Genomic DNA, 144,179 nt, shown 5'->3' on the forward strand with positions numbered 1-144,179 from the left:
GGCTAGTGGTGGTTGAGCCGGTTCACTTTCCCTGGTGTTCCGCTGTTGTGTTTCTGCTGCCCCAGGTGGATGGCCTGTTTATTATCGGCTGGATGTTCCTCCCCCCCCACGACCCCCGAGTGGATGATGTCATGAGGCGCAGGCCCCTGTTCCGCATTCACATGTGGGAGACGAACAAGGCCACTGTGGAGTGCATGTATGGACACAAGGGACCTCACAAAGGAGACATCCAGGTATGATATCGGCAGGGAGTACAGGACCTGCAGTGGTGCAGGTGGGAATGGCTGCAGGAAACGCAAATACAATTGATTTCCGGTTTTAAAAACTCTTTCAGTTTCAGTAGTATACTGTATGTTTGTAAGTGTTCTCTGGCTCTAATCAAGGTGAGAGTGTATTTCTGGCACATTGTTTGCTGTGTCAGGCCTGTGTGCAAAGCGAGTCAGGTCTGTCATACAAACATTGCAAGAGAAAGCACGCTCTCAACTTGATTAGAGTAGTAATTATAAGTGTATTTGCTGCTAACTCTTCCTGGAGCAACCTGACAATGGGGACAAGATAGATGAAAGCACATAGGATAGTATGTTATTGATTTTTTGTCAGTTTTTAAGACAGTGGAGGTTACCATTATTGTCAGGTACTTAAACTAATTACTGACACTTTTGTGCACATCTAATATTCTCATTGCAGATAGTGAAGAAAGATGAGTTTTCCACCAAATGCAACCAGACAGATCACCACCGAATGTCCGGGGGGAGGCAAGAGGTAAGAGACAAGTCTAGACATTTAAAGGACCTCCTGCACTGATAATGCCCGTTTGGCCGGCTGTCACACTGGTCATGGTGAACATGAATTTTCACGAACTTAGCCTAAACCTCCTATAGACCTCTTGAATTGCCTTGGTATAATCAGATAAACTGCTGTTTTCTGTTGCCCGTTGTCTATTTTTTTTAGCAAATGATTGATTTGAAAATCTGCTTACCCTGCCGTGTTGTGCACTGCTTATCTACTGTCTGTACTTTATTTGAAATATTTGGCCTAGGCCTGGAATAAATCTAGACTATTGTATCTGTAATAAAATACAGCTAAGATGGAACCACAGACTCTGATTCAATTCAGACCGTAGTTAAGAACATAAGAAAGTTTACAAACGAGAGGAGGCCCATCTTGTTCGTTTGGTTGTTAGTAGCTTATTGATCCCAGAATCTTATCAAGCAGCTTCTTGAAGGATCCCAGGGTGTCAGCTTCAACAACATTACTGGGGAGTTGGTTCCAGACTCCCACAATTCTCTGTGTAAAAAGGGACTCCTATTTTCTTTATCTAATCTTCATTTGTAACCCCTGGTCCTTTTTTCTTTTTTCTGGTCGAAAAAGTCCCTTTGGTCGACATTGTCAATACTGTTTAGAATTTTGAATGCTAGAATCAGATTGCTGTGTAGACTTCTTTGTTCAAGACTGAATAGATTCAATTCTTTTAGCCTGTCTGCATATGACATGCCTTTTAAACCTGGAATAATTCTGGTCGCTCTTCTTTGCGGTTTCTAGAGCAGCGATATCCTTTTTGTAGCGAGGTGACCAGAACTGAACACTATATTCTAGGTGAGGTCTTACTAATGCATTGTAAAGTTTTATCATTACTTCCCTTGATTTAAATTCAACACTTCTCACTATATATCTGAGAATTTTGTTGGCCTTTTTATAGCTTTCCCACATTGTCTAGATGAAGACATTTCTGAGTCAACGTAAACTCCAAGTTCAGTATCTCCCTGTAACAGGGAGAGATCTGTGCTGACTCTGCTGGCGTGTTCACGGGCTGCAGGAAGAGGGCGGCAGTCGCCCAACAACCGCCTGTGAGTCATGGCAGTGACACGGGGAGGTGGGAAAGTGTGAGTGTGGACTTTCCCCCTCTCTGAATGGCCGAGAGGCGGGTCTTGGGTGATTGTCGGTCCTATAAAGTAACGCTCTGTTGTTTCCTCAGGTCTGCCCACTTAGACGTGCTAAGGGTGCGGACACTTTGATTCAGGACCGGGAATCAGCGAGACAGAGAGAGAGAGCGGGGAACCCTTGGGCAGACCCCGGCGTATTGTGAAAGAGCAGGCGAGATAGCCGAGAGAGTAGGACGGTGATCCGGGTCGTGCGGGTAGCGGCGACCGGGATAACGCTGCCGAGTGCAGCACCTTTTATTTGTAGTTTTATTACTGTTTTATTTTCCCTTGTTCTTTTCGCCTTCTGTTTTCATTATTATTTCTTTGAGCACCTGCGAGTGCATTTGCAGGTCGTGTACCAGCTGTGGTATTTCCGTGGTGCTGTCTATCATCGTTGATAGGCAGCCCACGGTCAACAGTGCCCTCTACCGGAGAGAAAAAATACAAGGAAAGAAAAAGAGCCGGCCTAAAATAAAACTGGGCACCTGTGTGGTGTTTCCCAAATACACCTGTCTGTCTCCTTGTCAGTGAATTACCCACACCCCTTCCACACTCCCATATGGTATTTATAATGCACATTTTTATTGCCTGCATGCAGTACCTTACTTTTCTATATTAAATGGCATTCGCAATGTGTCTGCACAGTTCTGAATGCTGTCTAGATCATTTTGAATGACCTTTGCTGTTGCAACGGTGTTTACCACTCCTCCTAATTTTGTGTCGTCTGCAAATTTAAAAAGTTTGCTTACTATACCAGAATCTAAGTAATTAATGTAGAGTAGGAAGAGCAGGGGATCTAACACTGATCCCTGTGGTACACCACTGGTTACCTTAGTGTTTAGTTTGAGAATTAATCTTTTATGCGCGACTTTGTCAGAAGCTTTCTGGAAATCTAAATAATCCATGTCATATGCTTTGCAATAATCCATTGTTGATGTTGCATCCTCAAAAAAATCAAGCAGGTTATTTAGACATGATCTCCCTTTCCTAAAACCATGCCGACTGTCTCCCAGGATACTGTTACCCTATAGGTAATTTTCCATTTTGGATCTTATTATAATTGCAAAGCTTTAACTCAGGAGCTATTCAAAGAATATATTTTTTATGTCGAAAATCCAGTTTTATATTTACTAGACCGTCACAGTCAGTTGTGGGCTTGTTTAAAGCTCTATTGATGATAGCGCACATTTCAGTGTAAGAGCAGGATGAGCCTCTTATCATTTTGCATTCATGATAAATTTAATTTGGTTTCTCTATTGCTCACCTTCTTTTAATGTGTTACAATCTTCTGGCTCTGTACTTGCATTAGTGAAGAAAGGTCAAACATTTCAAACACAGCATTGTAGATTAACTGCTCCTTTTCCCATCAGTCACATGATCTGAATGCAGCTAGACCATCAGAGGAGAAAGAGTTTGAACTACAACACATACTAGGAATTGGTGTTGCTGACTGATGTCTTTGCTGTTCTCGGCAGGAGTTCCGCACATGGCTAGAGGAGGAGTGGGGTCGTACTCTGGAGGATATCTTTAATGAGCATATGCAGGAGCTCATCCTGATGAAGTTCATTTACACCAGCCAGTACGAGTATGTCTCCATTTCAAACGCTGACACGGCATGCTGTCATTGTTTTCTTGCAAGGCATCTGCTGTCAGCAAACTAAGAAGTGGTAGCAGTGTCATACCTAACTAACCATAATCAAAGCGTTTTCATGAGCTACACAAGTCTCAAAGGTGTAGTTCTGAAAGAAACACACGTCGAAGCAAACATGCATTTTCATTTAAAACATGAAAACATGAAAATCTTCAGTTTCCATTACCTAATCACAGAAAATCTTATAAATCAGAGGCAACATTCATAATGGCCCTTTCAGATCCTGCCATAACTTTGAATACAAAATTTGCATTATAGAAGTGTGGCATAATGTAGATAGGAAACTTAACGGTGAACAAAGGGGATATGTATATATTTTTGAGAAGTGTAAAACATTAACTCTACCATATGATCCTGTGTTTTTTCCTTTACAGTACCATAGTATTCTTGCTATTTTCCAATTCTTTCATATGGCTATACTGTGCATTTCCCATTTTACCCTGGTTTTTCCAAGTTTATTAGTATGTTGTACCATACATCACTGGTCTTTACAATGCTTACCTGTGCTTTACCATGCTTTCACTATGCTTTATGACACTTTGCAATGCTTGTACTGTGGTAAACTTTTTAGAAGTGGTGTCAGTGTCTGCTTGATCCTGGAGGGTGTTACCTGTGTTTTTCAGTAACTGCCTGACCTATCGTCGTATCTACCTCCCCCCATACCTCCCGGGAGACCTGCTCAGACCAGGGCTCTTCAAGGGGACCTATGGGAGCCACGGGCTGGAGATTGTCATGCTCAGCTTCCACGGCAGGCGCGCCAAGGGAACCAAACTCACTGTGAGTACCACTGCTGCAATAAGAGAAGGATGGTTACCTGCTTGCCAGGGGAACCCGAGCGGCTCGCCTCATAAAAGCACAGCAGTGTGAAGTGTAGAGGAAGTCATGCAGTCAGGGGAGAGCAGGTTAGAGTTCTGGCTGTGCAAAGTTGAGTCTTTGCTTGAGATTCCACAGGGAGTTTTGCATTGGCTGAGGTGCTCCTGAAGTTTAAGGGGCCAAAATCTGCAGGATGTGTTACTCCTAGAGATGAGCTGAAGCAGACACCTACAGGGCTGGCCATTGTCCTGGTGGTGAGATCAGAGGACTGACCTGAACATCTGTAAACTGCTAATGCACCAAGTGTATTTAGTGGAACACTTGTTTTAAAATAGAGAAAACATACAGTAGAACACAAAGGATGTGAATAAATTATGCTGTCAGGGAAATTAATTATAAATTAATTGATACATAGCAATTATACACACAGGCGTTCTTTTATGTGATGTCTGTTTGCAGATTGGATTGTAGACTGCAGTGGAAAAGAATGAGGTTTAGAGACGGGTTTCAAAGTGCAGTTGTGTCCTAATGGATGACTACAGCTCGGGCTGCAGTTCAGAGCTCTCGTTTGCTTGTTCCTTTCTGTCATCAGGGGGACCCCAATGTCCCAGCAGGCCAGCTGACCCTGGAGATTGACCTGTCCCGACCCATCCAGCTCCCGGAGATCGAGAAGCAGCGCAGCATGGAAGAGCTATCCCGCCTGGTGATGGAGGTCCATGGGCAAGTGCAGCGAGAGAGCAATCCTGCCCAGAGCAGGAGCACAGAGCCAGGGGCCGAGGGACAAGGAGGAGGAGGAAGAGAGGAGAACCAGAATGGACTGGGAGCAGCCCCTGCCACTACCACTACCACTGAAGGAGCCGAGGCCAGCACTAGTCTGCTCCCAGCTCCACAGCCCTTTGTCCTGCCACTGGGAGTTATGGCACGGAATGAAATTTACCCGCGCACGTGCAAAATATGGTGAGCATTGAGAGTTTCTTTAAGAGCAGAATCCTATCACTTTCTCCTCAGTCGTTATTATTCTTCTCCATAAACTGTTTTAAAAACAGTTGAACTCCCTAAAAACAGGGAATATGGGAGGAGGATCCCTAATAACCTTTTTTTATTGCTCTTGTAATTTCTGTACTGTTAATATTGCAGTGTCCCAAGGAGCAAGGGGCTTGCATCCACCAGGGGGACAGGTTAATGGTTCCACTCTGATGTACCAGGTGTACTTAGGATTCTGTTGAGGCCATGGGGTGTTCTAAACTCTGGAGTTTTAAAAAGTCACAGAAAATGATACAAAGTGAATCTAAATGAGAAGAGTAAAACTTTGGTTAAGATAACTTTTAGATTGTGTACCTCTACGAAGCTGCTCTTTAAGATTTAATGATTATCCAAACCATCTAAAACAACAAAATAGTTAGAGCCCACTACCATACAGTTATAACAGAATATTTGAAAACAATGAACTGTTTCAAAAGCATTATAAAAAGAAGGCGTGTTTTGCTTTCGTTATGTGTTTTAACTGATTGGTCTTTTCCAGTTTCTATGGGACGGGGCTTATCGCGGGCCATGGCTTCACCAGTCCGGAGCACACCCCGGGGATATTCATCCTGTTTGATGACAACCGCTTCGGTTTCATCTGGCTGGAGCTCAAGTCTTTCAGCCTGTACAGCAGAATCACGGATAAACTGCAGTACGCAGAGGCCCCCACCTTGGAAGCTTTTGAAGAAATGCTGAAGAATATGCAGTCTTGGACCTCCTGACAAGCCAAATCTCCAAACACCGTTGGCAATTACAAGAAAGAAAGCAAGTAATAAGTTCTGATATAAAAAATAAAAAAAACACACACTAAAGCAAGACTGACCTTGGTACCTCTCTGTAGAAGCATGCACATTTACACAGCTTTTAAAGGTAAAAGAAAAAATACATTCATTCTAAAGTACATTTAAAAAGGTCAGGTGTATAGTCGGAAGGTTTGGTGAGGCTACAGTCTAATTATTTAAAGCTACGAATCCCCCCTGCCTTTGTTTCTAGAAAGCTGCTGGAGTTGCCGTCCTCTGAAATAGTTTCACGCTTCGATTGCAGTCATTCTCTGTGGTTCTTACTGCAAATGCTCAAATACCGTGCTTTTTTCTTTTTTGGTATGTCTTTTAGTTTAGAGCTGCCCTTCCGATCTAGCAGCCTGCTATGGACATGTAATGTAAGCTAGATTAGCCAAATGGTCTTATCATAAGTTAGAGCCATCAGCATCTATTGATCTGCCACTTTGGATCAAGTTTTGCTTTGCTGGAAATATACTGCTGTGCACTAGATGGTGCTGCTGTGCACTAATGTAAAGGCAGTAAGACTGATCTAGTCTATATTACAGCTGGACTGGGTGTTTTTACAGGGTGTGCAGTAACCGCTTCCCTGAACTGTTTATACAGACGTGAGTCTCAAGTTCAAAATAAAAGAGTTTTTCGTCTGTCTCCTGAAAATAATATATAATAGAGTATATAATAATATATCTATTATGATATATCATATATATATATATATATATATATATATATATATGGGTTATAGTAACCCAACATTATTGCCTGCTTTTAATTTAATTGTAATCATGTTTCGCTGATAATCAAACCCTAACTCTAACTGTAATTTGAACACTACTTCAGTGTTGTTAGTAATTCATTTGGTATAGAAGCTACCTCTGGGTGTTGCATTCCTGCGCAGATTTCCCCTGAGTGTCTACTGTATTAAAGTGAGTGTAGCTAACAAGTATTTCAGAGATCCTGCAATTCCATTCAGCACATAGCTCTTAAATGTGCAGTTTTGAAAGCACCATATGATAACGCAAACCATTAGTTTAATTTGGAAACCTGATATCTGGTAGTACACTAGGTTCAGATACAAGTTGGTCATTTCCCATATCTACCACTCTACCACATCCATGCTTTCATTCAGTCATGAACCAACCTGCTTGACTGATATGCTAGGAACATTCCTTGGCCCAGGAGATACCGCTGAAGGGAAAGGACCAAGGAAATGAAGCAATAAGAGACTTCCTGAGAAAAAGGCATAGAAACTGAGAACTTAACTTAGTGTAGTACCAGATATGAAAATGCATGCTTGCTATGTATTTCAGAACTGTACCTTTAAGACCTGTTTACCCAATGGCAGTGCACGACATGTAAGATTTAGGGACCGTAAGATTTTATTTTGTTAGCGCTAGTGCATACCTGTTTTTTTTTCCAGAATGTATACATTCAAATGAAACATGTTGAAACAAACTGAGCTGCCCTTCATTAGGAGGTTAAAATCTTTCTATATAATAAAATCTCCTTTATAAATAATGATAATAACAGTATAAGCTTAAAATTCCACTTGTTATTGCTTTTTAATGTTAGTCATCCATGTATTAGTAAATATTATTGTGTATTCGCTATTGATACAAGGAGATTACAAGTGTAACAATGATAGTTTGCTTGTTTTTTTGTTTTTTTTTAAATAAATTTAGTAGTCGCCAATTAATTTTACCCCCTTTTTTCTCCCAATTTGACATATCCAATTGTATGTCAAACTTATCTCACTGCTCCCACCCCTCGGGATTGGCGAAGATGAACAAACGCTGTTCTCTGAAGTCAACTGCTTTTATTCACTCTGCAGGCCCACCATACAGCCAACCCAGAGCTACAGCGTCGGAGGACAACGCAGCTCTGGGCAGTTTACAGGCACACCCCGCAGGCGCCCGGCCAGTCTACCGCAGTGAGCCAAGGACACCCTGGTCGACCTAAGCCCTCCACCCCGGGTGGTGCTTGGCCAATTGTGCGCCGGCCCCTGGGAGCTAATGTCCACAGTCAGCAGTGGAATAGCCTGGACTCGGGCCGGCGATGTCCAGGCTATAGGATGCATCCTGCTCTCCACGCGGAGTGATTTTACCGGATGCGCCACTCGGGAACCCCAACTTGTTTGATTTATTGTAAATCTAGAATAAAAAAATATATATATATATAAAAAATGGAATATGGATAAGCATTATGGCTTAGCAAATGTCAAAGCCCAAACTAGGTAACGTCGGATTTAGATTTAGATATCGTCCTGCATAAAGTATGTTTTATGGTATATTTTAGAAAAAAATAGCAGATCCACCTGATAGTATTAAAAGGAGGATATTAAGGCCGTTATAGAATTCTGCTTGTTCCCAGCAAACAGGGCCTTTTAGCGTCCTCATTGTAACAGTGGTTTAGTTTTAAGCAGTGAATGGGATGGCACTAATACCCTCCACACATGACATTACCAGTCAGATTATTGATCTTGCACCTATCATTAAATCACCTCGGTCTGTAGTCTTACAGGTCATTCCCAATGGTCTACAGCAATGCTGCTACAGTATTTTTTTTTTTTTTTTCCACTCCCGGGCAAAACTGTGTTTTATTTATGAAGACGAGCCTTTGCATGGAAATCATCAATACTGGTCAATTAATAATAGGACATCAATTTTATTTTAAGGACTAGGAATGAAATATGAATAATTTTTACCTGTATAAACATTTTGCAAAACAAATAATATGCCAAATAATAATATATAAGGAATAATATAATCAGGTGGCTTGGTTTTTGTGTGATCCTATGTTGGAAAAGTATTCATGAATTTTGCATACAATCTATTCATTTATCATTCCCTTGTGTGCTTTAGTTTGGTGTAATTCAATAGCAATGGTAACAGATGACAAACACTCTGTATTGCAAACCAGAGTTGGGTTACCAGCTGACGTTTCCTCCTGTGTCAGTGAACCTACATGGCTCTTTCAAAGACATCTGATTGTGGGTTGTTGTGTTTTAGCGCTGGCGCCATTAATGGAGGACCTGGAGTCGATTCACTTGGCAGATTTCAATACCACTCCATTTAAATAAATGACATTAAACAAAGCAGTCATGTAAAAAGAGATCCATCTCAGTGACTCACTTGGTAAAGGCACTTCAGCATGGAGTACAGGCAGAGCTTGCTGGTTCTAATCTTGTGGCAGAGATGCCAGTCTTGGCTGGGGGCCCACAGTGGCTTTTGCACCTCTTTGCATTAGGGAGGGAAATAGGGATTGTGGCAATCTGTACGTTATTTACCTACAAATTACAATATAATGGTGGTTGTCTTTGGCAAGTGGAAGTCTCTTAGCCTTAATAAAGCCACGAGGCAGGTTCCTATGTAGAAGGGCTGAGGCTCATGTGAAAATGTAAAGGATGTGTAATAGACACATTTTAAGTGCCACTTTTTTTTTTGCAGGGTGCAGGGTATAGTTCAACAAAACTAGACTAGCACATAATTTTATATGTAATCAAAATGCTATGTAGCTAACTTATTTGATTTGAAATTTATTTTGCAGTGTGCTGTATTATATGTTCATGAAAAATTTTCAATTCATATAAACATTGATTCATTTCTTGTAATAAGTGATTTTGTTTTCTATTTATGTAAACTGCTGTTTGGTTTTCTGTGTTTATTTTTTTTTTCTTGTGTTTCATTATATCAGGAAAGAATATCAAAAAATGTATTTGTGTTGGTCTCAGTTAATCATGTTATTGAAACGTGGTGTGATTTATTTTATATAACCTTATATGTTTAGTTTTAGAAATAATTTGAAAGGGGAAAGCTTCTAAATGGGTTAACAAATGTCATTTTCAAGACCATTTTCCTGGCTGGGGGCAACACTAACAGAGATACAATTATAGTTGATCGTCATGACTTTAATCTTTATTAAACATTAATTAATCGATTTAATTGCCAGGATGTAGCACTGTATGTTTTGCAGTTTTCCCATGGTTACACTATGGTTTATATGTTTACTGTTAATTGTAAAAATGAGTATTCATATTGCCTGTTTTTCTCTATATTGCTAATGTTTACAAACTTCATTTTGATATGTTAAATTAATGAATTATACACAATTTGCCATCAAAACATTGTTAAGCACCTATATAAGATTAATCTAATAATGAATCAGTATATTGAGTAACAAGAAGTGTTTATGAATACTGTTTGCTGGTTTGTTGCAGTTATACACTGTTATAAGAACCCTTGACATCCTATTGCAACACATTGCAAACATTAAAGCCTTCTGAAGGTGTAACAGATAGCTTCAATGTGCCAAGGAAACATGATGGAGGATATAACATGTAGACTGGCCAAGAATAAACGCAATGTCTAAATAAACAAGATATTGGTGATTTTTGGAGCTATTATTGTAAGGCAAGCTTCCCCTTTTATGTCTTGAAGTTTATTTTAGCATGTAATCCCCTTCAACACTTCATATGTATTTACATGTCTATATAAAAGTATTACAACATTGTATAACTTTTCCACTAGAATTTTAGGAAGCTTTAAAGTATGCTTTGTCAGTTCTCAATAAAAAAATTAAATTAAACATTGTTTCTGATAAATTTGGCTTGTAATATAATGTATATCTGGTACCATCCTAGGTTAAAGAAAGCATGTCTTAGATAGCCCTTCCTGGTTCCAAAACCCCTGGGTTAGGAAATCTAATGCAATATTAAGAGAGGTGTTAACAGCAGTGGTGTAAACAGTAAGACAGTATACATTGTGAACTGTTACATAGCAGTGTTACAGCAGGAATTTGATATTTTTTACTCAAACCCTGAAATTGCATGTTATACTATAGGGTACAGAGGTGTAAAATGCCACTAACTTATAATATCGTTAAGATGTCTGAAGGAATCATTTGCACACCCTATTCACCTTTTTTGTTAAGCAATGTGAAACCTGACTTCTGTAAACTATTTGCAGACATTAATCAATATTAACATTTTTTTCCACTGGCTTGGTAACCTTGCACTCTACGCGATGTTCTGTCGTCAGTCCTGTGTTTCGTAGTTCAATATGCAATGCAACATGAAGTGCTGTAGCTGCAGTATTCACTTCCTGAGCAGCATCTCCCCACAGAGTCCAACAAACCAATAGAAATATGCGCTAATCTAATCTGACTCTGTGTGCAGCCAGGGGTTCTGACCTGTCATTCCCCTCTGTTAATGTAAAATGTATTGGTTATTTACAGTGTTGAAATACAATACTGTATCATTTGAACAATACATAGAAAAGTAAATGCAACCTCTGTATTTGAAGTCTGAAATTTTCAGAAGCAGTACACATTGAGATGCTGTACTGCCACCCGAGAGCAATGGTAAAGAAGCAATTAAAAAAAAAATAAGGTCCTGTTCTGATGTTTTCACCACTAGCAGGCAAGTCACTGCATTAGAGCAGAGATGTGAACTGAAAAGAAATGAACAATGTTCATGTGTAAATCATTTATTGGGCATCACGCAGTTTGCTTTTCGTGCTGTACATGGAGTTGGAATAAAATCGTTATAAAAACTAAAAGAGTGACTTCTAATTACTATTAAACATTTTTTAAACTGTATGGGGCAACACACCTTTAAGATTAATTAAATACCAAATGTAACAGTGTAAAATTTCTTATCTGTTTCCAGCAAAATTAGCCCAGTATGCCATCTTCACCCTGCACAGATTAATTTCCTCCTCAATTATTATTAATGGCAAAGATCTAGACTCTAGAAGAACAGCACTGGAATGTGCATTTGCAATTGACATGACAAAATGAGGACAATAGCCATTAGACAAGATTCAATAGAACTATTTTGTTAGCTCTACACATTAGCCCTTTATTCCACGAAGACAATCTCATCTTTGTGATCTGCTTTCACCGTAATTATTTTACCCCTGATTTTCTCCCCAATTTAAAATGTCCAATCATTTTTTCCCCCTTACTGCAGCAGTTCCCCACACAGCTCAGCAGAATGGACGGTTCAGTGGGCTCCTCTGATCCCACGACCAAGCCAGCTTGAGAACTCGAAAGCGGGTGTCAGTAAGCTGCCGACCTCTGGAGGACAAAGGCCAACCCTACAGGTATCAGCTTTTGAGCTCACTGGGCGGGCACCTGGTCAGCAGAGTTTGCTGTAGCGCGATAAGGAGAAACTGTCCCTGCCGGGTTTGTCTCCCTAAACCACGAAAGCTCAGAAGCCACTGAAGTTACTGGACGTGAACCTGCGCTGTACGACTCTCTGTGCGGCTGTGCTTCTACCAGGTCAGCCACTCAGGGACACCAAGATCAATGTTAAAACCTTGTTTAAGTTTACAACAAATATAAAATTATTTTCAGTTTCATGGAAAGGTGTAGCTCACAGCAACATTTATTTTTCCCACTATCTTCTCAGCTGCTTCAATAGCCCTTGATTAGCATTAGTCAAGATCAGCTCTAGTCTACAAAACCTCCCACACCAACAAACTCAAAGAATGCCTTAATGTGACTGATTTCACTGATATGTGATGCTCTCCGCTCCAGGTCAAGTGTCACTAAATAATCAGAGTTGACAGTGGTTACACTTAATCAGAGAAGGAGGCTGTGTGGTCCAGTGGTTAAAGAAACAGGCTTATAACCAGCAGGTCCCTAGTTCAAAGCCCAGCTCAGCACACTGACTTGTGTGACACTAAGCAAGTCACTTAACCTCCATGTGCTCCATATTTTGGGTGAGACGTTGTTGTAAGTGACTCTGCAGCTGATGCATAGTCTCGTATCTTGTAAAGTGCTTTGTCGTGGTGGTCCACAATGAAAGGCGCTATATAAAGATTAAATGGTAGTGGTGGAACCAGGCACCATTGAGTACAGATCCCATATGTTTTCTTGAAATGGCATGATAAAAAAAGCCTATGATTAAAATATTACAGCAGTACTACATTATATATAGATATATAATGTATAGATATGAGTAAGAAAAAATATGAAACATATTTCAATGTAAACTTGCATTTATAGTGTGTGTTTGCAAAATAAACAAACTGAATTTGGAAGACGATATTACCCTATTCATCTAAATAATGAACAATTACAACATTAGGAAAACGTAATTTATGCATACAGCATTTTTAATGCTGGCTGAACGTGCATTATTTAGGTAGTGTGGATAGGATAATGGACACCTTCACCCTTTTATTTTTAATTCATACTTAAAATGATGATCCTTGGCATCATCGCCTCAGAATGTAACAACATTGTTGTTTTATATCTGTAATCAATATGTGCAATATACCATTGTAAATAGTTCAAAAAAGTTTCAATAGATCAGGACAAACCCCCCCAGCACAGAAACTTCAGTCATTATTAATCGTTGTGACGTACAGAAATGAATATTTCATTTATTGGGCACTTATCAACATTTAGCAGATGTCTTTACCCTGCTATAGTATCAGTTACGTTTTGATTTAAAATACACTGTTTGCTATAACATCTGTTTCTTTTAAAACTGCATTTGAAATCTACACAGCAAATCAAAGTGCATGCCAGGTATGAGATTTTTTTTTTTTTTAATTCTATAACCACTGACTCATTTGCCTGAGCTGAACATTCCTACGTGGATAACAACAAAGATCAATTTCTGAATGTGTACTGTTGTACCTAACAGGCACTTCTACACAGAAATCATGTTATATTCCATTGCAATTTCTATATTGTGTTTATATTTAAGATTATTAATCAGTTTTAGGAGATGAAACGTCATGGTGTCTTTCTAAAGGTGTATGTGCGCTCAGTTGAAAATAATTTAAATCGCCTGACTAATCTACAACTCACTGCGCTCTCCACTTTCTTCACTAGGTTTTTTATTTTTTTCAGACAGGAGGTTTGTTAAAAACTTCATGATGTCTTCCTTGAGCTTCTTCCCGCTCTTCTGCTCCAAACCGAGGGCCATGTATTCTTCATTCTTGTCATAGACTGGCCAGTGCACCAACCCATCCCCATTGGGAGTCCTGAAGATCAAACATGCAAGGGACATGTCACCAAGCAGAATTTGTTCACCTCCCACACAAAATGTTGTAGGACTTTTGTGGTAAAGATATCTCAAACATTAGCTGAATAAATTCACTTTAATATGTTATTGATCTACGCTGTGCCAGTCCATCAAACAATGTTAAAGTTCTTACCCGTTTCTAGCAAAATTAGCCCAGTACGCCATCATCACCCTACACAGCTTCTTTTCCTCCTTGGTTAAGGTCCCTGTTGGAAACAGATTTGTTTTTAGCAGAGATTCCAACCGGCTGTCATTGTGACATTCTGGCACTGTAATGGTAATGTGTGTGTATCTGGAAAAAGGTCAAAACGAGTCACAAAGGTCCGTTTCTTTCTTCCTACTGTTTGTAATTCCACCCACATTCCTCCTCTTACCATAACCGCAGACCAGACATCAGTAATGCCAATGCCTGTAACATTACCCTGGGTATAGTCTCTCACACAGAGACATCCATTACACATAAAACAGAGAGCTGTGTGAACAAACCTGAGGAACACACCTCAACAACATACTGCAGACTTGTGACAGAGAACGAGTGAATCCAAGTCATACATCTCCTTCCTGATCTGTGAGGGTGCTGTATAACAGGAACAATGTTCCCCGGACTGGATGGGCTGGCAATTCATTGCAGCTGAAGTCGGTTATCCAGAAAGAGATGGGAGTCACAATACCAGAATTCATCGCCTTAACCCTTTGCAGTTCTATGTGGGACCAGGTCTTTCCAACAGAATCAAAAGGACATAAAGCACAGGTCTCTAGTCATTTTTTCTCCGGAAAAAGCCGAGAAAACCTTTCAATGGCCCAGTGAGACAGATAGGAACCAAATGAAAACGAAAAAAAGGCGTATCACAGAATACAAAAAAGGAGAGCTTTTTGGAGCTGTTACAGTAATAAAATAATGACTTGGATCGCATTATTGATGAGTTTGGTGATAAAACAAGTGAACAGAAGAGGATTTATCAGTATGCATGTCTATAAAGAGGTATGAGAAAAATACAGCGAACAAGGGGATACAGTACTGAGTGTCCTTTTGCGATTCAATGCATTTTAAACCTCGGGGATACTAGGCTAGCCAGCTGGGCCCCTGTTTAATAAGGGAGACCCAAGCAGCCTACCAGGCCATGACTGAGGAAGAGGCCAGCCAATACGAACTGGTCAAGCAGGCCATCCTCTGGTGACTCAACATCAAGGGGGAAACATGTCGGGTGCGATTCAGGGAGTACCAGCGGACACCGGAGAACCGCCCCAGGGTGGTTGACCAGCAGTTGTGCGACCACATGGTGCACTGGCTTTGCCATGTGGTCTGCATTGGGACCCAGGCATGGATACGGTGCAAGACTCAGGACTCCCTGATATCCTCCCCTAACCTCCCGACAATGGAGGAGACGACTAGCTCCCAGCTGGGGTAGATTCAATGCCCCTGACCCTCTGCCTTATCAGCACCGGGACAGATATGTAACCCCAGTGCATTCTGCCCCTCCTATCTGTTCCAGGTGCCATAACACAGGACATATCGCTCGCCTGTGCTCCTCAACAATAAAGTGCAACGTGGCGTCATGCTATCTGGCATCGGAAGCAAGTAAGACATGGTGAAATGGTCAGGAGGGCCCTTATATTGTTGATGTGGTTTCGGTAAAGTGAGTACCCATGCATTAGTGGACTTCACCAAAGGACAAGGGTCTAAAAGATGGGAATTCTCCCTACAACTGACTGCCAAAAATAATACTAATAAATACTAATGATCTAACATCAGGTATTTTTGCAGAAATTAACTTGTCTATGCCACATTGTCATTTGTTCTACCCCATGTGCATCAAAACACAATTTAGGAAGAATGACCATAAAAGGAGCAAAATTGCACAAGTGTGCCTAAATAGGATTTAATACACATGGGAAAAATTAGAATGAGACAATAGGCATGTTCATTTCTGCAAAAAGACTCTATGGTACTTCCATAGTAAGCATTTAGTTTTTGGCCGTCAATTTCCATCTTACAGAACCCTGTCGTTTTCTTTTAATTGTAACAATATAATTGTGTGTGTGCAGTTGTGGATTATTACAAAAGACACAATGTTCAGGCGATGACAGGTGATAACCTTTTTTTCAAAGAACAATAATTAATCACAGGTGTTACCTGCAACCTTAATGTGTCCATTCCAGAAAAAACTTCCGAAGACAAAGCCAATCTCATCTGCATGATCTGCTTTCACAAAACTGGGTCTTTTGTCTTTGTAGATACTGGGGCGATGCTGAAACTCGTACAGGTACACTGGCGCCCCAGCCTCTGGAAGAGGAAAAGATAACGTAAAATATAATTATGTATATACTACAGCAGTGCATGATTAAGTGATAAACTGATTATTCCACCTCAGTCGGGGTCTTTCGGAATTGCAGAAGACTAACAAAGTCGACCAACTGTGTTAAACAGGCCTGACTAAAGTCAAAGCTGGTTTTTCTTTGTCACTTAAAGGCACATGCAAGTATTTAATGAGAGCTTGTTACATGCAAGATTAAAGCATGGGCTTGCATGCAGGACTATTTTAGAAAAGAGTTGGAGAGAAAGCAAAAAATAAATATCTATTGGAAATTCAAAGAATTAGCTGCATTTTGTCAGAAAACAATTACAATCTTGTAGTTATACTCTGGTTAATGAAGTATAGAGTCTATGTAAATGCTTTCATCATTTTACATCACGATTTTTGGTTGACCGTTCTTTTAAAAGGGTTTCCCACTGGACTCACCTTTATGATAGTTAGCAGTTATGATAGTTGGCATAACCATAAAGACATCCCCCAGCATTTCTGTGAACAGGTCTCTCAGCTTCAGCGGGTCTTCTGTGTCTTTGAAATATTCAGCTGCAATGCCCTCGTTTACTCCTGGGCCAAAAAGCTAGGATACAGATTAGGTAAAACCTTGTTATAATGAGAATTCAACTGCAGTAGAGCTACTGGGAAAAGCATTTCAACACAGTCGTAGCTAACGAAATGATTCTATAAATATGAGCCGTCATGCTTTCTTTTCGCTGTCTCAAAGTACAGTTGTGAAGGTTACACATTCTATAGCTAACATGTATTTTCCTTTTATACCATGGTACTGCACTTAAAAGAAATATTTTGTTTGCAAGCCTTGCTTTTGGATAATGTTGCACTTCCTTGGTTATTTTCACCTGGAGAGTGAAATTTCTTAATGGCAGTATCATATTAGTGCAGGGACAAATATTTCAACTAACCCAGCTCGCAATAAATCACCATTTGTTCCTACAACAGAATTTACTAATAACTATCATGCAAAGAAAACCAATGCATAATTAAATGGGAGATCTCTTTAAGAATTCTTACCTCGACTGGGACTATGTTATTCAGGACAGCGATTGCTTTTTCTTTATTCATTCCCTCTTCCCAGCCAGGAGGACAAAATGACTGTAATTGCAAGATCAGAGTTTCAGGTTTAAATGATAATCACAAAACAAAACAAATGAACCCTCTCTGTTTACCCAGGAGATCATTGCTTAATTCGTCTTCACTTGACTCTCTTCTCTGTGTAGTTTATTTTGTTGCAATTGTGCGGCCTCCCTACTTTGTTAATATATTTTATTAACGCACATACCAAATGGTGCAGACGCTAAACTCTCAGGCTTGTTATTCAGAACAGTAAACACCTAATCAAGTTCATCAATAGTTATTACTGACTTGCAGTTCATGGATATTGAAGATTATTAGTCAAAAATACACAAACTGTGATATATATATATATATATATATATATATATATATATATATATATCTATATATATATATATATATTATATATATATATAATATATAAACACCTCAACTAAATGTTCAATCTTAAAGAAAATTCGATTACAAAATAAGTTTACCTTTGGCAAGAGCCAGCCAAACTCATGATTGTTGATTCCTAACAAATAGGGCACCTTGTTAAACTGTTTCTCTTTCAGGATCTCTTCCAATGTGCTCGGGAGAACCACACCATCAATTGTGCCTGTTGCCATTATATGCTACAATTGAGGGGAAAAAAACATACGGTACATACATTAACATTATAATAAATAACAGACATTATTATTGATGCGATTTAACCATCTTAAATGTCTGTATCAGATGATCACGCTAAATAAGCTATTGTTTAATAATTATTCTTAACTATATGTTATAAAATATTTTATTGAGTGCTATGTAAGATACAAAGTGATTTAGAGCAGCCAGTTAGAGCACTCATGCCAAAGCTCCTTTGATCTCAGTGGATATTGTATCTTACAGCATCCAAAAAAAAATATTCTCTATATAAAATGCTGCTTAAATAAACTTTAATACTTTATCACCTGCATTGTCATAATATTTTAATTATTGTTAAACAGCTGGAGACCAGATGTTGCTGCCTGGTTTGGTGATCCCAGGTAAAAAGGTAAGATAAAAAAACAAAACATGGCACTAACCGGATTACTTTTGTTCACAAAGACTTCACCATTCTTCTCTCTTAAACACTTGACCAGTGTTGCTGAGTCTGTGTAGTCACAGCCAGTTATATTAGCAATCACCTAGATGCATAAAAAACAGTAATGGAAAATATAGCCTTCATTAGCCCAACCAAGTAGTGGCCATAATCCACGCAAAAGTAAGTCACCATAACTTAGATTCCCCTCAAAAACTTGCGCTTGTAAATGGCCATACCAACTGTCTTAGAAGTTAGACGAGCAGGTCACAAGATATAGCTAGAATGTAGCCAGAGTTATATTAACCAATATACTTGTTTGTATTCACTGATAATCATTTCCTGTTTCAATCATCACTTCCTGGTGACTTTTTAAAACTCAGTTTTTCTTTAAACATAAAGAGGCCATATAGTGCTTACTCCTGCTTTAAATTAACTCCTAGTGTTTGAAAGAGGCAAAATTCCTGTTCATTTTACAAAACTAGAACTTAACAACTAAGTAATTTAATACAACATCTCCTAGGCACTCTCAAGATTGTTTCTCATTTTGTAGTTTGTTTCTCATTTTGTAACATATACACTATTTGTTTCTCCTTTCAAAAAAGCAGGAGTTAATTATAGACTGGAGTAAACATATGAAGTAAAAATATGGCCCAAATGTTTTTTGTTTTGTTTTTTCCCATAGCAAGCAGTGCAAAGTGGGCAACTGATTATAGCTACCCTGTGTATGTCCCACAATTCTGCTCAAATACACACTTAATGCATAAGTGATAAAAACAACCACACAGTGTAGAATACCTTGGTGATAGGTTGTGGATTAGAGTTGATGATACCTGATACAGTTGCAACTCCACTCTCAGATATTGCTTTGTGGAACAGGCCAGACGATAAGGGAGACAAAACCTGAAAAACATAAAAATAATTAAGTGTAATACATTCCATCCCTCTCTACCAAAGAATATAAGCAGACTAACGATACATACATGCACAGACACGCTGCATCCTCCTGCTGATTCTCCAAAAATGGTCACGGAATTGGGATCCCCTCCAAAGCTCTTGATATTCTCCTGAACCCACCGCAGGGCTGCCACTTGGTCCAGGAAACCCCAGTTCCCACGGGCATGCTCATCATTGGTGCTACAAGAAAACATATTTTTAAAAAATGTCTTGATTTCTAGTTTGTGTTATCAGCATGCATTTCATTCTACAGTAATAACACGGTTTGTATTGCAGGTGAGTTCAGAATACCGGGCTTCAGAAAAACGTGACTCATCTGCATTTAAATAATGTCTTGTTACAAAGAAATTCAGACACAAAGTTCCCAAGTTATGTCCTTTATTAGCCCAAATAACCACCCTTAAGATGAGATATTACCCCAAGGCCCGGACTTCTCACGACAAATTGCGCTGCAGGTGTTAACCCAGGTTGCCTGGCTAAATCTCAACTCAAGAGTCAGCGGTTTCAGCAATAAGGTCATTGTTCAAGAAATTGCTCCTTTTTATTCGGCAATGTGACGGTGAAACTATTCATTTTTACGTTTTAAGCTTTCTTAATATGACAGGTAGACTGGTAGGAACTGAAAGAATCATAGAATACAGTTGTGTACCACATATGAAGACAATATTCATATTCAGTACAAAAACATCCTCTATCCTTTTGTAGATATTTCCTCTTTTAGATATGCTAACTAACACTGTGGCATTATCAAAATGAAAGAAATTAGAAGTCGAAGTATTTGTCAGTTTAACGCATTGAGAAAGGCTTCTGGTCTAAACATCTGTAAATAAAGTTTCTTTCAGTATTATAGAATGGTGCCCATCTGTGTGTAGAAGTAGAAGTGAACAAGCAGAAGTCAACTTAAGTTGAGTGGCGAAATAACCCCCCCACACAGAAGTTCACCATCCTATAATTCTATTATATTACTTTATTATTAATACACAAGGTAAAAATCCAGCTCTGTTTTTTAATCATTACCAACCGTTATTAGTGCATTGTCATTTTCATTGATAACAGGAAAAAGGCCGATGAGAGAATACTGTTAAGTGGCTGAGGAATGCGGATGATTGTGATATCACCATTTTGAACGGACTTTGCAGCTGAATGTACCTCCAAGGGGTGCCGCTGGTATTTTTGAAAGCAGGTAACGTCAACTGCGCTGATATGGAGAACACGGCATGCTAAACACTGAAAGTGGCTTTGATGTCATGACTAGGGTTTCTCTGTGATGTGTCGTGGAATACAGAAGGTGAAACATGAGCTCTGATCCTTAGATGTCTATAATACTACTTATTAGCGAATAGAATGATACAACTTTGTTCCATGCTTACCTTAAAAACCCCATTATTCCCAGTCTATACTGAATCACAACAACCACCACATTCTCATAGGCAGAGAGCGCTGATCCGTCGTAGTTGGAGGCTGCTCCAATCATCAATCCACCTCCATGAATCCAAACCATAACCTGGGGAACAAAACACACCAGCAATATAAAGGGCAGTGCCATACCCAGTTACAGCAAGCCTGATTCAAAGTGCTACAAACAGGTTAAAAAATCATTTTAAAAAAGTAGCTAGCTTTAATCCTTCACAAAAAGAAAACCTAAAATATATTTTGACAATACTGAAGATGGTAAATTAATAAATTATATACATAGATATATATTTTTTGTATTTTATTTTTTTATCAAATGGATTGTAGTAATTAAATTATTTTAACTAAAATGTTTAACTTCATGCTTACAGGCAGTCTGGCCTCCTTCGCCACTGCCTCTCCGGGGGTGTATATATTCAGATATAAACAGTCCTCTGAGATGGCTGGCTTTGGAAACTCCAACATGAGCTCCTCCATTAACTGTACTGTGTACTGCATGTCCTGTAGACACCTGTAACCATAAGAATGTGAAGAATGCATGCTGGCATCAGTATGGAAATGCAATGAAAGCCCTGCAATTAAGTGGGGGGGTTTACATAAAGTTCAGTCCTGTTTTCCACCATTAATTTAAATTTGCTCCACCACTTTGAAAAAAAAAAAAAAAAAAATGCCATACAAACAAACTTTGACCTGGTATCGTATATCTTTCTGTATGACGTGAAGCTGTAATTAGTTCAAAGGTTGGCCGCAGGAACAATGACATTCTAAGTATTTTTTTTTTTTCTATTCATAGCGTAAAGCAGGCGCCTGCAGCAGCTGTAACTGGAGAAAAATAAAGCATATCAGAGAGTAGTGGTGGACTCTCAATCAGAGCAGAAATTCACAAATCAGAGCTAATGTTAGGTTATTACCATAACCCTGGTTCCCTGAAAAGAATGACAACCATTACCAAATGGGAAGAGCCTCTCTGACGCCAATCACTGAGCACATACACAAAAAGCTGCCCTATCACGGCCCTGCTGGGGGTGAAGGAAGTCTCTTTGAAGAAGGACGTCTTCACAGTAGCTTATCGTCATTTTCTTTTGAAATCGAACGTCAGCTGGGGACACGACCTCGAAGAGTAATGGTTGTCATTCTTTTCAGGGAACCATAGTTATGGTAATAACCTAACGTTCCCTTTCAAGTGGAATGACAACCATTACCGAATGGGAAGCTGTACTAAAGCTGTCGTGGCTCCAGATTACTGACAGTACAGCCTCACGGCGATAGCCTCAGAGTGTTTATGATGCCTAAGGGCACGCCGCCTGCAACACCCTAGAGCCCAGACAGGGCCTCGCTCAGTTTGCAACATGAAAACGGTAAAAATGTGCAAATGTCTGACTACCTGTCCATGTAGCAGCATTGCAAAGCTCAGTCCATCTGTTCATACGCCGAGCGTAAGGCACCTGACACCCAGTGTGCTAGACGTTGCTTCGTTAGGGCTTGACCTCTACAGCGGGACCCATAGCAGACAAACAGCTGGTTGGACTGTCTCCAGGACGCCTTCCTATCCAGGTAACAGCGCAGAACCCGGACTGGGCAAAGCGTGTACTGTCTATGGTCCTCCTCTGACTCGTGCGAGGGAGGTCTGAAAGTTTCCAAAACCACTGGCTGGTTAATATGGGTTGAAGATACCACCTTTGGCAAAAAGGCTTGATTTGTCCTTAATGTTTCCCGCGAGTCATTTCCAGTGAAAGCCATAAATATGTCATCGAAAATCGAAAAAAAAACACCACTTTGAGTCAGACGGTCAGACCCTGAGTTGGAGCTAGGCTGGGTTTGGGTGCCATAGTAACCCCTCCGCTTGGCTCAGGAGGTCTTTGCGGAGCGGGAGCTGCCACGGTTAGCCCAACAACATATTGGAGAGGAGAGCAAACCAGGGGTGCCTCAGCCATCTGGGTGCAACCAACAAAACCTGGGCTCTCTCCACCCTGATTCTCTCTAGTGTCAGGGGTAATAGCGGTAACGAAGGGAACGCATACAACAGCCCCTGTGACCAGGGGTGAGATAGCGTGTCTACTTCCAGAGGGGCCCCGTCTCTCTCCAAAGAGAACCATAGGGGGCAATGAGTGGAATCGGCTGTGGCGAAGAGGTCGACTTGTGCCGTAAGAAACCTCTCCCAAATCTGTTTCACAACCTGGGGGTGCAGTCTCTACTCTAAGCTGTCTGAAGCTCCTCTGGACAGGAGGTCTGCTGCTCTGTTGTCCACACCGGGAAGGTGAACCACCCTGATTGAACGCAAGTTACCAGTACCGTGACCGTGTCCCCAATAGGAGGAATTATGCCTAGGCCAGCTTCTTGGGCTCTGGCGGTGTGTAGCAGGGACTCCGCTGTTCTGGAGCCTGAGGGAGTAGACGTCGGGTTGCTCCATGAAGAGCAAACCAGCTCTATGAAGTTGTGACACAGAGGGAGGGCTTGTTGCGGGTGCCCTTTCCGTTTTAGAAAGTGGTTCCCCTTCCCTCGTGTTCTGCCGACCAGGGAACGTCTGTGGCAGCAGGGCCTTGAACTCCTCCCTTTGGGACATGTGCAGTATGTGCAGTATGGAGCCCCCTGCTGTGGCCTGCCCAGCTGAAGTGGCGGGGTTGAACACGTCCAACCTCGATGCCGTAAACGACAGCTCGTCTGAGGGTCTAGGTGGGGCCGGGGATGGAGAGCGGGAGTGGGGAAGCTGAGGCTGTCCAGTAGTAGGGGGTAGTCTACCCTGTGACTTCAGTAGGGTCTCCAGCATGGTCTGCTGGGCCCTCACCGTTTGCGCGAGCTCCTCAAAACGCCACTCAGCTGAGCTTTGGCGTCTCTCTGGTGACTCAGAGGGGGAGCGCCTGCGCCTACCCAGGGAAGGAGAGCGGTACCTCCACAGTGATTGCCTGCCTCCTGGCGAACACCCTCTCGAGCGGTGCCGCCTCCGCGGTGACCATCTTGCCTCCAAGGAGGGGCGTGTACGCCTCCGCACCGGTGGTGGGGAAAGGGAGGGTGACCCAGGGGTATGGGGGATCTCCCTGGTCACAATGGCAGGTGGGGTTCCAGAGGCCCTTTGAGGAGGACCCTGGACCACTGATCTCATTCTCCTTTGTCCCAAGGAGAGAGAGTCCGCTGGGGAGAGGGCTGCCCTCCTGTGCTTTGTTCTTTTGGAGAACTTCTGGCAGGGAGAGCAGTCCAAATCACCGACCAGCACCCTGGCCGCGTGGTCTGGCCCTAAAAAGTGTAAAAGTGTGCCTGCTTGGGAAGTTTGGCCGCACATTGGTCGCACTGATGAACCCAGCGGAGGACCCTGCAGAGCGCACGGACATGGCGCAGGGCGTTGGTGCCGAATTATACGCATCAGTGCCAAACTGTCTGCGTCAGTGGCCTTAGTTGGCACCGAGTAATCAGCGTCGGTGTCGGCAACGAGGTCAACATACCAATCGGCATCGGTATCGCTGCCGAAATGAGCGTGGACGGTGCCGGGCTGTTAATCGGTGCCGAGTCAAGGCCGAAGATGTTCAAACCTGTGCCGAGTTCAAGCTGGATGACAGCTGCAGCCGAGTAAATCGGCATAGAGGACGGCATCGTGAGTCCGCAGGGTCGCCCTACAGCACTACAAAAGCTCACACGACTCAGCAAACGGTATTATTAAACTACACAAAGTAATAAGAGAACAAAAGCCTAGCGCCAATCTCTATAGAGGGGTTGAAACCAACTCTATCAGCAGATTCTACTGAAGCGAGACTAAGGCAACTAGAAATCTCAAAAGCACTATTTATGTAGCTTACCATTATGAATCCAATGTGTAAGTTGAAACCGTACAAATGAGCCAATTTCCAGCAAAAAGAAAAGCACAAGTCAATCAGACCATTGTCTCAGTGAGGTGAGAGAAAATGGCGATATGCTACTGTGAGGACATCGCTCTTCAGCAGGAAGTGGGAGGGACTTCCTCCTCACAGCAGGGCCCTGATAGGCCAGCTTTTTTATACATGCTCAGTGATTGGCAGTCAGAGAGGTTCTTCCCATTCGGTAATGGTTGTCATTCCTTTGAAAGGGAACAGATTGCCCACCCGCAGGTGGGATGTAGAGCGAGCGCTCTGACATTAGGGCAATGTTAAAAAAAAAAATCTTCACTATTAATAAAATTACAATATCTAAAATCTGCTACCAAAGACTACGTTTTGCAAAGTATAAAGAGGTGCTGGAAGTTCTGAGATGCTGGAATTATTATTATTTTTTTTTCTTTTGTAGAAACGTTTTCATACTAACTTTTGTACTTGATAACATTCATTTAAAAATTCAACTGATGTCTATGTTGAATGCGTTTTTGTCACTAAGTAGCTATTAACATTTAAAATGTAGAGTACTTTGATGTACGTTTCAATATTAATTAAATCAAGTTATTAATCAAACTGACCAATCTTGTTACATACCGGTAATTAATTGATTTATTAAAATGTTTGGATATACTGCTATTGTATTGCTATTACTGGCTCGTTCACAGTCGTCTTAAAAAAACGCTAGAATATCTTTTGTTGGAAAATAATAATAATAAAAAAAAGTTTTTTGACATTCAAATTTCGCTGCAGATGGACTTATTTTCGTAAGTTTTCTTTTGGTTAAGTGGCGCAGCTGCGCTTTTAAATGACAACTAGTGTTCGTTTGCAAGTTGTACTTGACGTTCAACATAAACTAACAAAAAGTAACTCCCTTCACCGCCTTTTTTTTCATTGATGCGTTACATTCCTGTAAAAATATGTTATAAGTCTTTAATCCCTAAGAAAGTTTATTATTTTTACATAAAAATGAATTATATATATATATATATATATATATATATATATATATATATATATATATATATATATATATATATACATACATACATATATACATACATATATATATATATATATATATATATATATATATATATATATATATATATATATATATATATAGTCAGGCACGTATATATTCATTTGATTTCCAAATGTTTACAATATGTATACAAATAAAGTTAAATGAATCAAGCCCAGATTAGATTCAAATTATTAATGTTACAATTTTAAAATTTATATATTTTATATATATATATATATATATATATATATATATATATATATATATATATATATATATATATATATTTTTTTTATCTCAATTTTTTTTTTTTTCATTAGAATTGCTTATAGTGGGACCGCAGTGGCTAATGCTACTGAATAGGTGGGCCTCAGGTAAGTTTGAGAACCCCGGGTCTACACCACAAGAGAAGAAATGTTTTTATAAACTTACATAGCCGGTTGGTTGGTGGCATCTCTGATTCCGCCCCATGGTTCGGGTGGCTGGGGAGCCGAGAACCTCAGTGATCCCAAAGGGGGTTTGGCAAAAGGAATTCCTAAGTATTCGTGAACGACTCGGTCTGCTTCTTTCACAGATGAGAGCCGCCCTTTCAAACTGCCGTACGCAGTGGAAACGACTGGATCTGCAACTGCACTAACTGAAAAGAAACACAAACACATTTTCATGGCAATCACATTTCTAATTTAGATTATTATATATATATATATATCTATATATATACTATATATATCTATATATCTATATATATATATATATAATATATATATACAAAAAAAAACTATTATAAAGTATCTTACCTGCAGAAACAGTCCACAAAACAGCATAAATTAAACATCTCTTAATCGTCTTTGCAGACTGCATTTTGTCGTGTGTTCCGACCTTATGAATGAGGTGTTGTAAATTCAATGTTGGCTTTATGATTTTAAGACCAAGCCCAACCCTATGAGCAACCGCATGCGAAGTGCCTTAACCCTTACAGTGCTACTGGGCTTCTGTCAAACAGTTTCCGCAAAATAAGTGCGGCTTTAATTGACACCAATGCTGCTTTAGACTAAAGTATAACGCAGAAATATCAAAATAAAATTGAAACATTTGTAATGTAAAAACTTAGTAGTTAACAGGTATATCCAAAACAAGATTAACCGCAAAAAGATGGATTTCAAAGGGTAAGATGAATTAGTAATATTCCTGTTTATTTTTTATTTTATTTATTTATTTATTTTTTGTTTTGTTTTGTTGTTTTTTTTTTGTGGGCTTTTAATGCAAACTTAAAACGAGAGTAACAATATAGTTTTTGTATTGTGAAATATTTATTGCAGGAGTTATTTTACAGGAAATAAATACTAAACGAATCATATTAATGTATGTTTTTAAAATTCCTATAATAATTTGTTTTATTGTGTGTAGACTTCTATTGTATAATAGTTTCAGTCATTTGAGGGTTTACTACAGTGTATAGGTAACAACAGGTGTGTCTTATTAAACTCATAGTAAAACCAGGAATTGACCAAACTGCTCTGCAATGAGAGTCTTATTTCCATCCACAGGTTTACTATATTTAAATATAAATCTGAGTTTGAACTATCATTTAAGTGTGAAATTGAAATTAACTTAAGAACACTGTAATAATATGTTGTCTATTCATTCAATAAACTGATAAACTGTTATAAAACAAGTCTAAAACAGAAGCAGTATCAGTACAGGACATGACTCAGCACTACTTTATTGCAAAATAGTCAAACTTCTAACTGTGTACAGTATGTTGTGCAATGTTTGTCTGTGTCCTTTCCAAGAGATAGTGTTGTCATTGGATAACAGCCATACTGACCTCTGGTCACTTATGTACTATTGTACTGTAGACTGGCTCATATATTTGAGTTTTCCATATATAGAGGAGATTGGCTTGTTCATTGCGATGAAACTTGCAAGTGTCATAGGGTCATGTAGGGTCTGTCTGAATATTTTTCTGTACATCATACATTTTTACATCAATCTAGCCATGCACTTTTTCAATTCTGATTAAACTTGGTTTGGACATTTAGCATGAGTTAGTCTAGGGAAGGATGCATCTGTCCCTCTCTTTGTATCTAGCTTATATTTTTGCCTGTACATAATGATGTCATCTACATTTTATGTTACTGATGGCCGTGGCAGGTAACCAACACACTGATTTGTTTCTGAATGCTTCTTTGGTTTCTATACACTCAATATATGTTGAACAGCTTAGTTTTCTACTGAACCTTGTAAACTATGGGATCTTGGAGCTGACTAAAAACACAATATTCTACAACTGAACTGTGCAACAGTTGACATCAGTCCAGGTTTACCCTATGCCAGCTAAACCCATCACTGTATTGTTTATACAGTACTTGCTTAAGCAAGGTTTGTATTGACTTTGTGGGGTTGTTTCTTATTCAACTATGACTTTGATCTCCTCTGTTACATTCGATCTAAACCACCTTGCCTGTGCACACATTCAGTCAATATTACAAACAAGTATGGCTAGAACTAAGGAAATGCTCTCAAAAAACGCTTTAGTGATTTATGCTGTTCTCTGGACTGCATCTGCAGCAACATTTAGAGGTGAGGCATTTTCTTAAGCTGTTTGGTTTTGTTTCTTTTTCATGTGGGAATCTGTTGACTATTTACTTTGATGAATATCTTACTAATATTTTAGTTATTGCTTATTTTTGTAATCCATCCCTTCTGATGCATGTTCATATTGCAGTTTCCCAAATACAAAGTACTGTATTAATTAATAGCTAAAAACACAACAGTTTCATGTACAGTCATATGGTGGCAAACTAAAGGAACAAGTGTTTTTTGGACAGTGCTTCTATATGCGTGGACTGCCATTATAACGTTAGGATGCTTACCGTAACCCTGGTTCCCTGAAAGAGAAGATGACCACCAATTACATTATGTATGGGATGTGCCTGCCCATTGGGAAGGTATTGCTGAGCTTTTTTTACCAGAGCTGCCGTTAGGCCCCTTCCCGGGATGACGCACTCAGTCCCACCCACGAGAGAATAAAACTGTCATCCTAAGGAAGCCATTTCTCTTTCTCCATCGAACCCATGAGGGCGACCGATGCAACCTCATGGTTGGTGGTTGTCTTCTCTTTCAGGGAAATCAGGGTTATGATAAGTAACCTAACGTTCCCTTTCAATTTGAAGACAACCACCTGGCAAGCATCTAGAAGTCCGAGGTGCAAGCGTGCCAGTACTGCAGCTGTTGTGCCGAAAAGGGGATCTGAGGCCGCCAGCCTTCAGGGGCCCTGTTTGAGCTGCTAAGGCTGCGGTGGGGCAGTTTGGGGTTGCTGTTTAGGGAGCTGGCCCTGGAAATGCCTCCTGGGACGCTGGTGTGTGGGCTGGCCACGTCCTGGGTTCCTTCTGCTTGCCGGATGGGCCCGGTTGTTTGCTGCTGGTGTGCCCTGTAGGCGATCCCTTAGGTCACCCAGTGGAGTCGTGGGGACTGGAACTGTCCTGGTGACAGTTCGCATCTAAAGAGCTCACCAGCAGTTCGACCTGCCCCACATGGAAGTGCAAGGAGGGAGCAGCACGACCACCTGCCAGGATGCCTCGCGTTCCCGGTGGGATCTCTGTAAGATCTCCTCCATGTCTGGCCCAAAGGTATGTCCTGGGGAAATAGGCGCTTCTAGCAGCGTGGTCTTATCCGCATCAGGAACTCTGGCTTGTGACAGCCACAGCTGTCTAAGAGCCACAATCAAGCTAGCCAGGCTCCGGCCAAGAGCTTGCCCTTGGAAACCGGAGATCTGCAGCAGTGTGCTGGACAGGAGATGTAGCTCCTTGGCCACCAGCTCAGGGAGTGGGACCTCGCGCAGTACACTGTCCATAAAGGCTGTGAGCACACTCGCTGTGTTTGACAGGCAAGTTGCCTGCACCTCTGCGGCATACGCCCGCTTGAGATGCACTTCCAACACCTTGCATTGAGGGTTAGAGCACGCCAGGTCTCTAGCCAACCCACCCACCGGCAGGGCCTTAAATCAGGGTGCGATGGTGGAGTTTACTGGGGGAACCCCGCTAAGCCAAACTTTTCTGCGCCTTCTAGAGAGGCAAGCAGTGTGGCCTGCTTTAGCATGCAAGGACCTGACGCCGGACAATCCCAGGAGGAGTTGGGACTGCGGCCGGGGCCGCAGGTGCCTGTTTGGCCAAGAGCTCCAGGACCAGGGCCATCTGGGCTTTGAGGTCCATATTGTCCTGCCTAGAACGCTTCACCCATCTCGCTTGTAGAGATGGGAAGCAACTACAAGAGGCCTAAGCATTTGAGATGTCCAGCAGGGGTTCCTGGGACAGGTCATGGAGAAGGAGTTCTGGGGCTCTAAGAGCCGCTGATGATCCGGCCACTGAGGACACAGAACTCGCCTTCGTAGACACGTCCCTCTTGAGGGCCGAGGTGGCATGTTGGATGCCAAAGCACCATGCACTGAGGGTATGTTTATCCTCCTGCAGGAATTTTATCATTGCAGGCTGTGCAGGGGTGGAACCCCGACTTGCCTGACATGGGTCTGGTGTTCTGCATGGGGTGTGCACTGAACACCACTTGCACTGCGCTCAAGCATTGATTAATAGTGCGACGCCATGCACTCACCCACTAGCGCTGTAGCAGAGGGTACCGAAAACACGCTCACCGAGTACTGAACCGTTACATGCACCGAGCACCGTGCATTCGTGCACTAGCGCTGTAGCAGTGGCCACTAAGCAACGTGTGCACTGCTTGCAATGTGCGTACAAAGAGCACTGTGTGCACCGTGTACCATGCAGCTCTGTGACTGTGCACTGACGCTGTAGTGCTGGGCACTGTGTGCTGTATGCAACGAGTACTTTGCACACAGAGATACCTAAGTACCAAGGGCTATGCATGCACTGTGGTACAAAAGCTGGGGGGATGGGGGGTGGGGGGGGTGCGCAGCTACACAATTGTGCCTACCCTAACCGCACAATCACACAAACCCGGTCAGTGCTTAGTGTGCACCAGGGGGACACAAGGGCGAATGCCGCCGTGGGCGAGTTGAATCAGGCATCAAAAACACGGTAGGATAGATAGTAAAGGGGAGAGCACACTGTTTGTTAACAAGGCACGATTCACCAAGGTGGGTGGACCTACGTAGCCGGCGAGGCCTAGCCTGGTGGAGGAGAGAGCGGCTGGAAGAGTCACTCAACAGCAGGGATATGGCAAGGCCTAACCCCGTGGAGGAACTCTGTACTCTCAGAAAGAAATAGACAACCACTCTCGGGTAACTGCACAGGCAGTCGCTCACACACGACTGACAGATAGCAAACAGCGACCTAACACGCAAGCAAAGAGGCCGCTGGAATACAGAAAGGCAAAAAGCTCGGTCTTTTCAAAGTCGTTGATTCGGGGAAAGCGGTGAGCCAGCATGCAGCACGAGTGCAAGAGAAATACAATCGACTCGATTCGACTCGAGAAGTTCTTTTCTATCAACACGCTCAGCTCAACACAGAGGTCATACCGTACCATCTTGAGAAGAAAAAGAGAATAGGCTTCCTCAAGATGACAGTTTTATTCCCTCGGTGGGTGAGACCAAGTGCAAAATCCCAAGAAGGGGCATATTGGCAGTTCTGGTATAGAGAGCGCAACGATACCTACTGTGGGCAGGTAATGGGTTTTCTATTTGTTTTACATAGAAAATACTGAAACTTTAATTATTGCGGGAATGTATTTTCTAATGATTTATTTTAGGAGGTGCAGTTGCAGATCCAGTCGTGTCCACTGCGTACGGCAGTTTGAAAGGGCAGCTCTCCTCTGTGAAGGGTACAGACCGAGTCGTTCACGAATACTTAGGAATTCCTTTTGCCAAACCCCCTTTGGGATCACTGAGGTTCTCGGCTCCCCAGCCACCCGAACCATGGGACAGAATCAGAGATGCCACCAACCAACCGGCTATGTAAGTAAAAAATTGTGCTTTTTTCAGTCCTGTTGTGCTTTCATTATTAATGTTATTACTATTTATTTATTTGGCAGATGCCTTTATGCAAGGCGACTTACAGGTGTTACAGGGCAGTACAGTGTTACAAAGCAAGATTGATATTTAAATAGTTTACAGTAAGTGCAAATAATACTAATGAAATACAATCTGAACTAGGGTGCACCAATGGCCTATTAGTAGAGCAATAGAGCAAGGATCTAGTAAAGTGATGCTTAGGTCAGGCAAGTCCACTTCATAGTAGGAGGTGTTTTTTTCATATTTATCGTTTGGCTACTCTTGTAATTTATATAGTTTGCATAACTTCTATGGTGCAAGAAATTTCAAAATATACCATCTAGAATATTTCCTAAAACTAGTCTCCAACACTCTATTTCAGTGATGACAAGCTAAAGACTAAAGCCAAGAAGAAAAAAATAAACTGTGGTGCAATTTTTTGGCTTCCACTAAATTGCCAATCAAAATGTTAATGCATATTCGCCTCCAGCAGCTTCTGTGAGCTGGAGACTCTGGTAATGCCCTTTGTTTTATGGTTGCAGGTGTCTACAGAACATGCAGCACACAGCACAGTTAATGGAGGCTGTCATGTTGGAGTTTCCAATGCCAGCCACCTCAGAGGACTGTTTATATCTGAACATATACACCCCCGGAGAGGCAGTGGCGAAGGAGGCCAGACTGCCTGTAAGCAACATACACAGTTACTGCTTGGCAACGGAGGACAGTACATTCATTCCTTTTACATGTTCTGTGAATGAATAGAATAGAAAACAATTGAATGAAAAAAGCCATTTGCTTATGCTTTATGATAATGACAGACTCCCGTATAATACTCTAAAGAGCCCTTTACCTTTGTATGAATCCTGCACGGATTTTCACCCCAGAGATGATTTTTTGAACCCTTTTAGAATCACTGAAAAACTTTTTTTTATTTTTATTTTTTTTAAAGGTCTGCAAAGGGTTGGTTTGTAAACTGTCAGGAGGAGGGCTCACCTCAGTTCTGTCTTGAACACCCTAACCCTTAAATTCAGTCTTGGGCCTCTCTCAAGCAGAGGCTGACAGTTTTGTCAAATTGTGTGGTGGTTTTGTAATTTCCGGCAGGGAATGGCAAAACCAAACCTATTTGACTTGTTGCCTAAACCAGACTTAAACTCAGGCCTCCGTATGGGGAAAGGTTTCTGTGCTCATTTGGTAATCAAAATCTGAAAACTTGGTTATAAAATACAGTGCTTTTATTATTTATTATTGCTAGCATCTTGACAGGAGGTGCTTTATTCCAGGTTATGGTTTGGATTCATGGTGGGGGCTTCAAAATGGGTGGAGCCTCCCAGTACGATGGATCAGTGCTGGCTGCCTATGAGAATGTGGTGGTTGTTGTGATTCAGTATAGACTGGGAATACTGGGATTTTTAAGGTAAGAAAAGAACAGATTTCTCCATTTTGTCAGTACCACAGTGTGACAGAAAGACAATGATTTTTTGTGGTAAATCTATGAGGGCACTAAGTAACAGGAACAGAATACCTTGGACTGTTTGGCCTGACTCTTCATTCCTAGGATTAAAAGGAAGTGGGTCATTTAGAAAGGGGGCGGAACTTCGGTGCATTAACTCATCGACCTGGAAGGGAAATGATGTGGCAGCCCCGGGCTGGAGGAGCGGCTAACAAGGGGTCATGGGTGACAGTATAAATAGGGGATGAAGCGATGTAATCTGTTCCTTCATTTTGGTTAGAGAACAACCTGGAAGCACCTGTGTTTTGTGTGGAGAAAATCGTGAGTGTTTTGTTTGTTTATTGTCATGTCGGAATAATACTGTTTGTGATTATTTAGATGGCTAAACACGATCCAGAAGTTGTTGCTAAAGGCCAGCACCAACCTGGACAACACTGCACTTTGTTTGCACTAAAGTACTGTATTTTCACCACAAGCACTAGAGCACGCACTGTGGACGGGTGTTTGTGTTCATGTATGTGTTACGTGTGGGTGAACTAAAAACGGGACTGTTATTATTTCAGGGCCAACCCGCGGATTACAGATAAGCAATACACACCGCTGTATTGCTCCTCATTGACATTGTTATTATTTACTGTTGTTTGCAATCAGGCATTTGGATTACAAAATACAACCATTAAACAACATGCACCTGGATTATAATTGTTAGTCTGTTTATTGATCACCTGCACCTGCACACTGTTAACCACTTTGCCACACACAAGTATCATTTTCTGTAGGAATACATTGTCCTTTGCACTGGTCGTTTCTGTATGTGTGTGTCCAGAGAACCATCTTATCCACTTATCCAGTTGTGAAGAAAGCATATAAAGTAATATTGTTTGCATTTTTTTTGATAGCACCAGTGATGAGCATGCCCGTGGGAACTGGGGTTTCCTGGACCAAGTGGCAGCCCTGCGGTGGGTTCAGGAGAATATCAAGAGCTTTGGAGGGGATCCCAATTCCGTGACCATTTTTGGAGAATCGGCTGGAGGGGGCAGTGTGTCTGCACATGTATGTAACTATAGTCTGTCTGTGCTTTTCTCCATGGGTAAAAGACGAGTTCATCAGATTATTGCTAGGATAGAGGCTCTGCCAAATAGACAAGTGTGGCTATGACTATAAAGCAGACCTACAGAAACGAGCCATTTGAATAAATCATGTTTATGAGAACCAGTACATGCACATTCAAAGGGTTATCATAATCACATATTGCATGTACACAGATTGTTTTAAACAATCAAATGATCTGATAATACCCAAATGCAATCCGAAAGGTCTGTATGATTAAAGTTCAGTGAAGTTTTTGTGTTTACCATGTGGCAGACAGACCTTAAAAATGGTCGCCATAAGCCTTATAACCTACAGCACTTGAGTCCCTAAATTGCTCCTGTGGTAGAGGCACAACTTCATGGTGTGCAAGGTGAATCATACAGGTTAGGGTTAGGGTTACATCCTGGTTATGCAGAGCTGTTGATTTTCGCTGGGTCTTCCATGCAGAATCCAATTGCAATGCATTATGTTACAGCGGATCCTAATGGTTAGGCACAAGTGAGTTTACCAGCATGGTGGCAGTTGTCAATCCCGAAATCTGCTCTCAAACCCCAGGGAGTAAAAAGGCAATTGGCCTGGTCATGGGATCGGAGGACGATCTTGTGGGGGATTGTCAAGGACACACTTTACCACTAGCTGTTGAGAGCATTACAATCTGGTGACATATAGAAATTCTTGTTAGTTACGTCACTCTTCAATTTTTTGCTGTGTATGTAGGTATGGTGGTCTACTTTTTTTAGGATACTGATTGCTCCAGTTTTGTATTTACAGCCGTGGCAGGAGGGTGTATGTTACTGACATGTTATTTTTTTAGGTTTTGTCTCCCTTATCGTCTGGCCTGTTCCACAAGGCAATATCTGAGAGTGGAGTTGCAATTTTATCAAGCCTCATCACCACTAATCCACAGCTTATAAACAAGGTATTATACACAGTAAAACAAATATGCTGGCTATACCATGTGCACCGATGGCTTTATTCGATTAAAGTTCTGCTGTTTGTGTCTAGATGTTTGCTAATGTGACTGGCTGCGATGACAAGGACTCAGCAACTCTCGTCAAGTGTTTAAGAGGGAAGAATGAAGAGGACCTTTTGAGGGCAACTAATACAGTTAGTATTGATAATATAGACAGATAGATGCTAGAGAGAGAGGCAGAGAATAATTGATGACAGGCAGCATATTATGATGCTGTACAATTCCATGCAACAGAGAAAAAAAAAAAAAGATAACATTTTAACTGCCTTTTTTCATGCATCTACACATATTTCTATTAAATCTCCTAACAAACAAATACAGCAACTGACAATTGAGAAAAAGAAAAATCTGCTTTGGGGTATACATTTGTAAAAAAAAATCTATCTACAAAAAGTCATTATTTTGCCCAGCTTTGTTCCTGAACAGACAGTACAGTATATGCGTTTATGTTCTCAAGGTTAAACTACATTGATGCCGTCATCAGGTTACTTGGTCGCTTTACTTTTTCGTGAGGATTAATTGATTGTATGCGTGTGCCTGCTGTTCTCTCTTGTAGATAAAGTTCATAAACATTGCAGACACAATCGATGGAGTGTTTCTACCCAGCCCGCTTGAAGAGATCGTGAAAACACAGAAATTCAACATGGTCCCCTATCTGTTAGGAGTGAACAACCACGAAACAGGCTGGCTGATTCCAAAGGTACAATCCAACTTGCCTTGATAGAACTGCATCCAAACCTTCTTAATATCCCTCCTATTACTATCACCCTAGGATTATTACAGCCACAAATATCCCAGACACTGGAGACAAGCTCCTGATGATATAACTTCAGCTGATGTTATTATTATTATTATTATTATTATTTAGTCATTTTGCAGACACTTTTATCGAAAGCTATTTAGAGACTAGGGGGTAAACTACAGTTCAACAGCTGTTGCTGCAAAGTCACTTACAATAGGACCTCGTTTTTTACATCACATCTGAAGGACGGAGTACAAGGAGGTTAAGAGACTCGCTCAGGGTCACACACAGTGAGTCAGTGGCTGGGATTTAAACTGAAAACTCCTGGTAACAAGCCCCTTTCTTTAACCACTGGTTAATATCAATCACATTTAACACCCCACTCACTTTACAGTATTGATAGGTTTCAAATGTAAAGTACACCAGCATAGAGCGTCGCGATGTGTATCTGTTCAGCTTTCTTATTTTTTTTAGTAAAATGGTGCTGAAAGACCGGCCATGTTCTTTACCTGGTACAGAAAGATGAGCCAGTGTAAAACTACTGCATTCTTTCAAACACATTTCTTCAGGAGCCATTGCTTACCATTGCCGTTGCTTCTTCTCCTAATTAAAATCCGCTCTTAAGCTCGGTAAATTCTCTCAACTGGCCCATCACTGAAAAGCCTGGCCCGTCTTTCTACACCAATGCCAAAATGTGTTCTACATGTACAGAGTAATAGACTGTGAATTCAAAATATACATTTTATTAATGCACACAATGGCAATCGATGCAATGCCCTGTACTATATTGAGTTCCACAAAACAGACATACTTCTTGTACAGTTTAAACACTCCTTCTGTGTTTTATAAACTGTTTGGAATGCATTTGAGACTTTCATGCCATAATCATTTTATTAAATTGTATTCATTGTAGAACTCGTGGCCCTTTCATAGTAGAAAAGATGTATCAGTCAATATATTTAAGTCAAGATTAAAGCCTTGCTTTTATAGATTAGCCTTTTTAACCTGCATGATTGTTTGCATCTATTTTATGTGCTTATTTTTGTAATTGTGTTTTATATATCGTTCTTAATAATTTCTTGTATTCGGATTGTTTTATTGATATTATTATTTTATTGTTACTTTGTAACATGCTTGACACTGCAGAGTACTTTCTGTTTATGTGCTAAATATTGATATTTATTATTCAATATTGATTCTGTATTTGCTTTTTTAAAATTGTATCTTAACCAGTAAACTGCATCTTTGGTATTGTGTATCATATTATTATTCCAGAGATTATTCCCTCCTGGTTGGGAGGCAGGAGTAGAGAAAGATCAAGTAATGGCTGTCATGAATAAGATGTTTACAGCTAAGGTGAGACTTTCTGACTTTCTGTTTGTTTCATGTTCCTTATTACTTTAAAAAGAATTCACGTTATGCATTATCCATAGTTGTTTTGTTTTTTTTAAATGTAACTAAAATATATTATGTTTTTTCTTTTTTTTTTTTTTTACCGTAATGTATCAAGTTACTGAAACATGTAGAAGAATGTAATCGAATTACAGTAATATGTTACATATAATGCATTACTCTTCCAACCCTAGCCAGCCCTACCTACATTAATAAAGACGAAGCTGGTGGGACTGGCAGATGGAGATTGACATTGATTCTATTCTATGCGCTTCTATTTTAGCTGGCAGTGAACGAGCTTATTGCTGCTGAATATTTCAGAGACACAGAAGACCCAACGAAACTCCGAGACCTGGCCACTGAAATGCTTGGAGACATATTTATAGTTCTGCCAACTATTAATGCTGCCAAGTATCACAAAGGTGCAATTTTAAAGGCATAATAATTTTCTTGCAATGTATCCATCCTCACCATTGTAAATCCGCTTCCTGTGTAGCATGAACTAAGGCTGCATCTTACTGCTTAACCCTCGTGTTCTGTGTTGGATATAGGACTCTGGGTTAAAGTTTCCCAAAGCAAAGTGTGATAGTGCAGTGACATTTTTCCTAGTGTACCAAGGCCTTAATCTGACTTTTCATTGTCAGTTTATGGCTTTGGTACGGCTTTAAATATTCTTCCAATCAGCTTTTAAAAGAGTTACTGTGGAAGTAGATTGCCACTGATTGGTACTCATTTGTAAACATGAGGGAAGGACAGCTTTTCTTGATTTGTAATCAACACTAATGAATGGATTTATTGCTGACAAATACTTCTTAAAGGCAATTCAGAGTACAGGTATGGTACGGTAAAGTATGTTTAAAAAGCATGGCAAATTATAAAAAATGTATAGTATAACCGTGGAAAACTGTGCGTATAATACCATGGTAAACCTTTAGAAGTGACAGGCAATAGTTTTTCCTCAAACTTATAAGGCTCCCCGCAAAAGCAAAGGCAAATCTAAAACAAAATAAATGAAACATCAAGTGTCAATTTACACAGGCCCATTAAATCAGACTGCAGTGTACACAACATGATAGCAGTCTCATATAACCAATATGTTGAATGATCCAATAATCGGCTTGTATGTGTTTGAAAGTTTAGTATCCACTGAATGATTCATTGCTTTTGGTTATACACTGTTCTCACCATACAAAAAAAAAATCAGCTGCAGCAGTTTTTACTCCTTCCTCTTCCAGAGGCTGGTGCGCCAGTATACCTGTACGAGTTTCAGCATCGCCCCAGTATCTACAAAGACAAAAGACCCAGCTTTGTGAAAGCAGATCATGGAGATGAGATTAACTTTGTCTTCGGAGGTTGTTTCTGGAATGGACAAGTTAAGATCCCAGGTAATGTCAGAGACTACACAACGGAAGATATTTATAACACATATTTTACCAATGCTATACTGATGTGTCTTTTTTATAATAAATAATGCTGAGGTCTTTTCTTATTGTTGTGCTTCTCTAGTAAATATAAATGTATTGGACATTTTGAAGACTTAGAGAAAGACTGCTAACAGAAATGCTCATTATAGAAAAGTTTATTTTTGTATTTACTATAGATCTAAATAACATCACCCATTAAATAACTCAAGCAGGAGCATCCTAGGGTTTTAAATACTGGCACTGTTAGATATTGTATCTTCACAACCTTGATACACCCTATTTTAATCAGAGGTACTCAGATCCACCACTGTTTAGATCAACGGAATAGATCCCTGCTCATGCAAACAGAAAACAACAAACTTCATTTTTTTTTTAATTTGTTTTTGTCAGTGGTATCTCCCAGAACTTTTGCAGTCAGTAAGAATCAGTGGTAAAAACAAATCTGTTTCCAACAGTTCCCCTAACCAAGGAGGAAAAGAAGCTGTGTAGGGTGATGATGGCGTACTGGGCTAATTTTGCTAGAAATGGGTAAGAACTTTTACATTGCCAGACAGAGTGTTGCGTATTTAAAGACCCTTAAAGGTGTGGTTTTCCATAGTCATTTTAAAATATAGAGATGTAACAATGAATTGAGTACGGGTACTGGAATAGTTTATTGATCTCCATGTTTTTTTTGTGTGTGCTTCTCAGTTAAATTAATTAATAGATGAATTGCCACGTTGCCCTATTTGAAACCTCATGTGGCTAGCTACCCCAGAACACATACTTCTTGCTTTTTAGTAATAATTTTTTCTCGTTGCATGTGTTACATTGCTGTGTGATGACATGTACATGTACCTTTTCAGTTATATCTTGTGAAGAGTCTACACATCTTTTTTCTTGCTTTTGCATGCTAAATTGTTCTGAATCAACAGATTAGTTTCTGTCTGATATTCAACTAGGAAATTGGCCACTGATTGCATCTCTATTGAAATGTAATCTTTTTAATGTTTTGCTTCTGGATCAGTAAAGACTGTGTATGACTTACTGAAAAAGACTAAAGAACTGAATTTTAGTGTGAACTAATTGTAACTGTGTGGAAACTGCATTTTGTTGTTATAATAAGGGCAAACTACTGTATCAACTTATACCCTACATCAATGGTTTTCAATCCTGGTCCTCATCTACCCTAAAACATCCAGTTTTGTACTAGTATAGTTTTCCACTGCACATAAGACAACACTTATAGACAGCCTCTCAGTTTAAATCGGTTTATTACAGTAATTGCACTATGCTATGCTCAACAGTGCTTTATGCATTGCAGATGTATCTGATGGAAACCAAACCTGGTGCAGGGTTCACAAGCACTGCTACACGACCTGCTCGGTGACATTTACCTTTATGCATGTTTGATTTTCAGGACTCCCAATGGGGATGGGTTGGTGCACTGGCCAGTCTATGACAAGAATGAAGAATACATGGCCCTCGGTTTAGAGCAGAAGAGCGGGAAGAAGCTCAAGGGAGACATCATGACGTTTTTAACAAACCTCCTGTCTGAAAAAAATAAAGAAACTAGTGAAGAAAATGGAGAGCAGAGTGCCTTGTAGATTAGTCTGTCAGCAGCTCAGCTCATACAAGGGTTTTAAAAGCAGAACCATGACGTTTGTTTAATCAAATTAATTACATATCAGCACTTTTTTTTTTTTACAAAGAATAAATTGTGTTGAGCAGTAAATGAATGGAAGTACGGTTACCTTTCTTTGTGATGTTGGTGCTAATGTAATCACTGCAGTCAAGGGCTGAAACATCAATCAAGACCAAGTCTAAATACATGCTGCTTATTGGTGCCAACAGGGGGCAGTATAGCTTTACAGTGTTTATTGCAACTGAATAATGACAGACTCCAAATCCTGAAGTTACATTGTAGCCATCCAGCTATTGTAGTAGTTTATTCTTACATTTCATAGAAATGTATTTTTAAACTTAGAATTTCAATGTGGGAATTTTATAATGCTGGTTTTCAATCCATCAGCCTCTGGGTTATGGGCCCAGCACATTACTGCTGCACCACACTGCTAGACACAGAACGCAGACCGTTTTCTCTTTATTTGAACATTCCTGCATGTATATTTCAGTAGCTTAGTGCTTTTGTGTAGATTTTACATTGTAGAAAAACAGTTTGTTTTGCTGATTTTTAATAACATGTATAGCCTGCATCCACAGGCCATTCATAGCTTCTCAAATTTACAGTAAAGGCAGCCAGCACAGACACAGATGATTACAACATCCTGCAGCACAACTGTTTCATGGAAATACCAACGATTCAGCCGCTGTAGGGGTTACTCTCAAACAGCTGTGAAAGAATTTGGCCCAAGCTCCAAGTGGAAGGAGTTAGCCATTGCCTTATATAATTTACTATACATGGTAAAAGCATAGTATTGGAAAACTAAAATGTATGGCATGGTAAAGTATGGTAGGTGCACATAAATCCACGGCATGATAACTTGAAATGGGTTGTGTGTGTAATTATATATTATATATATATAGTATATATATATATAATATATATATATATATATATATATAGTCTGTGTAATGTTACATGGTCCACTGCACCAGAAAAACAATGAAGCCACTTGCTCACCTCATAGGAACATATATCCCCAAGCTGCCATCTTTATTATGTGTTTAGCACCCCAACTACAAGCATGCCTCAAATATAAACCTTTATAGCAGATACTTTCTTTAAAGGTTAATTATGTGTGGTACTTGTGGCTCTTCACCTCAGTTCTAATCCAGGACCTTGTCCCATAAATGTTCTTAATAATTTAAGCACCTGGTTCCTTGTTTTAAAAAAAAAAAAAAAAAAAAAAAAAAAAAAAAATCAGGACTGTTCAAATAAAGGATATGGCTGGACTTAACGTACAGTCCTGGACTGAAATTCATTGAAAGAGCAATAGATGCACTTGGAGTAAAATATCTAGATATATAATTGTTGTTTATGACAAAAGGAAGAAATCCTGCTGAAACAGTAGCGACGGCTACTGCAAAAGGGGGATAAGATACTGTGTTTTTGCCGGACGGGTATTTTCACAGAATGGCTGCAGAGCAGCGGCGATTAATAGAATGTGTCCTTTTGGGAACACGAGACGCTGAGATAGATGCAAAAAGAAACACATCTTCGTGTTTCACCAGCAAAATTGGCGAACTGCCGGTAAGAGAGGAAATGCTTTTAAAATAATAATCACGCTACTGAAAAACTGTGCTAGAAGAAAAATACATAGTAGCATGTGTGTTCGTTAAGATTCTGTATTCAAAATTGAGAATTGCGTGTTTTCCCAGTCGTATTAGGACGGTCTGAAATAACTTAATTATGCCTCCGTTTTTCGTGTATTTTAGGTGAGGACAAACTTTTGTTAACATTTTAAGGGCAAGACTAACCGCGTTAGGAGTTCAAAAGCCCGGTGATTCCAAAATCAAGTCCCCGGTTTCAAACAACTACTATTGATAGCACTAAAAACAAATTACTTAAACGCGTAAAATGAAATAAAAACAACACGTGTGTTTGTTTTATGTAACTTTCAAACTCCCAAGTACCGAAAACATGACATTTCTGTAATATTAAAATAAGTAAATAAGGATGGGCCTATTGTCTGCTTGTTTTGACTTCCACGTGGTTTCATACATGTCGCTTTCTAGTAGACAATTGTTAATCTCCATATGGTTAATATAACTGGTATCAAACAGGAATCTCAGTTTAACAACATTAAATTGTAATAATACTTAGCAGGTAACTAGATGTGGTTTCGTGGTTTATGGGTGGTATTGTTACACTATGGTAAGGAACTACTAAACGGTGGTGCTAAGACAAATGTGCGGGCCAGTGGCGCAATGGATAACGCGTCTGACTACGGATCAGAAGATTCTAGGTTCGACTCCTGGCTGGCTCGACTTTTTATTTCTATTTTTTAATTAAATAATTATAATTTATTTTATAAATAGTCTAAAACATACATATTACAAAATATGACAATAAAGTCACTATGTTTTTTTGGTTTTGTTTCTATATTCTTTTCAGAACTGTTTTCCGTCATTGACACTGCGCTATCCTTCTTGCTCGATTTGTAATGGCATCCTTGTTCATGTTGTGCAAGTATACTGCCCCCTAGAGGGTTCACCCTATCATCGCACCTTAAACGTGTTTGCATGCCCAAGCAGAGAATGTTTTGGAAAATCAGAAAGGTGAGTATAAGTCAATCAAAATGCGCTCCAAAAATCTCAGAGGGCACTACAGTACAGTATAAAATATTGCCTTGGAAGTAGGAGGCTGCATTATTTTTAAACACCAGTTTTAACAGTTTATTCATGTTTCACTGCAGTTTGCATTTGTAAAACATGTAAGGTTGGTTTCACAAACCCCAGCCAGAACTTGTACTATGGTAGCAAGGGTAAAAATAAGACTCCCATTGCATGGCAAGTTGCTTTATTCCTGGTTTTACTATGAGTTTAATAAGATCAAGCTTGTATTAAACTGTGGAATGGGTGAATCTGCTATGCAATAGGAGTATTATTTCCATCCTTGACTAAGGTAACGTTTGATATTCCAAGGATAGCTCAGTGAAACCAGTTCTGACATTATCATTGCCACTTCTGAAATGTCTCTGTTTCTCTGTAGTTGGACAGTGTTGCGTTCCCAGTGTTTGGAAACAGAAGCTGCACAGGCACAAGAACCTAAAGCCAACCAGGTACAGTTAAAAACTAAAAAAAGGGTATTGCATCATTAGTATCAAATGCAGGGATGGAAATAAGACTCCCGTTACATAGCAGTCTGACCCATTCCTGGTTTTACTATGTGTTTAATGAGACACACCTGAGTGTGTTGCCTAATCACTGTGGCTAATCAAGCTGTTAGTAAAACCTGGACTGGGTGAAGGGACTGCAACAGGAGTCGTATTTCCATCGTTGAAATGAATCAAGTAAATCCTCCATGACACTCATTATCCAATAAACAGCAGTATAACAAGTTTTCTTTTTATAAGTACTTCTATAACAGTGCTGTAATTTTGTGAAGCATGTTCAAACTTCTTCCTATTGTTTGAATACACTACAGATGGTAAGGTGAAAGGTTTTTGCCACACATGTTTTTTTGGAATGAGGTCATTTAACGCTATGGCTGGTCAGTTTAGATTTTTTCTTTTTTGCTCAGCAATGAATTTAGATAAATGCTAGTTAGAGGGAATTAAAACTTGGAGTATTGGAGCAAAGGAGTAAAAAAAGGTTATCAGCAAAAACAGCGTAAGAATGTACGGGAAAGGTTAATAATTCTATTAGGGGGCAAGGTGGCGCTGCAGCCTAATTCACCTTCCTTTCAACTGACTGGGATCCAGATGAGGATGAAGTCAGAGTTGTGAGGGTTAGCCTCTCATGGTGCCTGTCTGCCATTTTCCCTCACCTGAGCACTACATTAACCAAACATTAAATTAAATAAATAACACAAAACTAACAGAGGCCTCAATACACCAGGAGAGGCCCTATCAGAGGCTCTATTTGGTTAAAAACTACCACTGACAAGCAAATAAACACACTTTTTACCACTTTTAATACAGGAGACTACCGTGGCAACCAGAGACTGGTGTGAGGGAGCAGACGACTGGGGCATGGACGATGAGACAGAATCTTCAGCGCCCCCTGCCAGTAGCTCCATGGAAACGGACTTCACGAGCCAGCTGCAAGACCTCAACCTGAGAGAGCAAACACAGAGCTTCGTGCCTGCAGGAGAGGGGCTGCTCCTCCCGGGCCCTGTACCCACCTTCCAGCCCTACTACATCAGTGTGGTGGACGAGGGGGAGTTCTTTGTCGATGCAGATATGGACCATGCGCAGAGATTACTGAAAGAGTATCAGAGAAGAGAGGGGGTTGACGTGCAACAGTTAATAAGGTAAGTAAGTGATTGGTTTGTGCACTTCTTCTACTGTGTCACCTTTTGAATGTGGTATTCTTTTATGACTTGTGTACTGTATCGTGCTGTACGTATACCTACAAACTTTGTTTAACATAGTCGTGGTAATTTGCCAGGATAGATAGCCACAGATATTTTCTCTGCCAGGGCAGGATTAGCTGCACGTCTGAAGTGTTTTGGTTGGGTCATTTTCTGATTATGTTCTGTTTTCCTTTCAGCTGTGATGGTGAAGGAGAGAGCGAGAAATATGAGAAAAGAAAAGCCAGACATGGAGACGAAATCTTCCTCAAGTTCATGAAAAAAATATCAGTATGTCAAGCACAAGTGTTGAGGTAATTCTTTAATCGCAGCCTCCCACAATCATCTTTAGATTCAGTTTGGTCTCAGTTAAATGAAGAATAATGGTGAAAACTTACTTATAAAAAATGCTCCTTATAAAAAACGTACTTCAGTATACCTGGGTAAAGGCATACAGGTGGTATAGCACAGTAAAATCTAAGTGAAAGCATGACAAGCATAGCAATTTACAGCACTTTTCTTTGTAATTTCTATACCTCAGTTTAGGTTTCAGGGATGCATATTGCACCACATATATTCTCAGACAAAGTTTCTTTATTGATTGTTCCACCATCAGGGCTTGGCACTCTCCCTGCTTATCAGTAGATATTTGGAAAGGTGAATCGATTTTATCAAAGGAAACTAGCAGAGTGAATTTGAAAATGTGATCAATGTAAACTTTTTCCCTTCCCAGATATTCTCGGAAGGGTCAGCCCTTGTTTATCACCGCCCCTCCCTCCAACGTGAAGCAGATGGCCCCTTGTTGTCAGAGCTGTGGCAGCCCGAGAATATTTGAGTTCCAGATTATGCCTGCTTTGGTCAGCATGCTCAAAAGTATCAACGCAGACGGTTGGTGTTTTTTAAAAAAAAATGGACTTATCAAGTCAACAGTATAATATCAGACAGTCACCATGCTGACATCTCATGTAGAAGTTTCAAACCACAGTGTGTCAGTTAGTGAGTGCCCCTTGGTTTCCAGATGGGGAATGAGAACCTGTGACACAAGTGTTCAAGTAAGGCCTCTGACATCATAATGCAATGCAATGTTCCAAAGAAACCCTGTACTTTTGAGTTGATCTGTGCCCCATTTTTAGCAAATGTGGGAGAAATCTGTATGATGCCTGATACAAACCTTTGCTTTTCAGGTTTGACGGTGGAATTTGGGACTGTTTTAATTTACACCTGCGAGAAGAGCTGCTGGCCACCCAGCAATCAGACACCTTTGGAGGAGTTCCTGTTTGTACAGGCAGACCCTGATCAGAAGCTTTTTAAATAAAAGAATGCCGACTCTGCACTGTGCTGTTTTTTTATTAAACCATTCAGCATGTGAGACTGCAACCCCCCCCCCCCCCAGCCCCCCCAGCTGAGATTGGGATATTTGGGGTTTTCTGTCAGGTGTGAAGGAGCAGATTTCCAGATGTTTGTATCTGTATCTTGAGGCTGTTTATTGTACTGACTGGAAACGTTTTATTTTGAGGGGCAAAACAGTTGACGAGGCTTTGGAAACCTTGTATTGCAGCTAACTTCTTTTGAGAAGGGATATAAGCGAGATACAGGGGTTATTTAAAACGCAGAGCCAAGCAAACACACTGGGTGAAGAACAGCATGCAGAGGAAATGTTGGGTTTTAAAAAAAAAACAATTGGGCACGTAACGCGTTTGCTCTTGGTGTACGTAAAACAACACCAGAATTGGAGGACTGGACTCTATGAAAATGAATATGTGTGCCTGGTCCCTGTCAGCACTGCCAGATTATTATTATTATTATTATTATTATTATTATTATTATTATTATTGCAACGCCACGCCAGGTTTTAGATGTAACCAGTCAAAAAGTAGCCAAATTGTGTTTTTTAAACAAGCGTCTCTCTCTCTCTCTCTATATATATATATATATATATTACAAAAGCACGTAAGTGATCCATTAAAATAAAAACAGGTAAGTAATGTTATAAACGATGTATTTGTTTAAAGACGGGCTTTGCTTGTTTTTTCTCACAATTTACAGTACAAGCACTGCTGTTTATTATTTGATTAGATCAAATGAGGTTTATCCACGACTTAATTTGTTTATTTATTTATTTTATTTAGAAGGTAGTGTAAAATTAAATTATCCTGAACTGTCGACGTACAGTCTGTAAAACCTAAAATAAAATAACAAATTATAATTTTATTTGTACTGATGGAGTTCTTAATTTGTTACAAATTAAAAAAAAAAAAAAAAAACACTATTTCTCCCTATTTTACAATTAAATAAGAACCCCGGTCATTATTTAAAGATGACTGCAGTCCTCCAGGCCCACAGATGGAGATGCAAGACTACAAGGCAGCTGCCGCTCAGTGCTGTTCGTTTATCTTCTTGTTTTTGATGGCCCTTGTCAGTCTGTCCCGGTACTATTGCCGCTCCATGATGGCGCTGGTGGGATCCCTCCATAAAGAGCTAGCAGAGACAGTCTCCGTTTGTCGGGTCCTTGTGGTAGGAGCTGGAGGAATCGGTTGTGAGCTTCTCAAAAACCTCGTCCTTACCGGATTCTCCAACATCGAAGTGGTGAGTTGGGAGATAGCTGCTACTGACCGCTTTGGACAGCGGGACTCTCACTGACTGTATGAAACAAAAAAAGAGGGAAAAGGAATTCAGTCAGGCCAACACTGCGAGAATGAAAGCAATTTAATTGAATGAAAACTTTCGTTAGGCAGTTAGAAAACCCTTATGCTACTTGCTGTGATTGCCGGTTATTTATAGTATTAATATATGCGAGGATGAATCGTAACTCATACTTTCAAAATGTTTTGATCAAATTAATTGTATGTATGTGTGTATATATATATAAACAAATCATTAATTAAATAGTACGGACATTTAAATTGTTATTTAAAACTGTCTTCTCCCTGCTGTACAGGCTATTGTTTCAATTTTAAAAGCAGACCTACCCGACAGCTTTTGCATTGCTGGTACAAACACTCGATAGTGTTTGACATTAACACGTCACTAATAATAATTGAAAAAAATGCTCAATCGGTAGCATGCAACAAAATTCCGAAAAAAAAAAAAACCTTTGTAGTTTGGAAATGTAATATGCTGCTGATAAGTAAGTAAATCTCGAAGACAGTCCGGATTGTTTACATTCATTAAATGTTTTAACTCAGCAGCAGGCACAAGACCCAGTGAAACAACATTCAGGGGGTTTCCATGCGATTTTAATTTTTATTTTTTTTATCTCGAGACATTTACACGAGAAAAATGTCTCGTGTAAAATGTTTTTTTGGGTTTCCATTCGCTCAATTTATTTTACTCGAGTAAACCAGGCTTTGCTGTCATGTAAATGAATGGGAAAGGGGGGGGGGGGAATATATGTGAATTAGCTATGCCTAAAGTACTACTGCTGTTTTTGAAGATTACTGGTGAACTTTTGTGAAAATGTGGTTTCCATGCGCAGAGAACTGGTATATGAGTGAATCTAAGCTGCTTTAATAAAGCAAAATACCTCGTGCCTGGCTGGTTAATAATGTGTTTTACTACTCTTGCCGAAATTGCCTTTCAAATGTCATTAGTAGGAAGTACTGTTTCAACTAATGTATCGTACGACTCATTTATTAAAAATAAACTCGGAGATATAAAATGAAACTGACCAACAGGTATTGCAGATCACCATAGCTGAAAACCAGCAGAGACGTTATAATATATGCCTTTCATTCAGGCGATACAGCATATAGGGGATCGGGTGATGCTGTGTATACTACCCAGGGTTAGGAGCCCTACCTGTCTAGACGGCTGACAGCTGCTGAGAAAGCATTCAACACCACGCTTTGGCAAATATGGGTAGTGGACACTTGAAAAGGAGGTGGCGGATACTGGTAAAATGGACTGAAGTGCAGCATTAGTTCGTTCCCAAAACTGGCACTGCCTGCTGTGAGACAGACTGGAAAGGTTACCAGTGTTGCCAAGTCTCAATGAGAAAAAAAAAAAAAGCGACACTGCCTTTCAAAACAAGCCCAAAACAAGCAAACCCATGTTATAGTATAGGTGTTTCTGTAAGTTCCAGCCAGCGACTCAGATACAAATCCAGTTCTCCTTATTATAAGCTGACTGTGAAGGTTACCTCAGCTGCCAGTTTCAGTTGGTGGTCAGGAGCGATCTGAGGAGTCTCGTTGTCCGAGATTCTCATGTTGTTGCACTGTTTTGGGCGATCGAGTTGGCTCATGCCACCAACTTGGCTCATAGTAACTCCTAGTTGACCAACTATATTTACTAACATGGAGGGCAGACATGCATTGTCTTTAGGATCAAAAAAGGACGGGAATTAATTCAGTTAGGCATTTAAGCAGCAAGGGTATTCTCAAACAGCTGCATTAATATTATAACACTGGCATAACACGGTTCATGTTAAGTGGCTTTATACAGAACTGTAAACCCACAAGCGGTATACAACATGATAGACCAGACTGCAAGATAAATAAATAAATAAATAAAAACGCCCGCATTATTATTAAGGTGAACTACACCACTACTAACCATAAAATCGCCCATCAGCCACTGCTTTCTGCCATCTTGAAATCCACAGTGACAACTGACCTGCTTCCTTGCAATATTTATAGTTAAGAATAAACACGCTCATTAACATTTCCACGTGAAATGCGGGTTGCCATGCAAAACTGGGCTTGGAGTTCCCGTGTGTTTCATCATTTACACGAGTAAATGAGATTTACCCTGTTCCTCTTTGGTCATTTTTTTTGGCCACAAACCTGATTTACCCAAGTAATTCTCCCAAAGGTGCACACGCATCGCCATTTCACTTGTAAGTTAACATGCATGGAAACCCCATGATTGACACTACAGCACCTAGAGTGAGCAAAATAGGGAAGCTGCGACTTGAAGCACTAGTTAAGCTTTCCCTAGTACTGCAGCTCCGTGTACGGCTATGGCCAAAACTTTTGCATCATCTAGAATTTTAGGACTGAGAAAAAAAAAAAAACTATATGAACATAATTTGGATATTTTATTTAACATTATGTAATCAAAACCATATTGCAAAAGTCTACCGGAAGCCAAAATAGTAGTACAATATTTTAGTTATCAGTTTTCTGTTAAGTTTATGGAAAACTGCAAAGCGATATGTAATTTAATATGCTATGGTAACATTATTCAGCAGTTCATTCATTTGGCAAAATTAATTAATTCTATAGGGTGATGCAAAACTTTTGTCCACAGCTGTAGCTAAGAGAGAAAATGTGGGGCACACACCACATATTTGGATGGACCATGACCTACAGTCACTGAATGCAGAATAACATTCTACTAAGAATGTGTATTATATACGTTCAACCAATTGATCTTGGACTGATGGATTGGATACCAAGTTTTAACACACCTGGATGATAATTACCCGGTTTTGCTGCGTGTAGGTCTCGCACTCAATGACAAAGCGTCTAAACGTTTAAACTACAACAGGGTGTATTAAAACAGATTAAGAACATTAGTATCAGGTTTTCGTTTTTATGTAATATGTAGCCACCAAACACTTATGAACATACATTCCATATGATAATCTGGCCCTTGGCAAATGTAATTGGACAATAGCTGTGGAAGATCTGGTACTTGTGTGCTGTAACAGAAATGTGGGCAAATCATGAATTACATTTCAGGTTTTATTTTTTTTTTTAATGTCAGATACATTTTTGATTTTCCGTAATTCTTTCCAGATTGATCTTGACATCATCGATGTCAGTAACCTTAACCGTCAGTTTCTGTTCCAGAAGAAACATGTTGGAAAGTCAAAAGCACAGGTGAGAGAGAACTCCTATTGGTGCATGCTTATGTGTTTAAGTGCTTGACCAACAAAGATTGAAAACAATTTTCACAAAGCATTTACCCAAACCATATTTTTTTTTTTGTAAAAAGTAAAAACAATTGTTTGTTTGACCTGCTAGCGCATGCAGAACTCTTAAATGAACCCCTGAAGTTATTTATTTGGTGCATCATCATTGGTGTAATTGAACACTTCTAATTTATATCTTGCACTCAGAATGTCATTGACAGGGCATTCTAAATGTTTAAACCATATGCTACGTATGTGAATAGGGCCAATAGCATATTGAAAATCATGTTGATTGTATGTTTTTTTTGTTTGTTTTTTTTCAGGTTGCTAAGGAAAGCGTTTTACAGTTTTGTCCCAAAGCCAACATTACAGCCTACCACGATAGCATTATGAAGTAAGTTGTAATTAATATCAATATTTGTTTCCTGCTAAAGTACTGGGGATTTATCTAAAGGGTTTTTCATTTTCATGTTCCACAAGTACCCCATACCATTGTCTCAATGGGCTCAGCTTGCAGTCTGGAGCTGGACATAGACTCTTGAGCAATCACTGAAGCTACACACTCTTTAAAGACTGTAGCTCTTTGTTTATGTGCAGTAGAAAACAATGCATGTTTAAAACACATGTTCTGGATTAAACAAAAACCTGGACCGTTGAGGTTACTTCAAAACCATTGATCTAATAAGTGATCAATAAAGCAATTGGTTTCCCTGTTTACTGAACATAAGAGCTTGCCAGTAGTTTGAGGGTGCAGCAGTCTAAGGGGCACCTTTAATTTTGAACCTATTGAATTGGGGAGTTGAACTCTTTTGTAGGGCTGGGGCGATGCATCGAATCGTGAGAATAACCACTGATAGATAAAATAACCCTTGATGGTTGGGGGGGAAAAAAACAAACAAAAGTAACTTAACCTTAAAGCTTAATTATTGTGTACGAGATAAAAGAACTCTTCAGAATATTTTAATTGGTACTGTATTGAGTTTTTTATTGGAAATAGGGTACCCACTGCAATTGTAATGCATGGAATTCTGAGAACTGCATATTATTCATATTGAGGTAAACATTTGTATTCATTAATAACATTTGGGGAAGGGGGTTTGGGGGGCGGGGCAAATCAGGAAATGTAAAGCTACCGGAAAAACTTTAAACTTTTAATTAATGTAGTGCCTGCTCTGCAGCCATGCAACGGTATATTTTTCAAAGGCTTGTTTGCATGTCAACGTTTTTAACATGAAAGATCATGATCATGTTTAATTAACGTTTAAAAAAAAAAAAAAAACAAACAAAAAAAACCTGTCGAATGCTGAGCATAAAGTAATATTTAAATTTTTTTTATTAACCTTTTGTGAGGAACAGAGTTATGTAGTGTGACCGACGGATCATTTGAAATGTGTAAAAAAGTTAAACTGGAGCTAGACAGGAGAAACGTTTAATTTTTGTAAATTGCAGTACTAAAAATGTCTGTCTTAATTTGCGTTATCAAAAAAACAATGCATCGATGGTAAAAAAAAAAAAAAAAAAAAAAAAACACATTATTCCCAGCCCTACTCTTTTGACTCCTGCACCCTGGCATTACTGATAAGCTCTGGTGTCGATTTGCGTTTTGACAACTAGGCAATTAATTCCTTGGGTTTTATTGGTTGATATAAGTTATGGTAAACTAGTGTGTGCTTCTGTAGTTCAAATTATTGAGCGATAATTGAACCAAGCCAGCTGCACCAGTAGTTGCTCATTCCAGATCTCCAGAGTTAAAAGGACAGTCTTCCAGCCATCTCTGTTAGTTGGCTGAGATTGTATGGGACTAATGATGTCGCAGTAAACCAGAACCATTTTTCTATACCATGATTACCGAGTTCACACGGTTTAAAGGGATACAAACATGTGTTTTTATTTACTGTGTGTCCATCGGTGAGCCACTGTGTTCATTAGAACTAACTAATGAACAGACGTCTCAAGTTCTGAAAACTGCCATGCATGAGATTATCCGAGTAGGCTATTAAATAAGGGATGTCATATTTAATATAGACCACCTTACTAAACAATGATCGCTACCAAACGTGATTGTCAGTAAATGAAACAAATACTCAAAAAAATCAGCAAGAACAAAGCACTAACTTTTCACTGCCTTCCTATATACCAAACCAAATTAGTAACAGTAGCAATTATCTATCTGCAGTAAGCACACACCAATGCAGATAATCAAAAAGTCTGCATTTATTACTAAATAACTAAGTCTAAGATGCTACAGGCAATTGTATTTTTTATTTTAAACTGTATTGTAAAGATATTGCCGTCACCTCGAGTTGATAGTGTTGTAGGTATTTTGGTTTTATGTATTAAAAAATGAATACAACTTTTTTCCCATTTGAAAAAATAAGTCTACTAGGTGTTGCTTAACTTATACTCATCTTAGCATTAGTTCTTTCCTTTATGTTCGTTACTGTTAACTGCAGTCCAAAAAAAAAAATTAAAAAAAATTGCAGGTGCTGTCTTAAGTTTTGCACTCTGCTGAGAGATCAGTGGGCGGGCACTGCATGTCTTAAAATGCACTCGATTGGATACTGCTAGGTAACACTGTTTCTTTTAACTCTGGTTTTTAACCTTTTTTTTTAAACTACCCCTTCTGTCGGGAGGTTTCAGCTAAAGTACCCTTTGCAATTTTCTCTCAGTGAATGGTACCACATTTGCAATAAAAAGCAGAATAATCTGCTAACATAGCTTTTTTTTCTCCTGTGTATTTAATATATAATTTTACACAACAGTCTGGGACTGACAAATTGCTGAGACAGACAACCAAACAGTAAGCTTCATTCTTAAAACTTGGATGCAAATTCTGTTGGGAAAAGTCATTATAAATAATACAAAGTAGTCTGCACTGTAAGTGATTATCATGTTACTGTTTACTTCCCAGCTCAGCATAATTGTGTGCTGTTTTAAATGTTTACAGTATCAAAAACATTAACCTCAAGATAAAACTAGAATTAATTGCTAACTAAAAATGATCCAAAGGGACTCTGTATAACTATGTTGCTTTGCACTTTCTGACTTGTGGTTCCCTTCTTTTTCTATTGCAAGAAATGTATCAAACACCCAACACACATTCAACCAGCCGCTATTGCTTTTAATAAAATGCAGTTGCGGTAATAAACATAAACTGTCCAACTATGATGACTATGGATGTTTACCAGAGCATTTGTACTTATAAAAAAAAAAAGCAGAAACACTGTGCTTCACTGGTACGACAAGTTGAAAACAGCAAAGATCATGAGCAGCACAGACCGCACCCCAAGCACAATCGCCAGACCCCTGCTTCACCTATATATCAGAGTGGAAATCCACGCAATTGAAATCGCGCATGCGTACAGGTGGAAAATGTGGACGTGGTAGAGTCTGTGTTTTTGTTTTGTTTTTTTCATTAGCCGTTCATTTTGAGCTGCTAAACAGATAAAATAAGTACACCGTGGTTTAGAGAATATATAATACCGTTAAATTCAAGATCATTATAAACTTTAATTTTTATTTGCGCATTTCGGAGTCGACTTGCGTACCCCCTATGACTCCTAAGGGTGCCCCGATTTGTAAACCCCTGTCTTAACTATAGGAATGCCTCGCAAACTGAAAGATGAAGAGGGTATTTAGTTGTAGTGGTCACATCCTTGCCCCCTGCCGTTCATATTTTGGTGTTTCTCCACAATAATTTGAAATAAAAAGCAGCATTATTTTGCTGAGCTGGAGTGAACTCTACTTCCAGTTCGGTAGTGCCTGATAGAATTGTAGTACGAGTATGTGTTTTGTTTTAAAACTTTACATTTTAGTTATTTTTCTTGTTAAAAAATGACGACTGTATTTCTTTTAAATAACCATTTAAAAACAGATTACAAAAAAATGATGGCTTGCCGCCGTGAAGATACAGGGTTCTCCCCAGGAAGTCTGTACAGCCAGTGGCAGAACGTTCGAGCCGGGAGCACTTTTAACAAAAAAATAAACTTGCCTTACCTTTAAATATAATACGACAAAATAATTTGAATAATGTGTTGTGTTTTGTTGACTGTATCTGGTTGCTTTTTTGTGTTGTACATTTTTCTTACTGTTTTATTATTACCGTGCTTATTGGGCATTCTACGATTTGACAAAAAAAAAGGTAACCTTTTCACTTCCTTTTTAGCATAATTATTGAGATATTACTTCTTTAAATTATTTTCCTTGAGTTTTCAGGGTGTTTTGTTAATGCTAGTCTGTTTTTGTTTTTCGCTGTTCTACTTTTTGGAATGCAACTGTTCATTTTAACTTTTTTTTTTTTTTTTTTTTTTTTTTTTTTAAATACAGTACTCCCACATGTTTGGTCACCGGCACAACTGCTGCATGAAACCGGAGTGTAATTTAATAATCCAGCACCTCTGCACTTAAGCATTTTGTATATCAGCTGACAAGTGTTCAGCTGATATCCTGTACAGCCTTTATACATGAACCCCCAATATGTCTCACAAGCACCTGGGTACATAAGGAATGCATTTTTTTTTTGTACATATGTATAGCTAGCATGTATTATATCACCTTACAGTACAATAGTACGACAAAAAAATGGACTGAATAATGACGCCCAAAAATATGAATATTTAATAAAGTAGCCAGCGCAAATAGTGTTAGGTGGTGGACTGCGCCGATCGCCAACTTGTTTTGACCCCCTGCATTCATTGACTATTTTTGCTTTGAAAATAATCTGATATTTTTTTAGCAGTCATTTTAACATTTTAGCTTCCTGAAGTTCCTAACACACAAACCTGCCCCTTCAACTCTCTGATTGGTTAAATGTTGTGTTAAGACATAACACACCTGTCATGTGGTTTGAATATTTTTATTTTTTTCACAGAAGCGCAATCAATTCTTATTGTTAAAGGTACAGTAGCATCTGCAAGACGGGCGGATTGGGTTTTTTCAGCCAGGCAACAACAGCCACTTCGCTAGGCGGCCCGCCTGGCTGAAAAGGCCATGGGAGAACCTGCAATATTTTTTGACTGTTACCATACCGTCAAAATTTGATACCATGACATCCCTATGTGGGATATGGGCTTCCCCTGGGATTTTTGTAAACATTTCTAAAGGTTTGGAGTGTTTCACGAACCTGATGGTATCTCAAACACAACTCTCAAACAAAGGACAGTTTTTACTCAAGCATTTCAGCACTTTGCATCAACGAAGCCGAATCAAATCCTCAGTCCGGAAAAGCATGCTGTCCCTGAGAGAGAGCCAACATGTTGTGAACTGTTGGACTATTATTGAATATAGTTGTTACGCAAATGATTTCCTGTGCTACAATTTTTTTTGTTGAACCTCATTTCATTTAGAGGCAAACAATAGGCACAATTTGTTTGTGTGCAGAAGAATATTTGTTGTGGTATACTGGACGTCGTTGAAAATACACCATTTTGCAGAATGCAGGGTCATGTTGGTCTGTTTGTGCATTTGTTGTAATCTGTACTTTTTTTTTTCTATAGCCCAGATTACAACGTGGAGTTTTTCAGGAAGTTTATGCTTGTCATGAATGCTTTGGATAACAGAGGTATAGTAAATTTACAAAATTGTCTGCTGGATCAAATTCAGTGATCTCACTAGATAAGCGCATATTTTACATTTTAGCCAGGGCCCTACTGTATATAACCTTTTGTACCCCAAGTTATTTCATCCTTGTTATAAGGGAAAACAAGTATTTAGAAAAAATTCCTGGTAAATTACAAATGGTTTAGGATAATAAACAATTCAAAGTGTTAAACCAATGTTTCGGCTAGAGGGGTGATTGCCGAATACAACAAATCACATCAATGTGCACTTGAATTAATCATATATTAGCCAGTTAGTGTGTGCTTCGGGGGGGGGGGGGGGGGGGGGTTAGTTATTTCTGCAGTTGTGCGTGTTTCGATAGTTATTTCTGCAGTTGTGCGTGTTTCGATCCCCCCCTGACCATTATGAAGGCGTATACAGGTTTTAAAACCAAGCCAACAAATCCAGAGTTCGGCACTGGCTGAAACGTTAGTCTGCTTGACTTGGTTGTTATAGAAAACATATAAAGAGGGTGCTGCCAGCTCTCCTAATTGCTTTTGTTAAATAGTGTGGTATCTGACTGACTCAACTTTTAAAGCAAGTGCAAAAAGAGATTTTTGGAGTGGAATATAGTTTTTGTCAAGCAAAATACAGCCTCTTTTATGTGTACTTATTAACGGTTGCTTCTCTTCCAGCCGCCCGTAACCATGTGAACAGGATGTGTCTGGCTGCTGACATCCCCCTCATAGAGAGCGGGACGGCTGGCTACCTGGGGCAAGTCGCTGTCATTAAGAAGGTAAACCCGGGAGGATCATTTTTACCCACATTCAACACCACTTCAGCCATGCTTGAAAGTTGAGAGGTTTTTATTGTAAAAGCACAATCTGCATGCAACCATTTCTTAAACCTCTGGAAATAATTGTCACTAAGGATTATTGGTGGGGTGAATCTGTGTAGTGTGGCGCTGTATGTCTCAATAGGAACCGTTCGTACACTGAAGAAATTGTGAATACAGAATGAGGGCAGATTTTATCCTCAAAAAAACCCTTTTATAATTGCCATCAAATAAATGAATACAGTGAAACCAAAATAACCGACAATCACCAAAGAACATTTGTGGCTGCTTATTTTAAGGTGCTTCTATCATTCTCTATTTGGGAGATAAAACATTATTTGTGGTTGGTAAGTATTGGACCACTTGGTGAATGGCAAAGGGATCTTAAATAAGCAGCCACAAAGGTGTAGTCCCCCTGGAGAGAGAGGTTAGTTCTGGTTCGACTGTATGAGAAGCAGCCTTCCCCAAAACAAGGTCATAGTTCTTTCTCTTGCCATACAGGGCGTAACGGAGTGTTACGAGTGCCAACCAAAACCAACACAGAAAACTTTCCCAGGCTGTACCATCCGCAACACCCCATCGGAGCCCATCCACTGCATCGTGTGGGCAAAGTATCTGTACAAGTAAGGAGCTCCACAGGCAATCTGGAGGGAATCAAGAGCAGAATTAAGTTGTTTGTGCCCAAAATGTTTTGTTAAACTTCTCGTACACAAAAGAGATTTTGGTCAGAAGTACGTGGGTTCTTATCTGTCTTTTATGTTGTGCTTGTAACTACAAGCTGAAAAGCATAGTTTGGTATGAGTCCACAGTGGCTTATCCAGTGAAAGCACTACTATGCAAAAATGAGTCATATGATCAGGATCTTGCTGGTTTAAATCCTGGAAGTGCCAAATTGCCTATGTGGTCTGTTGATGGCCCACTGCGATTGCTGCAGTTGGTCTTTGTGCTCCTGCGGGGTTAGATGTGTACAGTATCTTGTTGCAAAATCCTATGTTTTTGGTGGTTTGAGTTTCTGTTCTAGCACACAATGTACTATTTCTAATAATAACACAAGAATGGTAATTGCTTCAAGAAACGATTGCTATTCCTTTTGTTGAAGCAGTATGTTTGAATGTTGTGTGGGGGCTGGAATGAAAAGCCTACCATAGAATAGATTCATTGGCTAAAAATAGAAACGCTTAGTGTAGTTTTAAAACACTAGGGGAAATCTTTCTAAAAGCTTTTAACTATTATATCCAGCCTTTTGCATCATAAGGTAGAATGAATCCTGCTAAATAATGTTACCTTAACTGTAGTTAAACTGAAAGTAGTTGAAAAACTGACACATTTAAATGTGACATTTTGAAATCTAACATGAAATACTGTACTACTATTATGGCTTGTGGTTGACTTTTAGCGATATTGTTTTGTTAATGTGACAAAGTTGTGCTGTAACATGTATAAGGTTTATAGAAGTTTGATCAATCCACATTTAGTAGAACTGTTTGATAGATGTTTTATATAGAAACAAAAGAACTAATTTCAGGGCTTCTGCCCTGGTAATAGCACAGCAGGGTTAATCATACAGTCGGGGGCACAGGTTTGCATCCTGGCTGTGCAAAGTCGCTGGTCTTCGGTAGGGATTCCAGAGGGAGCGTTGTATTGGCTGTGGCTCTTCCATATGTTATGGCGGTATAACCAGTGGACACTGTATCGCTTCATCGGCCTACAGTGGACCCTACTTGCAGTGATGCCTGCAGGGTTGGCCTTTGTCCTTCAGAAGCTGCTTGCTCACTCTTCAGTTCCTGGGTGTAAAAGAGTAAGTTAGTTGTGGGATTAGAGGACTCCTTCTGAACATTCAGTTCTCCTGAGCTGTGTGGGGAATTGCTGCTGTGAGCGAATGTATTTGGACATCCTAAATTGGGCAGAAAATCAGGGGTAAAATTCTGTCAGGTTTGTTATTCGTTTTGGTTTTTTGTTTATTCTTCCAGCCAACTCTTTGGAGAGGAGGATGCTGATCAGGAAGTCTCTCCTGACACAGCAGACCCTGAAGCTGCCTGTAAGTTCCAAAAAAAAAAAAAAAAAAAAAAAAAAAAAAAAAACAAAACCAGAAATGCATCAGTAAAGTACTGTTTAACTGCAGATATTGAGCACTACATCACATGTTTACAATGTAAATCGCACAAAAATTGCTAAACATGCAACATATGATGTATACTTTTGTTGAAAAGGCCAAGAAAGACAATGAGAGTTTCACAAGGAAAGGTCCTGTAATTGAAAATGTATTATAAATGTCTTTTTGTAAAGCGCTTCGTAATGGTGTTCCACTATGAAAGGTGCTATGTAAAATAGATTGATTGATTTGATTGAGACAGATCTTCTATAGTGTTGACACCTAACCATTTCATCAGATAAATTTTATAACCCATTGCAGGGCAAATCCTTTACAGTACCTAATAGTTGTGTGTGTTTCGCAGGGGAGCCAGCAGAGACGGCAGCCAGAGCTGGAGCTTCTAATGAAGACGGGGACATCAAGAGAGTCTCCACAAAAACCTGGGCTAAATCTATTGGCTATGACCCAGTCAAGCTCTTCAACAAGGTACTGTACCAGCTGTCCATTCTGTCCTGCTCACTTTTATAATGGAATTCCTTGGTGTCTGCCCTTGACTAGATTAGCATTTTGTTGACCAGTATGTATTTCTGCCCCTAACAATGAAGAAGAAAATACCTGATAGAGCTTATATTTAGTTTCGGCATATATGGTGATAAGATTTTTAAATACATACTAATTACTATGGAGTTTTTTTTTTTTTTTTTTTTTGTTTGTTTTTTTTTTTAAAAAAAGCTTTTTAACGATGACATCAAGTACTTGCTAACTATGGACAAGCTGTGGAAGAAAAGGAAAGCTCCTGTCCCCTTGGACTGGAATGAAGTTCAAAAACTAGGTAAGCTTGTGTATTTGGTTACTAGCAAGTAGGGACGGGACGGTATGAAATTCACGGTATGATAACCTTAAAAAAAAAAAAAAATACCGTGGTAACCTTAATATCACAATATACAGTACATCATGCAAGTTATCAAATAAAGACTCAAAAGAAGAAAGACTAATGTAATTCACTTAAATTACCGTAATTCACAAAAATAAAACCAACAAAACACACTTCCTTTCATGGGATGATTTAAACATTTGGTATTTAGTATTTTACTATACCAAATAACGTGGTGCGTTTCTTTTTTAAAAAGACAATCGGAATAATAATAATAAAAAAAACCTGAAGTTGTACACTCTCAACGTTATACTACAGCAGTATTGAGATCTATTATTTGCTCAAAATGACGTGGTGCTGTAGTTTGTATTTTAACATATAAAATTCAATAAATAAATAAATAAATACTGGGTTTAGCTAATGGCAAATAGAATTGGGAAAACACAAACATGTACCACAGGCTATAAGAGCAGAGATGAGTCGTTTATTTTTTCAACCGGATAAATAAAATATGTATAGCAAAAAAAATATATATATATAATATATATATATTTTAATGCTAAAACGTGTTATTGGATTTACATTTACGACATTGCACAAGTAAGCTTCCAGTGATTATTACACGTGTGGCGTTTGTTTAAATAAATAAATAAATAAATAAATAAAAAATTCTTCACTTACCTAAGGAAATTGGAATACTGTTACAACTTGTTTAAAGAAAACTACATTGATAATAAGTAGGCTATCCTGCTGCAGTTGTGGGTCTGTTTTGTTTGAGACATTGGTCGTGTTCTTAGTGCAGATTTCCACAGTGCTGCACAGAATCTCAGATGCGCGGTAGACATAACTCAAGACCCACAGAAATCTGTGCAGATTCTGTATAGCCCAGCGCAGCTTTGAAATGTTACTACAGGAGACTGACTGCGGGTGTGAACCAAAGGGACGATGCAAAGATCACGAGTGACCTGCTAATCGTAATGCAAATAACCATTAAAACTACTGCTGCCATCTTGTTAGTGGAGGCGAACAACATTTTATCATTATACAGTGAAGCCATGAACAGCCTTGTCAACGCTATATTAAATAAATAAATCAATTAAAAAAAAAAAACATAATGTACTAAATAAGTGATGTATAATTTTACAACAAAGATGATGTTACTCTCTTACATTAAACTGACTTAATAATCCAGACAAATGTAAATATAGCACATTGAAAATGTGTGCTACGCTGAAGGTTTGGAGAAGGCGTTTCTCTAAAAGCTGCGTGTGACGTTAGAAAGACAGCAGCCAGCACCGCAAGCTCTAGGTAACAGAATGCAGCAATTGAAACGTGTATTCTGTGTCGTTGACAGTTTCCATCAAAACCATTATCAAAATACAGTATCACTTCACAAAAAGATCTTCCTCAGACACTTTAAGGCTGCAAGTACCATCGCTTTAGAAGACTGATTGTGTTTGCAGTTGAAAAAATGCGTTAACTGGTGTATAACCGAATTACGATAATTGCGGTTTAGAATGAAAGCAACGGTATTAATACAGTAATGTACCTAACCACGGTAAACCGAAAACCGGTATACTGACCCATCCCTACTAGCAAGACTGCCCCCTGCAACCTAAAGAAGAAACCTCCATTGTCGATGGCTAGTGAATTTAAACGCAGTGCTCTCTTATGTGAGTCTTCACGGTCTCTGTCAGGGACTTGGTGAAGGTGCATAAACAAGATGTACAGTTGTATGTTTCACTTTATAGCGTCATTAATGTGATGTTGGGTTAATTCCCTGTATAAATAAGTAAATTGCAAAAATATTAGATAAGGACATTAGCATTGTATTGAGATGATCTGAATCTGGGGATCTATGTTTTAGATTTACAGCCATGGCAGGGATCTTTGTTACTGACATTTCTTCTGATATTATTATATCTACAGAATACAGTTGGTGTGAGAGATTGGTTACGTCTTTTCTTTCTCAGAGGGGAGCAGTGCCCTCCAGGCAGAGTCCTCCACAGCAGGGTTGAAGGACCAGCAAGTGCTGGATATTAAAAGCTGCTCCCAGCTGTTTGCCAGGAGTGTGGAGACTCTAAGAGGCCAGCTGTATGAGAAGGGAGATGGAGCAGAGCTCATGTGGGACAAGGTGAGCGTGGAGTAGGGTTATTAGTTCTGAGTCATTTACTAAACATTTAACATAATGGGGACTTTTGTAATCAATTGACCATCATGATAAGCCCTTCCTATTTATGTATTTATTTATTTCTTTTGTATAACTGCTGCAACATGTATTTGTTTTAAGATTGTATGTGTACAGCATTTAACTGGAAGATACCGTGAAGAAATATTGAATATAACATTCTTACTTATGTAAAGATAACACCTACATTTGACAATGCTCACAGGATGACCCTCCAGCGATGGATTTTGTGACATCAGCGTCCAACCTGCGCATGCACATCTTCAGTATGAACATGAAGAGTCTCTTTGATGTCAAGTGTGAGTTCTGTGCTGTGCAGAACCAAGGAAGCAGTGCGGGGAAGCAGTGCGTTCTGCACATCACTCGCCCCATCTAATAGAATGTCATGCTGTTTTAGACGTTGATACTTTTAAAGTGCTAAGTTATCTTATGCATTTAACTGGTTTCCAAGCTTTTTGGAAGTATTTTCCATGCTTAACTTCAACTTATTTTCTTAACTGCTGGTTTAACCCTTTTCATTCCTGAATTATTTTTGTTGAGTTGAAGAAGGAACTCCTTTAAGTATACATGAGAACAGGACAATTTTTTTTTTTTATTTATTTTTACATATTTATACTTTCTCAGACTGGGACCCAGCAGTCCCACAAGGTTCCAATGGGTTTTCCAACGGCTTATGTTAACATACAGCTCAAAGATAAGGTGGCACCTTGAGGTCCTGGCAGGACTGAAAGGGTGAAAAGTGGTTATAGCTCACAAAATACTTCCATAAATCTTAACTGTTACATTTATATGATACATTATGTGTTGCAGGACCATTTTACCCCCCCCCCCCCCCCCATATAGTACAGCATTAAAAGCTGTAATTGCAGTTCATTATTTGGCAGTGTTTTCAGTACTAATGGATTAAACTTTGTTTATTTCTCTAGCCATGGCAGGGAATATTATACCAGCTATTGCTACCACTAATGCAGTAATAGCAGGCTTGATTGTTCTGGAGGGTCTGAAGATTTTATCAGGGAATATTGAACAGTGTAAAACAGTAAGTATCTCCAGCCACTCGAGGCTAATAACAGTTTAGCAGTTTAAATTTGTCAATGTACAAGTATGAAAATATAACAATGCATCCCTAAATTAATAAATGTGTTTTAATGCAAGTTTATACTGTAGCCTAAAAAACCTGATACATTTCATATAAAATAAATCTAAAATGAAAATACTTGGATATGTGTAATGTTTAACCTTAGTTTTTGTTTTTATTTGCCTAGATCTTTTTGAACAAGCAGCCAAACCCAAGGAAGAAGCTCTTGGTGCCGTGTGCGCTGGACCCTCCCAATGCCAACTGTTACGTGTGTGCCAGCCGGCCGGAGGTGATGGTCAAGCTGGATGTGCACAAAACACTAGTGCTGAGCTTGCAGGACAGGGTGAGCGGCTCTTAACCTTGAGCATTTAGGATTGTAAACTGTATGAACTACTAACCTTACTGGAGCTATTGGTACTACTTAGTAGCTCTACGAAGGATTGATGTAGTTAATGTTTTGAAATCCATTTGACTTTCCACTTAATATGTGGCTTTACAAATATCTAAAAAAAATGAAATCCCTTATCCAAATGGGATTAAATTCGCAAAGGACTTTCTCGCCCTCAAGTATTTGTGTAGGATGTAGGTCTTTGGTGATTTTTGCATTTGCTGTAGTTGTAATTGTGTAATTACAGCACTGACGGGCAATGTGTGTTGCTACAATACTCTCTAGTGCAGAAAAAACAAGCTTAATCATTTACTGGATGTTGCATTTCGAGGCCTGTTTTGCCAGTGTATGCCTGCCAGTGTGTTAGTGCTTTTTCTTTCACCGTAATTCTACTAATAAAGCAAGCAGTTCTATACCGGATTAAAATTCATTTCTTTTGTGTGAACCTGTTTGTTTACCAAAAATGACTTTCAGATTTTGAAAGAGAAATTTGGCATGGTGGCTCCAGACGTTCAGATTGAGGATGGTAAAGGGACTATTCTGATTTCTTCAGAAGAAGGAGAAACTCAGGGTAAAGCTGTGTTGTTTTTTTTGTGTTTTTCTTATGGCTGTAGAATTTGTTTTTTTTCCCCAATCAGGAAATATATTGAGGTTCTGATAGTAAGTATTTAGCAGGATTTATACCACCCAAATGAGAACATTTAAATGAGGAATATGTTTAACTGGATTGAACCCTTCATTTTATGATGTGTAGAGTTGTTAGGAATCAAGAAGATCTTGCCAGGGATTGCCCAAGGTTGTTCAACTTCATACCTTTTCGCAAGACTTTCACAAAACCTGAAACATGGTAGAAAGCTAGAGATAACGGAAGTTCCAGAACCCTTATTTAAAACCAGTTGTATAGCAAGTTTCTAAAGGGGTCATGTTTGCAGTAAATATTTAATTTTTTTATAATTTTAATCTCACCGACCGACAGCCGTAGTCCACTGACGTGATAATATATATATATATATATATATATATATATATATATATATATATATATATATATATATATATATATATATATATATAGCATAGGGCAGAAGTACTTTAACATGTGTAAAATGACAATCTGAACTTGTATAAATACATCACCAATGCATGTTAATACTAATGGCAGGGAGGCTTGCTTGGGTTGTAGTGGCTGTTGAGTCAGTCTAAATACTGCTGCCATTTAAATCATTAAAAGTAAGACTCTCACTGACGTTTTGTATACAGAAATACATAGGTTTTCATAACCTTGTTACTGTACAAGCATATTTCAACTATCTACACAGTGTTTAGATCCACTGGTTGTAGGTTTATCCAATTGCTAGAATATTATTGCGTTTTCAAATATTTTGTCTCTGTGACTGCAGATCCTGCCTGATGTAACTTTCATAGGCCACTAGATGGCACTCTTATGTGAATACATTTGTTACAACAAGCTTCACTGTTTTGTTTGTTTTCTTTTCCCAGGAAACAATTCCAAGTGTCTGTCTGAATTTGGAATCCGTCATGGAAGCCGGCTGCAGGCTGATGATTTCTTGCAAGATTATACTCTCTTGGTAAACGTCCTTCACTGGTAAGAGCAGGATTGGGTCCTTGTTTTTTTATTTATGGTGGTGCAGTCAAAATTGCCTTGTTACTAAATACTGTCTTGAACAGTGACTGTTCTGGTTTAAAAGCTTTGCCAGTTATTGATTTTATATCAGTGAATCATGCAAGTTAATAGATTTGAAATCCCTGCTATTTAACATGTGTTTTCCTAGTTGTCCTTTATATGTATTACATAATGTAACAAAATGCAAGTTTAGTATCGCCACTGAGTCAATGTCCTGTATTTGTTCTCACCAAGTCCTCTCCCAGGTCACCCTGAGTTTTATTAGTGAAATGACCAGGAGTTTGCAATCAGACCCATGTTAAATGATGTGGTCCTCCCTGATTACAGTAGCTGCATGAACTCCTTATGGTAAATCCTACAGTGCAATCAGTTCAGAGTAGCTGTTGCCTGATTCCTGGCACCTGATCCTTTTCAATAATATACAGTACCGAAACCAGACTAGTTCTGAAATGCAGGACCAAGTACAAGAATAGAGAGTTTCCAACCATGTTACTTTGTCCTGACCTTGCTATATTCTCTGTGAAAATGGTGTTGACTGTTTTTTTCCTCTTTGTTTCTCCAGCGAGGACCTGGAGAAGGATGTTGAGTTTGAGGTGGTTGGGGACACCCCTGATAAGCCTATAGAGAAGACCGCAGAGGAGCTTGCTAAGAGCATCGCCAATGGCAGCGATGATGGTGCACAGCCATCCACTTCAAAAGGTGATTGCAGGCTGTTTCATCTCACTGATGACTAGAACCTGGGCTATACTACTTGCTTAGTTTGCCTGTTTAAAACACGCAGAGAGAAACACAAAATCACTGATAAAGGTATTCACTGAAACGTTTGTCTGCTTGACAAAGTTCGTGTTGGGATAAACCTTAATCTGTAGATTGGGAGGCACTGTAAATGACGAGGGCTGTGGCTTCAACTGCTACGCATGGCTCATCTGTTACTCTGGGGTCTCTCTTTCCAGCTCAAGTTCAAGATGAAGTGTTGATTGTGGACTCTGATGAAGAACCGTCCTCTAGCAGTACCGACATCAACATGGAGGGCCCCAACCACAAGAGGAAGCTGCAGGAAGGGGACGAGAGCATGCGAACGAAAAAGATGCGCACAAACCCGTCTTCAGCGCAGCAAGAAGACGATGACATCATTGCACTGGACTAGACTGCCTTGCAGATTGCATTATGTCTGTAATTGAGCCATGTGTACAAATGTCAGAAGAAAGCTGTAAAATATTAACAAACACCCCTTCACTTTTCTAACTGCCTCACTACTGTTGTGTACCGTATAAGTGCAAATAGGCAAATGTGCGTATGTATTTGCTTATATGCAGAACTAGTAGGTTAAGAGACTATTAGAAACTCAAGTAGAAGGCTTTGTGTGGTCTTTTTTTTCACATTTATTTGAACAACCTGCCATTTTGTAGTATAGTTAACGTCAAAACATCTTTGCCCCCATGTTGAGCATTTTCACGCGGCATTATGTGAGGTTCTGTGAATTTCAGCTTCATTCTAGAACACCGGCACATTGACCAGAATATGAAAACAAAGCAGTAACTCGCATATTCACAAAAAAATATCCGCTGAACTGTCTGTTTGTACAATTATACAACATGTACATATTGTTGCTAAGTATATTTTAACAAACACGTTGCCCTTTCACTCAGTTAACATTTTATTTATTCATTTATTTTTTATCACAAAAATGCCCCAGCTTGTAAATGACCAATAGCAGATTTTTTTCACATGTTTTGAGACTAAGTAGACAGCAGTACAAGTAGAACAAAGCAGGCAACAAAAGCCAAAGGGTGTTTAGTAGTGTTTATATTTGTGTCAAAAAAAAGCTGTTTGCAGGTCTTGAAGTCACAGGGTGGGTGAATGGAATGGTTTACTCTTCAAAATGTGTGCTTTTACAGCTGGACAGTATTTGGTGCACAATTCTGTTTTTTTGAAGAAATGAGAAGTCTCTTGTTAATTGGAAAATCACCTATGAATAACTATGTTCTGTATTCCTTTGAATGTAAGACGCCCACAAATTTCCCAACCTTATTTTTTAGAAAAAAATAAAACAAATGCATTTATGAAGTTACAACCACAATTACGCATATGGAGGCAGTTTGCGGCTGTCACACATAGCATTACAGTTATGTGCTGCTTCTCATTTCCAGTTGTGATTTACCCATACCAGTTTTTCTCCTTTTCTTGGTAGTCAGTCACATTGCTGTTTGTGTACTCGGGTAGTAGAGTCATTTTTTTTTGTTGCCGATTTTTAAAAAGTGTCTTAAATTTGAAGGAATATGGTATATTGAGTGGAAAGTTTATTTTTGCCAATGTAACTGAAGTAGGCCCTGCCTAAAGAACTGATAATCATGGCTGTTTTAAAAAAAAAAAAAAAAAAATGCACACACACACATTTGGACCTAAAAACATTAGATCTGGGCCTCCTTTTCTTGTTTTTGTTATGTAATTATTTAATTCAGGATATGCAGGTATTTCAAAAGCAACTTTTTCTAACTAAATCTGCAGCGACTTCCTGGTACCTAATCACTTCCTGTGATGTAGGCAAATTCCACCCCAGTGGTCAAACTGACCCACATCACAGGAAGTGATTATGTACCAGGAAGCAGTTATTTTAACTATACAGGATTATATTTTTAGTGATGTGAAGGGCTGACAGCTGCCCTTGTGCACCATAGCTTAACATTTTTACACCTGCTATTTGGTGTAAGGAGGGAATTTTGATTAAAGTCTGTGATGTTTGAAACACGTGCTTTGTCAATTTGACTCCGTCAGCATCACCGTATACGTTTCTGGGAAAGACTTAAGTTTGTTTTTCAGTACAGGTATGCGGCCAGGTTACAATGATGCAAGCCTCATTTTTTTGTGTGTATTGCTACAGTCTGTTATTTATATTTGACATTTTTGTAAAACACAAAACTATACTGTACCTTTTGGACCAAATAAAGAACGACTGAATATTGGTTATACCTGCAGCTTTAATGAGAGGCGAAAGTATTGAAGTGAGAAATTGACTATTTTACTCTGGGTGCTGATTTGCTGTTTATTTAATTGGTTTTAACATCATATCCACAGAAGTTTCTTAAACCCATCACGAAACTTGTAGCTATGCTGTTCTTACTGTTGTTCTGCATTATGCACGTGTATTCTCATATGGAGTACCACATAGAAAAGGCTAAGTAAGCCATTTCAGCATGGCATGACATGAGCAAACATTGATCTTTTGAATGTGCAGTTTACCATGAAGGCAATAACAGAACCCAACACCTGTACAGGATGCAAATTACCATAGGGGGCGCCACCTACACAGCACATACTCCATTTGCTGGCAGACAGTCACCAGTCTGATCCTTGATCAGTGCTGCCTCTACTATTGGACTCCAATGCCCTATCGGTGTATATACATCAAACATTAGCACTGGTTCCCGTTTGCTTGTGTTGAAGGTATGATTACAGAGTTGTTTCTTATATATAAATTAGGGACAGGTACAATTCAAAGTCTTGGTATAAAATCACTTCCTGTGCTATTGGTCACAGGGCCTGACTGCAGCAAGACCATTGGCGTGAAACTGCTACAGGACAAGAAGTGTGTCTGCATATTCCAAACTGAAATAAAGAATATAAACAAACAAGGGAGGGGTAAAATTTCTAGTCCTAACAAAGGGTATGAAAATTCAATCTTGAACTATGAATGGTATATTTTTTATGTTCTTTAGGTGTCTTGCATTATACAAATACGAGACTGTATTTCTAGATCTTTGGTGTAAGGAGGGAAATACGAGACTGTATTTCTAGATCTTCAGAAAACAATTAACTGTTTACACGGGATACGTTTGACATTGACAGTGCCATAGCTATCATCTGTGCTATCATCTGTTTTACAGGCGTACTGCTACTGCAGCAAAGCCGTATTAATAATGATTGGCATATTATCTATGTATTATGGTAATGGTATTTAATGGACAATGCTAGCTGATAATTCTTAATATTGAATACGCAAGTAAGTCAGGTGCAATTAAATGATAATTATTGGTTGTCATGGAAACAATACTGTGACCTAAACGTAACAACCCAGGTGTTTTTTTTTTTTTTTTTTTTTAATTTTTTTTATTCAAAGCAATTGCACGGCACCTGAATAACAGTCTCAAATCTAATGTAAAAGATGTCAGACAACCTTCTGCCCTTTACTAAACTACCGTATCTCTTTTCAGCTGAGTCGAAATTAAGTGTTTATTGGTCCATTTAATTTAGGATTTCACATGTATATGTGGTTGTAATTTTATTAAAACGAGTGCACCGCCGTTTGGTAAATATACATTGCAGGGGCCGAGTTACATCTAATCTAACTAATGTGTGCTATTTACAGCACTGAATTATTACTGAAATTCATTCCAGCTATATTGCTGCTTTTCACCGCAATAGTTGGGGAGGGGGGTTCAGATATAGTTAGAATGCACTGTTATTTTAGTCCCTGCTATGAAACACATTACATCGTCTTTACACGTATCCATAATATGTAAGGCAGGCATTTTTATGTGTAAATGTTGAAATGTATAATATATTCAATATAGGATACAGTTATTTGTTTAATATGAACTAACCTGCTGTTCAATTAGTCAATTGTTTTAAGGATTTTTTTTTTCTTAATAACTTTGAAACTACAATGTATTTATTAGCTGTGTAACAATTATACTGTACTGTAGTTTATAACCACAAAGTGTCCACTATAGGAACATTTAAGCAATGTGGGGTTAATCATTTTAAGTGTGCTTAGACACTATTGTGTGCCTAAACTTTAATGAGCCCATCCGCAAAACATGCGTGTTCAAATGCTATGTAAAAGAATGAAAGAAACCAGAAGATGTTTTATGGACGTGTAGAGTTTCTGTGCTGTGCTCCTGCTCCGCTCCCCCCTCCCCTCTCCGAGCTCGTTGCTATCATTGTTTCGCTTCAACATTCCACAGAGAAGCAGCACAGCCTGTCTCCTTCCTCGCATTCCTTTCTCAGAAAAGAAGTCCCTTTCTTCTTTTTGTCAGCTCGTAAAAGCTACTGAGGCACAGTTGGGATAAGTGGCATGAGGCATTCCAACTATCCGTCAATGTTTTTTTACAATGTTTTTGGAAAGGGATACGCCGTTGCAGGTTAAAAAGCTCAAAACCTACAAGAGAAAATTCCTCCGCGCAGCGCGCCATTGACTGCATAGACCTTTCAACTTACTAAAGACTGCGATTGACAAACGTTTTCGTTTCTTGAAATCCTTTGCAAAAGTGGTTTGTGACTCTGATCTCCGGAGGACTTGGCCGCGCAACGAGTTTAGACGTGGGGGTGGCGAAGTTACATCGTTGAAACAAGGACTACCACTGATAAAAAAGACGGATCCCTACACATATCACTGTATTGTAAACTGGATTTGTGATCTTAAACTGTAGTTTTCGGACTTGTTCTCCGCAATCAAAACCATGGAGAAGTATGAGGAGGATATCGGATTGAAAGCGAGTAAGTTCATAGAGAACCTTTCTTTGTACAAAGCTTGCAAAGATGGACTTTACAGCGGGAGAAGGGACGTGAGGATTAACCACGATTTGGATTTTTCGGGACAGATGATTACAAACCACAAAAGTAAAGCAGTGAATGGCAACGCACAGCAGCACCACACTGGCGAACAGGCTGGGAGTAAAGTTTACAACGCGGCCACTTTGCGCCCAGTCAATGGCAACAGGGGTGCTCCCTCGGATATTTGCAACCCACAAAGAGAGGCAGCTTACTGTGAAGATGGCCACTGCACCAAATCTGAAGTTGCCTTGCCGTGCTACAGCGGGATTTCCGAGAGGAACCGAAGGTATTCTTTAGAGGCACAGAGTCATAGGTACAGCACGGGGGGTGCATGTGATGGAGCGGTCGTGAACAAGCAAGGACCCTTCTCTGTCTACCCTAGCTCGGGCACCAGGATCAACAATGTGTGCGTCAGTGCCAGTCAAGACGGCAGGTACAATACCACCAGCCCCAGGTCTAGCCTGACTTCTTCCATGTCTTCCCAGGAGCAAAGCAAACACACGAGCCCCAGATCGAGCATCAGTAGCCCCAGGTCGAGCTTGGTGGTACCCGGGCAGGACAAATACACAAGCCCCCGATCCAGCCTAGTGCAGTACGACGGGAGCAGTGTGCTGAGCCCCCGGTCTAGTTATGCAAGCACAGCCAGTGATACCAGCAAGCATTCCAGTCCCCGGGCCAGCTTGAATAGCTACGATTGCGGGAGCAAGCCCAGCAGTAACCGCACCAGTGGCATCAGTATGGGGTATGACCAACGGCACCTCAGCCCTAGATCAAGCACTGCAAGTCAGTACTCGTGCACCCCGAGTCCGAGGTCCAGTTACTCGGATTCGCGCTATGTGTTATCTGGGAACGCCGAGCATGAGGGCACAATCGTGCATGGCATGCCGGTGGTCAGCCCCCGTGCAAGCATCTGCAGCCAGGAAGGCAGCAGCAGACCCGGGGTAGCCAGCAACTGCAACCCGTGTGTGGTTAGCCCACGGTCCAGCATCTCTAGCCACAGCTCTAGAAGTTCCCGGAGTTCGAGGGGCTCCATGAGCGCCTACCCAGACCTTCAGCAGCCCTCGCCCAGGTCCTCCATCCTGGGTCCTGGTTTGCAGGAGGAATCGGTTGTGAGCGATTTCGGAGATGGCAGGATCTATCCCCAATCGTCCCCAGCAAGACACGAGCAGCCGCAATCTCAGGTAGGATTAAACACAGACGCCACTGGTGTTCCAGCACCTTTTAACTACTGCAGCCCCGCAAGAGCCTCGGCCCCGGCGCAAAAGTTTAAGCTGCCTTACCAAGTGACCCCTTCCCGTGAAAGTGGCCCAAGCCAGGCAGAAAGAAGACTAGAAGCCCTGACGTTGGAACTGGAGAAGGAGTTGGAGATGCACATGAAAAAAGAATATTTTGGTAAGTAATTACAATCTCTACTGGAACAAATTTAATTATATATATATATATATATATATATATATATATATATATATTATAATATATATACCGCTATATATATAGTTGTATTTTTGATGGATGGCGAGGGTCATTGCATGGATGGCGAGGGGTCATTGCTACAACATCGCGTTTAGTTTTCCTATCAAATAGGATAGGCCTATTTTCTCACGAGAGGACCACATGTTTTATACATTAGATTCCAAGAACTGCTCGAGTAACGGATACATAACATTGATCCGATTTATCAATTTAACGCGAGACAGTCATTTACATGCTGTGTGATCAAATCCTGCACACACACACACACACACACACACACACACACACACACATATGTATATTCAACTGTGTTGTTGAACCAGTGGTCTCCTTACTGCTGTAGTAGCTTATGGCACAGTTAACATGGTCTTCACACCATTAAGTATTATTAGCAGACGCCCTTATCCAGGGCCACTTACAGTTATTACAAAATACCACAATACAAAGTGTCACCTTACAAAATATCACATTACAGGTAATCAATTTAACATTTACAGCTTGAAACAGGCAAATAGGAGTACCTCCTCTGCCACATAAACGTCGGTCGAAAAATACCTCCTTATTCTGTGTGAAGACTTTAATACATTGCTTTTGTATAAAATAAGTAAAGTGACCATATGGCTCAGTGTTCAGCGGGACAGTTCACAAGCCAGTGTATTCTGGTAAACGTAGTCCTGCTTCTCGTAAAGGCAAGAATGGTGCCTGACACAGGTAAAACGAACCGGAATGCATTGGGTTGTGAGTTGAAAAGCCTGAACTGGCCCAAACTGTCCCGCTGAACACAGAGCCATATGGTCACCTTAAAAATAACCCAATAAGTGGTCCTCAAATTGGGGTCCGCAAAGATTGCGCAGGGGGCTCCAGGAATTGTAAACATGTGTTTTGTAAAACAGCACTTATTTCTAATGCACAGAAACATGTTATGTTGTGGCGAGACATGCCTTGAGAAACTTTGTAAAAATTATTTTTAAAAAGGGTTCTCCCAGACAGAAGAGGCTGCAGACCTCTTTTATGTATTCATTGTTATCATAAAAATAAAACCAAGGAATGGGAATCAGACGGGACACCCGCTGTAAGTTTTGCCTTGTAGAAACTCCCTAAACAGCTGTGCAGTCCTCTTGTTGTGTTTATTGATAGTAGATTCCTATACACTTGCCTGCACTCCTGGCCTCAGCTACCTCACCTTGTAATTATGGTCTAAGCAGTAGAGGATCTACGGGCCCACACTTTTTCGCTCTGTGTTAATCCTGTTGGCGTTTTTGTTTCTTAAGGTTTTCAGAATAACAGTGAAAGTGGCACACAATGATTGCTGCGCTATGCAGGCTTGCATAAGGTTTGTCTTGCATTATTTTTTTGCCGTTTGCAATATCTCAGGTTGTACAGCCCTGCACCGTCTTTCTGCTGGTCTTTTCCCACACAACTTTCAAGAGTAGCAGAATTCTGAATGTCTTCATTCTGGAGATTTAAAACGGCTGAGGGCGCCTCTCTCCACCAAGGGCCCTGGAACTAGAGATGCTGGGGGTGCGGCAGCACCCCCTTGGCTTTGCATGGCTTCCATCATATACAGGGGTTACAGTTTTGTTCAATGGCTTTCAGCACCCCCACTTTAAAAATTGTTCCAGTGCCGCTGCTCTCTACTCATCTCCCCAGAGTGGTTAATGGCCCAGTGGGCAGAGGTTTTATAGATGACTTTTTTATTGCTGTTTTTCATAGTTCAAAGTACAGTATGGTACTTAGTTTTGAAAATTGAACCCCCATATTTCTGAAATGTATTTTTTAAAATTAATCTTAAGGACAGTACTATCTTGGTTATATGGATGATTAATGTGATGTTATAAAAAAAAAAAAATAATTATAATAATTTAGTACTTGGGCCATATTGAGGTCTGGGCTTCTGGGTTATAGAGACAGCACAATTTGAATTGCTGTCTTATAACCTCTGGCCATATCATGATACAGACTAACTTTGTGCCTTTACAGTTGACCTGTGTTAGCTAGGATTCTTTCAGACACTTTGTTAGTTAAATTCCACTGTTGTCCAGTAAAAGTTAACCATATCATTAATACAGATGTGTTCCACAGGTCCATTTTACTTCATGTTTTCAAACCATTTTATCAAAGATGCCATTCCTCTTACACTATCCCTTCGAGACCCTTCTTGTTCAATATTACTCACATGTAAAACATTGTTGAACTGCAACAAGCTGATAAGACTTATGCATCAGAACTCAAGGTTCACAATACAAGGTTCTAATTGTTTGATTATTCATTCATACTGTTTGCGTATAATTGCAGCCTGTGACAGGATAGCCGCAGAGGGAAGACTCAGAGTCAGGAAAATGCAGTGAAACAAACTACTTTTATTTACAAAAACACAAAATAAAAAGGCAAGAGGGCCAAACAGAAGGTACAAGCACAAAACAAAGGTTTCCAAACAAAACACCAATTTTGGATAAACCAAAAAAAAACACAAAACACCCAAACTCACCTCAAACACAACACAACACAACACAACACAACACAACACAACACAACACAACACAACATGTCCTGTCCAGTCCAGTCCAGTCCAGTCCAGTCCAGTCCAAGGATTCCTCCTGGCTTTTTATAGTCAGTGGCTGGAGCCCAATTAATCAATAATTAACAATTAGCCAATTAAGGCTCCAGCCCCATTCTCACATTTATTTGGCAGGGGTGAATTTAACCTCCTCCTTTGTGATCCAAAACACACAATAACACAATCACAAATAATGAAAATCATAATGAAAAAAGTTTAAAAAATGATAATAGTAACACAAATTTATAGGGGGCGGGTAGGCACTCCATCACACAGCCATACACTAACCATGCAAATCGCCAAGTGCACCGCTATGTGTATATAACACAAACGTCAAATTGTGAGTTATGAAGCCTGTCATCCACATTCACTCCAGTTATAAATCACTTGCACTCAAAACTGATTCACACCCCACTTAATATCACTTTGGGAAACAAAAGCAGAAGATTCAAATATTTACATGTAAGTAAGTGGCTGTACAGTATTGAAAGATGGAGTGAATAATCCATGGTATAATTGGACAGTAGACGAGACAAGGCCCATGACACAGGATAGGGATCATTCTCACAGCCCTGCAACTGCAACGTAATTTTTATTGACCAGCTAGAACTATGAACACACTCCTAGCATTCCAGACTGATATGTTTGTAGTACAGTACAGGGCTGTAGCCTGAGGTGATATTTCCTTATCTCTTGCTGGAGGTGAAATCCCCTGTGAAGCAGTATCGTGAAAGCAGGCTTACAGCACATATGTCACACTTCCTACATTTATGTGTACATCTGGAAAACTGCTTATCCAATTGTCATGAAACTTGCATTATTTAGCAGAAGCTATTGAAAGTCAGATTCCAGGTTTATAAGATGCTGTCTGTCCGTCTGTATGTTATATATATATATATATATATATATATATATATATCTGGAGAACCGCTTATCCAGTTGTCCTGAAACTTGTTATTAACACTATTTGGTATAAATATTAGACTCTGGGAGTGACTGTTTTGTCCACTTGCATTGTTGCATATATCTGGAGAATCGCTTAGCAAAATGTGATTCAATATTTAATTGCTAATTTGTACTTTATGCTATTCTGGGATTTTGATATAAGTCACGGTCCTCAACTTTTTCATCATACTGATAGCTCTAATTCAGAATGTCCAGCTGTGGTAGGGGTGGGTCATACTGATAGCTCTAATTCAGAATGTACCCCTGTGGCGGGGGTGGATCATACTGATATGTTGTTATTAGTACACAGAATGGTTTTGGTGGTCATTAGACAGTACATGAAATACCTCTGCAGCCCTGCTAACTGCGCACAGTCTGCCCCCCTGCTGGGTCTGTCAGTTCCCTTGTGCTGTCAGCCGCTGGGTTTGTGGAAATGTGTTTTCTGTTATATGAACCCGAGGGACCCGGGGAGTGGGAGTTAACTGTAAATCTTCATGAAACAGTCTCGCTGCTCGTGTGTTGAGTGTGATCAGAGGCACATTTTAATGAACTTCAAAGCTAGGAAAAAAATTGTTTGAGGTAAATGCATGAGAGAATGTTTAGTACATCTAGCCTACACCACTTGGTGTAACAAATAGCTTCTCTTTGACTAGCAGAGATGGCAGCTTGATCGTTGCAATGTGCTGATTTCTGTTTGTTAAAGGGATAAATGACACACACATTCTTCTGTACAAAAGAGTGTTCTCCCACAAATACATATGATGGATACCAGGGTTATTTTACTATGATTAGGATTTTGTTACTTTTGTTTTCCAGCTAGTTCAAAATTAATTCAAGCAATCGTGTAAACTTTGAAAGGCTATTAAAACATGAATAACACATCTGCGTTACGGCAGTGCGTCACAGTGGATAGCTTCAAAAGTTGTCAGAGGATGGTATTATATGTTTCAGTCTATGGAGGTTCTGTATTTTTTTTCCTTTTGATTTTTTTTCTGTTATCAAACTGGTTTACTTCTACAGAAAACCCCTTTCATCATGTCCACTTTAATTTCTACAGTCGTCAGAAAAAGAAGCAGAAATATAGAGGAAAGCATTGTTCTTTATCTATGAATCAGGCTTGCAGGTACAAAGCAACTTGGCATAAGAACCCATTTGTACTTCAGGTTGGGAGTGTTTCTATAGGCGTATTTCACTGTATGCATTCAATCTAAAAAAGTGAGGAGAGCATATTTTTCCTTGTTCTTGGTCATTGTTTTTGATATGCAGTAAGACAGTGCCTGATTTTCTGATTTACAGTGCCAGGTAAATGGAGCATTAACACAGACAGCACAGCAGCAGGGCAGTATGCTTTTGTTCTAGCCGTGGCTCCTCAAAGTGGGGAGACAGTGTACCAGGGCAGAGGTGCCCCATGGCTTCCCAATAACCATCACAGGCTGGTAATGCCGCTGTCACAGGCACTGGCATTGGCACTCTACCCAATAACAACTAAACACGTTAAACTTGGGTTAAAAGATGAAGGTTTTGTAATAGATCCTCTTACTGCCTCAATACCCTTTAATAGAGTTTATATATTTGTCAATGATTTTGTATTGCACAATTTTTTTTTCTCCATACTTTTCATACTCTTTCTGACTCTTTTTGGACTTGCAGCTAATATCAGGTCACCATTTGTCCTGACAACAGCCTTAACAGGATGTGGCATAGACTCCACAAGGGGCTGGGAAGATGTTAATCCATTCAGTCATTAATATTATTAAGCCTCTCTGACAGTCTCTGTCTGTCATTTCATTGTTTGCTGCCACAGCTGTCTTTCTTGGCGGCCACTTTTCCATTGTTTTGCCATTGCTGATACACTCTGCCTGCTAACAGAGATACTTACCATTGCAAATATCAAACTCACTGTTTCAGGCAGCAAGAACTGCCTTGATGTTCACCAAACATTTGTCATACACACCTAGCCTCCTGTAGATGTTTCTGATTGCATTATAATTTGATAAACTATCGATTTTCAGTACAAATATTTTTAGACTTTCATGTACTGTGCGGTTATTACCCAATTATGAGGCATTGTCTCTGTTATCTCCATGGTCATCAGTATAGCCAACAAGGTTTTTAATACTGTGTGGTGCACTGTGCTGAAGGAGGTATTGTCCTTGAGATGTTAAACTTAGCTTCTTACACCAAGGACATCAAAATAAACTGCCTTGATAAACTAAATTCTACCCTGACCTGTAGTCAGTTGGTCCCACTCTCTCTTAATGTGGGCATTTCATTTTGTTAGTGCTTAGATTAAGTCTTTTCAAGTCCAATTTCTTTCCTGTAGTAAAAGGGGGAGGGGAGCTTTGATTTATGTGGAAAATAACTGAAAATCGCTTTGTTCAACCCCAGGTCATTTTCTTTTAGGAACATTGTATTTACCCCTGTTTTTTAAGCAGGGTAACTTGACTTTCCCGTAGATGCTGTGAGCTTTGTCTTTTTCAGGGCAAGAAATAAAAGTAGATAATATTTATTTAGGTCCAGGTCAAAACATAAAGCCTGGACTGAAGAGGTGCAATCAACAGCAGTGGGCACCAGTGATCAATAGACCAATGTATGTTTTAATTGAGTTTCTCAAAATAAAAGCCTTGGTGACCAATAGTGGATTAATCAATTCATTATTGAACCCTACTGGACTGCTTTTATGGCCACCTGGAATTGGCGTGAAAAAACCCTGCTAAAAATAAACATCAGGCTAACCCTTATAAAAGCTGAGCACAGTAGAAGCATAGCAAAGTGTAATAAAGCATAGGTAAGCATTGTAAAGCCAAGAGAGTTGTAGTAAAGTATATTTAAAAAAACATGCAAACTGTGGTAAATGCATACTATAGCCATTGTAAAAGCATAGGTAAACTGTACACTTACCCGAGGTTAAGGTTTACAATAGGGAGTACTATCTGTTTACTCTTCCGTGTACATTAATTTATAGGAAAGGAAAGGATGCTGTTCTCACACTTGCTATGCAGAGGGAACATTGTGTGTGTTGTTCTGCAAATGCGTTTCTAATTAACAGCTGGTGTGGATGGAGCTGCAGCCCTGCTAAGTGGCCCCCTTCTGTGCCTTTTCATTAGCCAGCCAGTGAGATAGCCAGCCTCTTGAGAGTCTTGGCAGGGTCATGGCTCAGGGGCCAGACAGTTATGGCTGGGGTTGTTAATCCTGTGTACTATCGTCCATCAAATGTCATGACAGATGGATACATGCTGAATATATGTGGAATTTGATGCCCATTTCACCCCATTCAGTCTCTTTGCTCTAAATATCTTGTTTTCCCTGAATTCAGGCTGTTAAGTTAATCATTTAACCATTTTTAAGTCGTCTACTGTTTAAACTGATATACATTTGCAACGAAAAGGTACACTGATGTATATAGATTATATTGAACCTTTGTACACCTTTTACATTGATTTTCATGTGCAGTATTCAAATAGCATCACAACATTTAATGAGCAATACCATTCAGTACCGTGCTGTACCAATGACACTTATAAAGCGCTGTTATACCTTCCACAGTACTGTTATATAAGCTCTTCACTAATTCATTCACTGTTTTCAATACATTCTATTGTTGTTGTAATAGACTGTTAAAAGCATTTCACAGTTGTGTGATGTGACAGTCAGGAGGGCTGTACTATATAGTTATTAAGCGAAACAGACACTCTTGTTGTATTAACAATTCTTTTAACCCTTAATTTGCCAGGTTATTGACTGAAAGTCTGATAAGGTCATTTCACTTTGACCTAAGATGGCTGCCATGTTGGGGTCATGTTGTGTACAGATGATAAAGACTTGTATGTTTCAGGTAACTGACTTTCATGCCAATTGTTTGTGTCTTATCAAAGGGTCATACCTCAGAACCCATTTGAGGTTTGACTTTAAAATATGCTTAATGTTCTGGTGACCATAAACTTGACTACTGATCTAATATAGCTGCCATATTGTGACTTTTGAAGTTTTACAGTAGCTGCATGATTTATACTGTTATGTTAATGTTTGCTGCAGAGCTGTATTGTGATTGCATTAGCAGCGATTTTAGTGATTTGATAGATTTAGAAGTGCTTTGTCAATAATGTAGAAACCTTATCAATAGGATCATGCATAGGAAATAAATCTAGAATACAAACACTTAACACTGAGAACTGCTGCGTCTGTGGGTAATTGTAGCCTGCATTATGGATAGCTTACTAATATCTCTGAGTCAGATATATCTCCCTTGAGATTCACAGTACTAGTTAATTACAGAAGAGAGAAAAAAAAAAAAGAGCCTGCTAATTATCCAAGGGATTAAGTACTGAGGGTGTGGTCCTCAATACTGTGGATACATTTAGTCTGTGTCAGTTTAATTCTGACACAGTTTTAACCAAACTGTCTGCAATCCTTCCCTCTGAACAAAGAGGGGGATAAAATGGTCAGAAGAGTGAACTGTATACATTTTGGGCACCATTAAATGTTAATAATAGTAATAATACAACAGTTTATCATTGAAATTGTGTAATGTATTATTCAGCTATTGCCCCTTAGAACCAGCAATAAAGAATATGCCAATATTCCCCGTTATTAATAAATCTTTAAGGCAATGGTCCAGCCTGGGTTGGGTCCACCTGGCGTCATCTGTCACGTGTCCAGTAGGAGTCACTGTTGGGTGGTGAGGTGAACCACCCTGAGCGACACTCGGTGGCCAAAGATTGTAACTGGAGGCAGATTGAGGGTTAATTATCATAATTACAGTAACAGGTGAGTCAAGTGAACATGGTTCGAATCCCGTTGTTGCCGAGTTGCTGATCCTGGTTGGGGAGACCATTAGTGCAGGGAGAACCAGGGGAGACTTTCTGGGCTGGTCCCTCACCTCGTGTTTAGTAGTTGGCACATCTGTTGCTTAGGTTTCAGCAGGTGAAAAGTTCTCCCCTTCAGTCTTCCTGTTCGGTAAATGGATTGAGGCAGTGAGACATTTGAATTGGGTAGCAGAAAATGTATCAATTAGTACAGAAATGAAGAAATATAGATTTTTTTTTTTAAGCCTTGACCGTCATTCCTTTGATTAACGTGCATGTGATGAGCGACCTAGAGACGTCATCCTTTCATAACGACGCTTTGAAATGTAGAATACTGTCTGTCGCTGCAGGCCATTAGCGCACACTACACAAAGGTGACTACAGGCCTTCCTACTCTAGACAAAAAAAGAATTCCTCCAAAGTAAATTGCTGCCTGTTCCTCCAAAGAATGTGCTTCTAATCTGAGCTCCATTTTTATTGGCTTCTGTGTGATCGCGCTATCGGCTGACCTTGTTCTAATCACAGAAGGAATGTTGATGAAAGCTCAGTCAGTAGATTGCACTATTAGACCTCTTATCAGGACATGAAAAGAAAGGCTGGCTTTGATTTGAGTGGTGAGTATGTGATTATGCGTGTGCCAGGTCACACCCTGGTGACTTGGGGGATACAACCTCAGACTGGAACAAGTGTTTGCTTTAAACAAAAAACTGCGTTGTCCTGTCATTAGACTGGGCAGAGTGTGTGGACATTCAGACAGGGCTGTGCCAGACATTGGACCCCACCCTACCTCCCACATCCAAATTAAACAGCTTCCTGAAGCGCCTTCCCTTTCAGGCAATGCATTTCAATGACACATTTATACCACTCTTGTTGCTAAATGCCCACAAGTTATTTTTATGTCATGACATAAAAGTTAATGACGAGATTTTTTTTCCCCCTTGTGACCACACAAATACATTCTGTTGCTAAGCATCCTGCGTATCATTTGAACTCAATTTTTGCTTATGTGTTGCAAATTACACTGCTGTTTGTATTGGATATCGGACTGGCTTTCATCATTCAGAGGCTCTTGCATCATAGGAACATAGGTACTTGTGAGCAGGGACTTACCAAATGTAAAACAAAAAGGCTTTCCCAGTATCTTCAGAGATTGAAAAGTATTTCTTGCTGAAACTATAATTTGACCTAGGTTTCCTTTTAGTTTTACATAACAGTAACAACTGCAAAAAGACGAATTAATTTGTCTGTGTGGTAAAGCCTGTGTCTTTTTGGCTGGAAGTTTCTACGTTGTCTATTTTAATTATTATTTTTTGTTTTTGTTTCCATCTGGTAACCTGTGTTGCCTAGTAACAGTGAATTCTCTTTGCTCCCTGCCACAGATGCTTGGAGATCATTTTAACTGTACTTCAGTGAGTGTTTGTAAACATGCACATGTTGCCCTTTTTAAAAAATAATTTTTACTTGACTCTCGGGTGGTAGGAGATAATGAAGTAGCCTATTAGATTTTTCACTGGCTTCATCACTCAAAGAAAACCCCTCCAGTATGGTATACACTCATGATTTTCCTGAGTGGTGTTTCAAATCCCCAAGGCTTAGTGCTTTCATTTTTTGCCTGAGGAAAACTTCACAAACCCAGAGATGCATGAGATCTGCCGTAGGTTTACAAAAACAGATTCCGTTCTGCACAGAATACTACACACAGTAAATAGCACACAACATAAATAAGAAGGAACTGATACAATTCCTGTCAGGAGTCCTCACTGGCCTAGCTGAGTTTGAAGCGCAAGGAGAGTCCTGCAAGCTGATTTCGAATCCTGTTCTCATTGAGGTTCTGTTCTTGGCTAGGGCCCCACGCTGGCCTTGCATTCCCTCAGGTCAGGGAGGGAAATCCCTTTACTGACCCCTACTGGTTAAGCACCGCAGGAGGAGACAACCCTGGCTGGACCCTCGTCTCAAGGGTTCAGCAGCTTGTTAACATCATATTTGCTTGAATATGATAAATGAATTAAACATTTTTTTTTACATCCAGTCAAGTTCAATTTGTTCAGTCAGCTCAATTGTCCTATCGTCTCTACCACAGTAATAGAATTGCCATTTTTGTCTGTCTGGTGTCCAGACAGCATTATCTTTAAGTAAGGGAAATGATGATGTTTGTTAGTGCAGATTCAATTATCTTTCTCGTGGAGCTCATGTGTACAGTAGTCATTCATATAACCAGTATCAGCCTGAATTTTATCACTGCTGACTGAATTCTCTGCAATATGATAACTTTCCTCAAATTAAAGATAATCGGATTCGATTTGAGAGGATCCCTCACAAGACAAGCGAGCAACAGAAATTGATAAAACAGACACCATCGACAGTTAAAAAATACAGGACACTGACAGCCTGCTTGTGAATATGCCGTAGCTCAACTCCCCAGCCTATCCTCAGTATAGTATAGGACTCAGTCACAGGGCAGTTACTTTACTGGACATGTGCAGAATAGCAATGCTGGACTTGAACTGCCCAAACATGTAAATAATTAATCAACTATTTAAAGCTTAAAAAAAAAAACATTACACTGGCAGCAAACCACCCTCCAGAGCCAAATGCTTTGGCAGCCAGAGTAAATTTGAAATGATAGCATGTGGTTATATTTTAGCATTGATTTGTAGCAGGAGAATACTTCAGAATAGATGGTTAAAACAACAGCTACAACTTGGAGGCACAGAGCTGTGTTGTCCTGTATTTAGTGACATTTCCTGTTGCAAGGACCACAGGCACTCTGTACTGCAGTAGAAACATTTTGTTCTCAGGATAAAAAGCATGCCAGGTCAGACTTATTTGTCTATAATCCAATAATAATATATTGCCACTTTAAAGAGAAATTTGGTATGTGTATGTATGACAAATCAAAGTTATCTTAACTGTTGTATTCTTGTTTTTAAAATGACTTTGCATGTCATTATCTGTTTCAGTGATCACATTCTTGGATCTTTTTAAAACTCAGAAGTTGAAAGTACCCCAGTGGCCTCTATAGAACATGTCTTCTCTAAGTACAGCTGATGAACCAGTGTGTAACCATTAACCTGTAAAACTATAGACTATTACAAATACACTAAATAAGAAGGCAGTCACATGAGTATAACATGTTCATATTGCACTGCATTCATCTGTTTCGTTAACAGCTGCCATGCATTTTTTATTTTTACACATATAAAATAATGGGTGTTTGTGGGGGGATTGTGAGTTGTTGGTTGATTGGGAACTGTTCATACAGTATTATTAACAGTGTACATCTTATTTATTAAAATGTGGTTCTGTGCTGCAGAGACCAGCACTACCAGATTTCTGGGGAGGTTATCTGTGAAAACAAGTGCATGGTGGTTCTTATTGTTTGCCTTTTTTTCCTGTTGAAATGAAGACTAAAAAACTGCTTGTTCTTTTCCTGACAGGAATCTGTATAAAGTGTGGGAAGGGGGTGTATGGAGCGAGTCAGGCCTGCCAAGCAATGGGAAACCTCTATCACACCAACTGCTTCACCTGCTGCTCCTGCGGTGAGTACATCTGCTGCTGCTGCTGCACACTGATTGATTGACTGCCGGGCCATTCCTCAGTGAAGAGCCCCCAAGATGAACTAGGGTTGGACCATACGGAACTTGTCCATGATAATCTGACATGACTATATCTGCATGAAATGATTGTCAATCCTATTGAGAGATTCCACTTTTAACCCTTGGAGCAGATGCGGTATTCCTTAAATCCATTGCTGGCAGAGTTAATCTCTAGTGTACTAGATGTACTTAAGACATGACCATGAGAGCTCTGTTGTGGCCACTGGGGTGCCTTTATACTTTTAAAAGGTCCCCAGCATGTGATGACTGAAAAAGAAAGAGATATGTGAATCTAAAGAACAAGAAATGAAGTAACTCTGATTTTTACTACGCATAGCCAAGTTGGTCTTTAATGAGCACACAATCGCCTTTTTACATGAGCTGGATCTACAGCAAATCCTAGATAGACACTAGATAGTTTATTCTTACTGAAAGAGTTGAAATTTCCCCTGAGCTGCAGCCCGCTGGTGTCTGCTGTGGTTTTAGCCAATCAGCTGCTGTCTGCTCACTGCAAGGGAACATGTCTGAAGCTGTTGCTGGAGGGCTGTGGACAAAATCTCTAAAACATTGTCAGGAAAATGGCTGGTCTGGTGGAAAGGCCCCATGACCTGGGCAATTCTGGTTCAAAAGTCAATACAGGTAGTAAATCAAAAACCACATGCCCATTCTGGAGTTTAAGGTAGTCTAATGTAATTTTTTTTTAAAACTACTGAAAACTAATTTTGTAGATAAACCTTTTTTCAGACTTATTGAAGGTCTATTGACTTTTATAACTGACTTATTTTTTAAGTCACTTTTTATTGCTGTTTGAAATGTACTGGCCATGTGTGTTTTCGGTGGGGTTGCTAGGACACCTGATTGAATCACTAAAACTAAATGGAGGCTGCAGCAGTTTTAAAAGTATAAAATCTAAAATAAATCATCTTCTGGATATCCAAGAAGTTAAAAGTGTAGCAGCCTAAATACAATGTTTTGAAGAGTGAATGGCTTGTAGCTAATGGCACTTTCAAAACAAATGGCTTTGTTACACCACAGACTCAGGCGTGACTAAACACACTGTTTGTGAAACGTGCCTGTCTTCAGGTGCTCTACAATGTCTTTTCATTACCATTCCCCACCCCACCCACTGCTGGAGTTTCCCTGCACTACAGCCTCCGAGCTGAAGGTCATGTTTGTGTTTGTGGTACATATGTGAGGAATGCAGTCCCCCAGCACTCAAGGGCCTTAAATCAGACCAGAGGGACTGATTGTACAGGGCTGCTTATCACAGAGGCGTGCTTGGACTGAGTCCGAGGTAAACAGGAGGACATTCCTTCACATTTTAAAATGAAAAAGGGCTCGTGAGGATCAGCCAATTAGCACATCCCACATGAGCTGTTGTTAAAGATATTGACCTCTGGTGTTTGACATGGCGTAGTCGCTGGGTTTACTTAGAAACCATGGGTTATGAACTCCTTGAGTTTTAGTTGAACTAACTCCGCACTGAAGGGGTCTTGTTTTGAGCAATAAACAAATTACCTGGGAGGGAGCTCTTTTGTTGCATATGTACTTGGGGCGATTTCTTTTCAAGATAGATTTCATATTTGACATTGAAAAATTGATATAACCCTTTTATATGTCTGTACAGTCTCACGTTAGCAGTTCCTCATTTGCAAAATTTTGCTGTGGATTTTTTTTTATTTTCTAATCAAAAGTTGTTGTTTTTTATGTATTTTTTTATTATTATTATTATAATTTTAACTTTTAATTTGACTTCCTATGCAGCAGGTATGAGAACCCCACCTGAACACCATACTGACTTTCTGTTCTTTGGAGAGTTTATGTGGGGTCAAGTGGAGCCCTAATAACTTTTTTTTATAAAGGTTTTATGTAGTGGTAACCAAGGTTTAAAAATCAGTGTTCTTACCTACGACTGGCACCAGGGTCATTCCAACTCAAGTGTGCCAACATGGATTACTCTGCTTCGTACGTCAGCTAATTATTTGGTGTTGGGAACATAGTGATTCTAACATTATTTGTCTACATCATCAAGGTTATAGGAATAAGCATTTACACCACCTTCAGACACAACCTTGCCATGTGGGGCTGCATGAGTTACACACTTCTTCTTTTGAACCCATCCCCTGCCCTGGTGCCAGTTTCTCCATCACATGTGGGTTGTGTATCAGCACTCACAAATGGAGGAAACGTCTCTCCAGAATCAGGCCTGCTTGAGCTGGAATGTCCGATTTATAATTATCACTGCCCCAATTCTGCTGTGCAGAAGATCTTTTGGTTCTTTGCCTGCTGTAGATCTGGGGTGGCCAAAGTTGTTCCTTCTTCTCCTGGTCTTTGTCCCAACACTGTTCTAAATTGTTTAATTGAACCAATTAAACCTCCGTCCAGACCCTGAAGTAGGTAATTATATGATTTTACCAGTTAAACCTGGAGTGGAATGGCCCTCCAGGAGTATGACTGGGCACCCGTGCTATAGATCATACATTTGGCTAATCACCTAATCACTTCCTGTGATTCTGGTCTGATTTCAGTTGAACAATCTGAGTGAGTCCTACCTATAGCATAAAAAGTAGTTGGGTACCAGGAAGCAACAAGCAGTGAAAATGCTGCTAGCGTTAATATGAGAAATCCTTGGTTATCTCTCCTTATTAGTTTCTAAAAGGGATAAAAAATTCCTTCCTGCTGTTACCATAAGTGACCTTAAGATTGTAAATGGATCCTGTTGGCATACCTTCCCTTATCTAGTTAAATACACAGATTAGACGTTTGCAAGTATAATTTGAAAACTGGAAAGAAAAAAAAATGTAACAGTGGTTTTGAAAAAAAGCTGTGCCTATTTGCTTTACAGTGAGCCAGTGATACTGAAGACCCCCTAACCCCTCTGCTCTCTTGTTATAAATCCACGGCTTACTGAATACATTCTCCTCGGCATCTCTTAATAAAGGGCTCAGGCCATTATTTCCAGCCGTGGCATCTGCAGGTAATAAACAGGCTTTTTTAGTTCAGAGATGGAGAGTTTCTGACAAGGGAGACTGCTCTGTGTCCTCTTGGCTCTGGCTGGGTCCTGGCAAGGGTTCAGGAAAGGAAACAGGGGTCTGTCTGTGAAAGCCAGGCCCCAGCAAAGGCAGTCACTTCTTTACAATTAGAAAAACTAGATGCTTCTTATGGGGTTTCTGCATAGCGCACAGCGCCACCAGTGCCGTGGCCAAATGTTTTAACTGCACATTCTGGGATTGGGATTTTTAAAATCTTTTATTTTACCTTGCCACATTTTAAAATTAGTTTAAAAAAAAAAAAAACAGACCAGGGCTTGAATCTGGTTATTTATTTTTTTCATCCTGAAGGCATCTGCCACAGTAGCAAGGAGTCCTGTTGGTAGGAGCCTGATGTCTTGGAGCAGCCTACCAACATGACTTTCCCACTGTGGCACCTGTTATGAAAGTTCTCCAAAGTAAGCGCATGATAAAGTATTGTAAAACATATAAAACATTGATAAGAATTATAAAAACTAGAGATGTAAAAGATGGTAACACATACTGATAAATATGGCAAACTGTGGTACAGTAATATTAAATAAAACCTTTGGGAAAAATCATAGGAAAACCACAAAGTTGTAGTGCAAGAGCAGCTACTTGAATTGTAGCTACTGTATTTATTTATTTTGTTTGCCATTTAGTTTGGTTCATCATTTCAAAGATGTATGGTGATGACGCTTCAGATGTGTCTGTTTGAAAAAAGTTCACCGTTTGGATCAGTCAGTGCAAACTTTCTGCTACTTCTGCTGAGTGTGAGTTAATGTAGTGTTTCCCCTCACATGACTCTGCACAGTATGTTGCTTGAATGCACTTGAAAAGAAGATGTGGGGTGGCAGTTCACAGTCAGACAGTTATCTCCCTGGTTGACATGAGGCACAGCATTGCAGCTTTGTGTTCCTCAATTCCACTGAGGTCACAATGAGGGAAGATTAATGACACAAGATAGGAGCTGTTTTCATTCCTTTACTACAATTCACTCCTTGTGAATTTAGTCCCTATGAAAGGTGAGGGACTGAAAGTGGCTCCAGGCGAGCTCAGCCACACAAGCCCCCCTTGTGCAATACTGATTTTAATGTGGGGCTTTATAACACAAAGAACAAACTTGTAGAACCTTAACAATCATCAATACGTTCTCTTATCCTGAACAGCAATGGTGTAGATCATATCAAAACTAAAGCAGCAATATTGAATGGCTTTATATCACTCCAGTAAAAGCACAGTCACGTGGTGTGAAGGGTGAGTCATACTGTCAGGAGAGTGCAGGTTCGAGTCCTGGCTGTGTAAAGTTGCTGGTCTTTGCTGGGGATTCCGGAGGGAACATCGCACTGGCTTTGGTCCTCCCCTGGGTTAGGGATGCGAAATCGGAAAGGACCGTTTCTCCTCATCGTGCCAAAACAGACCCTGCTGGCCAGGCGCCTAGTGAGCTCAGACGGACACCTGCAGAGCTGTCCTTTATCTTCCAGAGGCTGGTGGCTTGCTGACATCTGCTCTTGAGGTCCTGGGTGTTGAAGAGGAAGCTGTTTGTATTTCAAATGCTGTGCATCTATTGTGCTTTTGATTAGCTGCTCTGTTTGTACTCTATTACTACAATAAACTGCCTTTTTTATTGTTTTTTACTAGCTTTACCCGTTAGTGCTCTTACACAGCTGAACTTTGAGTTAAGCCACGCACACTCATCCCTGGCTAATCGCACAGGAGAGCTGGCGAAGGCCGTGCCTCTGCTCGGCTGACAAGGGTAACAGTCCTGTGGGAAACAATGCGGCTATTGTACCTGCCTGCCAAGGGGGGGTGGTTCTCTGGATCAAAAGTCAGACCTGTGCAGCGTTCCTGATTGGAGGGCCTCAGACCTTCCCAGATGAAGCTCAACTTTTCTTAATTAAGTTTCATTTTAATGAATAGTTTATAGAAGTAGAAACAGCATTGGCTGATACAGTTAGCTTTAACTAAGGTGCAAGTTCTCTACTGATGCATTATAATCCTGATGTGAAGGACCAACTTGCTGTTCTTCTACTCCTGGGCCTCTCTCAAACTAGTTATCCTAAATCGTGCCAGATCGCATTGTGATTTATACTTCTGTCTTAGTTACCAGTGAAATAAGTTTAACTGAGTCATAAGGAAATAAATTTGCATTTATGTGATACATTAATAAATGCCAACACTGTAAATTTACTTTCTATGTGGTAATAGGGCCCCAAATTAGATTAAAATTTTAATTGCACCATAAATCTACTTTATGGTGTTTGCTATTGTTCAGAGTGGTTTTTGGTTCCTTCAGTATTGATCTAGTACCAGTCTTCTGTTTTAATCTGTCTTTACCTGTCTTTGAGCTTGTCAGGATAATGCTAAATGCAAAGACATGGCATGTCTTTTAGGAGAAAAGGAACAAATGAAACAGTCCAACTGTGTTTGCTTTGGGTTTATTGCAGGATTTGAACTTACAGCGCTGTTGTAGGATAAATGAGCTTCATCAGAATTCCAACTTTTAAAGTATATTCCTGAAATTTCCTGAAATGTAGGCTAGTTCACCCAGAGCATGCCAGCAACATCTATATCACTGCTGTGTATTGCCAGCAAACAAAAACGAAACTTGTTTTTGCTTCTGTAAAGCCACTTTGGCTGATCTAGGCAGTTAGAACACAAAAGCAACTCATCAACTCAACAGAAAGCACTTTCACACAGACTTGCATGAGAAAAAAAAGTTGCTGTATATCAGCTTTTGCAGGCTTCTAGCGTGCGATACCACCTTTTGCTTGGAAGTGTTTTAACGGTAAGTAAAGCTATAAGCAACGCTGTGTCAAAGGAGCGTGAGCGAAGCATCTTCACCACGGTGCAGGCCTCTCCCTGCTCGCAGTGCCAGAAGCCCCAGGCTCGGCTGCAGTTGAATAGGGCAAGCCAGTGACCTCAGGCAGAAGGAATGCTCCTGTTTGTACAGCGCCTCTTTTGAGGAGCAAACTGTTGTTCGAGTGAATGTGTACTGCTTTGTGTCCATCTTCCTGCGCAGTTTGCCGGACATGGTGACATTTTGAATGGTTGAGGCAAGAAAAGGGTACACAGTAAGCACAATGCAGTGTCTTGCATGTAGTTAATGCAGGAGTTGCTCATTTGTTTGCTTGTTTGTTTGTTTATTTATTTATTTATTTATTTTATTTAGTAGTGTAAATAACCAAAATGAACACACATTTAACAACACACACACACTCTTGAATTAGATCAGGGTGCATGAGACTCCAGTCGTCTTCCTTGGCCAGCACAATCCACGGATCTCAATCTAATTGAGCGTCTGTGGGATGAAATTGAATGCCATATTTCTGTACTTTATACAGATGCAACAAATACTGGATTTATTGATTATTGATTGCCATGGCATTTTACTTACAAGCCTCAATGAAACATTCATTGAGCGATTGTTCACTCTAATGCCCTATTGGAGCCTCACAGTTGTATTAATAACATGCATGTTTTAAGTTATATTTTAATACTTTTGTAATAAGATTTCTTCATGAATATATTATATTACTGTGTGTAGTAATATGCACATGCATGTTTTCAGTTGTGCTTGAATAATCGTGTTCTCAGCACATTGATTTATTGTCGTTTACCAGTCCAGTATTTGATTAAGAAACCAGAAGCTGCACCTCTAGTTCTTTACTACATATGTTTTGATAAAATAACGTATAGACACAAGCTTTCTACCGTATGAAACCTGCTTGCTACAATATCACTATGTGACCCAAAGACATACTACCTGCAGCAGCAGGAGGTTAGAAACTCAGCTCGGAGTAAAATAGAAATAAAAAAAATATTTCAAAATAGTGTAAAATGTATCAGGAAAAAAACCTACAGAGCAGAATATTAAATATGTAACAAATACGGGACAAAAATGACCTTTTATTTGATTATCTTTGAGTACTTCCTAAGTGCAGTAAGGTGCTTTGGCTGTGTCTGGTTGGTACAATTGTCCAGTCTGTTACAGATTCAAAGCAATCCCTGCAGGCTGTATTGGACTTAGAGGCTTTCCGCTGGACTTCTGTTGGGATCAGTACAAATTGTAATTAAAAGGCTTTAACCCTTTGCCTGAAATGGGCTTTCTTTGTGTATTACATGATCACATTTGAAAGCTTGACAGCGAGAAGCAAAATTGGATCAAAAAGAAGTATTTTGATGTGTTGTGTTTGGACAGGTGCCCCGTCAAACGTTGCTTGAAACGTATTCAGAGTCCATGGGGTCTATCTTATTAACACCTACAGTAGCTAAACAAGTGTTTCCCTTGTTTATAAGCTAATGTAATGGGAGTACCAGGTTAATTTCTTAATTTTTGTTTGAATTTTGTAAGAGTATTCTAACACGATTAAAAGACATTGCATGTCTACCAGCTGGTTTCACAGACCGTGATTAGCACTAATCTTGGACTATCCAATGTTTCTTTAGGTACTGTGTTCTGAGAGGAGTGCTAATCAGGGTCTGTGGAACAAGCTGTACTGTACAAGTGCTCATAGTGAATGCAACACTCACTAGCCCCCTCTGATGCCAACCGTACCATCTGTCTCTTCAATCAAAAAGTGCCTCCTTTGGTTTTCTGTTTTAACTCAACTTTTTGAATTCTCTTTACAGGGCGAAGGTTGAGGGGAAAGGCATTCTACAGCGTCAATGGTAAAGTTTACTGTGAAGAAGATTTCTTGGTAAGTATTATTATTATTCTTATTATTATTCTTATTATTATTATTTATTAGTAGTAGTATTATTCATGTAGTATTTTCTTGTGTAGTGCTCATGAAAAGGAACAATAGCATCTTTACAGAAGTAGTTTCATTAATGAAATTAACCATACCCCCCCTGTCAACAGCATATAAATACAGTAATCCTTCTCTTGAAGGACATTCATTGAAATAAAATACTGTGCTCAAACTGTAAATATGTGACAAGGCACGCAACAAGGCTGTAGTGTGCAGGCAGCATGTGTGTAATAATTATAGATAGTAGATAGTAAATTTTTGGTTTGGCTGTAATAAAAAAAAGGTGTGCTGTAACCCACCCTTATCCTTGGAATTTTTTATGAACTTGTGGGCACAGGTGGATATTCATTAGTGGTACAGTAGGTATGTTTCTTTTGTTCTCTGTCAACTCCAATCTACCCCTTTCTGTCTGCTGAACATTTGTGGTTTGAGGCAGCATTTCCACTCAGACCAGCAGTGAGAGAGCCGGTGCTTTGTGAACAAGTCACAGAGTTTTAGTGGCTGCTGTCGGAACTGAGTGCATCTTCTGTTTGTCCTGGACTCGTCAAACTTGGTCATCAACTTCTCTGTGGAGCTGATTGTTCTAATTGTCTTCCACTGATGATGAATATAGAGGAAGCTGTCATATGAACGTGTGTGTCACACTTCACATGTGCTGCCTATATCTGGAAAACTGTTATCCAATTGTGACACGTTTTGCATTGATATTTCTGATTGTATACTATTCTGTACATAATGAGCAATGGAAGTATTTCCTGCAGTCAATTAACCCTAAAGTAAACACTGTTGCAGTGGCTGTTGTGCCATAAGCAGCCCCCACCCCACCCCATTCTAATCAGTAACTATGTGAACGCTGGGGCTCCACCACTTATCAAGCGGCAGCCAGATGGTATGTCTGCAGTGTTTTTTGTAACAGGATTGCAGAGTTAGCTGTCTGGGAGCCATTGTTAATCTGCCACTGCTGCCCACTCAGACAGGACCTCCACCTGCTCCTAGATACCTCGAAGGGCTTGACCTCAGGAAATGGACTGGCCAGATTCATGCAGAACGACCCACCCAGGGACTACGGGTGGTGTAGCACAAATCCCTTAGGGTTTTTTTTTTTTTTTTTTTTTAAATCTGTTTAGGGAGTGAAAACAATGGTTTTGGAATGGTGAATTTGGAATAGATTTAATTTTGGCTATATACTGTATGTATGTATATGTGTGTGTATATATCCAGCTAGTTCAATCAGAAATGTTATGATATTAAAAACTAAATATAACAGTCGTTATGTAGAATAACAGTTTGAAGTTGTCGGCAAACGGTAGACTACTACAGTAGCCCAGGAGTCATTCTTAAATGCTTTTGTTTTATTTTTTAAGGTTGCTGAACAATGTAAAATGTATTTGTTATAGTGTGCAGGAAACAAAGCGATCCAAACAGTTGCAGATCTAATCACCTGCACCATTTAAATTTAATGCTTTTAATGACAAAAATACTCAGACAGTGTTAGAGAGGGTGGTTTTCTCAAAGTCCCCATTTATCTAACGTATTCAGACTCACACCAGTTTAGATCAATTGTATGGACCTCAGTGTATTTTATTTGAATACCCATGAGCACATTACATAGGTTACAGATGAACACATGCTGTCCTCTGAAGCTTGGCCAATTGTGTGCTGCTGCTTGGGAAGATCTTGTCCATGGTCAGCAGTGGAATAGCCTGGACTTGAACTGGTGACCTCCAGGCTAAAGGGTGCATCCTGTGCTCCACAGGGAGTACCTTTGCTGGATGTGCCACTTGGGAGCCCTTAAATGTTTTTCTACTTGACGTATTTCTGGTTCTTTAACCTTAGAACTCAGTTTAGGTAAAGGCTAGTCGGCTAGTCGTCTAGTCTCTGCCACAATGTGACTGCTTGAGAGAGGCCCAGGACGGAACAGCAGGCAAGGTTGAGGTGTACTCGCTTGTTTGACTCTATATATCGCTATTGCCCGTAGCCTTTCATGAGCACTAAATTCACATACTCAAATATATATTTTATACACATAAATATGCAGTACTGTACTAATCCTTATAAGAGTTTACCCTAGTAAAGTGTAATAAAGCACTGTGAAAGCATGGGGAAGCATTTTAAAGAATAGTGAGGTATGGTAAACCCTGTTAATAAAATTAGCAAATCAAGGGTAAACTATGGTAAATGCATGGTAAAACTGCAAAAATACCAAGCTAAACATTTATAAGGGATCCATCATGTGTTAATAAATACCTATAATAAAAGCTAGTGACAGACTTGTAACTAGTGGCTGTGACTTCTTCCACAGTCCAGTGATTGTGTTTTTTTTTTTTTGGTTCCCCTCCAGTATTCCGGGTTCCAGCAAACAGCAGACAAGTGCTTCGTGTGTGGCCACCTCATAATGGAAACGGTAAGCAGGGAATTTGGTAAATATCACCCATTCCACACTGTAGCAGGACAGATAGGAGGGCAGCCTGCTCTCTAGCAGGTTCATTGGAATTCACGCGCAAAGGGCCATGTTCATGAAGCAAGTTCCACAGCGCGGAAAGAAAACTGTGAGGTTAAATAACTTCCATTTTTAAACCAGGGTTCATTTCAGTGCTTCCACTTGCACCTTCCTTGTTTCTTGCTAGTTTTGTAACAAACAGCAGTTTTCGTTTGACAAAAAAATGGTTAAACTTCGCAAAGTTCTATATATTTAAATAAAGCATTAACCCAGAACACAAGGTGTATTTATGTAATTGATACATTGCATTTAGGCTTAACATTTGCCAGGTAAAATTGCTCCAACAATTAAAAAAAAAATAAAATTAGGACAATGTTACTTAATGGGTTAGGTTAGGTTCAGAGTACTCGTGGAATTTGAGAGAGCGAGAGAGAGACTTGGGAGTATTAGGGCTTTAGTTTCTATGATGTTCAAGGATAATCCTGGCATGTGGACAAATTTCATGTTTGTGTCACACACATGTTTAGTAGCCCTTGCTACTGAGTCAAATCCCCATATTTGCAAACACAAGCCTCCTGAATTGGCAGCCTCTTGTGCAAGTGTTACAAAATGTACGATTCAAATTCCAAATGGAGGGTATAGAAATTGAACTGGCCCAGAGACAGACCTTAGTGTTGTAATCCTTTTTTAATTGGATCCAATTAAAAAGGCTAACAGAGTGTTTTGTTAAAATCAAGAGAGATTATGTTCAGGTTGTGTAATGCCTTGGTGAGACAGTTGTGGTCACTACATTAACAAAAGGACCTTGGAAAGAGCCCAACGAAAAGCAACCAAACTAATCCCAGGGCTTAAAGAAATGAGCTATAAAGATTGGTTGAGGAAACTGAATTTATTTAGCTTACAAGATTTAGAGGGGGACTTGAGTTGAAGTCTTTAAAGGATGTGACTAAGTTAACCCTAGTGAGCTCTTTAAGAGGGATCCTTTCGGAACCAACACGCCAAAGTTTCGAGATGAACCAGCTACTAGGAAGCGGATGAGCACTGATGGGTCGAAGGAACTCCTCTCGTTCTTGTGTTGTTAAGTGTGGTGGCTGGATATGAAAGTGGGTGTGTGTGTTGCTTTGCTAATGAGTTGCGCTCTCTCTCCAGATTCTGCAGGCCCTAGGGAAGGCCTACCACCCTGGCTGTTTCCGCTGTGTGGTCTGTAACGAGGGCTTAGACGGGGTCCCTTTCACGGTCGACATGGAGAACAACATCTACTGCGTCAAGGACTATCACACGTAAGGCAGCACAGGTTTTTTTTTTTCTCATGGGAGTTTGTATTATAAACCCTTCTCAAGCTGGGGGTACACAGTTTGTGATGCAATTTGGCAGTGACAGAGATGGATCTGGTAATAAGACTTAGTGGAAAGCTTAGGTTTATTGCCATTTAGTTCCTAATACATTTAACCCTTTCATCTAACCTACAAATATAAGGACAAATGGAAGACACAAATGCATGATGATCTCACATGAGGATGCCATTTTTTTCCTGATCAATGAAAATTATCAATGACAATTATATTTGTTCTGTATTCATTTTTCAGCGATTTATAATATTCCATTCATAAAGTGCATGACATACATGTTTGCTGTAACATAAGTTTCCAAAAAAGGCACATTCAGAACCTACATAGCAAGTGCAAGACGGGTCAGATTTATGGAATTATTTTGTTGGCTACATGTTAAAGCACGGTTGTGATTCCCTGTTATTTGTCTTTCCAGAGTTTTCGCACCCAAGTGTGCGTCGTGTAACCAGCCCATCCTGCCTGCACAGGTACTGTTCCCACTGTCTTCTTGTCAATTTGCAGTTTCTTAATTTATCCTGCAGAGAGATGTGACCGTTCCTCAATGATTGTTGAACTCCTTTGAGTTGGTGGTGGAAGTCTGTAAGGCCTTACCCTGAGGGGTTTGCCTTCTCAACTTGCCTGTTCTGATTGAGCGCTCTGAAGTTTATGGATGAGCTTTTATACATTAAAGAATGTCAGGATGCTATTAAACGGTTACTGGAGAGACAACTCATTTAAAGTGTGTGCTACATGAGGCAGGTCCTTCTGTCGTGGTGTGTTTGATTTCTAGCAGGCTCTGGCAGCCAGGCCCTCTCTCCCCATTGTAAGTGCGGCCATTCCTCCAGCTGGCAGTGCAGTGGAGAAAAACTCCTTATCGGGTCTGAAATAAAAGGCTGCTTTCTTCTGCCCTGTTTGCCATTGGAAATGAAGGGAATGCTGTTGACATGAGGGGGCTCTCTCCTATGGCTTCAGCAGTCTGTGCTGCCCTGGATCAATGGCTCCAATGAAGGACAGGAGGAATCTGATTCCCTGATAAGAGGCTGTCAGTAAACCATGGCCCCTGGCAACCCCAGAGAGTAAACCAAGCTGAGGGAAGTCGCCATGGATTGACTATATTAGGGAACACACTGTTCATGCCTGCATACTTGGTTGCATCAGTGGTCACAATTGTGGATTTACCAGTAATTGCTTTCTTCTGGTTCAGCAAACCTTTATTGATGGTAATAAATCAGACATTGATTATTTCTAACACAATATTTTTTTTTTATAAGTTGACTTAAACCATAAGAAAATGTTTTTGTTTTTTTTAAATGATGGAAGGTGTTTATTATTTGTGGCAGCAGGGACATGATTGATATAAACATAAACATAGCGCTATTAAACTTTGCTAGACAACCTGAGTGTAACATGGAAAAACAGCAGATTTCTGTGTATGAGTTTATATTACAATAGGACAAGCTGACTGAAAAAAAAAAGTATCCATGGAGGAAACAAAGTTTTTGCAGTTTTCCCAGTGGTATTTAAAGTCAGGTCACCTTGCAAAGTCTCAAGTACAATGATACAGAAAAGAGCTGTAGATGACACATACATTTAAAAGTTTCGTGCAAGCTATGGAACAAAAAAAAATCCCCAAACCTTATTGATACGTCCTTCAGTATGGAAAACCTGCAGGGGGTTTACTTATCTGCTGGTTACACCATGTGTACATTCTGTGCCCCCAAGCAGTCTTATTGGTTCTTAAACATACCCCTGGTTATTGGTTGTCTGTTATTGTGCGGTTATATACTGCCCAAACTGCACCAGGGTTAAAGGTTGTAATGCTTTATAATCTTTTACTGCAGGGTTCTGAGGAAACAATCCGAGTGGTGTCAATGGATAGAGACTACCATGTGGAATGCTATCACTGTGAGGTAACCAGTACCCTGTTGATTCTCATTTTAGTATTAAGGTTGATGGTTTGTTGTCATGGTGTTGTTAGGTAACCTCTGCAAGGTGAAGGAGGCAACGGATATACACCAGTACCTCTTATCAGCACAACTGTTACTGTAATCACCTAAAAGACAATGGCCAAGGCTTTGAATAACTCTTTCTTACCTCTCTTGAGCAATTTTTTTTTCTCACAAGTACCTTGTTTTTCTGGCTTCAGTTTCTGAGGTACAATTGTAAAACAGATATGCTTACATAATGTCTTTGAGACGTTTGTCACCTTAGGATTTACGACTGAGCATTTAAAGTTACGGAGGACTGTATTTATTTTCATTTTGACCAAAGTGAAGGTCACTTATCCTTTTCATAAAATGTTCCTTTGCCCTTAATGCTTTCCAATGTGGCTTGTGTGGTGTGTCTTGATAAATGAAGTTCACCCATGAAGTGATAATAAAGTCGAAATGTCCAATGATAAAGGGCTTTTTAAGGCTGTCATGATACTGAGAGGAAGCCCTCGTTAATTTTGTTTTTAGCCCTCAAAACATACATGCAGGGTTCCTATCAGCATTGAGAGAGAGAGACTTTAAAAAAAAAAAAAAATTATGAATTTGTTCTCCCGTGTCAGAGTGAAATAAATGTTGGGGACCCGAGAAGGTTTGCATACCGCTGAGGGGTAAGATCACTTATTTTTCCCGCCTTGGTTATAACCTCTCTTGAACTTTAGAGATGTCAGGTTGTGCTTTGAATAATTGTCAAGCCATTTTGTACGTGTTTAAGAGCCACCTGCAGTCTGCTGGGGTTTTGGAAAGTCTTGTTCAGTTAAAAAAAAAAAAAAAAATATGAAGAGACGACAGGAAAATTATTATTAAAATAAAACTTCAAGTTGTTTCCATATCTAACACTCGTATTTCCTGCTCTTATTTAAATGGATTAGACAGCTTTTTTTAGCTTCCAGGGTGGAGGGGGGCTGGAATAGAGATGAGCAAAAAAACTGTACTCCCCCTTAAGCCCGAGACAGACGCTGGGCATGTTCACGGTGCGGTACCGCTAGTCTGCACCAGGACACACATGAGCGATGTGCACTACACGGTACAGTACTTGTCAGTGCCACACCATAGGCTATGTACTCGAATATAAATGTACATATATGGACGAAAGTTTTGCATCACCTAGTAGAATATTAGGATGCAGACATAATTTAAAAAAAAAAAAAAAAAAAAAAAAACCCAGTGAACATAAGTTTCAATATTTTGCTTAACATCGTGCAATCTAATAAACTACAAAATGGTATATGAAAAAAATGTCTACCAAAAACTACAGTAGCAGTACAGTATTTCATGTTAGGTTTCACATTTTTCAATTTTTGGAAAACTGCAAAGCGATATCTAATTTCAATATGTCAACATTATTAATTCTGATGCAAAACTTTTGGCTATAGCTGTAATGCCCCCCATATAATCTACTAAATAAAAACACTGGTTTGTTTTGCAGTGTTGTTTTTCTGTCACCTATATACAGGTGTATGAAATTAAGAGTCTGAGCTTAGAAATAAAAACATAAAATACGTTGCTGACAGCAAGTAGTACTACTAAAGTGTTACAAAATATATTTTTTACTGCCAGTTATTTAGTAAAAAATAGTAGTGAACTACAGAAATAATAAAAAAGGCAGGAAGGATGCTTATGAGGGGCGATGTGTAAAATACGGACCTGCCTGCCCTTGTATGAAATATGGGAGGGATCAAACACTTCAGGGTGCTTGGACACCTCCATAGACAACAGATTCATTCATAATTTTTCCTGGCAAGCACGTGTTGTCTTTACTTGGCTGTGATTGCTTAATCCCCAAGGGTGGCACCCAGAAAAAAATTGCTCTGCACTCGATTTGCGCGGTAACGTTCAGCGTCACCGCATAGCGATATCGTCCTGCACTGATCTGTCCAGCACCATATGAAAGCAATGGCAAAGATATAGGCGACAAAATGCAACGGGTGCCGCACCACGCCTGTCTGTCCCTGGCTTTATGATGTAATTACTTTTGAATGGATTCTTAATTAAAAAGTAAGGAAACCTGTTAATTACACAAGGATTCAGTGCCTTCACTTCGTAATGTGATTGTTTCAAATCTGAGTACCCTGTGGGGTAATTGATTATACTTTTAAAGGGAAGTAAACAATGAGAAGCTTTGCCCGGCCCTACTCGAGAAAAAATAATCTATATCAAAATTCATTGAGACTTTGAATGTTGATGGCATTTCATTGTTTTTTGCTTGGTTGTGAACAGACAACTATGTCAAAAAGGACTGTTGCTGTAAAAGCTCAGCTTAGTGTGTCTTTATAGGAAAGATAACTCCACTCAACCCTGCAGACTGTTCTAGGCATATAGGAAAGATAACTCCGCTCAACATTGCAGGCTGCTCTAGTGGTATAGGAAAGATAACTCCACTCAAAAGTTGATGGTACTGGGTCAGAAGAATTGTGGAGGCTGCAATTCTTTTTAACATGAACAGATATACGGTGCAGGATTGGTAAGCATGTAAAGAAAAATACATGTGCAGGCAATCTTTGTGCAAAACCAGTCTGTATGCGATTGCAATGATATACGAAAACAAACAGGAGATAAATGATAAGATGCATCAGCTGTTCAGTGCAAGATTATGGATTTATATTTTAAACTAAACAGAGGGAAATGCAGGTTTACTAACACACATGTTTTCAAGCCTTGGTTATTACTCCTGAACACTGGAATGTGACAATGAGTGTCTGCCATCGTTTGAGCTCTGCGTGTTAGGCCTTTGGCTGTTGACTTGTGGTGTTCTCTTAAGCGATTCAGCTGAAGTATGTATGCTAGCAATCGAAATACACTGCAGAACTGTATGTACCAAGGCAATAAATTACAATTGCATGCAAGCCAAGAGGAAGAGAGTTAAACCAATCTCGTCACCGGCTGCGGTACAGTTCTTGAATGAGAGTAATGATGCGAAAGCATGTCCGAATGCACCCGACAGGTTGAAACCCCCCTCTGCTCTTGTTCTTCCTCCTGTGCTCTCCAGGACTGCGGGCTCCAGCTGAACGATGAGGAGGGTCACCGCTGCTACCCCCTGGATGGGCACCTCCTCTGCCATGGCTGTCATGTCCGCCGCCTCAATATCCAGGTGCCGCCCCACCCTCCCCCTGGCTACCCTATACACGTCACCGAACTGTGAGACCACAGAGACCCTGAAGGAGACGGCAGAAGAGCGATGGAGCGGGAGAGAGGAGTGTAATGTAGAACAGCCTCCCGGCTGCTGTAGGCTGGAGCACTTTGTAATACAGCGTGAAGAGCCACATGTTGAGTATAGCGGCCCTGGTTAGGCTACTACTTGGCAGCTGTCTGTTCGGTGTTAACTCATTTGTAAACAGCATTTGGGGGGAGGTCTCATTCTTCAGAAACCTTTTCTTGTAGTTGCAGTACACAAGTGACTGAACTGTGTGAGGTTACAGCTGTCGACACACACAAGCAGCAAGGCCTCGCCTCGAGGAGAGACACACTTCGGAGGGGGTGGGGGGGTGGGACTTCTTATCGCTGAAGGCCTGAGAGCCAAGAGGCAAGGCTGCACTTGTGTTTAACCGAAAACGGATGGACAGCTTCGGAAAGCCACAGAGACAGCTGCTGGAGCAACCGCTGACAATTCAAAGTAGTCACTGTTGCAGAATCTCTACACTTGTAAAAACTGCTTGTCATTCCCAGCCTGCAAAAACACTGTAACACTGCAACATCACATTGGCTATGCAAGGAAACTGTTGTATGCAATTTTGCATTATTTCACTGTTAACCCAATAATGTTTTTTGCTGTTTTTTTTTTTTTTATCCATTACATGTGGGGCCATGATTTTCTTTTTATTTGCAGTTGCTTGTATGTTGTTATAACAGTCTTTTGTATTAATTGCAGTTACCACATCTTTAGCAAACAATAGCATTTGTGACCTACAAGATTCACTGGCAATGTTTTAATGATATAACAACTATTAGATATACATAGATTGTACGTACAGTTGTTTTTATATTGGGCAGAACTTTCACGGAGACCTATAATTTTATTGGGCAGAGAGGTGAGGAATACATAGATCTTGCATAGCTAGAAAGACAGTTATTTTATCATGTTGCTATTCGTTATCTACTAGAGTCAGAGGCTGAATGTACTGATTAACTAGCAGTAGATATGACAATAGGAGTCTTAAAACTACTGTACGACGAGGGTGTAGGGGATATAGAGATGTATTCCTTTGTGGACCACTGAAATGTCTAACAGAACTTGCACTTTGTGATCACTAGATCCCGTCTCATTGGGGGGGTCGCCTTTTAACTCTGCAATGCCTTAGCATTTTTTAAATGAGAACAGCAGCTTTATCTATGTAACTATATACCGTTTCTGTACAAAACCATTTTTTTCCCCTGTCTTGCAATATAATATCCTACGTATGAAAAATTCTGACTTATGAGGCTGAATTTAAAAAAATAACAATATAGAGGGGTGGCTAAGCATTGTATCATATGTGATACAAACATGGGCATTACAGGGTTAAACGTGTTTAGTCTTTACATACTGTTTTCAAAGAGTTTTTGTGTGTTCTGAGAGTGATGGCTGTACCAACTCCATAATCGTTCAGTGAAATCAGATGCACTGCTGTTTCAAAGGCACATTGTTCCCCCCTTCCTCCTTATCAGCATCTTCTAGTTACAGCCAGTTAACAACTAAACAAATACGTCTGCTTTCACTGATACTCTCTGGGCTCTGATCTCATGTTACCTTCGGTAAGAGGCCAGCCCAATGTGTCTTCAGGTCTTAAAGGGTACATAAGGATCTTTTTATTTTATGGTGTTATATTTTATTATTATTATTATTATTTTTTTACATTTTGACCACTTTTTTAAACTTTTAAATTGCATTCTCTGCCTCCGAGATGGCTTCCCATGTACCAGCACAGACCTCTCAGAACTGCATTTCCCATGATCCTCCTGCTCACATTTGTAACCGAGATGGATTTACCAGTGAGCAGGAGGATGATGGGAAATGTAGTTCTGAGAGGTCTATGCGGGTACATAGAAAACCATCTTGATGCAGGGAATGCAATTTAAAAGTTTAAAAAAGTGGTCAAAATGTATAAATAAATAAATAAATAAAACGATACTCACACCTTAAATAAACAGTTGTAGCAACACATAGGAACATAAACTCCAATAAAATAAAAAAGGTACTTATGTACCCTTTAAGAGTTCATTCAAATCTTGTATATGGAACTAACAAAACAATGCCAGTAAATCTTATATAAAAACTGCATACATTCTGAACGTGCATTTGATTTTTGAATTAAAGAATTACACTTTACTGATTACTCCTTCTGGCTATTTCAGTGCTGCACTTCACTGTTCGCTGTGTCCCTGCATTTTACAAGTCATACGAAGGAACGTAAAAACGTTGAAATCGTTGAAAAACAGTGATTGGTCCTTCCGTGTTGCTTCTGGAGTTTTGCCAGAACCTCACGATATCCGAGATCCTTCAAGTGATCTCTTGAAGTAGAATACAGCAAGGTGGTCAAAGTGTAGCACTGAAGTTTTAAAGGAACGTTGGCTGAATTTTAGTTCATCATACCGTAATATGTTAGTCTTTTTAAAACACAGAATGTGAGACCTAGGGTTAGCTCTATGTACTTTCAGGCTGCAGAAACACAAACCCGTGCTTTTTAACCTACAGTAGAACTTGAAAACAACTGCTCGATGTGGTTACAACCCTGAACAGGTTTGTTTTTGCTCTCTGCATTTTTGGAATGATTTAAAAAGATAAGTTAAGTATACAAACTGCTGAAGGACAGGAACAGTGCAGTTTCAAAATGAAACGACACGCCATGGAAAGCTATAGTGTTTCAGTCCTGAAAACTACATGGGATCCAAAGTCGTAAGACTGAAATACTTTCTCTTTCATTTGGGTATTTCCAGGTTATTTGATCATAAAATGTTTTTGAAATATCAAGTCAAGACTTTTCGCAACCTTACAAAACCTGCAAAGAAAAATCATTCTAGTCTTCTGCATAATAAAACCTCTGGTATCCTGATTTTGGTGGCACTGTATGGACTATAGGCAGCAGTTTGCAAATTGGCGATGGTGAATCTTAGATGCCAATAACGTAAAGTTTGAAAACCATTATTCTAAGCATTTGCACAAAAAAAGCTTTGCTAGTCTGTACTTTTATGGTCAATGTTAGTAATAAACCCATATTTAGGGTAACAGATTACCAAAACTGTAGTGCAGTACAGGCTGTGCATTCTTAACATTCCATTAGCAAATATTTCATTCCGTCTTTGCACAGAGATATTTGCATACACAGATTCCCTGAACTTCGGGTTTAATAGGTGCCTCAGATTTCGTTCTACCACAAGTGACAAAAAAACATGTAAACATGGCTCTAAGAATGAGGAGATACAGAAAGAGATTGACAGTGTGTAACAGGCATTTATAATATATTCAAATCGTTTTTACAATAAAGTAAAACCATGATTATCCAGACATATTGGCCAATGTTTCACTGTCCAGTTACCAAGAGAAAATATGTTAACCAGCTCATCTCAGAACGATACTGTAGGTTGTACAGGGTTTCCCATAAGATAGGCATCATAGGCCCTATCAAATATAATGCTGATTTAAGATGTGCTCTGTTAAAACTGGTTAGTCACACCTAGTTCACTGTCAAAATAATTGCTTCAAATAAAGACATTTCACACCTGAGCGAAATAGATAGAGAACAATATTAGCAACGATATGATGCCTGATCTATAGCATATCCAGTGTATTTCAATGCACAGGGTCTTGTAATTATTTGCCATTGACTGCGAATATCACATTAACAATTGTACAGTAATTGTATTTTCCATATATGATTTTTACAAACCCACCCTGGTCTCCAGTAGTTTAGAGGTTTTACTGTATTCTGAAAATGCTTATTTTTATTTTTTTTAAAAAGGCTTCAGCAGTTGTTCTCCTGTTAACAGGAGATTTTATAGTTGTCAATGTTTCGAGGAGGAAAGGGGTTCCATCATGAAAGGCCAATATTTACATTGAATTAAAAATACACACAATACCTCTGTACAGTCAAGTGGAAGGACTGAAAAAAAGCATTAAAAATGGTTCAGAAAGAGAGTTGTCCATTAAGCACAAATTCCATATGCATTCCAAGATAGAGGAACATATATATACAGAATATTTTGATGCCCATTTTGTATATCATGTAACTAGTTTTCCTGTACAAAAATGTTAGTTTTATAACTGTATTGTCAGAAAAAAAAAAGTGTGTCTGTGTTCAGCGCGCCCTGTGTGTAGTTTGAGGGGGGGGGGGGGGGGGGTAGATTTATTTATCTACAGATGAAAAATGTAAAGTTATTTAATGTGTTAAAAGTCAGAAGTGTCATTTAACCTTAGATGATATAATCTGCTTTTTTCAATAAAGAGGTTTTGTAGTTAACTTAAAAGGTGTACTTTTTGATTCAAAATGGGTGGCTTATCCCAGTGGAGATAGACTACTGATAATAGGTGCTTGGTTGGCACATTGTAATAGTGCCATCCTGCCTGCCAATGGTGCCATTATAGCCCGTCATTAAACCTTGGTTTAATAAAATCTGTTTTGTAATTAGATGAAACATTGTGATATGACAGATTGACGGATTTGTGGACCTCAGAAGTCCTTCACAGAAGTGCATAATCACAGAAACAATATAGCAACGGTATGTAAAAATATTTTGGAAGCATCTTGCCATTCAACAAATTTGGAATGAAAAAGACACTAAAACCACAAAAGCTGTAATAAAAACAGCAACATCTTTCAGCAATATCTCCACTCCAAAAATATAGACTTAGAGGATATAGTGAATATAGAATATAGGCTGTGGAGAAATACAAGCCTCAAGACCTGAATTGCCTTGTGCAGGAGTTCCACACCGGTGGGTGGAAGCTGAATGGGTTAAAGCTGTCTTTGAAGGATTCATTTCGGACAGTGGAAAATCAGGACAATATTACCCTCAACCTTTGCCCTAATCCACTGTTGGACAGTTTTTCACTATACATATGTGATACTGTGTGCTTTACAATGTTTGATTAACTTATTGCTGAAAGTCCCTGTGATAGCTGAACATCTCCCAGAATTTATTTTTTTACAATCTTCTTTAACCAGTAGGTATTTTTCCACATTCCTTTCACGGTTGATAAGTAGATAAGTAAACTTTCCCAAGAATGCGATCAGACCCACATCAATGCTGGTATTATTATTATTTACTGTAACAAGACGCTGGCACGCATGTAGACTTTCCTTAATTGTTGTCCCTCTGAGACTTAATATTGCTACCCCACCCTGTGTGATGATTGGGCATTTACTGTAAGCAAAACAACGTTACCCCTGGGTCTATGTATTAACTAGTAATGGCCAGCAAGACCAAACCGACAACTTAAACAAAGTGTGCACCATGCACAACCCACTAGGTGTCTGGGCCGATTGCCCACTGAGCGATTGCCCGCTGAGTGATTGGCCTCTGACTGATTGCCCTCTGAGCTATTGCCCTCTGACCTATTGCCATCTGAGCGATTGCACAACCCCCTAATACACTAGTTTTACATACATACTGGACTCCTTTTACTTAAAAATACAGTTTATATACACTATATCAGTTCAAATATCAAAAGGTGTCCACTTCAAAAATGAACAGAGAGGCTATATAGGTTTGTAAAACAACTAACGTAGGCAAGGATATGAACTATATGTGAAATAGGTACTTAATAATTAAAATATCTATTGTATATAGATGATTCTTCACAGTTTTCATAGCTTTATAATACCAGTATACTTTAAACTGCTACTTAACTTTAAGTATATCATTGTGCATAAACTATTTCTGAAAAGTAAAATGGAAAGATTAAGAACCCACAACATATCAAAAAATGTAAAAACACTACATGGGTTTCTAGTCCTAACCCTTATTTAGGCACTTTGCTTGCAAGCATACATATAGAATATTCATTTCAGGAAGACAGACACGTATTTTTCTCTTCACATATGCAACGTTAAACATACAGAAATAATGACTGAAACGAATGCATTGACACACAGAAAGAAAATATATTTATATACATTACATTTGTAACATATGGCTTCATGAAGCAACACATTTGATTATGTCTTGAAGACAATATATTCATCATTTAGAAATTGTCATAGTGTTCACTGAATAGAAAATGCAGCAGCAGCATTTAATGACGTCCTTTCAAATGTGCCTGTTTTTGATAAGAAGCTGCTGCTGGATTGTAAAGTGGGACAAATTGTCATTATTTCAGTGAGTAATATTTTTTTAATTCTTTTGGGTTTTTTTTTGTTTTTTGTTTTTTTTTTCTGTGATATTTGTAAAAGCAATTTCCTGCAAAACTGATCCCCATGCGTCCTGTCTACATTCTCCTCAATCTGTGACAAATGATGTCATCTTTTATTTTTGCACTTTTAATGCAAAGCATTTGCGAATTCAGGTTCACTCTGACAATTTCATTTACTGAGTCAGTTCATTTTTTTTATTAACTGGGTGCTTGATACATTTATCAAAAGTAAAAGAATTATTTTTCATCCATTTTCATCCTTCTAAACGCTTATTCTTTCCTCATAATGTGTTATTTATTTTGTGTTCACTAAGTGATTAATTATTTTGCCACGGTTAGGCGCTTGGTTTTTTAACACATTATCCGCTGCTTATGTGGAATAACTTTATTATTGCATTGTGCATCACAAACCCTCTGTCTTTGTGTTTTTACTCCATCGATTCTTGGGTTTGCCAGTGGCTTCACTAAAGGAATAAGGTGAGTGTGTGTGTGTGTGTGCATATTTATATATGTTAATATACGTGCTCATTATTTTAGTATTACAGAGATTCACAAAAGGTTATTTAATGGTGTATTTCCTCAGGTTATTATAAATATAATAGCTATGTGGTGTTTGTTAATGATTTTTGATGAAAGTTGAATTTCGGCACTGTAGGACACCCTACACCTTTATCTCAGTCATTTATTGATAATTAAGCATTGTGTATTACAACCCCAGTGAATATATTTTTCTGTTTTTATTCCACAGGTTCCTAGTTATTCCAGAGCCAATGCGACACTCCGTCCAGAATCTAGGGGCGCTGGAACTAGGGGTGCTGGGGGTGCGGTAGCTTTGCATTGCTTCCATCATGTACAGGGGTTACAGTTTTGTTCAGTGGCTTTCAGCACCCCCACTTTAAAAATGTTTCCAGTGCCACTGCCAAAATCCCCGTCGACTTCACACAGCCAGGACTCGAACCTGCGCTCCGATAACTCTGCTACTCCCCCTGGACATTACAGGGCCGTGCCTTTACCATGGGAAACACTTGGGGACCCCTATACTCCCCTGACTGTACGACTGTTCACCATGCGCCACTGCCTTTACCAGGGGAGACATTTGTTTTATTATAGCTGTTAGGACACAGTGTCTGGTATTATTAACTATAAACACATGGTAAATTGCAGCGTACCACATTTGGTCCCCTTGATGTGTCTAAGTAGTGGATTAAGCAGGTTCAGTCCACTTGATTGGACTAGAGTTAGTACACCTTCAAGTCCCGATTGCAGCATACCAGAAGTTAATCATCACGGGTGGATCATCTACTAAATCAGACTAAACAAGATCCTGATTGCTGTTTAGTCTGACCTTTGTGTATATTGATTTGAGTGGTTCATTCTTTCAGGGTATATTCACTTTCATGCATTTGTTTTGCTTATTCTTAACTTGTGTTTTCTTTTTGCTTTACTCTTTGTTCCTTCCTGTTTAGTGGTCTATTCTACTGTTGCTTTACTCATTCTAATAGTTCATTGTTTTCATCTTCCATGTTAACTGTTGTAGTCTTTATCCTGAAACGAACTGTCCTTCTGTTCCCCTGGCTCTTGTTCCCTCCCTGTTTGTTCTTGCATGCTATTGCTTCTGTTCCCCTGGCTCTTGTTCCCTCCTTGTTTATTCTTGTATGCTACTGGACCTTCATCCTGGAGTTCTCTTCATTTATCATTGGCTTTTCTGCCTGTTAATTATTATATTAGTTCATTCTTAATTTGTTCCAACTGTCTTCACTCATTGTTTTAATGGTTTATTCTAACTTTGTTTTTTTAATTTATTATGTAATTGTTTCTTTCTAACTTACTGTTTTACTTTGCCTCTAATTGTTCCTTTCTAACACTCTTAATTTGTTCTCTAACTGCTTCATTCTTACTGTTTTGATGTGTGTCTCGCTAACATTGTCTTAATTTCTTACTGTCTAAGTTACTTAAGTTGGTTCTAAGTTGCTTTAGTTTCTTTCTAACTAACTCAAAGTTTCTAACTTACTAATGTTCTAACTAACTTTACTTTGTTGTCTTGATTTTTTTGTAACTTCTAATTGTTTTTCTTGTATCTTCCACTGTATTCATTACCCACCTCTCTATAAGGGTATCGCTCACTGGCAGGGGCTCCCTTCTAAAAAATCATTGCCTTGGAAGGACACAGTTTTTTGGTGCGGAAAAAAAACATTCATCTAAAAAAGATGCACTCCCACAAAACCCTGCCCAGCTCTGGTTGCCATGACACCAAAAGAAATGACATGACAACCAGAACAACACAAAGGTACTGGTGTTCTCTGCTTAAGAAATTGACAAATAAACACCAGAGTTGTGGTTCAGGTTTTGTCTTGGATGTTGAAAATAGTATTCAGTCTCAATCTGTCCCAGTAATGTACAGAAAATGTATTCAAGTACTAGTTAACATTTTACAAGGGCTGGATCCATCTTCTTCGTCCTCCCTCTACAGGACAGATCTTCTTTCCCTCCTCCATCTGTGGAAATACAACCAACATCATTAGTTACAACCAACACTGTTACTTGTCTCAGGAACTCACCTCTGGGAAGTGGTTTTGAACTACTGTTCTCAGGGAGAGAATGTCAGCATGGGATTAGCCCACTGCACCCACAGGAAAGCTGCATGTCACATTGACTATAAGGACAATTCACCAATTTTATGAAAATAAAGGAAGGGATCAGCTGGATTTGTTCTCACTCCTTTCCATGGAAAAACACGCTTTATCAAAAATTTGAATTTGTCTCTATAATAAATTAACAAAATCTTTAAAATAACAAAACAATTCAACCCTAGTTCTCCCACGGCAAACAGCTTGCTAAGGAATTAGCTCACTGCACCATCTCACTTTTGTGAAAAAGCTTATATAGGAAATGGTCCAATTCTTTGAAAAGCAGCTGGATTTGAACTCAGTCCTCAACAGACAAATAGTACAGCATGCGAGTGAACTAGCCCATTGTGCCACTTCACTTCCGTGGAAAAGCATGCTTTTTATCTATAAGGTAAATGAACCAAGTCTGAAAATAAAGGAAGGCACTGGACTCAAACCCAGCACAGTATGCTTGTGAACTAGCCCACTTATCCAGCTGTCTCCTTGCGACAGTCTAGCAGTCTGACTTTGTATATGATATTAACTTTCATTCTCAGAGAGTGCACACCTGGTGTTGAGAATCATGGATCTTGTTACACAATTGCAGTTTCACGCCACTGAAGAGAGGAGCGATTATCCAACGCCAAAAAGTGGGGGTGGATCTTCTCGATAATTTTACTATGTAAATATATAGTTGGGTTTGACAATATGTCATCTAGATCATATATATACATATATATATATATATATATATATATATATATATATATATATATATATATATATATATATATATATATATATATATATATATATCTAATATAAATAGATCCCCATATATACGTCGGGCGTTACCTATTACGTGTACACTCAATATATATATATTATACCACGCTAGCTTCTATAGGAAAAGCTTAGGAATCTGAAGCTGTGCAGCAGAAATAATTTCACTTATAGCAGGATTGACTTTCTGCAAATTTCTTTTGCTGAAACAAGTTGGATGTTTGTCTTGCATTTCCATTATGAAATAAGCTTTCATACTCCTACTACAGTGCTATCTCTACTTTTAATTCATTATTACTGATGAAACGACATGAGTGGCAATCCTTTCTAAACAGGTTAAAGTCAAAACTGCTGTTTACGTGTAAACATGCCTTAGCATTACCAGCAGCCGCTGGATTTATTGGCTTTGCATGAGTGAAGATAGCTCTATTAACACTTTCCTTTTCTTTCTGCAGAAGTGGACTCAAGATTCAGGGAAGGGAGATGGAAGATTATCATATAAAGGACAGCCGCAATGGATGGAGGACAATGAAAAAGCTTAAGAGGGCTTAAAGTTATATAGTATGCTTATGTATTTGTACCTCTGATTATTTCTTGGTTATTTTGAATAAATAGACTAAAATGTTAGTATGTGTTGTTGGTTATGTACATATTATTATTATTATTATACTATTATTATTATTATTATTATTATTATTATTATTTATTATTATTATTATTATATTTTTTATTAATAAACATAAAGATTTTAAAAAATAGAAAATGTGTTTATTGCTTTATATAATCCTTAGTATTTGTTGGTAAAGGGTGTATTATGTGGATGGACAGCTTCATGCACTCCACAGCTTCAGGGTGAAGCATGTAGGTCACCAGCTGTTCATTCAGGATCAACTAACGCTGGCTCTTCTCGTAATCTTGAGAGAGAGGCAGAGGGAGAGACATGTGGCTAGAGTCTAGCGCCAGGGTACCTCATATAGTGCCAACAACATTATATTCTGTAATTTGTTATCTTTTTATTAATAGGCAACCATAGGTGATAATAGTTTCTCATTGAGTCTGGACTAGTCACATGACCCACCAACACTCCTCCACACACACAGGAGAGAATGCTTGTGTCCTGTAGGAAGTTGTGAGAGGGGCATGATTAGGGCAGGTTTGATCTTTTAGCACCAGTAGGCGCTCTGGTGCTAAACTTTCAAAAACAGTTTAGCACCAATTTTCTAAACGATTTGCACCCCTGCATAATTATAAAATGAGTGAAGCTTGCCCTGTTGCTGATGCTTTTCTGGTCAGTTCTACCAGATCCCAGGAGACACATTGGTATCTTGCTGCCAGAAAAGTTTAAAAAAAAATAAATACAAATTTGGGTTAGCAGTTTAGGCTAAATACAAGTAGCCTTCAAGCTAGGTCCACGGCTTTCTACGGAAAAAGACTTTAGGCTGTATTGACTTTTCTTCTATAAATTGCATTAGATTAACAGTTTAATAGGGATATGAAATAAAATCTGATTGTCTGTTGAGTTGATGATCCTAATAATGAGCTACACAGAGGCTTGTTTTTAAATGGAACTATCTTTAGTGCTGAAAACTATTTAAATTGTATTAATGATACTCTTTCACCCTTGCTGCTGCTCTATATATTAAACAGAGCACTTAAAGTATTTTCTCCTAGCTAACTAATGTTTCATTATCTCTCTGCTCTAACCCAATCATAAAAAAAAAAGTAATTGGTAAAGGTTCCAGAGCCTTCCTATTGGTTTTTGTTAGTTTTTAACAGGCAATATGTCAGATGCTTTTTTCTTTTGTTTTTTTTACCAGCTAACATCTAGCTTACTACTTAATGGTTAGTTAATAGAAATCACTTTAAAAACTAATAAAAAAGCTCAGCTTGTTATTTTCAAATCACTTGGCATATCTTTTTCAATTAATACAATCTGGTGACAGTGAAATGTCATACCCAGACCAAGTTGCTTTCTAACTAATCTTTAGTTAAAGAAAAAGGCTTTGTGCACGATTAATGAAGCGTCTCTTACAATAACACATGGAAATTAAACGGGTAAGGGTTGAAATATTGTGAATATGTAGCTGGTACTAATTCTCCCAAGAGCTTACGCTGGCTGCAGTGAGTGAGCTACTCAGCTATAAAACAGACAGCAGAAACTATTTTGGCCTCTGCTGAAAGGTCAGCGCCGAGGTGAGGGGTGGCTTGTTCGGAATTTGGTCAGGAAGTGAAACACAAACATTCCATCCCAGAGCTCTGTGAGAATGTACAGTATCCTGTCTAAAAAAAATGTGCTGATAAAACTCATCTCCCTGCCACTCTCTCATATCCGAGCATTTTTTCAGCACTGATAAGAGCCTGTCATTGCGAGGGAGAGCCAGGTGACCCGTTATTCAGGTAACCAAATGCAAGTAGAATAGCAGGTCACAATCTTTTTTTGTAAATTTTGTATGAAACAGAACTACTTAACTCTTTAAACACTGCTGACCTGTACACAGGTTTAGGAAAGATAACTCCTTTCAAAACTCCAGACTGCTCTAGTAGTATAGGAAGGATAACCACTCAAATGACTATTTCAGTAATACCCACTCAAAACTGCTGTAACTGTTACAGTGTGTAGTACAGTAGACTGCATACTGAGTTCCATGGAAAAAACTGTCTGAAATTGGACAGGTGCAATTCTGATTTTCACTTGAGAGCAGTACCCACAAATTCTAAAGTAATTTAGCGAAACAGAAAAGTCTGTTGCATCTTTTTTAACATGTTTAATAGTCTTATACCCCTACACTGCAGGGTATGCAATAAAGCCTTTGTACACTGAAGTGAGCCCATCTTAGAAATAATTGGAAAGTACTAAGCATAATCCATTAAAAACATGTTCACCCCTTATAAATATTTACTATGGTAAGTTAGCAGATTTTGTAGTTTTCCCACAGTTTTGCTGCATATGTATCACAGTTTATGATGATTTTCTATGTCTTCTAACATTCCTTACCATGCCTCTACTATCATTTCACTACGCTTTATTATACTTTGCTATGCTTTTACTATGGTAAACTTTCCAAAGTGACCAGTCGCAGTATGTGAAGAGGGGGCAGAGGGGTTTGGTGTTCAGGATCATAGAAAGGCGTTCTAGGGTCTCTGGCAGCTGTTGACAGGAACAACGGATTCCATTGAGAAGACGCCTGTGAGGAATGAAAAGGCACCTGGCAAACCCCCCCCCCCCCCCAAGGTGCCAAGAAAAGGGAAGTGTCTGAACCACCTCAGAATACCTGGCAAAGCTGATCCAAGAAACAGAGCATATGGAAAATCCATTGAAAAGAATGATAACCAAGTCTTTAAAATCCAATCTATCTTACAACTTGCTCCCATAATACGGTATTGGCTTCTTTTTGTTTTTACATTAATTTAGGATATAATAATGTAATCCATCTGACCAAAACATTTTGGTGCATAAAAAAGGATATGAAGACAAGTCATTGGAGTTCAAGGTAGGTCCTCCTTTTGTGATTGACACAAACCACATGTGATTGAAAAAGTGGTGCCAGGGAATGTGCTGTGCCATGCAAAGGATAAGCTGAGTAACTCATGCAGACCCACCTGTTGAGAATGTGTCTGATTGTACAAATCATGAAGCAAGTACATGGAAAATTATACATTTTTTGGTTGAACCATATAACAACTACAGATTTTAAATTACTAAACAATATTTGTTTGAATTATTGCCATTCACATAATTAACAAACCGGCATTCCCTATTCTAGAAAAGCGTAATATGCACCCCGATGATGTCATTAAACTGACATACTGGCCTGCTAGACTCAGTTTCCTTTTGAGCGTTTGCAGTTATTGATGACATTCCTGTCCTTCCCTGTATTGGTGAAGTGTAGGACAGCGTCACACACACAGATATGCAGCACGCACGCATGCAGACTCATGCCTCCAAGCGCATTACCCAGGTCAAGACAGAAATCCTGTTTATCCTCAAACCTTAAACAGTCTATGAACTTGTTTCTGTTTTGACAGATTCATTTGTCACCAGCAGAAGATGTCAAGCTGCAGACCAAAAATGGACAGAAAAAAAAGTCAGTTTGGTTCCAGCTAAGCAATCAAAGTCACAGCCACATTCTTCATATATACACTGAGTGTACAAAACATTAGTAACACCTGCTCTTTCCATTAAATAGACTGACAAGGTGAATCCAGGTGAAAGCTATGATCCCTTATTGATGTAACCTGTTAAATCCATTTCAATCAGTGTAGCTGAAGGGGAGACAGGTTAAAGAAGGATTTTTAATCTTTGACACAGTTGAGACATGGATTGTGTATGTGTGCCATTCAGAGGGTAAATGGGTAAGACAAAAGATTTAAGTGCCTTTGAACGGGGTATGGTAGTAGGTGCCAGGTGCGCCGGTTTAAGTGTGTCAAGAACTGCAACTCTGCTGGGTTTTTCATGCTCAACAGTTTTCAAGGATGATCCACCACCCAAAGGACATCCAGCCAACGGCAGGCCAGTGGTCGAAAACGGCTCATTGATGAAAGAGGCCAAAGGAGGCTGACACAAATTGTGCAGAGCAACAGAAGGGCTACAGTTAGTCAACTGACAGACCAATACAACATTGGTGCCGAAAGACCCACAAAAGAATGCACAAGTCATCGTACCTTGACACGAATGGGGTATGGCAGCCGACGATCTAACAGAGTTCCACTTCTTTCAGCAAAACACAAGAAACTGCGGTTGCAGTGGGCTAAAGAACAAAAACACTGGACACTGGAGGATTGGAAAAACATTGCCTGGTCTGATGAATCCCGGTTCCTGCTGTTTCACACTGATGGGAGGACTAGGGTATGGAGAAAACCACATGAGTACATTCATCCAACATGCCACGTGTCAACATTGCAGGCTGGTGGTGGTGGTGGTGGTGGGGTGTGTTTTCATGGCACACATTGGGCCCTTTAATAAAAGTGGAGCAACTTTTGAATGCCACAGGATATCTGAACATCATTGCCAATCAGATGCATCCCTTCATGGCAGCAATGTATTCATCTGTTAATGGATTTTTTTCAGCAGGATAATGCCCCATGCCTAGGCTAGGATTGTCCAGGAATGGTTTCACAAACATGATAGTGAATTCAGCTTACTGCAGCGGCCTGCCCAGTCACCAGATCTCAATCCAATTGAGCATCTGTAGGATGAGATGGAAAGAGTTATTTGGAGTACAGATCCACTAGCAGCCAACTTGACACAACTGTGGGAAGCATTGGAGTGAACATGGGCCAGCATCCCTGCGGAACGCTTTCGACACCTTGTAGAGTCCATGCCCTGACAAATTGAGGCTGTTTTGAGGGCAAAAGGGGGGGCAACTCAATATAAGGAAGGTGTTCCTAATGTTTTGTACACTCAGTGTGTGTGTGTGTGTGTGTGTATGTATATATATATATATATATATATATATATATATATATATATATATATATATATATATATACACACACACACACACACACATATATATATATATATATATATATATATATATATATATATATATATATATATATATACTATACATAGAAGAAAAGTATTTGATAAACTGATAACTCACTGTTTTTATAATTAACTATAACATTTTGGCTTCTGCCTTCTTCAGATAAAGTTTAATGATACCATGCAATCCAAAGGCAAAAGCCAAAATGTTGTAGCGAATTATTAAAATAGTAAACTATCAGTTTATCAATTACTTCTCTTCTTCATTAAGTATATCTAGTGATTTATCAGTATCCTTTTGGATCCTGATTCTCCTTGAATATTGGACTGTCTGTTGTTTTTGAACTCTCTCCATGTATACAGTGGCTCTCAAAAGAATTCATCCCCCTTGGACTTTTACTGTGTTACAACATGGAATCAAAATTGATTTAATTAGGAGTTTTTGCCACTGATCAAGACAAAGTCCATAATGCCAAAGTGAAAAATAAAATATACAAATTGTTCTAAATTAATTACAAATATAAAACAGAAAATAATTGATTGCATAAGTATTCACCCCCTTGAGTCAATATTTGGTAGATGTACCTTTGGCAGCAATTACAGCCATGAGTCTATTTGGATAAGTCTCTACCAGCTTTGCAGTTTTACTGGGCCACGCCAGGACATTGACCTTTTTGTTTTTAATCCACTCCAGTGTGGCTTTGGCTGTATCTTTGGGGTCATTGTCCTGCTGGAAGATAAATCTTCTCCCAAGTCCCAGGTCTCTTGCAGACTGCAGAAGATTGTCCTCCAGGATTTCTCTATACTTTGCTGCATCCATTTTGTCCTCTGTCTTCATGAGCTTTCCAGGCCCTGAAGCAAGAAGCATCCCCATAGCATGATGTTGCCACCACCATGCTTCACAGTAGGGATGGTGTTCTCAGGATGATGTGTGGTGTTAGGCTTGTGCCAAACATAGCACTTAGCTTTGAGGCCAAAAAGCTCTATCTTGGTCTCATCAGACCATAGAATCTTCTTCCACTTGGTCTCATAGTCTCCCACATGCAAACTCTAGCTCAGATTTGATGTGTTTTTTTCAACAATAGCTTTCTTTTTGCCACTCTCCCATAAAGACAAGTTTTGTGAAGTCACCAGGCTATTGTTGCCATATGAACAGTGTCTCCCAGCTTAGCCCTGGAAGACTGTAACTCCTTTAGAGTTGCCATAGGCCTCTTGGTGGCCTCCCTGACTAGTGCCCTTCTTGCCTGGATACTCAGTTTTTGAGGATGGCCTGTTCTAGACAGATTCACAGTTGTGCCATATTCTCTCCATTTCTTAATAATGGACTTTACTGTGCTCCGGGGGATATTCAATGCCTTGGAAATGTTCTTATATCCTACCCCTGATTGGTGCTTTGGAAGAACCTTATTCCAGATTTGCTTTGAATGTTCCTTCGTCTTCATGATGTAGTTTTTGTTAGGAAATGTACTAACCAACTGTGGGACCTCCCAGAGACAGGTGTATTTAACCTGAAATCATGTGAAACACCTTAATTGCACACAGGTGGACTCCATTCAACTAATTATTTGACTTCTAAAGACAATTGGTTGCACCAGAGCTTATTTAGGTGTGTCATAGCAAAGGGGGTGTATACTTATGCAGTCAGTTATTTTCTGCTTTATATTTGTAATTAATTTAGAACAATTTGTAGATTTTATTTTTCACTTTGACATTATGGACTTCTTTGTGTTGATCAGTGGCAAAAACTCCTAATTAAATCCATTTTGATTCCATGTTGTAACACAATTATACAATGTGGAAAAGTCCAAGGGGGGGGGTGAATAATTTTGAGAGCCACTGTATATATATATATATATATATATATATATATATATATATATATATATATATATAATAATATATATATATATATATATATATAACCCCTATTTATGATTGGTACATTGAAGTTAGAATTATGAAATGGTGCAATATCATTTATGTACATTTTAGGTTCATAAACATATACTTGCGCATGATCATTGATGAATATGTATGCAACAGTATACATATTCATTAATGTAAATTCATATATGATCCTTATTGTGTATGAAAAGAATATATATGTTCACACATATAAATTCTCACACTACAATATAACAATTTATATGTTCCTATAAAATGTCATGCATTTATAAGTAAGTATATTATTTTAACCCCTACAGTTTTATACGTGAGGTAAGTGTGTTTCATATGCACAGTCATTTCCTATTGTGATTACTATAGGATTAATAGTTATACTACATATTGTCCTATATACAATATGGGAGTATTGTACATCCTAAAGAGGCCATTGAGCCACATTTAACTTGAGTTGCTTGTGGCTACTAAAGTTAGTTTTAATGTGCGGGCAGGGTAATGACAGTCCTGTTGTAACAGCCCCTGCCCGGGCAGTAATTCTGGGTGGTCCTGCTCCCTCTGGCTCCTGCTGCCTCCTGCTGCGGAGGACCATGCCCTTCTCAGGGGTCTGTTCTCAGCAGGCCGGGCCCTTCTGACCTCACAGAAAAACTGGCTTTGTGAAATAGGGTTTGATTTTCTTTTCTTTCTTCAAGCCAGCCAGCTGTGGTTGTCTTGCGGTATGTACATGTTGTCTGTACTATAATATTTATTCAGCTGTACTCTTTCCCCCCCACCCCCTTGTCAAAAGTCATCATCATCATGATCACCAATGGCCTAGTTGCGCCATGGTCATTTTGTGGAGTTTGCCATTTACCGTCTTTTTCTGTCTTTCTTTGTCATGTTTTGCTCGACTGTGATTTCACTGTTCTTTGCTTTGACTTCACAATGGTAGACTGAAGTACACGTCTTTATTTTAATAATGGGGATACCTAGTTTATTAACTGTTGTATTACAAGCTTGCATACTGACATGTTAACAAGTGTGTTTCATTATTTGTTCATGGTTGTTGAAGTTCTACCTTATCTAATTACCATTAGGAGGCAGTGTGGTCCAGTGGTTAAAGTCCAGGGCTTGTAACCAGAAGATCACCAGTTCAGATCCCACCTCTGCCACTGACTGACTCACTGTGTGACCCTGAGCAAGTCATTTAATCTCCTTGTGCTCCATCCTCCAGACGAGATGTTAAATCAATGTTCTATTGTAAGTGACTGCATATAATGCACAGTTCACAGTCTACCTCTGTAAAGTGCTTTATGATGGTGGTCCACTAAGAAAGGTGCTATATATATATATATATAAAAGATAATGATTCTCAAAAAGGAATCAAACTACATCTCAATCAGTAGGCAGTATTCAAGAGAAGAGTAGTTTTTAATAGGTTACCATATATTATACAACCATTCAACAGAAATGAACAACTTTTATTTATATGTATTTCTGTTACCATTTAATATCAAAGGAACAAAGCAAAAATAGGGACAATGGGGAGACTCTATAAATAACCTGGAAAATAACCATTATAACATAGAACAAAGTGTTGAAAAGCATTGGATCCCCCAACATAGCTAAAGCCAGAACATTTTTAAAGATCTGGGGCTTGACCCTTGAACTACTGGGCTGGTGTGCTGTTAGTTACACCTGATATTTCCCCTTTAAGGCATATAAGTCAACACTTCAGAAGCATTTTGTGTCATCCATCACAACGCAAACAACCTCTATCATACTACTTACTGTAGCCTTTAATTCTTCCTTATGCTAGGAATTGTTTCACCCCTACCAACAACTGTCTTATAATGGTTAGCAGTCGGTATCTATTTCTTATAGAACTGAACCTCAGCCCCGTTTGGAACTCAATCCATTCCAAAAGGGACTGCTTCAAAGGAAGTGGGTATTACAGAAGCACACTCATGCTTGATAATATAGTCTGCTTAATATCATTTAGACTTGCCTTGGTCTTAAAATGCATTCTGGTCCTATAGATTATGTTCCAACTTATTCAAGATGCACACATACGCATTCATACAGCAGGGCAGAATATACATTTCAATATACCTTATAACAGGTTAAGTTGTGTAATAGTAATAAAAAAAAAAAAAAAACGGTAAGCTAAACACAGCACCTAACATTCATGCCTTTAACGTATAACAGAGTGGAGGCAGGGTGAGAATAAGTGATCCCACACACCGCAGCGAACGTCTTAACCACTATAAAAAAGAGCTGGGCTCCTCTGCATTTGTGGTTATAGAGCTTTTAACTTCCCCTCATCTCACTGACAGAGGACAGTAACGCATCACATCCATTACAAATGCAAATATAATAAAGTGCATTATTAATTTAATTAAATTGATACAAGGTTTGTGAAACAAATACGTGTGTGAATACAACAGGAGTCTGAGTTGCAGCGATTATTTATTTCTTCTTAGAAATAAATCCTTTTACAGATATGGCCAGGCCAGCTGCTACATGGAGAAAAATATTAATGATTGACATTAATTATTGACTTGGATTTTCATGGCCTGCTACATGCAATGTTTTGGTTGGATAAGATTTAGACTGATGTGAAAACTAATGTTGGCAACAAATACCAGTATGAAAGATAGTACCAGCAGACAAGGTGTCTGTTTACATCACTGTACATTTAGCAGTTATTTGGTATTGCTACCTATTAAAGAGTATTAAATAAAGGGTTACAAAAGAATAGCGTCATATGTCCCCAGGTGTTGCTAAAACTGTTTAAATAACGTACCTGTAATTTTTCTTTTCATTGTAAACACCAACTTTTTACACTTATAACTTTAAAGTCTGTTTCAAAGCTCTTTTCAAAATGTCTGCTCTAGTGCACTAATAGTGTAAGTATTATTGACCACATTGTCAAACAAGTAAGACAGCAATAAAATTACAGTGTTTTTATGATACTATTTGTATGGATGTGTTCAGATGTTTGGTTGTGAATCCAGGAGCTGCAACGTAGACTAGATCAGTAAATGTGCTTTTATATTAATTAGCGCCAGCCCCATCTAGTGCACCCTAGTTTACTGCCAGAAAAATGAAAGGAAACTTGATCCAAAGTGGGAAATCAAATATGGCGAGATGGACCTGGGTCTTCTTTCTACAGTATAAGACACTTGTAAAGACAAGACACAGTATAAAAGCAAGATTAGAAAAGTCAGCTTTGCACTCAGACTTATAAAAAAACCCACAGAATTTGTGTAATTGCAATAAGAACCACTCAAAGGATTGCAAACAAGGTAAGAGGGACAGAAAAAAGAATAGGAAAATGAAATTTGAAGCTACCTACTCATTAACATGACTATTGCTGCAGACTCAGTATCAAATCTACCACAGGTCTATCTCCTTGGACTCTCCCTGTCTCTGGGATGTGTTTGATTGCACAACCCCTGACCTCCATGGCTCCTGTGCTTCCACAAACAAAGATAATGGCACCATCTTTTGGATTGTTTGGATACTTCTTCTTTCTTTGCCTGCCTTTTCTTCTTTTGAGCATCTCGCCATCAAGCTCCCCTCTCCCATGTCCCTCACCCTTGCTCTTATCCACCTAAGAGCAACTCTGCTTTTATTGCCGAGTTTTTCCTCTCCCTCGTCTGCACTTTTGCTGACAAAATCCTACTCCTAGGTGACTTCAACATTCATGTTGACTTGCCTTCCTCCACCCTAGTGACTGACTTCAGCATGCTTCTGGACTGCCTTGGACTCTCTCAATCTATCAATGTCCCCACTCACACCCGAGGACACACCCTGGATCTGCTCATCACCAGGGGTCTTGATATCTCCAAACTCTCAGTCTCTGATATCTTTCTCTCTCTCTGACCATTTCTTAACCACTGCTAATTAATATTCCTGCTCCCTCCTCCACTACTGATATGCTATCTCCTTCCATCCTTCCCTCTGAAATCATAACTATGGGACACGGTAAACCCAAAGTTCTCTTTAAGACCATTGACCAAATCCTACATCCAGCTACCGACAGATCAATCTCTTGTTCATCCCCCTCTCTTACCTGTCATGATTTCTTCTCTTTCTTTCGAAACAAAATTGACAACATCTATTCTACACTCTCCCACCACAAACTCAGTTTACTACTTGACCACCTTGATGCTCCTCCAGTTGCCCTTCCTGCCCTCTCCTCCTTCTCTCAACTCGCCACTGCTGATGTCTCCGGCTTACTGTTGAAATCAACTACTACCACATGCCCCCTGGACCCCTGGCCTACTAACCTTGTCCATCTCTGTGCTTCTGATCTTGCTCCTTCAATTATGGACACTCTCAACCTGTCCCTGGACTCTAGCTCGGTTCCTGCTGGTCTGAGTTACATCTGTACTCAAAAAAACCTCCCTTGACCCAGCAGACTTATCTAATTTCCATCCCATCTCCAATCTCCCTTTTCTCTCCAAAACTCTCGAAAGGGCTGTAGCCAGTCAGCAGATGAAACATCTCACAGACAACAATCTGCTTGAACCTTTATAGTCTGGTTTCCAGATGCATGACAATACTGAAACTGCTCTACTCCGGATTGTGAAAGATCTCCTGCTTAATGCTGGTGCTGGTGTTCCCTGTGTGCTTGTCCTCCTTGATCTAACAGCCGCTTTTGACACCATAGATCATGGCATTCTTCTTGATCACCTTCAGAAGTCTATCCGGACACATGCAGTCTGTTTTCTATGCTGGATGCAGTAGTGTCGCACATCCAGACACATGTAGTGTCCCCCAAGGATCTGTTCTTGGGCCCCTTCTTTTCGATATCTACATGCTTCCCTTGGATCATCTCATCCACTAACACAGCCTCATGTTTCACTCCTATGCTGTTGAGACCTAGCTCTACTTAAAACTCAACCCAGGAAGCCCTTCTGCCATGGTCCTGCTCTCGGCTTGCATTCAAGAACCTTGGAGACTGTCTGCTGCTGCCTTCCCCCACAGTGCAAAGCCTTGGTGTACTTCTTGACAGCAACCTCTCCTTTGATGCCCACATCTCCTCCGTGGTCAAATCTTCCTTCTACCATCTTCGAAATGTCTCCAAAGTCCCTTTCCCTCCCGGATGCAGAGATACTTTGTCATGCATTTGTCTCCTCTCGACTCGACTACTGCATCTCTCTATACGGTGGTCTCCCGGCATGCACCATAAACCGACTGCAGCTAGTTCAGAATGCCGCTGTCAGGATCCTTGTCGATGTAAAAAACGTGATCACATCACCCACGTCTTGCTCAGCTGCACTGGCTACCCGTAAAGTTCAGGATTATTTTCAAAACTCTCCTTCTGACTTACAATGCCCTTCATCACATAGGTCCCGAGTACCTCCTCAACCTGCTGACCCGCTATGTCCCTACCCGCAAGTTGAGGTCCTCCAACTCTGGCCTGGTTGTTATCCTCAAGCAAAAGTGCACTCACTTGGAGAACGCTCGTTTAGCTTCATGGCTTCGATTCTTTGGAACTCTCTCCCAGCTTTAGTGCGTGATGCTCCCACCGTTGCTCACTTTAAATCAACTCTCAAGACCCACCTGCTCTCTGTTGCTTTCCATGCCCTTTAAGCCCGATATATGCTATTAGCTGCTGTGTTGCTGCTCTATTTCATGTATTATGCACTTTTTTTTTTTTTTTTTTTTACTGTATATCATGCATTATGCATTTCTCTGTATTTAAAGTATTATGGATGTTCTCATTTTTATTGCATTTTGTAAAGCACTTTGTGATGGTGGTCCACTATGTATAAAATAAAAATTGATTGGCTTGAGTTATAATCAGTCTTTGCACAGAGACACTGACTGAGATTGATGTCATTCCAGTGCTACAGTTTAGCAAGGGCTGGGACAGCAGGGAATCTAGGAGATGGATTGCTGCAGCTCTGTGAATGATCTGCAGACAGGTGGCTCAGGAAAGATGACAAATATTTAAATAAAGAGACACCTTGATATTTCAGAGGTTTAAAAACCCAGTTGGTGCGAGGCACAAGTAAGTTATTGGGTTAAGGTTCACTAAATGTTTCAAATACTGCACTGGAACAGGCCCTATTCACTTTAACTCCAGCAGCAGTCAGTTTCATGAATACCAGCATTGATTTAATACACTAATACACTAAGTATATTTGAAAAGTTTTTTGTTTTTTTTTACCTTCTCCTACTGTTTTATGGTGTTTTATGTTCTCAGACCTGTTGCTGTAATATTGTTATTATATTTGTATCTCTAAATCTGTCTTTACCTGGAGCTGTTTTGAGCTTGTCTAGAGAATCCTAACTTCTAGGACTAAATAGCCTTCTGCATTCCATTCAAATCATGCGACAATGTGACCTTTCAACTCTCCCAGCCCAACCTGTCTTTATAAGTGAACATATATACCATGTGCAAATTTGTTATCGCAAACAGTAATTTAATTCTAAAAATAGCATCTCGTCACACAATGTTAAAAAAAGTGCTTTGTTTAGTCTAACTTTCAGGTAGTCTCTAACACTTGCACTCCCTGCTGTCGTTCTTATCACCTGGAGAGTAAAATTATCTTCACCCCATTTAACACCTTATTTCCTGTCATTAACCAACCAGCTGCTTCCCCTAATGACTGACATGTTTGGCAGCCAGTGACATGCTTTTGACTCCCAAGACACTGCTGAGATGAAATAATATATATATATATATATATATATATATATATATATATATATATAATATATATTAAGAACAAGCTTTATCGACTGGGCAAAATACAGGAACTAGACCAGCAGCAATTCTCAAATGCCATTTGCTCAGAAACAGTACAGAAATTGCTGTCATGCCAGGTACTGTGCATTGTTCTACAGTCACACTGTACTTTGTTTAACTCAGTGTGAGGTAGATAAACAAAGAGATTGGAGAAAATATGTTTTTGTGCTGATTACAACTGCAACAGTAGCTCATTGTAAGTTATTTTCTTCCCGAAAATATTGAACTGCGACTTCAATCGACTTTTTATTGTCTCATTTTCCCCCAGGAGACGTGTTTTTTGTTTTTAATACTCTGCTCTGTAGGAGCTGGTCAGTAAGAATCAAGCAGCCTCTATGGTGCATAACAGCATTTTTTAATAGGCCTTCAAGTGTGCAGGGTTCTTTTGTGATTGCACATTCCTCTCCGCTATAGCCAACCCCCTCCACACACGCACACACACACAAAACTCTTAACAGCACAAGCCAAGCGAAATACAGCTATACCCAATATTATTCAGTTCACCAGTTTCAATATCAGCAGTTGGGTAACACTTTATTTTGAGTGGCATAAATAACAACAATGTAATTAATATGCAATTACCCATTTTCTGATGTTTAGTTACATGTTAATAAACAGTCAATAGACATGCTATGCATGTGTGTATCTATCATTAGACTTCCATTTGAGTTCATATTTCATCTGTATGTGAGTATGTTTTCTGCTCAAAAAAGACACTCAACATACACGTGAAATATGAAGCAAGAACTTTTCATCTATAGCATTGCATTTGAAATATCTGCATAGAAAACAAGAAAATAAATGGAAATAAACAGCCAGCTCCAGTTCCCTGAAAGACCAAACATACAGCAGCTCGTTCAATTCCCCCTGCTCCACAGTTATTAAATCACTGTCCATCTTTCTTCCTAGCCAAAAATGACAAAGAAGTTATGTTTTAACTAATGTGCTGTTACCAGGCAACACAATTACCTAGTATGTCTCAAAGGGCCCTGGCTTTGCTATGATTTAAGATTCAGATAATTCAGGAATTTGTTAAAATGTCCCTTTACACTTGGTTTCAGTCACAGTGTTGTTTCTTCCTTGTCTGTGAAAACTTAGCCTTTCTAACTTCACAGTAATTGTGCAGGTGTGTTTCACATGCTTATTTTACGCATTTAATGGCGTTCTGAAACTTAAGGAGAAGGAATAGTGTGCACCTCACTCATTCATTTCTCAACCTGATTAGCACACTGTCTTTTGTTTTATTAGAGATCTTTTGTTTTTTTGATATGTCAAAGACTTATAGAAGTAAAAGTTGCTGCTAGTTCCTGGTACGACATCACTTCATTGTGCTGTTGCTTGGAGGAATCCAATGATCCAGCTGCAGTCAGGCGATGTGGCCTACTGCACAGGAAGACTGCTACCAGGAAGAAACAGCTTAATTTTGTATTTACAGGTACAGCAAGAATCTTTATATCCTGCATAAAAGTCTAATAAAAACAAGCAAAGAACTAAAGGTTTTTCAGCACAAGAAAAGGGGGAATCCATGATAATGCTACTGGTGCTAATAAGAGGTAAGAAATGGATTTTAAAAACTTGGAAATAACCCCTAGATAGTGCGTTTTCATGAGCAGACTACTAATAAATAAACAGACCCGCCCTATTGTGTCATAACAAACAAAGTCACTAAAGGCCATTTCAAAGATTATGTTGAGAAACTTTAAAAATAAGAGAACTGTGCATTGTTCTGAGAATAGTTAACGCCCTCTAGTTGTTAAATGAGAGAACTACATACATCCAAAGTTTATTCAAAAGTCTGGGAGAGATTAGTCAGTTTGATACTGTACCTGTATATCCCTTAGATAGACTGGGGGCTTCAAGAGTCCTCATCAAATGAGGCACATCTCAAAGCCTTTAGATATATGTTTTGCAAACATTTTCAAGAAATTTGATTTCTTCAAAAAAGAAGGACTTATATATATATATATATATATATATATATATATATATATATATATATATATATATATATATATATATATAATTTCAAGAGTGACCTTCGTACTGTTTATTTGATGGACAACGACACCTGTGCCTTCTGCCAGCTCTGTTGTCACTTCAAGGTTTGTCTTCTTTCTATTCCTTAAGGATATTATCTTCAAGTATTGCTCATCCTTGTTAAACAGCTTTTTGGGTCTTCCAGTCCTGGGTTTGTCAATTACAGATGATGTTTCTATGTACTTGTATGCTTCGGATACCACACCTTGAAAATTGAGTGATGTGAGCTATTTCACTCAATGTTCTTCCTTCTTTGTGCAAGTCAAGGTTATTATAATAGTATAAACACTAGTGGAGGCTTTGAGTAAATTGCTGATGCTCATAATGCAGAGTAGAAAAATGCAACATGTCTAAAACTTTTGCACAGCAGTGTATATACATGGAACTGAATTAGGATAAGTACAATTATGAATATTATAACTTAAATAGAAAATACCATGACAAAATGAAATCACCATGACCTGAACCCACTGTAGGCACATGTAAAAATGTATGTTTAACATACAGACAAACAGATGCCTCCATATACCGACACTCTCAATAACTGGTGCCAAAGATAGTCCTTAGCAAACTTCATCATAATGATTATTGTATTTGTAAAAACAGAAGCTTGACTTGGACAGCTGCATTAAGAATGCCCTTAAAGTCTGATCACAATGGAATAAGTAGTCTTCTAAAGACATTGTATGTACAGCTACCCTCACTCTATCTCATCCAGCAGCGATATTAATGCCGAGGTGGCCCCCAACCCCCCACCCCCAACCCCACCCCCAAAAAAAACCTTGGTGGTCCTTCTCTCCAAATGCTGCACAGTTCCCTGGCTGGTGCAAAGTCAAACAGAGGCCTTTGTTGCTGCCGAACACCACATAATCCTTTCATCTGGCACAGTGAAAGAGGCAAGCACACAGGTTCACAGTGAGCCTCCTTGTAACATTTTCAAAATGAACCGCCAGTACACAATACAGAGTCAGGGTTTGCTCCCCACCCAGTATCCCTATGAGAGCACAAGCTACCTACATTGCAAAGAAATACAAAGCAGAAAAGACCATGAAAGTGCTGTAGGAACGAGCAGAAAGGCGCTTCTCCACAAGTCAAAACAACTGTCTTATGGATTTTTGCAAACATTTTATTATTTCTCAGGCTAATTCCACTCCTGCTGGTTTGTTTGGTTTTGTACTAATTTGTGGTTCTTTTGAAGGAGGGGAACAGAGAGATGAAAGAGAGAAGATTAGGGAGTTTTAATAACGTGGCGACAGAGGAGTCAGGGATCAAAGGAGCTCAGCTGACAGGATGTGACTGGGTGCTCCGGCTGTGAGTGTTATGTGCTGTGGAGTGATTCTGCGTGTCACACCGGGGTCGTGGGGTTAGGTGGAGGGGATGTTATTGTGCTCATAGTTTACCTTCACTCCTGGGCGTCTGTCTTTGTTTGCAGCCCAAATCCAGGGAAAACAAAACAAAAGCAGTCCCAGCTGTTAAAGAAAGTCTTAATATAAGAATAGATAAAAGGGGGTTTTGTTTTGTTGGAATTTTATTTAAAATAGAAAAATGGAATGAGTCCAGTCCCAACTGGTCTTCTATGTCCATGTTACTAAAATAATCTGATTTCTTTTCAATGAAAAAAATAAGACTTGCTCTTATTTAGGACAGGTAATGCTTCCTCTCTTCATAAGGAGTGAAAATGTCATCCACACCCATTCACACAGAGTCAATCTTTAAAAGCTTGCAATTTCTTTGGATTAGGTTTTCTCTTTGTATGCGAGGGAGTTTCCCCGTCCAGGCTTTCATCATCAGTGTAAAAGGTGTGTCCCTAGAGAGCACTGCCATTCAACACCGAGGGCTGTCCACACATCACCATCACTAACAAAAGAAAACAGATTAAACCGCTGACATCCAGAGACTGGTTTATCTATTTGTGGACATTTACTTGTTAAATCACTAAGGTTTTCAAATGCCATTTATTTCTTTACCTTTTTATGATGTTTACAGTCATTCTAAATGGTAATGTTGCTTCAGTATTAATCACTTTTCTCTGCAACAGAATCCACCTGTGTTTAGAGAATCCTAGCTGCCAGCTCCTTTTGAATAAGACTGCAAAGAAATCACATGTTGCTGTGACCATTCAACTCAGCTGGCACTTAAATAGTTTGAAGAAAGCCTTGAAAGGTCTCCGCAAACAGCGAGACAGGCAAATGAGTATAGGTTTAGGGGGCTCCCATGTGCCTCTCCCACTTGTAAAGTGGCACCTGTTAGGAAGACTGACTGCAATATCGCCAAAGCTGTAGATTAGCCAAACAGCTCCTCCCTGTGGGTTAAATTAGAACTGCACTTTTATTAAGGCAAACAAAATTTAAGTCTGAGACTACCCTGCCTTGGTTTCCCCACCCATATAGCTCATTCACCGAATTAGTTCTCCTGTTTCCTACATAAACTGAAGTGTTAAAGTCAACACAACAACTGACTTCTTAAATTCACCAAAAAAAAACCCAAAAAACCCTTCATGTAACAGTGATCGCCAATTATCCATTTGAGAGTCACTATTTACTGTACAACCTTGTAAGCCCTATTGTGTAGAAATTATTAAATACACTAAACAAGTCAAAGGCAAACTTCTGATGAGAAGCAAACTGACCACTGAAACTTCCCAATAGAAACACAAATGAAGGCATCAGCCAAACATTAATCAAAATGCAACTCAATCTATTTTATGAAGAGATAGTGAGTTTGGGGTTAAAAAGGACAAACGCGGCCCTTAATGCATTCACACACAAAATGCACCCCACAAATCAGTGTAAAGAATGAATAAGCATTTATTTTGGCAACACGCTTAAGTCAAGTGAGGATGTCACGACATCTTGAAAGCATGTCCCTTCTGGTGACAGACTTGCCAATATAATATAGGTTCAGAATTCAGAGATACAGTCGGAACACAAATAGACGACTACAGACAAAGTGCTTCAGTTCTGGTTTGTGGCGAACAAGCGGTCACTACAACATTGACTTGCGAGTTTTGCAGTCGGCTCAGAGTGTGCGGTTGTGGGCGGGGCCTGACCTTCAGGCTTGGTTCTTCTTGATGAAGTTGATCAGCCCATTGGTCGAACAGTCGTGTGATGTCACCTCGCTGTTGTCTTGCAGTTCTGGTTCAATTTGCTTCGCCAGTTGTTTCCCAAGTTCAACGCTGCAAATTGAGAAATAAATGGTTATTGAACACATGCCCCTTTGGTTATTTTCACAACTGTTAATATTTATGTGGAGCTCTCAAAGTAATAAAGTATTAGGTCAATTTCTGTTGAATATTGCCATTGTATATTATACCTCACTTCAGCTACATTACATTCAACAGGCTAAGAATTAAAATGATAGAGGCAGTATTCACTGAAGAATATTCACATACTGCATATCTCCAAAGGAGTTTAAACATCTTGTAGACTCAACACATTGAAATCATTGCTATCCTGGTCGAAATGGATGGGGATTTTACAATTCTCCTTCTAAACCTTAACCCCTCTAGCTGAAGTCATCACAAATCACTCACCCCCACTGGTCATAGCTGTTGATGTCCCAAATGACTCCCTGTACGAAGATCTTGTGCTCATACATGGCTACCAGAAAATCAGAACAGTATCAGAAAAAAGTTCTGTATATTTAGACAGAGATGCACATCAATTTCTGATTGATTAATGTACTGCCACCTACACAGCTTCTACTACAGATTTGTAATTACATTTTTTTTTTTTTAAATGACCTGTAAAATGACTGCTGTCAAAACTAAATTTGGGAAGGTAACTTACCAATCAAAACTCCCAGAATGAAGGGAGTGAGCTTCTTAAACACAATGGAGTTGGTGGGTCTGTTTCCTTCAAAGACCTTAAAATGAATACGTCAGATTAACAAAACACACAGCAAGAAAACCCAATACAACCACAAGGCAGCCTGGCAGCAAGGTCAGGAATCCCAGGATCAGTCAAGTGTATAAAATAGGCATTCACCTTATGAGGCAGCAGTTTTTCCAAGGCCTCTCCACAAAGGCCAGCTCCCTCCAGCTCTTTGCGGGCCTCCTCTGTAGTTTTCCCCTTCATCAGAGCCTCTGTCTGGGCCAAGAAGTTAGCCAGCAAGATCTGAAACATGCGCAACAATAAAATATATATTCAAGGCAAAATAAATAAATAAAACAAACAAACCTTGTATTTCTACTCAGTTTAAGAAGCCCAATTCAGTGTCCCACAGACTAAATAGGAAGACTTCAGATCTGAGTCATCTCTGTTCCTACTGTCAAAACAAATCACCTCTTTTCACCTGGTAACCATAAAGCCCAAGCACACCAGGGACACTTTTCAAGCAACAAATTATAAATAATGGGCTCCTGACTGGCGACTCCAGTAAAGGCACTCTACCTGGAGTGCAGGATACCCCCTATAGCTTGGAGATCGCTGGTTCGAATCAAAGCTATGCCATTGCTGACCATGGATGGGAGTTCCCAAGGGGCGGAGCACAATTGGCCAAGCGCTGCCCAGGCAGGGTAGGGTTTAGGTCAACGGAGGAGTCTTGGCTCACCAGTGACCACTGTGGCTGGCCACGAACTGCTGATGACACTCGTTTCAGAGGATGCGAGTGCTCATCTTCATCTCTCGAGTTAGCTTGGGGGTTGCAGCGGTGAGCCAAGTTTAATAACTGAAAATTTGTAAATTGGAAAATGACTAAAATTTCATTTAAAAAAAGCAGATCTTGATTTGAGCAACTTAGCAGAAACTGCTTAAACATGTCCCCTGTAACAAGCTGCCTGAAAAAAAAATGTTCCTGGTGTTATATGGGCTTTAGTAACAAATGCTGCCAAATTACTGGATCAAGGACTTGAGGCCCTGCCTGGCTAGCTTTCTTGGGAGTCCATACCAGTAAGGAGATCTCTGAAGCACGAGGATAAGAACTATTCCCAGCCAATTTTCTATCTAACCCCAAAGCGCAAAAGGCCAGTGCAGTGCCCCAGCCAAGACTGGCACCTTGGAATGAACCACAATTGCACGAATCATAGCTACATTTAAATACAGAGGACTTCTCGCAGTAAATAATTGTGACTGACTTTGTGGTGTAGGTTGTTCCTGATGGGGTTCTGGGTCTTCACAGGGATATGGAAGTCAGCAGGGATCATGCGTGTTCCTGGCAAGACATGCAAAAAAAAAAAAAAAAAAAAAAAAAAAAGAGAGCGAGAGCGAGAGAGAGAACATAAAACACAAAGGAAAGCCCCCATACACACACAATCATCTGGAATTATATAGGCCACTATAGTGTATGAAGCCTGGGAACCAGCAAGGAACATTGAGGGACGCTAGGACATACCTTCCTTGTTTTCTCAGGGCTTAATTAAAATTAGCATTCTAACCCAGTCACAGAGGTACTGCATTGTGAAAGCAGTCTGGGACACAAAAAAAAAACAAGGAAAAGCTTAAGAATAATATTTCATCACAAGGAACTGGTGCTGGTAGCAATATCATCCTTGAGCTCCTTCTCTACATCAAGGGTGAAGGATGTAATATGCACAAAAAATGGAATTGTTTTTAAATTATATATATATATATATATAATATATATATATATATATATATATATATATATATATATATATATATATATATATTTATTATATATATATATATATATATAAAAAATTGGAGTGACAGCCCTAGTTAAAATCATTGGCACATCTTGCACAAGTGGAGTCTTAGTTTCTAAAATAGTGGATATTTGAAGTCTGTATTTCAAATGGTTTCGGAAAACATATTTATAATAGTATTGGGGCTGGGACTGTTTTGAAACAGGCTCGAAACAGATGGCATTTATATAAAAGTTTATATAAATAACTAATTAACACATGGGACTTTCCATAAATTAGTCTACCTTGGTGTATAAGCTGATAGAAAGCATGCTGTCCATTGGTTCCAGGCTCTCCCCACACAATGGGTCCAGTGCTGTAGTCCACACGGGTTCCCTTGCTGGTAATGTACTTCCCATTAGATTCCATATCCCCCTTAGAGGAGAGACAAAGGTTAATGCAGAAGAGTACAGGGGCTGCTCAATAACAATTAAAAGCTCCTGTGCAAGTAGGTCATCCCTCATGACTGATGCATTCGTCATGCAAATGGGATCCTAGATGTGTATTCTGCAATATAAATAAGTTGTATTGCCCTGTTGCAAGTCAACGTCATTCACGATAAGCTGGACAGCAGAACCGACAGGTTTGACAATTCTAACCAATAACCTTGCTACGATAACAGTCTTATTTTCCAATGCCTTTGCCACATTTCTTCACCTCCTGCTGGGGTTTTGCACAGATGGAGATGTGTATCCTCAAAAGAACAGCAACATTTAGACCACAGCAATACTAAAGGACAGAATACACTTTTACTGGACCAAACCTAGCGAAGAGACTAGCTAGGACAGGACATTGTCGTTTCACAACAACCTTTAGTTTTCTTTTTTTTAAAGTTTCTCTTTTGATTTTTTTTTGTACAAGTGTAATCCATTAGTAGTATTACACCATTTTCTTTTGGCTTCCTGTATTGCAATATTTGTGTTCTGTATGTAAATAGTTAGTGCACAAATATGGTGGCATGGATACTTGCCTGTTGGAAGTAAGCTGCAAAGCGATGCATGTACTGGTCATAGGGCAGCAAGGCGTGAGTCTCAGCTCCGAACATGTTGCCGTACCAGACCCCCAGCAGGGCCAGCAGAACAGGGACATTCTTTTCCAAGGGGGTATTGCGGAAGTGGTTGTCCTAGAATAAAAACCAGAGAAAAAAACTTACAGGCATTCTGTGCTTGCAATAGGAATATACATGTTTTTGCAGAGTAGCACAAATGTGCTTCACTGTGGAATTTAACACACTGAAACATTAACTTCCATAAAATACCTATATAAAAAAAAAAGAGATTTCTGCAATACAGGATGAAGCAAAAGTTAAACAATTCTTGTAAACTGTTCCATAATTCTTTAAGGACAAATTTACAAAGAGGTTGCCTATGTATAGACCACCAAATTCTGATACACACAACATAATAAAATGTCTTTATATATAGGTGTTTTAAATACTATATTCCCAATTGGTCAAATGCAGGTGTTGCTAATACAGTATATCACCATGGGTTAGCACTTTTCAAAAGGAGGCAAATCACTAGTAAATATCCACCCACCACGTCATCATATATAAAACAATTTTAAAAAAGCCTGGTGAAGTAGGTATTCTGGGACTCTCCGCATAAGCTTGTACTCACCATCCAGTGAGCTCCACTCAGAAGATGCTCAAAGTTCTCAAATCCTAAAATGAAAAGGCACATTGAAATCATTTTTCAAAAGTTTTACGGATGTATTTTTACTGATGACTTCAGTAAATACAAACCTATATGCAGGGCAATGGAGAGACCAATAGCTGACCAAAGGGAGTAACGTCCACCAACCCACTAGAAAAAGAAATAGAAATTGGCCAATTAACCTTTATGGTATACATTGGCCAATTAAGCTTTACGGTATACATTTCCCTCATTATAAAGGCTTTAAAAAAAAGTCATGCCTCAGAAGCAAAACATCGGCCTGTCAAAATGTTGTGGCAGGATAAATGTGGGCTTATGAAAAGCAAGGGCATTTTTAAAGCCTTGGTGAATACACCTTTAAAAATTACAAAAATCGGATAGGCATCCTTCGCCTGGATTTGAATGTGCTGGGACATGGAGCAAGGATTTCAGAGCAATACGCTTATCAGACATCGCCACTGATACCACTAAACAGGGTTCTAAATAAGTGTGTGCAATAGATTACATTACTGCGTCTGCCTGTCCACATCCCAGTGCACTTTAGTTACGTTTTATTACAGAATAAAAGTAGGTTTGCTCCTTCAACTTCATTTTTCAAAAGGCTCAGACACAAAAACTATTTTAAACACAGAAAACTGATTTTATGTGCAACAAAATGTCACATACCGTATACTATATCAGGTAAATGATACATTAAATTAGTTATAAATACCTCATTGACCTTTGCGTTCACACAGTGACCTCAAAGTGGGAGAAGGTCAAAGCCTATAATAACTGACCAGGATTGGGGCAGAAAGAGGTGGATCCGATTACACAGCAGCTGTCTGGCCACAGCAGACCCCCCCCCCCCCCCCCCCCCGACTCAGACACTTCGCAGGGCTGAGGCCGCTTCTATTTTAAGCCTGTGCCATGGGCCTCCATCAAGCCGATAGACAAGTTCCTTCAAATCACAGTGCACTTACATCCCAGAACTCAAACATGTTGTTGGTGTCGATTCCAAAATCCTTTACTTTGGGCTGAAAAATAAATTTTAAAAAAATATATTAAAACCAGCACATCTATGTAGAACACTAGTTGGAGGATTATTCCATCAGGATGTTGCCAATTCAAACCAAACCTAGGATGCTATTGTTTGAAAGTCATTTTGATCAGATGGTTGCTCTATTGGAGGTCTGTATGGAGGAAGTTCCAATAGGAGTATCGTTGGCACAAATTAGAAATTTTTACAAGCAGTCCCAACCAGATGGGTTCCATCCTCCAGATCAGTGGTCCTGAAAGCTGTGCCCATGTGCCTGTGATGGTGGCTGACAATTATGAATATTGATGTACGATTACTCTCGGTCTCTGCTTTTATGCCATTTGTTAAACCTGTTGGATGCCATTTTATTCTACATTTTGGAACAAGTAGTTATTTGAATGTCATGAGAGAAATTACCATGACCTCTGATTACACACATGTGAAAAAGTGGCAAAAAAAAAAAAAAAAAAAAAAAAAAAAAAAAAACCATTTAAGGACCACTGCACAAGTATTCATATTTTATTGAACAACATATACAATTCTCCACATCTCAAAGGTTGAAATCTTGAAGACACTGATGTTGCTATCATTTACACAAATTAGTGGCCTCTTCTCATGAAGGCTTGTCTGATTACAACACATTCCCAAAATGTAAAAGTAGAGATCTACAAGTGTCCAGGAAAGCTATTCCGTGGAGCACATTTACAATCTCTGGAGCATTCAGACACGGTCATGCTGTGAAGCAGGATGCCTTCAGAGTCAGATTGATAAGCAGAATGACTTGTGTCCTATTTTAGGCTTGCACTTGTACTGTAGCTCATGGTCACAGCTTCCTCACTAAAGCAAGAATTTAGCATCTTCCTATCTGGAAGCATCTGTTACCAAGTCTAATCTCAGGCAGAATGCCTTCATGAATGACAGTAATTCAAGCAACAGCATACAAAAGCCTACAATGTTTTCAAAGCTTCAAATGGTATTTTAGTGCTACTGGCATATACTTTCATAACAATTTTACTATAAAAATGACACAAGCTTTAGTAGAAATAGGTTTGCATACTTACAGCATTGGTTGAGAGCGCAACAAAGTGCTTGGCAACAGCAGATTTCTGGAAAACATAAAATGATGTCAAGTGTCATTTTGCATTTAATATCCAAACAAGCTGTGTATCGTAGGAAAATTATATTAATATAAATAACTAAGAGACTAATTGCCCATGGCATCTAATCAAAACCTACTTTGCTGGTCTGCTGTTCTGAGGGGAGCGATCTGTTCTACACTGCTGTAGCGGAATTAAGTTTTGAGCAGGACTGTACTTCCTAGATCTCTATTTAGGTGTGTAGTACTGAAAGTGTGTGACAGTCTCAAAGATGATGTAAGGATTCCGGTGGTGCCAGACTGCACTTACATCCCCAGCACTTTGTAGGAACCACTCCTTGGCAGACTCTGCGTTGGTGATTGTCTCCTGGGTGGTGAAGGTCTGAAAAAGCAGAGAAGAGAGCACAAGCTGTTCAGCATTTCCATTAACACTGGCGGTGCTGGTCTACGGCCAACTTAAAACTATATGGAGGCTATTAATACAGCTATAAGACTTATTTTTAAAATGTACATTTTAAAAAGATGTACAAATGTTTCAAATGTATATATTTCCATTAGAACCTATTGTTAGCAAATCCATTTAAAATTTTGCAGAGAGTGGTGTATCAAATACACTGAATAATGAAAATGTCATAGACAACTGGTTTTAATGGAGGCGGGTTTAAAATAGATGCCAATCTACTAAAGACAATTCCTAAAACACACATTATAAATCTTCCTTATCCCTCAAATTGCCCCAAAAAGGTCCGTACTACAAACAGATAGTACTACTGTGGTGGCATTTAGCATTTAAAAAAAAAAAGTGCTTTAATAGCAGAAAAATACTATGAATGTTTAATATTGTAGGGCAATATATAAATAAATGTTGCTACTGGTTTTGATTAATCCTGCAAGCATGTTGCCAAGGGAACACATTTAAAATGAGGGGGACTGGGGAGACGGGGGACACACCATGCAAAGTAGTGTAGTACCTTGGATGCAATGATGAAGAGGGTGGTTTCAGGGCTGAGCTCTGCCAGGGTCTTGGCCATGTGGGTGCCATCAATGTTGGACACAAACCAAGCCTTGGGGCCTCCTTTGGAGTAGGGTTTCAGAGCTTCAGTCACCATCAATGGGCCCTGGAAGGAAGGACAGCATTAACAGGAATGGCTGCTTGGAGTTAGGAGTCAGGTATTTGAGGTCCGTTTCTTCTACCAGGAGCTGCTCTTCAGTTATAGTTGCCTACCATAAACATATGCAATGTTGTCTAAATCAACCAAAAAAAAAAAAAAGTGCACCAGCCCAACATCAATTGAAGAGAACTAGACTATTGCTGAAGTTACTGTACCTTTTACTGCAATTCACATCCCCACTTTTACACCCCAGAAATAAGCCTGGCACATCATAAGGTTACAATACATACCAGGTCGGACCCACCGATGCCAATGTTGACAACATCAGTGATGGATTTGCCAGTATAGCCTTTCCAGTCTCCACTGCGAACTTTCTGCAATACAGCACCAATAATGCCATCATTATGCGACACCTGTTTTCTCGGGACTAACTCTGAAGGCAGACTTTGAAGTAAATTCACATTATGTACACTGTATATATCAGTGACCCATCCTTGACCCAAGGCCCATCTTATGGTTTCCATTATGGATTAGGGTTAGAGTTGTTTTAAGCTTGTTGTTTTTACTTTATAAAATGAACATGCAATGCATAAAACTGCACTCATATCACCAGATGTTTCATTTGAGCTTTTACTGGTGCTTAATTACTGAACACCATCAGTGGTTTTAATTATAGTCTTTGTAAAAAAATAAATAAACCTGGTGCTCCATTTGCAAGTGTACAGTTCTGTTTTGCTGGTCCCACCTGACAGAAGTTCTTCATCTTCTCCAGCACTTTGTTGACCTCTGGCATCACATCCTTGCCAGCCACGTTGATGGGGGAGTTGGATCGGTTCCTCAGGGCGACGTGGAGCACAGCGCGGCCCTGCAGAGGAACAGCGAGAGGGGGCTATATCACTTCATCATTCAAACAAGCTGTATTAAAACGTCCTCACAAAAAATTCCATTACATAACCATTGCAGGCCACAGCATTGCCAAAGCAACCCAATGGATTTTGGACCAAAATGGCAATGACCCTGACACAGCAACACATAGTTTGGTACTTTTTCTACTATTGTCTGTCAGTATCAAATTGTCACTGTAGTGTCACTGTCTGCGGATAGAGGATAGTCCATTATTGTTCATAGAGTATTGTAGTGATACCACAATGAGCATAAGTAATAATCCACAAGCCCCCAAAAGGGTTGAGTGGGTTGTTTACAGCTACCCTCATGAGTGACAGAACCACAGCACTTTATGGACGTCCAGGTGTATTCAGTTTAAAGTATAATGATGCTTAAACCAACATGTAATAACTACATTAAAATAACTTTCTTTATATGAAACTCTGAACCAGCTTAGAATCTGTATAATGTTGAATAGTTAGGTTCACCCAGTCATTCGAATAATGAATGAAAAGAGATCTCAAAATGAGATCCTGTAACAAATATTTTTTTGATCTTAGATTGCTGAACACCGAATAGAATGTATTTATTTTAACACAACTTCAAAAGGCAAAACTGATTAACCTTTCGGCCAAAACAGGTGTGTGTGTGTGTGTTTGTGTGTGTATAAAACATACCGTTTGAATATGTTACTTAAAATGGTATGATTGTGGTAAATGTGCAATATGTATTGTGGTTTGATTTTTTTTTTGCCATGTACTGTACAGTACAGTAGATTCTTCTGTATAAAAAAAAACACTAAAAAATACAAATGAATACATTTGTCACATTGGCTTTTATAGCTTTACTGTACTGCAGTTAAACAGGCTGTTCAAGGTCACACTGTAGGATACATAAACTCCATTGGACGTCGTGACAGCTCACATTTTCTGGACTCCAACGACAACAGCTGTGCGAACCAGCAAAAAGCAAAAGCTAATCCGTGTAATTTTAACGCAAATCCCAGAATTAACAACTGACTTAATGTTACTGCTGTTTCACATTTTAAAATATATTGCTGCGATTCAGACAACACAGGACACAGCAAATAAAAAGTACAGCAGGGTGTTCTGTAGCAACTTCTCTACCACTTTCCAAGCTATTCGATTAATTATAAAAAACAAATCTATGATGATTTCTGTGGGGAAAAAAAATTAAATAACTAAAATCATGGTACGACAGAACTAGCTTTTCCATGTAAAATTAGACATCTTATCTTATCTTAGCTGATATTTATTTTATTTCTTTTTTTACTGGTACTATAATTTGCATGCATAAGTAAAATCAACTTGTGCATGGAAAATACAATTTACCAGCATATTTAATAGTGTACAGTCAGTGGCAAATCAAAGTTGTTTACCCTACTGATAAAATGGTGTCAAAGGTTGAAAGTAAACTGCGGAACTGAACAAAAGATTACTTGGTTGCTTTTCAGCTAGTCATTGTAAATAATTTCCCCATATATGCCTTACAAGATTGTAAAAATAAATATATACTCATTGCATGTAGACATAATTTAAAAAAGGTGAAGTTTTCTGTTGCGACATTAAAATACTTTGCTGTAAAAGGGACAAAAATTCTTATTTAAACAGTGGTTTGTGCAATCAGATTGCACTGTGTTACAACACAGAGCAATTGCACAATGTCAAGTTTGTGACCAAAAAATGGGGTGGGAGTGGATTACATTTACTCAAACAATGACAATGCAATATACCAGACTATAAGCACATCCGAGTTCAAAACCTATCCCTGCGTTTGTTAATTACGTTTACTGTTGATGGTTACAGGAAGCAATAGAGGCCTTCTCTGCTCTTATGCTGAAGTGCATTTTCAAAGTGGGAGATTGCAAGAACCTGGGAATACAATTTGATGAACCAAGGCAATGACCTATTATCAAGATGTTTGATACTTTAGTATTGGTTACAGTATTAACAAGATATTGATAACCGATTCTTCTGATCAACCTTTTTATTTAAAAACAGCTATGTTTGACCATAAAGACTTGGTGGTTCATAACAGAGAATATGCCACAAGCTTGTTAGTTATTTGGCAAGGATTGAAATATCTGTTGCACACTAGAACGGTCATGCAATATTATTTTTTCAAGTACAAAGAATAGAAAATAAAGTTAAACCTTAAAATTCTGAGAATCCTTAGATCAACCTCTGCTGCTGTTTAAATATAAAGGGATGTTCCCAATAAAGCTTTCAAGGCCAGAAAGATGCATTGCACACTATCTATTGTGAAAAAGATCAGCTAGGTTCATTAATATTTCAGATCGCAATGCCAAGCTTCCCCATAGAAGACTGCTCAGGGAAAGAAAGACATTGCATGCAAATAAAGCACACAGCACTGAATATATTTACCTCCGTGAAATTAATTTTCTCTCCAGTGAACATCTTCTCCCTGGCTTGCTCCACACCCCTCGACTTGGCCTAAACAAAAAGAGAATTAACAAATTACTTTCATATGCAAATAAAGCAATACACCTTTCACATTGCTTAAAGAATTAGAATGCAATTGGAGCAGAATTAAATACTAGAATACAGAATGGCACCAAGTGCTATTAAATTCAAGTAATTTCAGTCCATATAGCATGAAGGTGCCACTTATTACTAGCATAATATTAAATCAGTGGTGTTTTCTTCAGCAATACAAGCAGAAATCAGACTTTTTACCAGATCCACCAGCATCTTTATGACCTCTTCAGTGACGAGGTTCTTTGAATAATCAATCAGGATGTCTCCATCATCAGTTTTAAGGGTCGTGCTGTTTATATAAAAAAATAAATAAAATTGAGCATGAATAGAAACACTAGTAAGGAATCCCAGCTTAGTCTTTAGTTACCAGAAAACCAGTGGCCCTATGACCTTGAACAAATAGATCAAGGTCACATATCTGAATAAAGATCATGTTCAGACACTATATACTAGCAGGCATATTAAAGACTAGCATTTAATGAACAGCTGTGTGTGCACACAGGTATGTTCCTATTACATTTCAAATATATTATTGTTAGAATATAAATATTTAAAATCAGAATATATACACATGTATAACCAATATCTAAATAATATTGTCATTTTGCATATAAACAAGTCTTCCACTTTGTTGTGTTGTATAGCAAAAAACAAAACAAAAAAACCCTCAGCGTATCTGTTAAGTAATATTTAAAAGACATGATTGACTGACACTCGCAGCAGATAGGTTAGGTAGGGCTTCCCCTATTTGCAAGTGCAGGTACACATTCTTGTGCCCCTGAATTCTGCACGAATGATCCCTCCCCGGTGGAGCTGTGACTACGCAACACATTCTAACGTTATATATATATATATATATATATATATATATATATATATATATATATATATATATATATATATATATATATATATATATATATATATATATAGAGAGATAGATATAGAGAGAGAGAGAGAGAGAGAGAGAGAGAGAGAGAGAGAGAGAGAGAGAGAGAGAGAGAGAGAGAGAGAGAGAGAGACACACACACACACACACAGTGTATATTAAGGTCTCATCTCTGCATCACCCACGTCTAGGCTGTACTTGTGTGCCCGTCTGCACGTAGCATGTTAGGATGGATCAATGACGTGATTACTTATGCATCAAAAGGCTCAGATTTCTTTTCATACACAGCAATGGCGTCTGTGAAACCTACTACAACGTACACAGAATGGTTTTCGAATTTTATTAAATGAGTTTTTTCAAAACATATTCACATAACATTCACGGTACAGCCGTATGCAGGTAAGAATATCCTGTGTATGCCCGTGTCAATAATAAAAATATAAAAAAAAAAAAAAACAACTAGTGCCCAGTATATGGTAAATCGTGCCCCTTTAAATCATATTCCTGCACATGGATGCATGAGGCTATGGCCTTTATTTCCCCTCGGCTCTCCGTGGATTAAGATTACTATAACAAACACTTATGCAACGCGAACTGCTGTCATTATTAGACCCATGTGAACCATTGCGCTATCCGTTACATATTAGCTAACTTCTGTGTGTACAGATACATTTTTGCAAGAGGAAAGCTAATTTTTGTATGTAGAAAACAAAACGAGACCACGCCTCCCTTCAAATAAACAGTTTCCAATTAAAACATTAATAAATGTGCTTATACGTCATATATATTTAAGGACCGTGCAAACATTTCTTCACGTATGCAACCTAATATTTACGTACAGAAGGGAAAAAATATATGTTATGGCGTATGAATGAATTTGGTCAAATGTTGAACACAACGATTGTCTTTAAAATGAGAGGTGGATTTTAATTAAATAGAAACGGTTCTTACCTCAGCTTGTTAAACCTGTCCTTATCAGCCTCAAACATCTGCCTCATTTTGAGGCTGGCAGCCTTGTCTTTGTGCCATTGCTTCAGCTTCTGGAAGTTTGGGTCGCTGGTGAGTCCTGAAGCCATGGTGACACCTGTTACCTTCCCAAGACTGTAAAGCAGAACGGAGAGACTGAAGGATAGAGCCTGTAAATGAGATCAGGAAATAAATACACTCTGCCAATCAGAGACCAAGCGCCGACCACGCCTACAGCTGACACAATCGCGCAATGCACTGTCACAAATAACCCACTCCCAAGATAAGGTAAGGTTTATATTTTAAAGTTGCAGTTATAGCTACAGTATGATTATTTTTGTTATAGTTAGTTATAGTTATTTTTTTGTTGTTAACTATATTTTACTTTTAGTTTGTATTACAGTTAAGAAATAAAACGGTGCTTATGTAAGAACTAACTAAACAAATTGTTAAATATAGGCTACTTAAAAAAAAACAAACAAAAAAAACAAACAAAAAAAAACAATTTTGTTTGATTAACCTAATGTATGTTTAGGAAAACTTTAATGTCCAGTGTGACACGTTTTCCTTTTTTCAAGTCTAGACAAATGGCGAACATTCTCTCCACATAGATCTTTAGCTACACGTGAAATTCCCTCATAAAATATCGACTGAAAAAACATGCAAATCCTTTCACAAGTAACTACCCTACCACGCGCAAGTAACAATTTATTTTTACACACGAATGAACACAAACTCCAGCTGCTGTAAGGAGTGGGAGATCTCTCTACGGTTAGAAATACTTGGGATGCAAGATAACGGATTGTTATCGTCTCACATTATCTGAGTTATAGTTACAGTTACGATTAACGAATATCTTTATTTTAAAATAAACTTAAAGTGCTTGGGCTACAAGTTAAACGTTGTAAAGTGTAAATAATTAAAAAAGAAACGAAATTACATTAAACATTAATAACAAGCAATACAATGAACGAAGGGCCAGAATACCGTGGCCTTCTTATCCAAATAAAAGTTTGATTCTTACCTGTCTGTCTGGGCCTCTACTTTGAAATTCAAAATAATTCAGACTAAACCTTAAATGAAAATTCGCACTGAATGGTTTCTTATTATAAGCTTATATTATAAATAAGATAATAATACATTTAGACAGGGACTTTGTTATTTGTAGTATGATAAAATTCCCGCTATCGGAGTTTCTTTGTATAGAGAATCGAGTTAACGGTTCAGCAGGTGAGCTCACCTTTGTGCACCTGCACACACGTCATCCGTAGGAACTTTAATAACTGCCGCTAGTGGGCGTCAGAATCCTTGACGAATGTTATAACCCAATGTTATTCCAACACAGTGTGGGCAATTTTCGCAATAAAAAGTGTCAGATCTAATCTGAGTTGGACAACCTTTGGCCCTTTGATGGTCAATTTGTGGCCCCCTCCCCAATAATGAATTGTAATTATGCTTTAAACGTCAGTTTCTATCAAACAGTGGGGGTGTTCTAAGCCCAGTACGATTCAAATTCACACTCACTTATAATATTAAAGCACTCATTTATCAACAGATTCCGAAAATCCTACTTCTTGACTAATTAAGCCAATGATCTGGAACACCTATTCGTATTGACTAATTAAGCCAATAATTGGTACTAAGTAACTGAGAGGTCAGTTGAAA

General features: G+C 39.3%; 7 protein-coding genes, 1 long non-coding RNA gene and 1 other non-coding gene across 13 annotated transcripts in view; 7 read left to right on the forward strand and 2 right to left on the reverse strand.

The window, feature by feature from the left end:
- Positions 1–6,787, forward strand: part of LOC121326175 (F-box only protein 31-like) — a 14,848-nt gene extending 8,061 nt beyond the window's left edge. For 2 of the 5 annotated variants that reach the window (XM_041269363.1, XM_041269366.1), the window contains 6 exons: positions 1–233; positions 688–762; positions 3,398–3,507; positions 4,197–4,350; positions 4,979–5,343; positions 5,909–6,787. The exon at positions 1–233 is cut by the window's left edge and continues 19 nt beyond it. In XM_041269363.1, the coding sequence (XP_041125297.1) occupies positions 1–233; positions 688–762; positions 3,398–3,507; positions 4,197–4,350; positions 4,979–5,343; positions 5,909–6,131 (1,160 nt within the window). In that variant the 3' untranslated portion in view covers positions 6,132–6,787. The remainder of the gene's footprint in view (positions 234–687; positions 763–3,397; positions 3,508–4,196; positions 4,351–4,978; positions 5,344–5,908) is intronic. The other 3 variants (XM_041269365.1, XM_041269367.1, XM_041269364.1) reach the window with 2 other exon arrangements.
- Positions 6,788–13,551: 6,764 nt separating this feature from the next.
- LOC121325691 (carboxylesterase 5A-like) lies at positions 13,552–26,818 on the reverse strand. Its single transcript, XM_041268549.1, has 13 exons — positions 26,709–26,818; positions 26,344–26,548; positions 21,418–21,559; positions 21,006–21,139; positions 19,662–19,815; positions 19,477–19,581; positions 18,683–18,784; positions 18,107–18,244; positions 17,565–17,645; positions 16,968–17,115; positions 16,361–16,510; positions 14,360–14,432; positions 13,552–14,185 (listed from the first exon to the last, which is right to left on the reverse strand). The coding sequence occupies exons 1-13, from the start codon at positions 26,770–26,772 to the stop codon at positions 13,999–14,001; spliced, it is 1,683 nt and encodes a 560-aa protein (XP_041124483.1). The 5' UTR covers positions 26,773–26,818; the 3' UTR covers positions 13,552–13,998.
- On the forward strand, positions 18,188–20,993 carry LOC121325692. Its single transcript, XR_005951362.1, has 3 exons — positions 18,188–18,271; positions 18,605–18,651; positions 20,692–20,993. It is a non-coding gene; the product is annotated as an uncharacterized LOC121325692 (long non-coding RNA).
- A 1,526-nt stretch (positions 26,819–28,344) lies between the features above and the next one.
- LOC121325406 (carboxylesterase 5A-like) lies at positions 28,345–40,667 on the forward strand. Its single transcript, XM_041267858.1, has 13 exons — positions 28,345–28,494; positions 31,636–31,840; positions 32,419–32,560; positions 33,157–33,290; positions 34,226–34,379; positions 35,233–35,337; positions 35,424–35,525; positions 35,948–36,091; positions 37,409–37,489; positions 37,809–37,947; positions 38,761–38,910; positions 39,405–39,477; positions 40,349–40,667. Exons 1-13 carry the CDS (start codon positions 28,410–28,412, stop codon positions 40,533–40,535), a joined length of 1,701 nt encoding a protein of 566 aa, XP_041123792.1. The 5' UTR covers positions 28,345–28,409; the 3' UTR covers positions 40,536–40,667.
- Positions 40,668–41,826: 1,159 nt separating this feature from the next.
- Positions 41,827–46,238, forward strand: LOC121325354 (programmed cell death protein 2-like). The gene is made up of 7 exons (XM_041267788.1): positions 41,827–42,142; positions 43,007–43,170; positions 43,604–43,673; positions 44,535–44,866; positions 45,106–45,219; positions 45,639–45,793; positions 46,090–46,238. The coding sequence occupies exons 1-7, from the start codon at positions 42,026–42,028 to the stop codon at positions 46,218–46,220; spliced, it is 1,083 nt and encodes a 360-aa protein (XP_041123722.1). The 5' UTR covers positions 41,827–42,025; the 3' UTR covers positions 46,221–46,238.
- trnar-acg lies at positions 42,806–42,878 on the forward strand. The gene has a single exon. It is a non-coding gene; the product is annotated as a tRNA-Arg (tRNA).
- Positions 46,239–47,031: 793 nt separating the features above from the next.
- On the forward strand, positions 47,032–68,355 carry LOC121325752 (SUMO-activating enzyme subunit 2-like). Its single transcript, XM_041268683.1, has 17 exons — positions 47,032–47,491; positions 50,644–50,727; positions 51,083–51,153; positions 56,255–56,319; positions 56,993–57,093; positions 57,634–57,755; positions 59,103–59,170; positions 59,589–59,710; positions 59,957–60,056; positions 62,072–62,232; positions 62,492–62,585; positions 63,213–63,325; positions 63,552–63,707; positions 64,227–64,323; positions 65,253–65,358; positions 65,960–66,096; positions 66,351–68,355. The coding sequence occupies exons 1-17, from the start codon at positions 47,249–47,251 to the stop codon at positions 66,542–66,544; spliced, it is 2,034 nt and encodes a 677-aa protein (XP_041124617.1). The 5' UTR covers positions 47,032–47,248; the 3' UTR covers positions 66,545–68,355.
- A 2,020-nt stretch (positions 68,356–70,375) lies between these two features.
- LOC121325858 (Wilms tumor protein 1-interacting protein homolog) lies at positions 70,376–102,681 on the forward strand. Its single transcript, XM_041268947.1, has 8 exons — positions 70,376–72,342; positions 84,168–84,269; positions 91,970–92,037; positions 94,433–94,495; positions 95,681–95,811; positions 96,296–96,347; positions 97,701–97,769; positions 100,837–102,681. The coding sequence occupies exons 1-8, from the start codon at positions 70,857–70,859 to the stop codon at positions 100,987–100,989; spliced, it is 2,124 nt and encodes a 707-aa protein (XP_041124881.1). The 5' UTR covers positions 70,376–70,856; the 3' UTR covers positions 100,990–102,681.
- Positions 102,682–129,519: 26,838 nt separating this feature from the next.
- Positions 129,520–142,684, reverse strand: LOC121325770 (glucose-6-phosphate isomerase-like). Its single transcript, XM_041268767.1, has 18 exons — positions 142,500–142,684; positions 140,858–140,948; positions 140,546–140,614; positions 138,001–138,120; positions 137,546–137,629; positions 137,115–137,261; positions 136,454–136,525; positions 136,109–136,153; positions 134,992–135,045; positions 134,119–134,179; positions 133,994–134,037; positions 133,345–133,497; positions 132,620–132,749; positions 131,805–131,881; positions 130,717–130,845; positions 130,519–130,594; positions 130,263–130,329; positions 129,520–129,905 (listed from the first exon to the last, which is right to left on the reverse strand). Exons 1-18 carry the CDS (start codon positions 142,622–142,624, stop codon positions 129,782–129,784), a joined length of 1,668 nt encoding a protein of 555 aa, XP_041124701.1. The 5' UTR covers positions 142,625–142,684; the 3' UTR covers positions 129,520–129,781.
- Between the last annotated feature and the right edge of the window lie 1,495 nt (positions 142,685–144,179).

Source organism: Polyodon spathula, chromosome 13, assembly GCF_017654505.1.
Source record: "Polyodon spathula isolate WHYD16114869_AA chromosome 13, ASM1765450v1, whole genome shotgun sequence".
Lineage (NCBI taxonomy): Eukaryota > Metazoa > Chordata > Actinopteri > Acipenseriformes > Polyodontidae > Polyodon > Polyodon spathula.

Bases quoted from the DNA above. Each gene is read 5' to 3' on its own strand.
- LOC121325691 (XM_041268549.1), bottom strand. From the start codon at position 26,772: ATGCAGTCTGCAAAGACGATTAAGAGATGTTTAATTTATGCTGTTTTG. The intron at 17,116-17,564 runs GTAAGAATTCTT...TCTGTATCCTAG, and splicing joins ATAACATAGTCCCAGTCGAG to CTTTTTGGCCCAGGAGTAAA. The intron at 14,186-14,359 runs GTAAGAACTTTA...TTTGATCTTCAG, and splicing joins GCTAATTTTGCTAGAAACGG to GACTCCCAATGGGGATGGGT.
- LOC121325406 (XM_041267858.1), top strand. From the start codon at position 28,410: ATGGCTAGAACTAAGGAAATGCTCTCAAAAAACGCTTTAGTGATTTAT. The intron at 33,291-34,225 runs GTAAGAAAAGAA...TTTTTTTGATAG, and splicing joins GGAATACTGGGATTTTTAAG to CACCAGTGATGAGCATGCCC. The intron at 36,092-37,408 runs GTACAATCCAAC...TTATTATTCCAG, and splicing joins CAGGCTGGCTGATTCCAAAG to AGATTATTCCCTCCTGGTTG.
- LOC121325354 (XM_041267788.1), top strand. From the start codon at position 42,026: ATGGCTGCAGAGCAGCGGCGATTAATAGAATGTGTCCTTTTGGGAACA. The intron at 42,143-43,006 runs GTAAGAGAGGAA...TATTCTTTTCAG, and splicing joins GCAAAATTGGCGAACTGCCG to AACTGTTTTCCGTCATTGAC. The intron at 44,867-45,105 runs GTAAGTAAGTGA...TTTTCCTTTCAG, and splicing joins GACGTGCAACAGTTAATAAG to CTGTGATGGTGAAGGAGAGA.
- LOC121325752 (XM_041268683.1), top strand. From the start codon at position 47,249: ATGGAGATGCAAGACTACAAGGCAGCTGCCGCTCAGTGCTGTTCGTTT. The intron at 47,492-50,643 runs GTGAGTTGGGAG...AATTCTTTCCAG, and splicing joins GATTCTCCAACATCGAAGTG to ATTGATCTTGACATCATCGA. The intron at 66,097-66,350 runs GTGATTGCAGGC...CTCTCTTTCCAG, and splicing joins ACAGCCATCCACTTCAAAAG to CTCAAGTTCAAGATGAAGTG.
- LOC121325858 (XM_041268947.1), top strand. From the start codon at position 70,857: ATGGAGAAGTATGAGGAGGATATCGGATTGAAAGCGAGTAAGTTCATA. The intron at 72,343-84,167 runs GTAAGTAATTAC...TTTTCCTGACAG, and splicing joins CATGAAAAAAGAATATTTTG to GAATCTGTATAAAGTGTGGG. The intron at 84,270-91,969 runs GTGAGTACATCT...TTCTCTTTACAG, and splicing joins CTTCACCTGCTGCTCCTGCG to GGCGAAGGTTGAGGGGAAAG.
- LOC121325770 (XM_041268767.1), bottom strand. From the start codon at position 142,624: ATGGCTTCAGGACTCACCAGCGACCCAAACTTCCAGAAGCTGAAGCAA. The intron at 138,121-140,545 runs GTAAATATATTC...GTTCCTCTGCAG, and splicing joins AGAAAATTAATTTCACGGAG to GGCCGCGCTGTGCTCCACGT. The intron at 134,180-134,991 runs GTAAGTGCACTG...TTCTTTTTCTAG, and splicing joins ACATGTTTGAGTTCTGGGAT to TGGGTTGGTGGACGTTACTC.